This window comes from Oncorhynchus mykiss, chromosome 23, assembly GCF_013265735.2.
Source record: "Oncorhynchus mykiss isolate Arlee chromosome 23, USDA_OmykA_1.1, whole genome shotgun sequence".
In the NCBI taxonomy this organism is placed as follows: domain Eukaryota; kingdom Metazoa; phylum Chordata; class Actinopteri; order Salmoniformes; family Salmonidae; genus Oncorhynchus; species Oncorhynchus mykiss.
This window is the reverse complement of record NC_048587.1, coordinates 17,292,572-17,436,750: the sequence shown is the minus strand read 5'-3', so window position 1 is coordinate 17,436,750 and position 144,179 is coordinate 17,292,572. Positions and strand designations below refer to the sequence as shown.

Genomic DNA, 144,179 nt, shown 5'->3' with positions numbered 1-144,179 from the left:
GGCTTGACATAAATAGTAGCAGAAGGTGAATGTTGAACTTTTGTTGCACACATATCCAGATGATGCTGCATACTATTTTGCGCAAGGATGCTGTCGGTGTGATCAAGGCCTTAGGCTTTCAAAAAGAACTTCAGATAAACAGATTGTAATTTAGAATGGAATCATGAGTGCATGTTTCGGCAGCAAATTTTTCTTCATAATACGACAAACATAGCCTCGTTCTTTTAAGGACATCCCAGGGTATAGTACATGTCATCCTGGTAACTGTGGATCAAACATAGCAATCATAAACATTGATACTGCTAGAAACATAAGAATTTCACTTGGGACTCATCCGATGGCATTGAGGAGTTTACCACATCAGTCACCGGCTTCATTAATAAGTGCATTGATGAAGTCGTCCCCACAGTGACCGTACGTACATATCCCAACCAGAAGCCATGGATTACAGGCAACATCCACACTGAGTTAAAGGCAAGAGCTGCCGCATTCAGGAAGCGGGACACTAACCCAGCTGCTTCTAAGAAATCCCCCTATGCCACATTGAAGGTCCCCAAGAACACAGTGGCCTCCATCATTCTTAAATGGAAGTAGTTTGGAACCACCAAGACTAGAGCTGGCCGCCCAGACAAACTTAGCAATTGGGGGAAAAGCGCTTTGGTCAGGGAGGTGACCAAAAACCCGATGGTCACTCTGACAGAGCTCTAGAGTTCCTCTGTGGAGATGGGAGAATCTTCCGGAAGGACAACCATCTCTGCAGCACTCCACCAATCAGGCCTTTATGGTAGAGTGGCCAGACGGAAGCCACTCCTCAGTAAAAGGCACATGACAGCCCGCTTGGAGTTTGCCAAAAGGCACCTAAAGGACTCTCACACCATGAGAAACAAGATTCTCTGGTCTGATGAAACCAAGATTGAACTCTTTGGCCTGAATGCCAAGCGTCACGTCTGGAGGAAACCTGGCACCATCCCTACGGTGAAGCATGGTGGTGGCAGAATCATACTGTGGGGGATGTTTTTCAGCTGCAGGGACTGGGAGACTAGTCAGGATCGAGGGAAATATGAACGGAGGAAAGTACAGAGAGATCCTTGATGAAAACCTGCTCCAAAGCACTCAGGGCCTCAGACTGGGCGAAGGTTCACCTTTCAACAGGACAATGACCCTAAGCACACAGCCAAGACAACGCAGGAGTTTCTGAATGTCCTTGTGTGGCCCAGTCAGAGCCCGGACTTGAAATTGATCGAACAACTCTGGAGAGACCTGAAAATAGCTGTGCAGCAACGCTCCCCATCCAACCTGACAGAGCTTGAGAGGATCTGCAGAGAAGAATGGGAGAAACTCCCCAAATACAGGTGTGCCAAGCTTGTAGCGTCATACCCAAGAACACTCGAGGTTGTAATTGCTGCCAAAGGTGCTTCAACAAAGTACTGAGTAAAGGGTCTGAATACTTATGTAAATGTGATTTTTTTTAATTAGACATTCGTAAATATTTATAAAACCCTGTTTTGCTTTTTCATCATGGGGTATTGTGTGTAGATTGATGAGGGAAAAAACAATAAAATCCATTTTAGATTAAGGCTGTAATGTAACAAAATGTGGAAAAAGTCAAGGGGTCTGAATACTTTCCGGATGCACCGTATGTGAGAATGCTGTTCATTGACTATAACTTAGCATTCAACACCATAGTGCCCTCCAAGCTTATCACTAAGCTAAGGAACCTGGGACTGAACACTTCCATCTGCAACTCGATCTTGGACTTCCTGATGGGATGCCCCAGATGTTGAGGGTAGGCAACAACACATCCACCACACTGACCCTCAACACGGGGGCCCCTCAGGGGTGCGTGCCTAGTCCCCTCCTGTACTCTCTGTTCACCCATGACTGTGTGGCCACGCATGACTCAAACGTGGTGTCACATTTTAAATACATAGGAATTTTAAATACTTAGTGCTAATTATTTACTCTAACCTTTCCTTAAAAAATATATAAAAAGTATATGGAACAGCAAAACGCAACCTGGTAAATGTTTTATTTATCAGAAACCAAATGTCAACAGATGTAACAAACTGTATATGCATTCAATGATTTTGTCCCATCTCTCGTACTGTGTCACAACCTGGTCACAAGCTAGTATCACAGCAAACCACTTCAAAAGCTCTAGAAACAAACTCTGAATGTGCTGTTCAAAAAACCAAACACCTTTCACCACTGCAATATCAATAAGAAATACAACCTACTGAGCTTTGACAGGTTCTTATGCCTTGCCGACACTTCTCTGCTGATTAAGATCACTCATGACCTTTCCCAACCACCTCAATTTGTTACATATTGTATGGACAAACCCAGGACAACAAGAGTTTCAATTAGAGGAGCCTTCTCATTTCAGTTTTAGGGTCCACCAAATTTGGCCAGACAGCTTTTTCAGTCGGTGCGTCAAGACTATGGAAAAACCCAACCAGTGTCAGAGAGTGCAGTACCTTTGCTAGCTTCAAGGCGAACTGGGAAAAAGTAGCTTAAGGCAAACCAGTCATGTGAACATTAAGACATTCTGACTCTTAAGAAGTCAGATAATGTAAGACCAAGGGACATTTAAACTCTGATGCCTTACATTCTCCATTTTTCATATTTTGATAGATAGATACTGTAGATAGATAGATTTTAATAGTGTGTTATATTGTAGTATTGCATTGATGTATTAATGTTCATTGTTTTCTGCCCAAAGACTGCAGATGGAAATTTGCTATGTAGAGAAATCTGGTGCAATGGCATGTTATACATGGTCCCTGACAAATAAACAAATAATAACACAAATAGTAAGTTTACCGACGACACGGCGGTGGTAGGCTTGATCATTGACGATGATGAGACAGCCTATAGGGAGGAGGACAGAGACCTGGCAGAGTGGTGCCAGGACAACAACCTCTCCCTCAACGTCAACAAGACAAAGGAGCTGATCGTGGACTACAGGAAATGGAGGGCCGAGCACACCCCCATTCACATCGACAGGGCTGAAGTGGAGCAGGTCGAGAGCTTCAAGTTTCTATACCACTAAGGAGCTATCACGGTGAAAAGACACCAACACAAACAACGAAGAGGGCACAACAATGCTACTTCCCCCTCAGGAGGCTGAAAAGATTTGGCATGGGCCCTCAGATCCTCAAAAAGTTCTACAGCTGCACCATTGAGAGCATCTTGACTGGCTGCATCACCGCTTGGTATGGCAATTGCTTGGCATTTGATTGCAAGGCGCTACAGTGGGTAATCCAGAACATCACTGGGGCCGAGCTCCCTGCCATCCAGGACTTCTATACCAGGCGGTGTCAGAGGAAGGTCCTAAAATTTTTCAGAGACTCCAGCCACCAAAGTCGTAGACTGTTCTCTCTGCTACCGCTCGGCAAGCAGTACCGATGCGTCGAGTATGGAACCAACAGAACCCTAAACAGCTTCTACCTCATACCCCTGCATATCAACAAGGAACTGTTACACTACATTACCAAAAGTATGTGGACAACTGCTTGTCAAACATCTCATTCCAAAATCATGGGCATTAATGTGGAGTTTGCTGCTATAACAACCTCCACTGTTCTGGGAAGGCTTGCCACTAGATGTTGTAACATTGCTGCAAGACTTGCTTCCATTCAGCCATATGAGCATTAGTGAGGTTGGGCACTGATGTTGGCCTAATCGGCCTGACTCGCAGTCTGCGTTCCAATTCATCCCAAAGGTGTTTGATGGGTTTGAGGTCAGGGCTCTATGCAAGCCATTCAAGTTCTTCCACAGCGATCTCGACAAACCATTTCTGTATTGACCTCGCTTTGTGCACGGGGGCATTGTCATGCTGAAACAGGAAAGGGAGTGAGTAGTGAGTGTTGCAACGGATGACAGAACATTTTTACACGCTACATGGTCCTAGACGTTTCTGCTTCACAATAACAGCACTTACAGTTGACCAGGGTAGCTCTAGCAGGGCAGAAATTTTATGAACTTACTTGTTGGAAAGGTGGCATCCTATGACGGTGCCATGTTCAATGTCACTGAGCTCTTCAGTAAGACCAGTCTACTGCCAATGTTTGTCTTTGGAGATTGCATGGCTGTGTGCACGATTTTATACACCTGTCAGCAACTAATTTGAAGGGGTGTCCATATTATTTTGTATATATAGTATATATAGCCAAGTTATTGTTACTCCTTGTGTACCTGTTATTACTTTTATTATTGAGGGTTTTAATTTTCTTTTCTTTCTCCATTTTCTTTCCCTGCATTGTTGGGAAGGGCCTGTAAGTAAGCATTTCACTGTTAGTCCACACCTGTTATTTACGAAGCATGCGATGAATAAAATGTGATTGAACATTTGATTTGACATGAGTTCACATTTGGACTCACGGGTGTGTGGTTTGACTGTATGACATCAAAGCAGTATTCATTATAATCCTCAATGTCTCATCTTTCACAACACAACGACTCCTCTTGATGTACAGGATTTCCCTCACTCAGACGACAACAAATGTGCAAAAGTAGCCCCATTAGCGGGAGGGATGAAGGCATCTTTTTGTCGCGCGTGGTGCTCAAGTTTATAACGGACATCAGTCAAAACCCATACAGCCTTAAGTGGAAAACCTGAACTCTGACGTCATGTATAGAATGTTAATGTACAGCCACTGCGTTCCAATTTAGGTGCTAATCAATGACTAAATCTGCCATTTTCAACCTGTATACGGGATGACTGGGTGAGTGGAAAAGGCTACCTAGGCTCCATCTCTGTTTCCTTGTGTAGGTGAGGAGACATGAGGTGAGGAAAAGTTATCCTGTTTTGCTTTCAACATCATATGATCTCAGATCCTCTACTGACCTGTGGACTTGTACAGCATGCCTGTCATGGTCCCGGCAACAGCCGTGTTGATGTCATCCTCTGCTCCTCAGGTCTTCGCGATGGCCACCCCAAACACACTCTACAACAGAGCTGAGGACAAGCATACAGGTGAATTAAAGTCACATTGTTTTTTGTTTCTATTGAGACAATAACAGTATACCAATGTGTGGCACTGCTGAAAGGACATCTGTGTCAATCCACTGGTGGGGAATGACAGGCACTCACCCACTGACCCAAGTGTGTTCGCCCATGTCACTCCTTGGCGGGTCACCAGATTCAGGATCCTAAAACAGAGGGCAAGTGAGGAAGGATATTATATCCATTAAAACACAGACACAAAGACTCAGCCAACTTCAATGGGACACAAGGGTTGATTTACAGTTAGGGGTTCTAGTAAAAGTGCTGCATATTTGGAAAAACTGATACACGCCTGCTGCATCGCCAAACAAGACTTGCTTCAGTTTATATGGAAATCCAAAACTACTATCCTTGAGTGGATGAGATCATCAGGCCAAGTGTAAACAGCCTGCCAGATCATAATGTATCATGATTTATCTGATTCAGCTTTAGACATTCACTAACAGTAAGATAGACGGACAGTGGCACGTTGTGCAGTGCTATCTTATAACAGTGATCAGCTGAAAAATAATTATCCTGGTCAAACTAATATTCCAACTGTAGCCAGCATTACACAGTGAACACAATGTACACATGGCCAAGGCAGACTTTGCCCTTCTCCCTTGGCAGGGACAGCTAGGTTTTTGGGCCTTGACATCCTCAGCTGTGTCACAGCACTGAGAAGTCAGGTGTGTCAATACAGGTGTGTTTGAGCACAGGGTCATTCAATGGCAATGGGTGAGCATGACAAAACAAACTCTCAGTGAAAGCAACAGCATAGTAGGGGTTTACAACATAGAGACAATATGATGGGGTTATCTTTGTTTCCTTGTGTGGGTGAGGAAAAGTGTTCCTGCTTTCAAATCAAATCAAAGTTTATTTGTCATGTGCGCTGAATACAACAACCTTACAGTGAAATGCTTACTATGCTTACTATGCTTACTAACCAATAGTACAAAAAAAGGTATTAGGTGAACAATAGGTAAGTAAAGAAATAAAAACAACAGTAAAAAGACAGTGAAAAACAGTAGTGAGGCTATAAAAGTAGCGAGACTATAAAAGTAGCGAGGCTACATACAGACACCGGTTAGTCAGGCTGATTGAGGTAGTATGTACAGTGTGGCAAAAAAGTATTTAGTCAGCCACCAATTGTGCAAGTTCTCCCACTTAAAAATATGAGAGAGGCCTGTAATTTTCATCATAGGTACACTTCAACTATGACAGACAAAATGAGAAAAAAAATCCTGAAAATCACATTGTAGGATTTTTTATGAATTTATTTGCAAATTATGGTGGAAAATAAGTATTTGGTCACCTACAAACAAGAAAGATTTCTGGCTCTCACAGACCTGTAACTTCTTCTTTAAGAGGCTCCTCTGTCCTCCACTCGTTACCTGTACTAATGGCACCTGTTTGAACTTGTTGTCAGTATAAAAGACACCTGTCCACAACCTCAAACAGTCACACTCCAAACTCCACCATGGCCAAGACAAAAGAGCTGTCAAAGGACACCAGAAACAAAATTGTAGACCTGCACCAGGCTGGGAAGACTGAATCTGCAATAGGTAAGCAGCTTGGTTTGGAGAAATCAACTGTGGGAGCAATTATTAGGAAATGGAAGACATACAAGACCACTGATAATCTCCCTCGATCTGGGGCTCCACGCAAGATCTCACCCCGTGGGGTCAAAAATGATCACAAGAACGGTGAGCAAAAATCCCAGAACCACACGGGGGGACCTAGTGAATGACCTGCAGAGAGCTGGGACCAATGTAACAAAGCCTACCATCAGTAACACACTACGCCGCCAGGGACTCAAATCCTGTAGTGCCAGACGTGTCCCCCTGCTTAAGTCAGTACATGTCCAGGCCCATCTGAAGTTTGCTAGAGAGCATTTGGATGATCCAGAAGAAGATTGGGAGAATGTCATATGGTCAGATGAAACCAAAATATAACTTTTTGGTAAAAACTAAACTCGTCGTGTTTGGAGGACAAAGAATGCTGAGTTGCATCCAAGGAACACCATACCTACTGTGAAGCATGGGGGTGGAAACATCATGCTTTGGGGCTGTTTTTCTGCAAAGGGACCAGGACGACTGATCCGTGTAAAGGAAAGAATGAATGGGGCCATGTATCGTGAGATTTTGAGTGAAAACCTCCTTCCATCAGCAAGGGCATTGAAGATGAAACGTGGCCTTGGTCTTTCAGCATGACAATGATCCCAAACACACCGCCCGGGCAACATAGGAGTGGCTTCGTAAGAAGCATTTCAAGGTCCTGGAGTGGCCTAGCCAGTCTCCAGACCTCAACCCCATAGAAAATCTTTGGAGGGAGTTGAAAGTCCGTGTTGCCCAGCAACAGCCCCAAAACATCACTGCTCTAGAGGAGATCTGCGTGGAGGAATGGGCCAAAGGCACAGTGTGTGAAAACCTTGTGAAGACTTACAGAAAACGTTTGACCTCTGTCATTGCCAACAAAGGGTATATAACAAAGTATTGAGATAAACTTTTGTTATTGACCAAATACTTATTTTCCACCATTATTTGCAAATAAATTCATAAAAAATCCTACAATGTGATTTTCTAGATTTTTTTTCTCATTTTGTCTGTCATAGTTGAAGTGTACCTATGATGAAAATTACAGGCCTCTCTCATCTTTTTAAGTGGGAGAACTTGCACAATTGGTGGCTGACTAAATACTTTTTTGCCCCACTGTACATGTAGATATGGTTAAAGTGACTATTCATATATGATGAACAGAGAGTAGCAGTAGTGTAAAGAGGTGTTGGCAGGTGGTGGGTGGCAGGACACAATGCAGATAGTCCGGTTAGCCAATGTGCGGGAACACTGGTTGGTCAGGCCAATTGAGGTAGAATGTACATATGTACATGAATGTATAGTTAAAGTGACTGTGCATATATGATAAACAGAGAGTGGCAGCAGTGTAAAAGAGGGGTTGGGGGGGTACACAATGCAGATAGTCCGGGTAGCCATTTCATAACCTTTTCAGGAGTCTTTTGGCTTGGGGGTAAAAACTGTTGAGAAGCCTTTTTGTCCTAGACTTGGCACTCCGGTACCGCTTGCCGTGCAGTAGTAGAGGGGTGGCTGGGGTCTTTGACAATTTTCTGACACCGCCTGGTGTAGAAGTCCTGGATGGCAGGCAGCTTAGCCCCAGTGATGTACTGGGCAGTACGCGCTACCCTCTGTAGTGCCTTGCGGTCGGAGGCCGAGCAATTGCCGTAGCAGGCAGTGATGTAACCACCATGCTCTCGATGTTGCAGCTGTAGAACCTTTTGAGGATCTCAGGACACATGCCAAATCTTTTTAGTTTCCTGACTGAGCACACACCCCTGGGGAGCTCCAGTGTTGAGGATCAGCGTGGCAGATGTGTTGCTACCAACCCTCACCACCTGGGGGCGGCTCGTCAGGAAGTCCAGGATCCAGTTGCAGAGGGAGGTGTTTAGTCCCAGGATCCTTAGCTTAGTGATGAGCTTTGAGGGTACTATGGTATTGAACGCTGAGCTGTAGTCAGTGAATAGCATTCTCACATAAGTGTTCCTTTTGTCCAGGTGGGAAAGGGCGGTGTAGAGTGCAATAGAGACTGCATCATCTGTGGATCTGTTTGGGGCGGTATGCAAATTGGAGTGGGTCTAGGGTTTCTGGGATAATGGTGTTGATGTGAGTCATTACCAGCCTTTCAAAGCACTTCATGGCTATGGACGTGAGTGCTACGGGTCTGTAGTCATTTATGCAGCTTGCCTTTGTGTTCTTGGGCACAGGGACTATGGTGGTCTGCTTGAAACCAATATTACAACTGTAGCCAGCATTACACAGGGAACACAATGTACCCGTGGCCAAGGCAGACTTTGCCCTTCTCCCTTGGCAGGGACAGCTAGGTTTTTGGGCCTTGACATCCTCAGCTGTGTCACAGCACTGAGAAGTCAGGTGTGTCAACACAGGTGTGTTTGAGCACAGGGTCATTCAATGGCAATGTGTGAGCATGACAAAACAAACTCTCAGTGAAAGCAACAGCGTAGTAGGGGTTTACAACATAACCCCATCATATTGGCCTACTATTTCCAGTTTTCCATGGAACAATGTTGTGTTGTTACTGATACCGGTTGGGGAAAACGATGGTGCTGCATATCAGCATTATAAATTCAGCCAACAGGTTTTGTGAGAATCAATTTCAGCGAATTCAAAGTGTTTAATTCAGTGCTTCTCCCACCCCTCTAACACTGGTCTAATATTATCAGTAGTTTACCTTTGGATCAGTGAGTTCCTCACTATGACTTAATCATTGATTCATGTCATACCATGTCAAGTCCGATTCACAGGAGGTTGGTGGAACCTTAATTGGGGAGGAGAGGCTCGTGGTAATGGCCGGAGCGGAATTAGTGGTTTCCACCTTTTTGATGCCATTCCATTTGCGCCGTTCCAGACATTATTATGAGCCGTCCTCCTGTGGTCAGATTATGTACGCAGATGACTTTGCGCCACACAAAAAATAAAAGCTAAGTATACTTTTATGCCCCAAATCATGGCCTCATATCTGTAAGGGCAAGAGAAGACTAACCTTTCAGGTGGTTGTCCTTTTGGAGTTATTACTAAATCAATAAAGATTGCAGATGGCTCAAGCAACCCATAAGAAGATTGAGTTGGGCCAAAATCCTACTACTTAAACATCATTACCCATATAGATACATTTAAATATATTTAGAAAGTTCAAATAGAACCCTTGAAATCATTGCACCACCCCAAACACAATGGCGGGCATGACAAATTGGAGACTTAACCAGCCATCTGAAATCCTTTGAAGCATACTGAACTAATTGGTAGAGACTGCCCTCTGCTGGTTGATACCTGAATGAGTAATTCAATTATACTGAAAAAGGGATTGAGATGAATATAACTATTAAACTATTAATCTGCTTTGTGTCTCAAAACCAGAAATAATATATGAAGGAGATCCAATTTAATCACAGCCTGATTCAATAAATCGGTGTACATTGAGCCATGTTTTTGGTCTCTGATAGTCCCATGCGGAGCCCGTTGAGCTCCAAACGCTGCACTTGAGAAGCAAAACAAACAAGAACTTGTTTTACACAATTTTATTTGACATTTCATACAGGCTCAAGAGCGAGAGTAAGAGACAAAACAAGATTTCCACTGTAATACAACAGCCTCCAAGGGTGAAAAAAACGAGATGAATTCATCCTAACTGGAACTCACATGTGTAAAATATATTGGATCCACGTACCAGTTACTGCCTGAGGAAAAAAGACAGTCAGCTGGTATTCATGGCCACAACAAACAGCTCAGACTGAGTTGTATAATTTGTCCATATCAGATTGACAAACACTTTACATGGGACACCGGCGAGTTCAGTGTTTGAATATTCTGGCGAGGCTCCACTAAATATGCTAAAACCACCTATACTGGATACCCTTGACCAGGAACATCAACAAGTGGATCCAGTAAGGGTGGTTTTAGCTAAAACATCCTATAGTCTTCCTTGATCCACCTGATTCCCTAAAATTTCCAAACACTGAACTCGCAGGACCCCGGCGTCCCATGTAAATCGTTTGTTAACCTGCTATGTACAAATTATGCAATTCAAACTGAGCTACGTCTTGTGGCCATGAGCATCAGCTGACTTTAGTCCATGTTTTCTAAACGTCTAACTGTACTTTTAAGGAATTATTAGCGCAACTACTGTAGCTAGGAAAATGTAGCTAGGTGGCTTTCAATGGATGACTAGCCTATAAACCAGCGATTCTGGTGAGCATTTAAAACCCAGGATTTGTTAACTAGCTATATTGACTAGCTAGCACTACCTCGTCTTGTTTCTGGCTATCGGAACGTTAGTTAGCTAGCTTCTATCTGAGTAGCACTGAATAGTTAGCTGCTTTGACATTATTGGGTGTACTACTGGTTTCTCAACTCCGACCCTGTCAGATAAGTTACATGTCGTTACAGTGACAGCTAGCTAGTAGTACTTGTTGACAACCACATGACACATCATCACTCAAAAAGTCGTAAAGACAAGAACGACGTCCTGTGTTTGGATCGACAATACATCTGAAATTAGATGGTTAGAATGGAAAGGGTGATTAAAGGCCATTACTCTTATTTAACAATCGAACTTTAAAATTGTATCTTTGCACGTAATGGACAGTAGACGAATAATTCGACAGTTTAAATAAACTGTTCACTACAGTTTTCACGACACCCTGTCCTTGGTAGCTATGTCCTGTCCAATGATTGTTCCTCTCTGGTGCATTGCCCAATGAAATTTGAGATGTGAATGCTGCGCAGGAGCGGTAGAGCGCATGGTTTTAAAATGCATGTGGCTAGCTAGCCACACACTGTCCTTCAAACGCTTTAAGACAATCCACAGTATTTAAAATCAGTGATGATACGCAGCCATTGCCAAGGCTTGACATTCATGAGGACGCTGGTTGTGAATTGACAGAGGTGCGGCAGAATCGACTCATTTCGTCGAGGGTCAAGACAACGAATCTAAAAGGATAAAAGCCCGGTAAATACTAATCTCGAGACCATTAAACTTGCGCCATCGCTTAATTCGGTATAGCTAATTGTTCATACGTCAAATTTGGCTACATAGCCTGCCTTATAATCACAACAACGACAATACAATAACGTCTTGGTTATTTATGCCAAATATAGCCAGCTTGCCATTATCTATTGAGCATATTATGCCGGGTGATGTGCTCAGCCACCGTTTGGTGGTAATTCCTGTTAAAAAAATGTCCATCTCGTAACGAGGGGACTTGTGATAAAATAATTTGCTGTGGACAATGGTACGAAGCCAGCCCTGGAGCGTTGGCTCTCGTTTTATGCCCTCCTCAAGCTGCATGTGTCATCGATGCTCGATCTGACCCTGTCAACCCGCCAAGATGTACATGATCAGTGACTAGACATGTACATTGTTTAATGTATTATGCTTTCTATGAACAGTACTATGCAGCTTGGTCGATAGAGAAATATTTGTCTGAGAAAATCTATTGAATAATGCACGATTACGGAAGAAAAAAAACATGGTTTATGCTCAGCGCTATTTTTATGGCGGGCAGAATGAATTCGTTTTAGCCAGAGAGCCTTCTGAGATAATCCTAGAGAATGAATAAAACATACATTGTACTAGTAAATATCTTTGGTCGATGTAGTTTTGAGATGTCATTTCGGGATTTGTGAGTGTTTTCGACATAATACATACATCCGTCTCCTGTCTGTTGTAGGCGGCCTTATAGCTACAGCCCATTTAATCCCCTCCCATGATGCATTGTGCTCATCCCAGTCCCTACTGTATTTCCTGTTTATTGTTGCTGCTTTGTCTGGTCATTTTCTTTCGTCCTCAAATGTAGTATATTTACTAACATTTTCTAATTGCTAATCATTTCTGGTGTTTTGCTCAAGCTCGTGCAACCGTTTAACGTAGCACCACTCCTACTGAAGCAAACGTCGTTTTTTGTTTAGTTTTCTCCAGTCAACGTAATGCAAAGCACTTCCTCGGTTCATTTCCACATAATTCAACTCCACGTTTCGATAGTGAAAGTACAAGTATGTCCATGTTTTTATCTGTGATTTTCAAAGGTATTTTGTTTATGTGTAATATTATTGGATGTGGTGTTCATTTGTTATGTCAAAAAAACAGTTTACTTTTTTTCTCTCTCTCTTTTAGGAGTGTTGGAGTCTTATTGTACCATTGACCCTGTAATTCCAAGGAGACCAAAAGTTACACACTTTGACATTTGGGGTTTGCTCTAATGGAGGACTCTGAGACTGACTTGACTTCGTCTGAACCGGATGCACTTGGGGCAGACTTCATCACAGTGGAACTGGATACCCAACCCATAGAATATGTTGTCAAGTGGGCAGAGGTCGGGTCCAAGTTCACAATATCCTGTGTGAAAAAGGAGGCGGACGAGGGGTCTGGCCTAAATCTGGAGCATGTGAAGGCAGAGCCAGACGAGCCCTTCTTTGCCCAGTATGAAGAGGAGTTCCCTGGCTGTGAGATAGCAGAACAGAGTGTTGTAGTAAAGACGGACGACTCGGATGAGGATGACCACACTGAGCCAGGGAGTAGCCAGCTGGTTCCTGTTGGAGATGGCTCTGATTCGGGCTCAGAGAAATGGGAATATATTTCACCAGGGGGATACTACAGCTGCAACTACTGTGGGAAATGCTACAGTCATTCCTCAAGCCTATCAAGACACCAACAATTGCACACAGGAAAGGCACCCCCACCCCCAAACAAGCAAACAGATACAGGGTCCGGTGAGGGGAACAAATACAAATGCACGCAGTGTGCAATGCGATTCAAAAGCAGAAGAGCTCTCGGAACTCACCTGAGAACACACCGGGGTATGAGAGTTTACCCATGCAACATCTGTGGGAAGGATTTTAACCACAGCTCCAGCTTGTCGCGTCATAGGCTCATCCACAAAAAAGGGAAGGGTATTCCCTCTGGTGTCATACCTGCTGAAATCAGTTATGTCCGCCGCCCACCTGGCAGCAGGAAAAAGAAGAAGCAGGCTGATGAGAAGAAGATCCCTGGCGAAAAAAAGTTTCCTATCAGGAAGAACCTCTCTGGAGAGAAATTCTACGCGTGTACACAATGTGATATGACCTTCAAGAACTCCATTGGCCTCTCAAAACACCAGGTCTCTCATGTCAAGGACCTGCTTAATAACTATGCCCACGGTAAAGACGGTCTTACCAAGTCCTCTGACTTGAAAATACGCCTCAAGTTGTGCTCGAGGGACAAACCCAACTTCTACACCCTCTGTAAGAAGAACAAGCGATCAAGAGCTGCCAAGCGCCAGCGCCAAGCATCGGTCTCTGAGGAAGAGGAAGGACCATATGCATGCGAGCAGTGTGACAAGCGCTTCAGCCAAGTGCAGAGCCTCGCCAGGCACCAGCAAATGCACAAGGGAGACAACAAGTTCAGCTGCTCTTACTGTAAAAAGACCTTCACCAGATTGTCCAACCTCCACCACCATGAGAGATCTCACTCCACAGGGGGGAAGTATGAATGCACAACCTGCAGCAAGACATTTGTGCACTCGTCCAGCTACTCCAGGCACAAGCGGCAGCACGCAGAGGAGGAGGCCCGCCAGCGGAAGGGCATAGATGAGATGGAGCCACTTGATTCAGACTCTGAGTGAGCGCAGTCGCGGTCTGCTCTTGACTGCCCACACTCAGCTGTCAAAACTCTGGGTTTCAGGGGTTGGGAGGTTTGGGGGGGATTTTGTTTGGGACTGGAATTGGCTTTACTCTTGAGTATATAAAGTGTGTAATGACTTATGTTTGTATGGTATCAGCAAATTGGATCTTGGGATGGGGTTAGGAATTTGGGTTCCCCACCCCCTTCCCCCTCATACACATTTTACCTAAATTGCACTGACAATGTTGTCCTCTGCTGCTCATGCAAAACATATTTTGATTTATTTTGTTGAAATTCCCTTTTGGCCATGTTTCGTTACAGGTTTAGGGTAAAAGTGTTCCTAGAGTCTCGCCAGCTGTGTAGTATATCGGCCATGTCAAGATATCACCCTTACCACACACACACACACACACACACACACACACACATCAGAAAACTGCTATAAAATGCTTCTGATATCGAGTATACACCCTTTTCTGTATGTAATCTTTTTTTCCTTTTTTTTTTATTTTTTTATCTCTGATGTGACAAAGGGTCAAAATGAAAACCTTGCCATCAAACTAAATCCGGATTTGACCTCAGTGGATTAATCTGATGTCTGCACTACGCCACATACAGTCTCTGGTTCAATCAAGCTTCTATGGTTTAGCCTCTGATTTGTATCTGTTCATGCAAGTAATCTCTGATGCTGAAAAAACAACAATCCAAAGCAATGAAGAACTTTGAGGAAAAAACAAAGGGAGGTTGATTGAATTCCAGGCATCGCCAGTAAATGTGCTAATTATTAATCCTTCAATCAGAAAACTGCGTTCTTTTCCTGTCCCCTACTCCACATCACTTGATTAATGATCTTAATGACACACAGTGGTGAAATGAAAAGACAATATTTATTTCTACATGTTTGGGATAATTGATTTGTATCTTTTTTTTGAAAACTGCTAGTGTTGAGTGATCAACCAAGTTCTCAATTAGTTTTATTCTACTACACAGTGTTCAGATGAATGTTCAGATTGTTGATTTAAAGGATTTGTCCAAATATTAAGTCCAGTCAGATCCTTAGAACTTGAATATGCTATATTTGATATTTGTCAACATATACTGCAATTACCACAATGTATACAACTGTGACTCCATATATATGTATGCATGATGAATATAACATGAGAATAGTTTACAATATATGTCGTTTTTACATCTGCTGTTCCTGTGTGTGTAAAGCATTGCTTTTGTGAAAGTGAGAATTATTGAGATATTTAATAATATGTGCAGTGCATTTTGACAAAAACACTCAAATATTCCTGGGATTAGGGATTTAATATTTTGTTCAAGTATTTGTTTATTGAGGTTATAGGGGAAACTGCACAACTTATTTATGAATTAGGAACAAAGGTGCAATTGAAATGGTAGTGAATGTGATTCACATCCATGGCCATTGTTGAAAACACCTTTTTAGGTGGCAACACCTTCCCCATTTGCCACCAACGTTCCACATTTTCAGGTGTACCTTTCAAAATCTATTACCATTCACAGAAATATTATCAAGTGCTGTCAACTACTTACTGTGTATCTCCATAATGCTTGTATACATGCATAGCCAGATGGATTTCCTTTTCCAGCTAAACTGTTCATTTATCTGTTCAAAGTGCTTAACTAGTCTCCTGTTCAATGTTTTGTATTTGCTTTAAGCACAACCAGGGTACTCTGAACAATGATCAACACTTGACTTTGTGAATACCATTTACTGTTTGAATTGGTATTTTATTTGTGACTTCTATCCTCTATTTCTTTGAGTGTTTGAAAATGACACCTAGGGAAAGTGTAGTGGCATGTATCAAGCACAGACCCAGTCTATTGCACCCACAATGATAATTGAAGATGGAACAATTATGGCTTGGTACTTTCCCTGTATTTATGTTACTAAATGTTTTTTTTGTTTGTTTTTTGAAGAGCTAGATTCCCCTGCTTCCCTTAAACCTTAGTTGAGTCGGGTAAATATAGTTTTGCATTTTTTTGTTTGTGGTTCTGGCCTTTTTCTCCAATGGCAAACGTTCTTCTCTCTTATTTTTCAGCAATCTCAGCTTTTTGAATTCTGAAACTCATTGTTTTCTTTTTCGCTGTCATTATTTAATTTTTTGATGCAGCGGACCTACATCCTATAGAGAGGTGTATGTTTTTTGTATTGTGTTTGCCATTAGAATACAGTTGACATGTTTTGTCTTGCGTTTTGGTAATAAACCTTTCATGAAAAAAAATGGTCCATGATGTCCTGGATCTGTTTGAGAACGTGTAGGCCTATGGTGGATTTCAGAATATTGGAACTGCTAAATCAGTAAAGGGATCACAACTCAATTGTGCTTTACCACTATTCAGTTGTAGTTTGACTTCAGCGAGACTATTAATAAAGTACAACTGTCCAGTTGCTGTTGGTAATTCACCATGTGGTTTTAAAGTCCCTCACTAGATGGCAGCAAAACACTTCAAATCACCACTCACAGCATGACCTGTTACAGAAACAGAAGACTTGTCAATGTTTTGAAGTTATTTTCCTTTTTTTAAAGAAATTTAATTCAATTGTTATAATAGTTTTTTGCACAGATTTTATTTATCGGGTCATCTATTCACATTTAAGACAATCCATAAAAATTGTTATTGGTCTGCTGACTAAGAGCACTATTCAATCCGCATTGTGTAAATTCAGTTTTACAGCGGGATTTCAATTTAAAGGGAATGTTTCCACTTTAGGAGAGACTGCATTCATGGCAAACTGCATATGTCGGCTCAATTGGGAATTCCCTTTACATTTCTATCTTGGAATCTGTAACGCTTCAGCTTTACAGATTGGATCAAGCCCTAACTCCACTTTTCTTTATCTGCTGCCCAGAATATCTCACAGGGCCATAAAAAAAGATGCATGCAAGGTATGTCACACTGCCTGAAATCTAGAACCTGTTTTGTGTATTACACCAGGAACGCACAATCCCTCCATCAGTGCTCAGACTGTCCGCAATAGGCTGAGAGAGGCTGGACTGAGGGCTTGTAGGCCTGTTGTAAGGCAGGTCCTCACCAGACATCACCGGCAACAACGTCGCCTACGGGCACAAACCCACTGTCGCTGGACCAGACAGAACTGGCAAAAAGTGCTATTTGACGAGTCGCGGTTTTGTCTCACCAGGGGTGATGGTCAGATTCGCGTTTATCGTCGAAGGAATGAGCGTTACATAGAGGTGTGTACTCTGGAGCGGGATCGATTTGGAGGTGGAGGGTCCGTCATGGTCTGGGGTGGTGTGTCACAGCATCCTGACATGACCCTCCAGCATGCCAATGCCACCAGCCACACTGCTCGTTCTGTGCGTGATGTCCTGAAAGACAGGAATGTCAGTGTTCTGCCATGGCCAGCGAAGAGCCCGGATCTCAATCTCATTGAGCACGTCTGGGACCTGTTGGATCGGCGGGTGAGGGCTAGGGGTTTTCCCCCCAGAAATGTTGGGGAGCTTTCAGGTGCCTTGGTGGAAGAGTGGGATAATATCTCACAGCAAGAATTGGAAAATCTGGTACAGTCCATGAGGAGGAGATGCACTGCAGAACTTAATGCAGCTGGTGGCCACACCAGATACTGACTGTTACTTTTGATTTTGAACCCCCCTTTGTTCAGGGACACATTATTCCATTTCTATTAGTCACATGTCTGTGGAACTTGTTCAGTTTATGCCTCAGTTGTTGAATCTTGTTATGTTCATACAACTATTTAGTGGCCTTCTATGCAGAGTTGCAAAGAAAAATATATATCTCAGACTGGCCAATAAAAATAAAAGATTAAGATGGGCAAAAGAACAGACACTGGACAGAGGAGCTCTGCCTAGAAGACCAGCATCCCTATTGAGCTTGTAATCGAACGCACAAATGCTGATGCTCCAGATACTCATCTAGTCTAAAGAGGGACAGTTTTATTGCTTATTTAATCAGAACAACAGTTTTCAGCTGTGCTAACATAATTTTTAAATGTTTTTCTAATGATCAATTTGCCTTTTAAAATGATAAACTTGGATTAGCTAACACAATGTGCCATTGGAACACAGGAGTGATGGTTGCTGATATTGGGCCTCTGTACGCCTATGTAGATAGTCCATAAAAAATCTGCCTTTTCCAGCTACAATAGTCATTTACAACATTAACAATGTCTACACAGTATTTCTGATCAATTTGATGTTATTTTAATGGACCGAAAATGTGCTTTTTAAAAAACAAGGACATTTCTAATTGACCCCAAACTTTTGAACGTAAGTGTACATAACATAGTTGAAAGATATAATGGCGTGTAGAAATCCAAAGAGGGTGGCCAGCAGAGATGGGTGGGTACGGGGGGGTGGGGGGGGGGGGTCTTGGATGGTTGAGGGGCAGCTCTCGAGGGGAACTGTGAGGGGGGGGGAGGGGATCTTGGATGGTTGGTGGCCTGACGGTTGGGAGCTTGGGCCGGTGGCCGAGAAGTCACTGGTTTGGGTCCCTGATTCGACTGGGTGTGGAATCTGTCCTTGTGCCCTTGGGTGGGGCGCTTGACCCTGGATGCTCCTGTGGGTCGCACTGGATGGGAGAGTCTGCTAGATGACTGAATGTAATGGGCGCTGGAGACGTGGATGTCGATTAAGGCAGCCCCCCATACCTTTGATTCAGAGGGGTTGGGTTAAATGCGGAAGACATTTCAGTTGAAGGCATTCAGCAGGCCTTTCTAATCGACCTGGCCGGGGTATCCTGGAAGGATATTGATCTCATACCGTCAGTAGAGGATGCCTGGGTATTGTTTTTAAATGCCTTCCTAACCATCTTAAATAAGCATGCCCCATTCAAGAAATTTAGAACCAGGAACAGATATAACCCTTGGTTCTCCCCAGACCTGACTGCCCTTAACCAACACAAAAACATCCTATGGCGTTCTGCATTAGCATCGAACAGCCCCCGTGATATGCAGCTGTTCAGGGAAGCTAGAAAACATTAGACACAGGCAGTTACAGTGCCTTGTATTCAGCCCCCTTGAACTTTGCAACCTTTTGCCACATTTCAGGCTTCAAACATAAAGATATAAAACTGTATTTTTTGTGAAGAATCAACAACAAGTGGGACACAATCATGAAGTGGAACGACATTTATTGGATATTTCAAAAATGTTTAACAAATCAAAAACTGAAAAATTGGGCGTGCAAAATTATTCAGCCCCTTTACTTTCAGTGCAGCAAACTCTCTCCAGAAGTTCAGTGAGGATCTCTGAATGATCCAATGTTGACCTAAATGACTAATGATGATAAATACAATCCACCTGTGTGTAATCAAGTCTCCGTATAAATGCACCTGCACTGTGATAGTCTCAGAGGTCCGTTAAAAGCGCAGAGAGCATCATGAAGAACAAGGAACACACCAGGCAGGTCCGAGATACTGTTGTGAAGAAGTTTAAAGCCGGATTTGGATACAAAAAGATTTCCCAAGCTTTAAACATCCCAAGGAGCACTGTGCAAGCGATAATATTGAAATGGAAGGAGTATCAGACCACTGCAAATCTACCAAGACCTGGCCGTTCCTCTAAACTTTCAGCTCATACAAGGAGAAGACTGATCAGAGATGCAGCCAAGAGGCCCATGATCACTCTGGATGAACTGCAGAGATCTACAGCTGAGGTGGGAGACTCTGTCCATAGGACAACAATCAGTCGTATATTGCACAAATCTGGCCTTTATGGAAGAGTGGCAAGAAGAAAGACATTTCTTAAAGATATCCATAAAAAGTGTCGTTTAAAGTTTGCCACAAGCCACCTGGGAGACACACCAAACATGTGGAGGAAGGTGCTCTGGTCAGATGAAACCAAAATTGAACTTTTTGGCAACAATGCAAAACGTTATGTTTGGCGTAAAAGCAACACAGCTGAACACACCATCCCCACTGTCAAACATGGTGGTGGCAGCATCATGGTTTGGGCCTGCTTTTCTTCAGCAGGGACAGGGAAGATGGTTAAAATTGATGGGAAGATGGATGGAGCCAAATACAGGACCAGTCTGCAAAAGACCTGAGACTGGGACGGAGATTTGTCTTCCAACAAGACAATGATCCAAAACATAAAGCAAAATCTACAATGGAATGGTTCAAAAATGAACATATCCAGGTGTTAGAATGGCCAAGTCAAAGTCCAGACCTGAATCCAATCGAGAATCTGTGGAAAGAACTGAAAACTGCTGTTCACAAATGCTCTCCATCCAACCTCACTGAGCTCGAGCTGTTTTGCAAGGAGGAATGGGAAAAAATTTCAGTCTCTCGATGTGCAAAACTGATAGAGACATACCCCAAGCGACTTACAGCTGTATTCGCAGCAAAAGGTGGTGTTACAAAGTATTAACTTAAGGGGGCTGAATAATTTTGCACTCCCAATTTTTCAGTTTTTGATTTGTTAAAAAAGTTTGAAATATCCAATAAATGTCATTCCACTTCATGATTGTGTCCCACTTGTTGTTGATTCTTCACAAAAAAATACAGTTTTATATCTTTATGTTTGAAGCCTGAAATGTGGCAAAAAGTCGCAAAGTTCAAGGGGGCCGAATACTTTCGCAAGGCACTGTAGAAAAGCCAAGGATAGCTTTTTCAAGCAGAAATTTGCTTCCTGCAACACTAACGCAAAAAGGTTCTGGGACACTGTAAAGTCCATGGGGAATAAGAACACCTCCTCCCAGCTGCCCACTGCACTGAAGATAGGGAACACTGTCACCACTGATAAATCCACCAGAATTGAGAATTTCAATAAGCATTTTTCTATGGCTGGCCATGCTTTCCACCTGGCTACTCCTACCCTGGTCAACAGCACTGCACCCCCCACAGCAACTCGCCCAAGGCTTCCCAATTTCTCCTTCTTCCAAATCCAGTCAGCTGATGTTCTGAAAGAGCTGCAAAATCTGGACCCCTACAAATCACCTGGACTAGACAATCTGGACCCTTTCTTTCTAAAAATCATCTGCCGAAATTGTTGCCACCCCTATTACTAGCCTGTTCAACCTCTCTTTTGTGTCGTCTGAGATTCCCAAAGAATGGAAAGCAGCTGCGGTCATCCCCCTCTTCAAAGGGGGGGACACTCTTGACCCAAACTGCTACAGACCTATATCTATCCTACCCTGCCTTTCTATGGTCTTCAAAAGCCAAGTCAACAAACAGATTACCGACCATTTCGAATCTCACCATACCTTCTCTGCTATGCAATCTGGTTTCAGAGCTGGTCATGGGTGCACCTCAGCCACGCTCAAGGTCCTAAACTTAACCGCCATCGACAAGAAATAAGCCACCATGGCCTTTTTTTGCCTTTACCTCCCTTATCTCACCTCATTTGCTCACATCGTATATAGACGTGTTTATACTGTATTATTGACTGTTTGTTTTACTCCATGTGCAACTCTGTGTCGTTGTATGTGTCGAACTGCTTTGCTTTATCTTGGCCAGGTCGCAATTGTAAATGAGAACTTGTTCTCAACTTGCCTACCTGGTTAAATAAAGGTGAAATAAAAAAATAAAACAATTCAGTTGTACAACTGACTAGGTATCCCCCTTTCCCAATGTAAATGTTGAGTGGCTTCACTGCAGGAAGATTGTATGTTTTGAAATGTAATAAAATAAATACAAATAAAAGTTAAACTGTAATGTGTTGTATTGGATTTGCCCCAAACATAACAGTTTCTATTCAGGACAAAAAGTTCATTGCTTTGCCATGTTTCTTTTCAGTATTACTTTAGTGCCTTGTTGCTAACAGGATGCATGTTTTGGAATATTTTTACACTGTCAATTATTAGTGTTGCGGAGTAACTAAATGTTGATCCATTTTTATTATTCTCCTATCACAGCCATTAAACTCTGTAACTGTTTTAAAGTCTTAATTGGAAATTCCTAAACGGTTTCCTTCCTCTCCAGCAACTGAGTTAGGAAGGACACCTGTATCTTTGTAGTGACTGGGTATATTTATACACCATCCAAAGTGTAATTAATAACATTACCACGCTCAACAGGATATTCAATGTCTGCTTTTTTAACCTTTATTTAACTAGGCAAGTCAGTTAAGAAAAAATTCTTATTTATATGTTCTTATATTTACCCATATACCAATAGGTGCCCTTCTTTGCGAGGCTTCGTGGTTGAATCTGTGTTTGAAATTCACTGCTCGACTGAGGAACCTTACCGATAATTGTATGTGTGGGGTACAGAGATGAGGTAGTCATTCCAAAATCATGTTAAACACTATTGCACACAGAGTGAGTCCATGCAACCTATGTGACTTGTTAAGCAAATGTTTACTCCTGAACTTATTTAGGCTTGCCATAACAAAGAGGTTGAATACTTATTTCTCAAAACATTTAAACTTTTCACCTTTAATTAATTTGTACAAAATTTGAAAAACATAATTCCACTTTGACATTACGGGGTATTGTGTGTGGGCCAGTGACAAAACATCTACATTTTAAATTCAGGCTGTAACACAACAAAAAAGTCAAGGTATGCGAATACCCTCTGAAGGCACTGTAGATTCATGTCTGTTACATAAATATTGAATAAAAGTGTATTTATTTATATATGGACACAGCTTATCAGACAACAAACTCTGTCACATTTAGCAGGCAGACAGCAATTTAAATCAAACAACTATTGCGCACTTAAACCTCTAGGGGACCCACACAGCCCAGAAAAGTGCTCCTCTTTTTCTGTCGGGCTACTCTACAATCACTCGAGATGGAGGGGTGAAGGAATTTGTAAGGACAGAGAAAGAGAGAGAGAGTGGGAGGGGGGAAAAAAGAGTTTCTATTAGAATTCAGGATTTGCAGCTGTGGAGTTTCTGGGCCCTCAAAGTGAGCCAATAACATTTGCCATTGTTGCCAGGCTAGAGGACTCAGACTTCCTGGCAACCCCAAACTAAATTACCCAGGCTTTTCTGTGGGCCTAGAAACAAGCTCTCTGTTCCGCAAACAAAAAGGGCATTGAGACGAGGGGAGAGATGGCCTCCCGGGCTCCTGAAAAGCCAAGTCCGAGCCAATAAATGAAGGCAGAGGGATCCCTCTATGAGAACGGCTGTGGGAAATGGTAGTGATGTCATTATGAATGCATTTCTGAATGTTTTTGTTGCTTGCTTCTTCTCTCTGCCCCATCTCGGGTTCCTAGAACCCCCCCCCCCCCCCCCCCCCCCACTGTTCCCTTCCTGTGTCATTATTGGGAGCCCACCAATGGAAAAAAAAAAGTTAAAGCCCAGTCCCTGGGACCCCAGTGAGGAACTGGTCTCTATGGAAACGGGAACACAGTGCTGTAGGTCGTCAGTTCCTCTTTGAGACCAGTGTGGAGGACATGAGGAGGAGATGGTGTGTGTGAGAGAGAGGGGGGGGGTCGGATCAGCAAGAATTTGGACACCTTGAAGACAAATTTGTAAGCCCTCATTTATGGGCCTTTTCTTTAAACAAAAGAGTTTTAAGTCAGATCCAGCATGTGCTCACTCAGGGCTCAGTGTGGAGTGGTATACAGACCTATTCATTCACTTCCCTCATTTAAGACTGAATCAGAATCCCCTTTACATCACCAAGTACATTTAATACACATATATTTACTTGGTGATATGGTGCCGCTAGTGATCGACAACATTTACAGACAGAATACAGACAGCGGAGTTTCAACAAAGTTTACAAACATTATATACAACTAGGTAGAGTGAGCACAGAGCTATTAGAGAATGAGCGGATATACACTCTATAGTGGGTATACGGTTGATATACAGAGTGCAATGCACTATATTGCAGTTATTTTGTGTACAGTTCAGAGATGGCTTGATGTGGTGTCCAGCATAGAGTGCATAGTCCTTTAGTCTCTATGGGCCAGACGGCTAGTTGGCGTGAAGTTTTGGTCAGAAGTAAATTTTTGGAGGAGGGGGTGACTGGAATGGAAGTGGTCAGCGATGATCTTTCCTGCACGCTTCCTTGCCCTGGAGTAGTGCAGGACCCCGATGGAGGGCAGGTTTGCAGCCAATGACCCTCTCTGCAGACTGGACAATCTGTTGCAGTTTGTCCTTGCAGCGGGCAGATGCAGACCCAAACCAGACGGTGATGGAGGAGATGAGGATGGACTAAATGATTGATGCATTAAACCGGATCAGGATCTGCTGATGTGCCTTCTTGGTGACCGTTGTGATGTTGTCCTCCCATTTGAGGTTGTGGGGGATGATTGTCCCGGGAATTTGAATGATTCAGCCATGCCCTCAATCTCGAGGGGGAGAGATGGTGGGGGGAGGGGGAGTTTTCTGTAGTCAACCACCATTTCCACGAGTTCCAAATGAATGAGACTGCACCTGGCCATAAGCCGGTCGACCTCTCCACGGCACATGGACTCATCGCCATTGGTGATGAGAATGACCACAGTGGGGTCACTTAAAAACTTGACAGGTTTGACAGATGCGTTGTTGGAGGTGCAGTCATTGGTGTAGTGTGAGTAGAGTAGAGGGGAGAGCACGCATCCTTGCGGCGCTCCGGTACTGAGGGATAAAGAGTCCGAAAGGTATTTTCCCAGCTTCAGGTGTTGTGTCCTTTTGGTCAGGAAGTCAGTGATCCACTGACAGATGGAGCTGGACACGTTCAGCTGAAAGAGTTTGTCTTGTAGCAGTTCTTTAATCATTCATTTTGATGTGTGCAATGACTGACATGCAGTATTTTCCTTATCTTTTCCATTGACCTGTATTTATCTATACTTCTGATCGTCATCCATTCTTTGTTCCCTCGTGTCATCAACAAGTCTGCATGGTGTGATTGCAGTAATAATGCAAAACCTGTCTCCCCATGAACCTGGCTCATTCCCCACTCTCAACTCAATACCCTTACAGACAGGAAGAACAAACAAACAACATACAGTTGAAGTCGTAAGTTTACATACACTTAGGTTGTAGTCATTAAAACTCGTTTTTCAACCACTCCACAAATTTATTGTTAACAAACTATAGTTTTGGCATGTCGGTTAGGACATCTACTAAGTCATTTTTCCAACAATTGTTTACAGACAGATTATTTCACTTATAATTCACTGTATCACAATTCCAGTGGGTCAGAAGTTTACATACACTAAGTTAACTGTGTCTTTAAACAGCTTGGAAAATTCCAGAAAATGATGACGTGTCAGTGTCATGTGTATAGGTGGCAGGGAAGTCAAGCGCAGGAGAGTCAAACTTAGCAGAATGGAGTTGTTTAAAAAACTTGAAAACAAACCATGAAATACGTGAAATAACCATGAAATACAATAAAACAAAACAAAGTGGGTAAGAGGACCCGTCACGCACCAATACAAACAACACAAATACTGAACAACAAACAATCTCTGACAAGGACATGAGGGGAAACAGAGGGTTAAATACACAACAGGTAATGAATGGGATTGAAACCAGGTGTGTAGGAAGACAAGACAAAACCAATGGAACGTGAAAAATGGATCAATGATGGCTAGAAGACCGGTGACGTCGACCGCCGATCACCGCCCGAACAAGGAGAGGCATCGACTTCGGTAGAAGTTGTGACAACATGGCTTTAGAAGCTTCTGATAGGCTAATTGACATAATTTGAGTCAATTGGAGGTGTACCTGTGGATGTATTTCAAGGCCTACCTTCAAACTCAAACTCATCGTTATGTTTGGAGGAAAAAGGGGGAGGCTTGCAAGCCGATGAACACCATCCCAACAGTGAGGCACGGGGGTGGCAGCATCATGTTGTGGGGGTGCTTTGCTGCAGGAGGGACTGGTGCACTTCACAAAATAGATGAGATCATGAGGAAATTATGTGCATATATTGAAGCAACATCTCAAGACATCAGTTAAAGCTTGGTCGCAAATGGGTTTTCCAAATGGACAATGACCCCAAGCATACTTCCAAAGTTGTGGCAAAATGGCTTAAGGAAAATAAATAATAAATCATTCTCTCTACTATAATTCTGACATTTCACATTCTTAAAATAAAGTGGTGATCCTAACTGACCTAAGACAGGGAATTTTTATTATGATTAGATGTCAGGAATTGTGAAAAACTGAGCTTCAATGTATTTGGCTAAGGTATATGTAAACTTCTGACTTCAACTGCATTACCCCCCGTTTTATATGCTTACTTATATAGGTGGCGGTGCATTGTGCCAATCCCTGATATTTATGGCTCTATTCTGTCTATATCGTTGAAACGTTACATATTGCACGATGGAAATCGGGGCACCACCAGTACAGGAATGGCCGCAGGCAGGTGTGAGTGCATCTGCACGCACAGTGAGGCAAATACTTTTGGAGGATGGCCTGGTGTCAAGAAGGGCAGCAAAGAAGCCACTTCTCTCCAGGAAAAACAACAGGGACAGACTGATATTCTGCAAAAGGTACAGGGATTGGACTGCTGAGGACTGGGGTAAAGTCATTTTCTCTGATGAATCCCCTTTCCGATTGTTTGGGGCATCCGGAAAAAAGCTTGTCCGGAGAAGACAAGGTGAGCGCTACCATCAGTCCTGTGTCATGCCAACAGTAAAGCATCCCGAGACCATGCATGTGTGAGGTTGCTTCTCAGCCAAGGGAGTGGGCTCACTCGCAATTTTACCTAAGAACACAGCCATGAATAAAGAATGGTACCAACACACCCTCCGAGAGCAACTTCTCCCAATCATCCAGGAACAGTTTGGTGATGAACAATGCCTTTTCAGCATGATGGAGCACCTTGTCATCAGGCAAAAGTGATAACTAAGTGGCCCGGGGAACAAAACATCGATATTTTGGGTCCATGGCCAGGAAACTCCCCAGACCTTAATCCCAATGAGAACTTGTGGTCAATCCTCAAGAGGCGGGTGGACAAACAAAAGCCCACAAATTATGCAAGAATGGGCTGCCATCAGTCAGGATCAGTCAGGTTTTGGCCCAGAAGTTAATTGACAGCATGTCAGGGTGGATTGCAGAAGTCTTGAAAAAGAAGGGTCAACACTGCAAATATTGACTCTTTTCATCAACTTCATGTCATTGTCAATAAAAGCCTTTGACACTTATGACATTTTTGTAATTTTGTATTCCATAGTAACATCTGACGAAAATATCCAAAGACACTGAAGCAGCATACTTTGTGGAAATGAATATTTGTGTCATTCTCAAAACTTTTGGCCACGACTCTAGGTAACAGTGTTTCATGGCATTATTTTCCTCTTCACTCAGATGTGTTTCATTTGTTTTGGTTGGAGAACACAAAGGCAGTGAGAAGGGCAACAACAGACGGAGATGAAATCATTATAAAATACTGAAGCAAACTGAATACAGAGAATATTGAAAAGACTGCTGCGTTAAAATAACAGTATCCCTGTCATAACGTTCAACTTTATTTAAAAGAGCACCCAGGGGACACATTTCAAAGACACTGTATATCCATAACATAAGATAACAGAGGTAAGGATTGGTAATGGTACTATGGTATTGCCGCAATGCATCACTTTTCAGTTTTCCCAGCCGCCACCAGAAAGCTGACCAAGATCCCAGCCAGCGTCGACATGAAGGTCACAAGTGCTCTGCGCCTTCCTAAGGTGATCCCTGTGTGGCGGCTGAACGCCCTCCCAGGACTCTCTACCCAGACCCTGAAAGCTCTGCTTTCATCCTCACTGCCTGTACTGGACTCCCCACCCCTCCCTACCCTCCCTTAAGGACATTTACATACTCATTAGCCCCCCCCCCCCCCCCCCCCCCCCCACTGCATTATGTTACATTAGGAGTAGGATTGGGAGGGTGGGGGTGGGGGGCATACTCCAAGTTGGGGATGGGAGTCGAAGGGTGGGGGGGGTGGTCTGCAGATTACGATTCAGGGGGAACATTATTCAACCACTCTCTCTCTCTCTCATGCAGATTCGGAGCAGGAGAGGGATGAGTACTTCTCTCTGATTGATCCCCACTCTGGGGCAGAATATTGGATGTATCACAGCCAGAGTCTGGTACTGTTCTGCTGAATGGAATAGATGGCAGAGAAGAACAAAGTACACAATGAAAAAGTACCATTGACCCTGATAACAACAGAACACAGCTTTGCTATGATCACAGCATGGTTTCTCCATAACATGTGGGTTTCTGCAGGGCATGGCAGTCTGGCAGAAGCAATTTACAGATCAATCCGCACAGCGGAGACTCCAGCATTCTGCTCCAACCCTCTCCTCCTCCTCGTCCTCCTCCTCTGCCCCATGGCATGGCAGTGTTGCTGTTATGGCTGCTGTTGATCTATGGCAGGGTGAACTTGAACATTTCACTTCTCATTTCTCCTCCCCAGGAGTTAAAATGTGACGCCCAGAGAGAATCACATCTACTTTAACACTCTTCATAATTGACTCCCCCTCTGTCCCCAGAGAGAGAGAGAGCGAGAGACTCAGAATCCCACAACCCAATCAGAGATCTGGGAGCAGAGCTTTTTTTTTTCTTCTACAAAAACAAACACTTACGTGGCTCAACACCTGGTGGCGACACAAGATGTGATTTCTACCCCCAAACAGCCGCCGGGGCCCCCAGCACATCTTATCAGCGCATAGCAGCGGGCCGCTGCAGCCCAGGCAATTTAAGCCCTGTGATAAACATAGCAATTCCCCTAGAAAGCTCCGGAATGGAGGACGAGGAGAGGGGAAAAAGTGAATGAGGAGTGAAACAAGGAATGATAGCCCAGAAAGGGTGAGGGGTGGGACGTGCAAGTATGGATTTGGCCAAAGTATTTGTGTGCTTGTGATGGAGGGAGTCTTGTAGCCTAGTTGCCATGTTGAGAATTGGTTGTAAATTGGAAAATGTTAACAGCTCTCGTGTGTCTCATAACAGCAGGTTGCTAGACCAGAGGTGGTGTTGTTGTTGTTGTGTGTATGAGAGTAGAGATGGCCCGGTGGCCATTTGGGCATCTGAGGAATGCTCCACTGACTTTAGCTTCATGCTGTGGAGATAACCGCAGATAGTAATCCCTCAATTCCCAATTACATGTCCACTCATGCCTCCCAATGTCAGAAAGTGTGAAAGGGGGTATTGATTGGCCATCCACCCCACCTCTGTGCCACACTGTGTTCCTTCTCTGCTTCTGTATCAGTGATCAGGGGGTCATTTTACAACCCATTCGCAAGCCTAGTTTGTGGTGTCCTTCACTGTATAAACTACACTGCATAAGTAAACAACTCAAACACAACGTTGTCAAATCACCAGGCTCCTTTCTCACTGTTCTTCACGTTTTAGCCTGTGTTGTGGAATATAGTGTTTCTCAGTACGCTACGACGTAGCTCTTCAAGTTTCAGCCTGTGTTGTGGAATATAATGTTTCTCAGTACGCTACGACGTAGCTCTTCAAGTTTCAGCCTGTGTTGTGGAATCTAATGTTTCTCAGTACGCTACGACGTAGCTCTTCAAGTTTCAGCCTGTGTTGTGGAATATAATGTTTCTCAGTACGCTACGACGTAGCTCTTCAAGTTTCAGCCTGTGTTGTGGAATATAATGTTTCTCAGTACGCTACGACGTAGCTCTTCAAGTTTCAGCCTGTGTTGTGGAATATAATGTTTCTCAGTACGCTACGACGTAGCTCTTCAGGTTTCAGCCTGTGTTGTGGAATATAATGTTTCTCAGTACGCTACGACGTAGCTCTTCAGGTTTCAGCCTGTGTTGTGGAATATAATGTTTCTTATTGCGCCACGACGTAGTAAGATATTGTCAAGTTTAATTTGTTTAAGAACCTTAGGGTTTGTACCTACCGAAATTGTGCCACCCACTGCTTGTATTTCCCGCCCATACTTTTCCATAAACTCTTCAGAATAGTGCAGATTTCTAGGCCAATGAAAACGTTCTTCCTCTGGGATGTCCAAATTGTCTAGGATTCTATATGAAACCATCAAGCTACAGCATTTCCATAACAAAAGATGGTCAATCTATTTATCTTTTACCCTAGATGCAGAGGAGAGTAGCCATGGTTACTGTACTCGAGTCAATACAGCCACGCTGAAAAACACGGACCGTAGACGCATCTCAAATTTACTTCAAACTTGGGTATTTTATGGGGGTTTGAAATAAAACAGAGATGAATACTTTGGCAAATTAAGATAATGAGAAGTTTTTAAACATGATCGTTCAAATCTATTTCAAGTACTCTGAAATGTAAGGTCATTTTTATCAGTAACTATTGAGAGAACAACATGCTCATAAAATAAGCATCTACTATGTTTGATTGAGTCAAATGGCCCAATGATGTAAGAGGGTTAGGACTTCATAGCTAGATGTATGTGTCATCTAGTGTTTCATAGCTTACCACCGCATTATACGGTAATAACTTCTATAGCCTTTTGAGGCAGACTCTCTAAAGTTAAGTAGTGCCCTCGGGATGGTAATAAAACAAGTGTTCTTTGTTAATATGTCTGTTTGGAAACATTTATTAAAATAATACTGGCTAAATGAAACATGCCACAACCAAACATCCCTAAATGTGAGGAAAGGAAAAACTTAAATGATCGGAATCAGTAATAGAGATAAGGCTTTGTCAAGGAGTTAATTTAATGCAGTGTTTCTTAATCATGGTCCTGGGTGCCCAAAGGGTGCACATTTGAGTTTTTTCCCTAGCACCAGACAACTGATTCCACCAATCAAAGGTTTGACGATGAGTTGATTAGTGGAATCAGGTGTGTAGTGCTAGGGCAAAAACTCTAATTAGCAGGACCAGGATTATGAAACACTGATTTAATAAACTACAAAGAATCTCAAATGAAACAAATAATGTAGCTGATTTTCTCGTTTATGTAATTCAAATCTGTAAAGAAATCATTTAATATTTTGTCTTACACACATAGAAAATAAGATATAAAAATACATTATAAACTTAGAACAATGGCTGCAAATAGACATACTGTTTTCCCGTAGGCAATAATTTGGGTATGGTTACACACAATTCATGGAGTAAATGCTAACAGAATCAGTTGAGTTTGACAGCATGGAGTCCTGTAACACGCTTGATTTGCACACTCAGAAAACAAACACCAGATCAAGAATAATGCATCAAAATAGCATATAAAAACCTCTGATAATAGCATAACATGCAGGTTATTAAGGGATGGGATTGCCATGCTTTATTGGCTATGATATGTTTTCACTCACAACCAATAAAACCATTCGTTTGCCACCATTCTTTTATCACCAATATCAATTTATTGTAAAATATTAGTCTTAATTCAAAGTCAATCCATTATCGTAAATAATAATAAGATTACTAATAACAATGGTAATAATAAGTATGACAATAATCATAATAATTATTGAGAATACATACTAATTCATCATTTATAACTGATAATAATAATATGCAATTGCACTACAGAACAATGTCTGAAACATAATACTGAGACTGAAACTAAACGGCACACACATTAAGACACAATCTGAGACACAGAGACTCTCCATAAACCACTAGAGGCCATTCTGTTGCATAGTAAATAAAGAAGGGGATGTGGAGCAATGTTTTGGTGTAGACTGGGAAGTACACACAGGCTTTACAGTCAACCACCTAGTTACCACAATCACATAAACCCTTCACCTAGAACTACCACAGATGCCGAGTCAGCAGATGTCTGGTCACTGAGACTACCGACCCAATACTCCTCTATAGAAAGTAAATCAGGAGGGAAAAAAAAGACAAGTCCTCATCTCATGTGATGGGTGATAGAGAACTACATCATGGTTGAGAGCTCAGCTCTATGGGTAGTGGGATGTCTATGCCAATGACAACTCCTACATAAGGCCAGTCCAGAACAGCACGTAAAACAGTGAAACACAGTCTATTTATAAAGAACCACAGACCCTCCACTCAAGGAAAGGTAAAGACATGCTCGACTATCTGGAGAATGTCAAAAAAAAACCTTGGGACTGTCCTGGTATGAGCAGCTACTACTACTGGATATAATAATTGGGCGACTCTGAGCTGAGGCCCTCATCAACAGACAAAGACATAATACTATTTGTCCATTTAGGACATTGATAGGACTGTGTAGACACTGACTCGGACAGTATTGGTATACTCAGTGCCGGCTCTATCATTTTGAGGGCCCTAACAGAGATTTGGTTGGGGGAGGCCCCCCCCACACCAAGCGGGCACATTTTTTTTGTGGCCCCCCTCTTGATGACGGAGAGACAAATGTACGTTCTTAAGTAAATGTCCTGCAATTCTACACATGTTGCCATTGGGTGTAGAGAAAATGCTGCAGTTTTAAAGCAAGTTTTCTGCAGTTCTACAGATTTTGCTATGGGGCGGAGAGAATTTTTTTTCAATTTCATAACACATTGCAGGCAACTCTACTCATTATGCCATTGGGGCAGAGAGATTTATTTTTATTTTTACAGTTTTAAAGCTAATTTCCTGCAATTCTACCAATTTTACCATGGTGTAGAGAGAAATTGTTGCAGTTTTAAAGCTCATCATAATCCAATGAGTCCCACGGCGACGCTGGCACGAGTTGGACTTCTTATGTTGCTTATGACTGGAGCCGGCCCTGGGTATACTATTGATATTACTACTCGATGGAGCACAGGAGGCTGCTGAGGGGAGGACGGCTCATAATAATGTCTGGAATGGAGTAAATGGAATGGCATCAAACACATGGAAACCACAGGAGGTTGGCGGCACCTTAATTGGGGAGAGCGGGCTTGTGGTAATGACTGGAGCGGAATCAGTGGAATGGGATCAAATACACCAAACACACGGTTTCCAGGTGTTTGATGCCATTCCATTTACTCCATTCCAGACATTATTATGAGCCGTTCTCCCCTCAGCAGCCTCCTGTGATTGAAACCATGTGTTTGATGTGTTCGATACCATTCAATTTATTCCATTCCAGGCATAACTATGAAACCGTCCTCCCCAATTAAGTTGCCACCGGCCTTCTGTGCTATGGAGCCACCAAAAAGTACTCTTGTGTACCTACAGAAAGGGACCTACTGTGTCTGTCTAGTGTAACAACAAGGCTGAGGTGACTGACTCCGTCTCAGGGCATCTCTCAGTGGCTGACAGACTGTGTGTACTGACTTGTGCTGCAGCTTAAAGGCTGATGACACATTCAGATATCAGAAACCATATGAGTAAAATAAGGCACTTTGTCGTTTTTTTTACACTTCAGTTAAATCCTCAACCCCGAATTAAAATGAAAGGTTGTTTTGGTCTTCACTCTCCATCCACAGAAAGAAAACAGGATAGTTTTCATGACATAAAGGGTTTCATTACAAATTTCTCTTTACAATAGTCGAAGGTATAAAAGACTATGTTTTTGAAAAATATATATTTTTTTCTTTCCCATGAGCACCCGTGTGTAATAAAAGTGTCTATTTTCTTCACATTGGTGCTCTCCCCCATTTTTACACATGTATCTACAGTTTCAATACATTTGTACAGCAGATAGGCAAGCATGGCTTTTACATCCTCAAAGAAACAGTTGACTGAAAGAAATGTCTTTATGGCAGAAAAACAACAACGACAATGCCAGGTAACGGGGCATGTACTCTCCCTTCTATAGTTTTGAAACTCTCTGTTGGACCCCAGGGCCTAGATGAAATCAGATGACGTGTTAACACCCGACACCCGGTGTCGGAGGTGTAACTGCATTGCAGCTGTCAAGTTGGTGAGCAGCTGCTCTTGATCACTGTCACAAAGCCACACCCATCCCAGTCGCGTTAGGAAGTGCCGAAGAAGAAAGTGTAGGCTATATAGAAATAATGACGCCAAATCATTAAATTAAATAATGAGAATTTCTAGGTGTAGATTACATCTCATATTCCAGTGATTGAACTTGTGATCAAGGCTGCATGGAATTTCTCTTAATGTGACTCCGTGCAGCCAATGGCAATGTCAGGAACCACTTGTGGATTTGACAGCTCTAACGCAGTTTCACCTCTGACACACAGCCAAAACAACCACTATGCAGATTGTCTGACTGAATAGAGCCCCTATTCTCTCTTCAAGTCCTGCTTAAATGAAACCTCCTCGGACTTCATAGTCAGTGAAGAGAGATGGGTCATCAGTTGGCAGGGGTAGATAGAGAGAGAGAGAGAGAGGGAGAGAGAGATAGATATATATATATATATATCTGAGAGAGAGAGAGAGAGAGAGAGAGAGAGAGAGAGATAGATATATATATATATATCTGAGAGAGAGAGAGAGAGAGAGAGAGAGAGGTGGCAGGACTCACCACGCTGCTATACATTCATAGTCAGCTCAGTTACCATGACAGTGGGAAGGTCACCTGGGCGATGTGGCAGGTCCAGGGGGTACGGTGATTTTGGGCGGTCAGGGAGTGGAGGTTTGCATCCTTCTTGATCTTCAGGAGGCGACCAACGGGGCGTTACCAGGGTGTTTTAGAGTGTGGTGTGTTTGGGGGTTGATTGGCAGGGACTCGGTCAGGGAGGATAAGAGGGGGCATATCAGACCTTATTGCTTAACAATGATTCAGTGCAGGTCTAGAGCCAGTATCTGTCCCCCTAATAAGCAGACTGGGCAGGCAGGAGGGGGCTGCCAAGCCATTGTAGTGTGTCCATTAGTCAGGTGATGAGAAGCTGTGCCTTGACTGACTGTAACAAGCCAAGGCTGCTTTTTCCCCCTTCTACCAAAGAACTGATGTGCGGGCAATGGCCAGGTCGTCATTGGTTGAAGATTTCAGAAGGTCAGAAGGTCAGGGGTTAGTTGCCAGTGGCGGCTGGGGGGGGGGGGGGGTGTTAAGAAACAAACAAACAGAAAAGAGAGAAATTATAAAGGAGAGAAACAAAAATGAAAGGAAAGAAAAAAGATAGAGGAGATTAGTCTCAGCTAGCGACAGCAGGATGACAACATGGCTTAACTAATCAGAGCTATACCATGCATCCATTCAATCCACCATGCAATTTCGCCACAACTGCGACCGACCAATCTACACGTGACACCATATGTTTCCATTTGCTTCGCTTCGCTTTGACCGAAGCCAGAGCGCTGGACGCAAAACGCTGTGTCAGAAATGAAAACAATTAATGCATCCTTCTGTTTGTTTAGATAAAAGGACAATTCATATGATGGGTTGATTGAATACAAGAGTTCAGCAAGAGCTACTCATCTATATCCTTACAATGTCGTAAAGTCATGAAAGCATGATTTTACATAACGTGAAAGACAGTCCCGTCCCTTAAGCTCACGTGTTAAAAAGGAGGGAATTAAAAAAGACAATTACAGTAGTTCTAAATGGTTAGTAGCAGTCAAGTAAATGGACAGTAAATCTAGGCAGAGGGAAAGATCCAAACGAGACGGAGGAAGGTATAGTCGTGGACAACAGTCAGTAAAGTTATTGTTACCTGACTGCTAATAAGTATTAGAGCACTTCAGAGGTTCAAGAGTCAAGCAGCTAGTAGTGGTGGAAGTGAATATTAACAAGTCTCATTGTTTGGGAATGAATTCATTTAGAGAGGTTACAGTGAGAAATTCAAGAAGTCCACACCGCTGTGGAAAAAATCATTTTAGGCCAAAACGGTGTTTGTCATTAAAAAAAAAAAAAAAACTCAATATCATTTTTTTATTGCCTTTTCAAAGTATGTTTTCTATTTACAACAAGCATGAAAATCTTTGCTTTAATGATACAAAGCAACACTACATGGTATTTTCTAAAATAGCACACTATCCATGAAACGTTAAGCTGTGAGCCAAAGCCGTCACTTCAGCCAGTGCCCTCAGCTTAGGAAACAATATACAATTTACAGGACACATAATATAAAATGCACTTGCATATAAACACTGAAAAGGTCCTGTCTTTTGTTTAAAGCCCTAAAATATATTCAAAAATAAGAGGACATTTTCTAAAGTGGTGCTATAAAGCTGCTATGATGGATATTTGTCTTTCCTACAAATAGCCCTATAGAATAATCCTTGCTATTTCTGACATTTCATATACATTCCTGCTTTATATTTTATATATATATTTATATATATATTTCAAGAAGCCACAAGTAAATACTATTTTCTTTGCAACAACAAAACATTTAAAGAAGCTTTACGGTAAAACATTATTATTATTTTTTTTCTTTTTAATTCTCAAGTGGAACATTTCTGGTAAATGCATTCACACTCTGGCAATTTCTCATCCAAAATGGACCCTAGAATTCTCTGTCCACTCCACAGTGGTCCGTTTAAGACGTATGCAGCTTAGGTCATATGTTTCATTTCATCGTCTGAGGTTCTGCCATTCTGACTGCAGCAGAGGAGATGAAGAATGCTTTTGACTTTAAAAAAAAAAAAAATCATTCAGTGCAAAATAAGATTTGTGCTGTAGTCTCTCTTTTCAAATGAAGCAACAACCAAACAGATGTAAAGAAAAGAAGACTTCTTTACCAGAGTGACTAAATACTGTAAATCTTACTGTATTAAGAGCTTAAGAACTGTATCGTTGAGAGCTGTTGTAAAATGCTTTCTAATGCACTGTAAAGTGTCCAGAGGAAAATCTAAAGAGGATATACTGTATACAGTGCCTTCAGAACGTATTCAAACCCTTTTACATTTCCCAGATTTTGTTGTGTTATAAAGTGGGATTAAATGGATTTAATTGAAAAAAAGATTGTCAATGATCTACACAAAATACTCTGTAATGTCAAAGTGGAAGATTTTTTATTTATTAATGGGAAATAAAAGAGTAATATATCTTGATTAGATAAGTATTCAACCAGCAGCATACCACCCTGCATCCCACCGCTGGCTTTAACCAGCAGCATACCACCCTGCATCCCACCGCTGGCTTGCCTCAAAAGCTAAGAAAGGTTGGTCCGTGTCAGTCCCTAGATAGGACACCAGATGCTGCTGGAAGTGGTGTAGGACTCTGTCCTCTTGTCCCCCCCCCCCCCCCCAAATAATATCCCAATAACACAAGGCAGTGATTGGGGACATTGCCCTGTGTAGTGTGCTGTCATTCATCCCCCTTCTCTCCCCTAAACCTATTCCCCAGGTCGTTGCTGTAAATGAGAACGTTTTCTCAGTCAACTTACCGGGTTTAAATAAATAAATAAAAAGATGGTCGTTGATCATTGTTAGACAGCCATTTTCAAGTCTTGCCATAGATGTTCAAGCCGATTTAAGTCATCTTGGTAAGCAACAGTGTATATTTGGCCTTGTGTTTTAGGTTATTGTCCTGCTGAAAGGTGAATTTGTCTCCCAGTGTCTGGTGGAAAGCAGGCTGAACCAGGTTTTCCTCTAGGATTTTGTCTATGCTTAGCTGTATTCCATTTATTTTTATCCTACAAAACTCCCTCGTTCTTGCCGATGACAAGCATACCCATAACATGATGCAGCCAACATCATTCTTCAAAATATGAAGAGTGGTACACAGTGATGTGTTAGGTTAGATTTGCCTCAAACATAATGCTTTGTATTCAGGGAAAAACGTGTATTTCTTTGCCACATTTTTTGCACTATTACTTTAGCGCCTGCCTTATTGCAAACAGGATGTATGTTTTGGAATATTTTTTTCCTACAGGCTTCCTTCTTTCCACTCTGTCATTTATGTTAGTAATACAATGTTGTTGATCCATCGTCAGTTATTTCCTATCACAGCCATTAAACTCTGTAACTGTTTCACCATTAGCCTCATGGTGAAATCACTGAGCGGTTTCCTTCTTCTCCGGAACTGATTTAAGAAGGGGGCCTGTATCTTTGTAGTGACTGGGTGTATTGATACACCATCAAATGTGTACAATTAATTACTGCACCATGCTCAAAGTGATATTCAATGTCTGTTTTTTTTACCCATCTACCAATAGGTGCCCTTTGCGAAACATAGGAAAACCTCCATGGTCTTTGTGGTGGAATCTGTGCTTGAAATTCACTGCTCGACTGAGGGACCTTAAAGATAATTGTATGTGTGGGGTAGAGAGATGGGGTAGTCATTTAAAAATCATGTTAAACACTACTATTGCACACAGAGTCCATGCAACTTGTTATGTGACTTGTTAAGCATATTATTACTAGGCTTACTAGGCAAAAGGGTTGAATACTTACTGACTCAAGACTTAAGCTTTTCATTTTTAATTTGTAAACATTTCTAAAAACAATCCCACATTATGGGGCGTTGTCTACATCACTGACACAACCTCTCAACTTAATCCATTTTAAATTCAGTTTGTGAATACTTTCTGAAGGCACTGTAAATCTCTAGACCCCAATTGACGTACTTATTTGATAGTGTATTTACTATTTTGAGACCGTTCAACAGCTTTGCCAATATGAGCTGATAAAAAGGCCCACATCTCTTAGCTTCCTCCCTGCTTCCACCCGTCAGCCTGCCTCTTACACACAGGCTTGGCCGGTTGGCCTGCACTCAATCCCCCCTGCTTCATGGTTCAACCCCCCAAACCGTACTGATACGTCAATCACATTACGTTGTATTACCGTAATGTTTGAATAAACCAACGTTTTAATGGTGTAAAACTGTTCATCAGAGTGTGGGAGCCAAACCTATGAAGAGGTAGATTGAATACAGGCTTTTGTGCAATTTCATTGGATGTTGGTTTGTCATTAAATTGGTCAGTAACCTATCCGTTACCATTATTATCATGCATTATCATTATGGATTAAGGTTTGACCTTTTAGTAATAATACCCTTTGCATAATATGCACTTCTTAAGTAACTCCATATTACAGTTATTTTTATATTAATTTATTTGTTTTAGGGCAGATTTGAGCTATCAAGTTTTCAGAAGCAATTCACAGACAGCGCTACAGTGCCGAAACCTGAATATCCTTAGACCCAGTTTGCATATACTGTTAATTATATATGTTAATTGTTCCACATCATCTAGCAGCAAAAAAAAAAAGGTGATTCGTGAATTGGACTTATTTAAACAGTATTACAATTGAATCAATTTCACTGGGTTTTCAACTTCAACGTATGTACTAAAATGTAGGTTGATTTATCCAAAAATGTCTGCATGTAGGCAGTTTTTCAATTGGCATTTGCATCCTATTTTCTGGCACATTGCAAACACTCACTTGATTGGGTACAAGGAATGATCTGTAGTGAAATGTGATGATACACAGTGTGGGTGTATGTACAAGGCACACTTGGTGTATTAAGCACCAGGGGTATAAGGATAAAACAGAGAAAAGGCACCGATAGAGAACAGATCCCGCAAATTCCTTGTTGCTCGCGTAATTTGACAAATGGTTTCTTCTCTGGTTTACTACCTCGGTTATTCTCAGTATTCAGTGGGAGAATTATAAGGTCTGTATGGACTTCGAGAAGAAGGTGTGACCCGTGTGGACTTTAGAGAGCGAAAGCTCTGACTGTTGTGTTTGTTTACCTTATCTGCAGAATAAAACCATTTCCAGTCTATAGCCTACCACGTGTCCATCCCTCTTTTCTTATAACGCCGTTGTTGAGAGACTTTAAAAAAATACTGTAGTAAAAATGGGGAGATGGAAAAAAAATATATGACATGACAGGTTTACACTTCTGTGTTGTCCTTGACAATACAACGGGTCAGATTCCCAAAACATGAATTTCCTCAAACAAATAAATACAAATGGACATAATTTATCGATTAAAACGCTACATTATCCACGTAAGAAGCTGAAGACTTAAGTGCATTTGAAATAAAATTACGAGCCTCCTCGTTGAACGGAGGGGGGGAAACTAAAATACAGGTCGTTTGATCTTCTTTTTTTAATAAAGGGGTATCGTCCATTATTTGTCATCGACATCATGTCAGAGTCATAAAGTCATCGGAATAATAGAGTGGAGTGTTTTTTTTGTGTGTTTTAAATGCAGGTGTGTATGTTTGTGTCTCTACCTAGATAGCAAAAGCATCATTCGGCTACTGTGTTGTGGTCACTAGTTCTCAGAATCACCTTGTACAGCCCTCCACGTACGCACTCTGAGAACAAATGTATTCCAAATAAATGTTTCTCAGAGGCCACGACGAGGAAGGGTGCTTAGTATGTTGCATCACATCCCAAACCGGAACGACTAGCTGAACAATTTGTACATGTTGCAAAACAGATCGGGACCAACAGTGAGCAGGCATTGGCAATGAAACACAAATGCATAAGGGCTAAACTAACCTCGGTCTGCGGTCACTATCCTTTGGTAAGGATGGACCCGCAGTTCGTGCCTTCGAACCTTAGTAGTCACTGCACCTGCTCGGATTGCAACAACATGACCAAAACAAGGATTAGGTCATTTCCTCCTTCGCCGTTTCCATCAAGTCAATTCGTCATATCATCAAGGTTTATACGACCAAACACGTAACACAATTAGGAAAAAATCTTTAGAAATACATGTTAAGGCACAAATTATACTCATATACTTCATCGTAACAAGGAGAAATCTTGGACATAGTAGCATTTGTGATAATGGAGTAACCTTGACTGTAAGGATCCATTGTTTTCTTGAGTCCTTGTTACAAATTTGCAGAAATTAGGCATTTATGCACACACACACACACACACACACACACACACACACACACACACACACACACACAGAGGGGAGCTTTACTAGTCACATAATCTCAGGTTGAGCATCAGGAAGTGCATCTCTTCCGTTATTTGTTTTAAATATAATACTGATCACTCACTCTCTGGTTAAAGCCCAGAGATGAAAGCTTTTAGGCACATTTGCAGTAGTAAAAAAAATGAACATCTCTTATAAAATAAAAAATAAAAAGAATAGGTAGAAAAAAAGGCAATGAATTAAGTGATCAGTAAAGCGTGACAGTATTGTATAGATGTTCAATCCCAGACATAGCAGTCAGTGGAACAGTCGCATACCGTAGGTCTGCGAAAATATACTTCTATGAATGTGTGTACAGGATGCACATACACACTCACACATAATGCATGGCGTTAAGGCCTGTGCCTCTTCGGGGAGGTTTGGCCGGTGTAAACATCAGTAGTGAGGGAGCCTGTCTGTCTGTCTGTCTGTCTGTCTGTCTGTCTGTCTGCCTGTCTGCCTGTCTGTCTGTCTGCCTCTGTCTGTCTGCCTCTGTCTGTCTGCCTCTGTCTGTCTGCCTCTGTCTGTCTGTCTGCCTGTCTGCCTGCCTGCCTGCCTGTCTGCCTGTCTGCCCGTCTGTGTCTATCTGCCTGTCTGTGTCTGTCTGCTTGTCTGTGTCTGTCTGCCGGTCTGTCTGCCTGTCTGACTGCTATATGCCCGGCTCTTGGTTCATTACACTCAAGGCAGCTGTGAAACAAAAGCACATGTGTGTCAACACTCAGATCGAATGAGGGGCTCAGTAAGGATCCGTGAAACTCTTTTAGCCTTTCGTGGGGAAAGCCACACCTATTGAATAAAGGAAGGGAACGGTGAATTAGTGGCAGGAGTTCCTGTCAACACACACCAGGCCCCTATTCCCGAAGCCATTTTAGGACACTCCGTTTGAGTTCATGCAAAAATGCGTTATACAAAAGGGCTATGTTGTTCACTCACTGACTGTCGTTTGGGCTGAAAGTCTCATTCTGTGAATATTTCTCATGAGAGTGAAGTTAAGACTGTCAGTGTCGGGACAGAATGTGAATAAAGCCTGTGAAGCCTAGACACTTTAACTGCAGGTGCCCCATCGCCAATACACACCATCTCCCCCATTGGCTCCGCAAGCCCTCTCTGTCGACCCCCTCTGACCCCTCACCGTCCCCATGTTACCCCTCAGGACGCCCCCAAGCCACACCCAGAGAGAGGGGGGCGCCCCCAGGGGGGTCTGCAGCAAGGTGGAGCTCAGTTCTCCCTCATCATCATACACAAATATATCATCATCATCATCAGGACAGGAAATCAAAAAGGGTTGATCAGTAACAACACACGTCACTTTGAACAGACATTAAAAGAGGAAGGGCCGAGGCTTCCCCTTGTGGCTTGTGGTTGTTCAGAGAGGGCCAATCCTCAACCAGTCCAGCGTGTGGTGGCGGGGAGGGAGGAGGGAGATGAGGAGGTGGGTGTGTGTTGTTTGAGGGGGTGGAGGGAAAGAGGGAGGGAAGGGACGTTTCTTTAAAAGGGAGGCCGGTTGCAGGGCTCTCCTCGCTGCACAGTGATGGGAAAGTGACAGGTCTGAAACCCCAGGTAGAGGGGCAGCTCTTCGGCCTTTGAGGACGCTGTATAGGTCACACAAGAGAGAGAGACAGGGTGAAATCTTCACTGGGCTCCGCCGCTCCTCGACCCCCCCCCTTCACAGTAACACCCCCACCCACCCAGCCTCACCCCCCCAACCCAGAATCCCCACTCCCCTCTCCCTTCACCCAGACACAGTTGGGGGCTTGGTGCACTGCATTAGGCGGAACTCTGGCTACTAATGGCTGACACCCTGGCTGTCTGGAATGTGCTCAACCCAATTGGACACGCTGCTGTTGACCTTTTGGTGCATTGGTAACAGTTCAGATTTACAATGTGCCTTTGGGTACAGTCTGTCTTAATGGAGTCAAGTCGTGTTTGTAATATGATATTTTCTAAAGTGGCTTTTTTCAAAGCCATGGGGCTGCGTGTGTATGCAGGGACTGGGAGAGAGGAGGGTAAGGACCCTTTTCCGAATGAAACCGCTCCCTCTTACAAATCACAGAGCCAGTAGAGCTCTTAACTTCCAGTTCATTTATGCACACATTTCTTAAAGGGCTTTTTAGAGGAGAGAATTGTCTCATGATAGTGAAAAGAAAGATGCAGTAAAGAGCTGGAATGTTTTTTTTTTCTTTCTGTTGCTGACCCCTCTCTTTCAGTGGTATCTCCTGGGAGGCTGGGGCGGGCGAGGGCGAGAGACAGGGGAGTGTGGTATTATTCTGAGGGGGGGGGGGGGTCGTCACAAAAGTGTGAATGGGGGGGCGGGGCCGTATTTAGGAGGAGTGGCGCAGGATCAACGTGGGGGCGGGATTCCACTGGCCATGGGGGTGGTGGTGTTGGTGGGGGGCTGCGGGGCAATCGCAGGGGCACGCATGCTTACCTAACACCCCGCTGGAGTCGATGGGGTACTCCAGGATGGAGGTGGCAGGGGCCAGCGTGTAGGGGTAATCGTACGGCGACGCGTATATGAGGCCCGACTCGGGACCCTGGGTCATGACGCCCGGGTGGGGCGAGCCGTTGGGCATGCAGGTCTGGATCTGTCGGATCAGGGGCATTAGGGTGGGGCCGGCCGGGGTGGAAGTGCGCAGGGTGTTCTGGGGCATGGGGGCGGGGCCGGCGATGATGCGGGGCGCCTGGGCGTTCGCTGCAAGAGAGAAGGCAAGGGCAGCTGGAGTGTGCGGAAAACACGGGAGGAGAAGGTGGAGGAGGAGGAAGAGGGAGGGGTGTGTGGAGAGACCAGAGGGGGAGGAGAGGTGGAGGAGGAGGAAGAGGGAGGGGTGATGGAGAGACCAGAGGGGGAGTAGAGGTGGAGGAGGAGGAAGAGGGAGGGGTGTGTGGAGAGACCAGGGGGGGAGGAGAGGTGGAGGAGGAGGAAGAGGGAGGGGTGATGGAGAGACCAGAGGGTAGGAGAGGTGGAGGAGGAGGAAGAGGGAGGGGTGTGTGGAGAGACCAGAGGGGGAGGAGAGGTGGAGGAGGAGGAAGAGGGAGGGGTGTGTGGAGAGACCAGAGGGGGAGGAGAGGTGGAGGAGGAGGAAGAGGGAGGGGTGTGTGGAGAGACCAGAGGGGGAGGAGAGGTGGAGGAGGAGGAAGAGGGAGGGGTGATGAGAGACCAGAGGGGGAGGAGAGGTGGAGGAGGAGGAAGAGGGAGGGGTGTGTGGAGAGACCAGAGGGGGAGGAGAGGTGGAGGAGGAGGAAGAGGGAGGGGTGTTTGGAGAGACCAGAGGGGGAGGAGAGGTGGAGGAGGAGGAAGAGGGAGAGACCAGAGGGGGAGGAGAGGTGGAGGAGGAGGAAGAGGGAGGGGTGATGGAGAGACCAGAGGGGGAGGAGAGGTGGAGGAGGAGGAAGAGGGAGGGGTGTGTGGAGAGACCAGAGGGGGAAGAGAGGTGGAGAGAAGTGGAAGAAAAAGGAGGATACAAAACACAAGTTAGCATCTATCACACATATCATAGGACACACTCAAAGAATATCAGATAAGTCAGGAACCGGAGAAAAAGCTACATAAACAAACTGTTCGACAGACTGGCCTTACTTAGCTTCCACTACACAGCATTTAGCACAATATAAGAGAGGTCTTCAAGGATTGCCTCCATTCATCTCTAGCACGGAGTTTGATTCGGGCACAACAGTGCTGGCTGGGATCTGTTCAGCACAAACACCATGCGATTGGAATGAGGCACGCATCTCCCTCAGCGACACAAAATGGACGCCCAGTCAGAGCCAGACCTCTCTTCCTCCTTCAAAAGAACTTGACCGAGTGCCACCCAATAGGACAGAAGGGAAACCAAAGTAACTAAAGAAACAACGAAAAATGCACTGAGGGGAACGCTGAACGTGGCAAGCCAAAAGCACACTCTGTTCAATTCATGGCACCGCACAACGCTCCTGGGCTAGTCGTGAGCGAAAAGGAGCAGTTTGAATTACACTGCTCCCGGACACACAAAGGGCTGTTCTACCGTGTTAGTCAGTGCCCCCCTCCCCCTCCCTATGGAGAGGGGCGCGGTGATGTCATCCTTACGTGACTTGATGTTGGCGTCTCGGTAGGTGCCGTTGAGGATGGCCAGCTCCATCAGCTGCATCTTCTTCAGGCTGTCCTCTCCCTCCGCCTGGAGCACAGAGACACAGGAACAGTCACACAGAGACACAGGAACAGTCGCACAGAGACACAGGAACAGTCACACAGAGACACAGGAACAGTCACACAGAGACACAGGAACAGTCGCACAGAGAAACAGGAACAGTCGCACAGAGACACAGGAACAGTCGCACAGAGACACAGGAACAGTCGCACAGAGACACAGGAACAGTCGCACAGAGACACAGGAACAGTCGCACAGAGACACAGGAACAGTCGCACAGAGACACAGGAACAGTCACACAGAGAGCAGAATATGTTGAACGGCGACTCATGTCTGCACGGTATGTAAGACTTGGAGCACAGACACACACTGTATGACTGTCTCACATCAGTACACAGACACTCAGCTCTCTCACACATGCCGCACGCACGCACACACACACACACACAGACAGAATCCAAATCGACAAAGCAACCAAATGGCATCCGATCCTGCCAGACACCGAAAGACACAAACGTTCCTACCAATTATCAGCAATTATTTACTGAAGCGATTTGCTTGGCAGTTTGAAAAGATCCAGCAGGAGCCCAGATCTAGATTCAGTAGCAGCAGGGTATCCAATCTGCCACCGCATCTTTGATATTTACTTCAGCCCTTAATCGGCTCATCTGCCAGAGTAACGAATGGGAGGAGAAACACTTTGTTCATCAGTCAAACTTTTCCACATCACTGGGATGATTCATCTCCACGCCTAGAGCAACAATGCGTTTTCAAAACGTAACGCAACAAGACAGAACTTGATCACAACTTTGATTTGGGGAAAAGCGGTGAAGATGAGAAGACGAGGGGGCGGGGAAAGCGGTAAAGATGAGAAGACGAGGGGGCGGGGAAAAGCGGTAAAGATGAGAAGATGAGGGGGCGGGGAAAAGCGGTGAAGATGAGAAGACGAGGGGGCGGGGAAAAGCGGTGAAGATGAGAAGACGAGGGGGCGGGGAAAAGCGGTAAAGATGAGAAGACGAGGGGGCGGGGAAAGCGGTAAAGATGAGAAGACGAGGGGGCGGGGAAAAGCGGTGAAGATGAGAAGACGAGGGGGCGGGGAAAAGCGGTGAAGATGAGAAGACGAGGGGGCGGGGAAAAGCGGTAAAGATGAGAAGACGAGGGGGCGGGGAAAAGCGGTCAAGATGAGAAGACGGGGGGGCGGGGAAAAGCGGTAACGATGAGAAGACGAGGGGGTGGAGAAAAGCGGTAAAGATGAGAAGACGAGGGGGCGGGGAAAAGCGGTAAAGATGAGAAGACGAGGGGGCGGGGAAAAGCGGTAAAGATGAGAAGAAGAGGGGGTGGGGAAAAGGCATTGACCTGACGTGTGCGTGAGCGTCGTCTACAGAATCACAGTGAACGTACTTTTAGAAAACACTCTGAGCCAAGCCTTCGGGAGCCAAAAACAAAACGCACAATGGGCTCCTGTATCTACTGTAAACATCAATACTTTTTAATAATTGAAGACTGCAGTGATTAATAGCCTATGAAGAGAAGGCACTGCGGGAATAAATCCCCCGGACTCTGAGTCTACTGTCGTTCCAGAGGAGGCTGGTATATAAGATCTGGGATGGAATGGATGGAACGGTATCAAACACATCAAACATATGGAAAACCCCGTTTGACTCCTTGCCATTCATCCCATTCCAGCCGTTACAATGAGCCCGTCCTCCTATAGCTCCGCCCCACCAGCCTCCTTTGTCTAGTTCTGTCCTTGAGTGGTACTGTTATGTTCAATTCTCTTTGAGCAGCAGCGTAGCATCGATATAATGTGTGTGTGTGTGTGTGTGTGTTTTTGGGAGTGTTTAAGGACAATACAGTGTCGTCCTCTGCACATTCCTCTCCGATTATACGGTAGGGAGGTGTGGAGGCTTTTCGATCTTGGACAATGGACACCAATGGATGACTCTTGGTCTGTTTGCTTTCTAGTCTGCCTTCAGCTTGTAGTTGTTGGCCTGGGCCAGTGAGTGGTGCTGTGTTGTCACTCATATCAGTGAGTCCAGTAAGGCTATCTTAACACCTCCACTGTTACAGTCTGTATACTGCTGTGATGTGGTTCTGGTCAGGGATGCACGTGTGAGAGTCTGTTGCCCGTGATTGCTTGGCCCTCTACTTTAGCTGTCAGTGTCAATGGCAGTAGTCCACGAGTCATGTTCTCACATCAACCTCTGTGTGTCTCTTCTTAAAACCTCCCAGCTAGGAATATCACAGGAGGTTGCTGGCACCTTAATTGGGGAGAATGGGCTCGTGGTAATGACTGGAGCGGAATCTGTGGAATGGTTTCAAACACAACAAACACATGGTAGTTTTTGCTCTTCTCTACCTCCAACTCTGCTGTGACAGTGTTGCCGTGGGCCCTTCCCGCTCCCACAGCTAAACGCTGCCAAGCACAGACACAGAAAGGGCCACTCTCTGTCTCTCTCTGCACAACTCACACAGTAGCACAATTCAGCAGCCGGCCACAGACGCTGGAGCGTGTGTTTTTCAGTGTGCGTGTGTGTGTGTGTTTGTGTCTTACATTTTTTTTATTGTGTGCGCTAGCGTGAGTACCCATTTGTGTTTAGATGGGTTCTATTTCCAGGTGGCGCAAGTGTCAAACGCACGTTCTGCAATTGACCTGTCTAGCATCAGCAGGCGCTGAGTTGGGAGAGGTGGCAATATTTTAGGTGGGTCTTTTTTTTAAAAATAAGCACAAAAGTGACAATTTCATGCAGCGCTAATGGGAGGTTTTATAAGACCCATCCAAAGCAGGTCTTATCAGTAACACAGTTGGTAATGGAGTGGATTCTGGGTGCAGAAGCGGAGCTTATCCAGCCATGACGCATAGTGCCCATGGAAGGAGAGATGTGCCTTTTGTACCAGTAAATCTCGTATTTAGAAACCCCCCCCCATTCCGTTTAATTTGATTAAAACCGAAGCATAGTCTACCCTCCCCTTAGTCTTTTTTATCCTGGCCATTGTCCAAGTAGCCTATGAATAAAGGGGTTTTAAATAGTCTACTGAGAGTGACTTGAAATATTGGAGTTTTTTTTTGCCCTCATGCTTTTTCATTGTTCACAATTCACATACCTGCCTACTTCATTTCTCTTGTTCAAGTAGTCTAATCCATCCCCATTTTCAAAGAGCGCCCCTCGTCTGACTACCAAAGACGCGCTCCTCTAAACTATTCAGTCCTCTAACAATTCCATATCAACTGCACATGTTCTGGAGAATGTGCCTCGCACAAAGGCAACGGTATAATTGACAGGAGCCTAGTATTTTGTATAGATGTGCGAATGTTATGCATAAAGACATCTAGAGGCCTGAATGTGCACGTAGTGCCAAACGAAGGAGAGAAGTGATTTTTTGATATCATGCTTCTGACCCCGCCCTATTTCGACAAGACAGTTTGTTTTTCATTTCATTTGATTAAAAACCAAACCTCCCCGCCACTCAATGTTTGTTTTTATGTTGCCCTGCTCAATGCATTTCTCAAACAGTGTTTGGCTCGTGAGACTGCTTTGAAACAAATATGAATCACCAAAGCTTTATTAAAAGAACAAGTTCGGGAGCAGCAAAACAGTGAGCGGACATCGCCTTTGTATGATTCTTTTTGCCGTCTCCAGTGATTATTTTGCACGTGTGTAAAAGCCTCCATAATCTACCTTCATATTATATACCCACGGGGAGCAATTATGGTGCCTGTAACTGTATCAAGACCGAGCCCATTTAAAACAAGTTCTTTCATTTTGATTCAAATGATTCACTCTCTTTTTTTAAGTCTGATCAATAGTGAATTGAATCTTGTTTATGGACAATGTTTGGCATGTCCATGGCTCAGACATAGCAGACATAATGCAATTTACAGTAGGCCTATCAGTGTGAGTGCTATGTTTAACGATACAGTGCCATTCAGAAAGTATTCAGACCCCTTGACCTCTTCCACATGTTGTTACGTCACAGCCTTATTCTAAAATGGATGAAATAAATACAATTCCTCAACAATCTACACACAATACCCCATAATTACAGAGCAAAAAAAGTTTTAGAAATGTTTGCAAATGTATTAAATATAAAAAACATAAATACCTAATTTACATTATTATTCAGACCTATTAAATTGATCTCAGGGGAATCCTGTTTCCATTGATCATTCTTGAGATGTTTCTATAGCTTGATTGGAGTCCACCTGTGGTAAATTCAATTGATTAGACATGATTTGGAAAGGCACACACATGTATATATTAGGTCCCATAGTTGACAGTGCACATCAGGGAAAAAACCAAGCCATGAGGTCGAAGGAATTGTCCGTAGAGCTCTGAGATAGGATTTAGTTGAGGCACAGATCTGGGGAAGGGTACCAAACAATGTCTGCAGCATTGAAGGTCCCCAAGAACACAGTAACCTCCATTATTCTTAAATGGAACCACCAAGACTCTTCCTAGAGCCTGCTGCCTGGCCAAACTGAGCAATCGGGGGGGAAAGGCCTTGGTCAGGGACGTGACAAAGAACTCGATGATCACTCTGACAGAGCTCTAGAGTTCCTCTGTGGAGATGGGAGAACCTTCCAGAAGGACAACCATCTCTGCAGCACTCCACCAAACAGGCCTTTATTGTAGAGTGGCCAGACGGAAGCCACTCTTCAGTAAAGGCACATGATAGCTAGCTTGGAGTTTGCCAAAAGGCACCTAAAGAAACAAGATTCTCTGGTCTGCTGAAACCAAGACTGAACTATTTGGTCTGAATGACAATCGTCACATCTGGAGGAAACATGGCACCATCCCTACAGTGAAGCATGGTGGTGGCAGCATTGTTTGGGGATGTCTTTCAGCAGCAGGGACTGGAAGACTAGTCAGGGTAGAGGCAAAGATGAACGGAGCAAAGTACAGCGAGATGAAAACCTGCTGCAGAGCACTCAGGACTTCAGACTGGGTGAAGGTCCACCTTCCAACATGACAACAACCCTAAGCACACAGCCAAGACAATGCTGTAGTGGCTTCGGGACAAGTCTCTGAATGTCCTTGAGTGTCCCAGCCAGAGCCCGTACTTGAACCCGATCAAACATCTCTGGAGAGACCTGAAAATAGCTGTGCAGCAATGCTTCGCATCCAACCTGACAGAGCTTGAGAGGATCTGTAGAGAAGAATGGGAGAAACTCCCCAAATACAGGTGTGACAAGCTTGTGCTTCAACAAATACTGAGTAAAGGGTCTGAATACTTATGTAAATGTGATATTTCAGCTTTTTATTTATAATACATTTGTACAAATTAAAATAAACTGTTTTTGCTTTGTCATTATGGGATGTTGTATTTACATTGATGAGGGGAAAAAAAAAAACAATTTAGACATTTTAGAATGAGGCTGTAATGCAACAAAATGAGGAAAAAGTCAAGTGGTCTGAACACTTTGAGTGCACTGTATTTCCATAATGAAGCCATTCAATTAGGCTTCTTACAATGTTGACTACAAACATGTTGAACATATTTAGCAAAGATGGGCTAGGCCTACATACATTTTGTTATTTTGTTTCTGTAGGCTATTTAACAAACTAGGCTATTACGGAGTAACATTCAAATAGGAGTTGATGACAGCGCAATACATACAATGGCGTAAATAAACATCTTGAAGCAACCCAACATTTTGCTATGGAGCATATGCTGATTGGCCAGTGAGGGGTCAAGCATTGACACACCTACAACTTGTTTATTCATCAAAACCCAGCCCTTTCACGCCCCTGCCAGCCACTGTGCCCATAATTCCGGTTGTGAAATTATACAAAAATATTTCTGACACACCATTGCGTTAGGTTTGTTGAAATAGAGCCCAATCTATGTGTGTGTATGTCTATTTTTGTGTGTGTTTAGATGTGTGCTTTTACAGTTCACACTTGCTTAGTTTCTGGTAAATTGCAGCAAACATCAATAAGGTCGATTTCCGTCAAAATCCAATTGCTCCAGACGATAAACCCTTTTAATCTGCTTCTTGGTTTTTCATTATTCCTTCCTATCTGTCCCTATCGGCACCTGCAGCGAGCCTACAGTCTGGAGTGCCATGTATTCTTCAATTTGACGGGAGTTTAGAACCCATGAATTCAGCGGCAGTTGATCCATGACCATGCTAACATGCCTAGCCGTGCAACAGTGTGCTCCTAGCAGTGAACTCTTAACCCCTTTCAACAGATCCCTCGTGTCTTTCATTTTCCCTCTTTAGTTAAGACTGATTTATGCTAGATGCAGATGCCATTTCCATTAGATTTGGTCCTCGTCAGCTGTTTGGAGTGGTGAATGCATGTTGGAATGTGATTCAGTCTACATTGGGAAAAGCATGTCAGAAAAATTAAATAGATGATGCAGAGAAGATTCAATCATCATGCCAAGGTTCTGATGTTCAAGAGAGATACAACTCTCGCTTGTCATGCATAACTGAACCTTCATTCCTGGTTTAGTGGAGGGAATATTGCAAATGGTGTACTGTATGTGCTTTACGGTCAAAAACTCCCCAAACAACTAACTCTATCCCCATATCTACTGAACAGAACACAATGACAAGATGAAAAATGACCCAGCAGAAAAGATGTCATTTCACATCCATTGAGATATTAGTAGAGCAAATGTCAACGCAGACAGACTGCTCTCTATCTCTGTGTGTGTGTGTGCCACGGTAAATACAATCTTGTCATCCTGTACCCAATCAGAATGACTCATTAGATGTAATCGGGGAAGTGAGTGAAGAGAATGAACGCTCTCAGATCTGCAGGTTTGATTTTCCTTTGTCTACGTGTCGGCCATTGATTTCCCTCCCACTGCTGTGGAGGGAGGCTGTGACTGTTGAGCTGTTGATGTGATGAGCAGAAGACCTGTGTGTGTGTGTGTGTGTCTGTCTGTCTGTCTGTCCGTCCATGTGTGCGTGTCCAGTGGCACATCCCGCTTTGGGAGCCTTCTCAGGTCACGCTGTGTGGAAATGTTTTTTATGTCAGCTTGCATAAAGAGGAATCATTTCGCTGCTATTCAGGCTGGGGTCACTATGACCTTTGGAGCACAATGACTGCCAGCCTACCCACTTTCCATCACAGCCTGTCAGATTGAAGCTCTCTCTCTCTCTCTCTCTCTCTCTCTCTCTCTCTCTCTCTCTCTCTCTCTCTCTCTCTCTCTCTCTCTCTCTCTCTCTCTCTCTCCCCTCTCTCTCTCTCTCTCTCTCTCTCTCTCTCTCTCCTCTTTCTTTCTCTTACACTCTTTCTTTTTGTTTTGTCTAGCTCTGTCTCTGATCTCTGTCTCTAACTTTGGGCTTAAATATGATCAGTAAACACCTATCGCTTTCTCATATTTTACAGAACAAATTCCAATAAATATTTATGGTCGGAATTCTCATTAAATTGCGGCTCTTGTCGTCTGTATATTTCTGGTAAATGACATGAAACAAATGCAAAGTAGAGTGATGACGGTGATAAAACCGATTAACACAGTGGTAAAAGTGAGTCTGGAGTGAACATTACAACATTACAGCAGGTTTTACAATGTAACTCTCCCTCTCAAGGGCAAGGGCCTGCGTCTGTCAACTCAGACAGCCCCTCCAATTGGCTGTTTAGGAGGAGGACGGGCAGGGTCGCGCTCTAATTGGCTGGAGTGGGACACGGAGAAGGACAGGGGTGGATGTGGAAAACAGACGCCTCTCTTTCTCTCCCCCTCTCCCCTCCTCTCTTTCTCTCCAGGAACTCATCCCACTCCCACCGAGTACAGCTGCCATCTCTGAACATCGCCCCTCTACTCCCCCTCTCTTCCCTCCTCGGTCCTGGCAGCCAGCCACGGCGTCGCCTCATCCACTCATGCGTTCCCTGTCTCTCCCCAACCACGCGGACACTGACCAGTTTCCCAACAATCCGTTTCTCCCCCAAACTTTCAATCCAGCTATGTCCCATCTCTACTTGCACCAGAGCCACTTGCACCGGAGCCAAGAGAAGGGAAAGAACTACAGCTAATGAGATCAGTCATTTGAGAGGCTCTGACGAGGGAAAGTTTGGCCCGGGGAGTTTAGTTAACTGCAAGCCAGAGCTTTTCCTTCCAAAGACACAGTCCCCATTAATTACAGTGCAGCTGTAGACAGGCAGGAGTGCAGGGCTGAACATCACACTGCATTACGCCCGCTCTTCCTTTAAGCTGAGACAGAGGCAGGACACAGAGATGCTGCTGATCAGTACAGAGAAAACATTCTATGGAAAAGCCTTGTTTCCTGTTAGTTTTAACACACGCATGCAGGCACACGCACACACACACACACACGCACACGCACACACACCAACCGTCCACATGCAGAATGTACACACACACACACACACACACACACACACACACACACACACACAGACACACACACACACACACCAACCGTCCACATGCAGAATGTACACACACACACACCAACCGTCCACATGCAGAATGTACACACACACACACACACACACCAACCGTCCACATGCAGAATGTACACACACACACACACACACACCAACCGTCCACATGTAGAATGTACACACACCAACCGTCCACATGTAGAATGTACACACACACACCAACCGTCCACATGCAGAATGTACACACACACACACCAACCGTCCACATGCAGAATGTACACACACACACACCAACCGTCCACATGCAGAATGTACACACACACACACCAACCGTCCACATGCAGAATGTACACACACACACACACACACACACACACACACACACCAACTGTCCACATGCAGAATGTACACACACACACCAACCGTCCACATGCAGAATGTACACACACACACACACACACACACACACACACACACACACACACACACACACACACACACACACACACACACACACACACACACACACACACACACACACACACACACACACACACACACACACACACACGAGAGAGATAAAGACTCATGTAAGCCTCAGCATTACAGCTTCATCAGTGTAATTGGCTCTTAATCCAATATATATGTTAATTAGAGTTGTAGCACCCCTTTTAATTGGCCTAGCTGGCTAATTAGATGAACACTCGTTAAAATGCACAGCGCAAACACCGTCCATGTTTACCCACCAACGAGGCCAGAGGCCATGGTAGCAAAGGCTATATTTACCCTATTCAACATGTGTAGGATCTGTGACTTCAGATCCTACACAATGCTGACGCGTCAGAGAGAATAGGGGGCCTTCAAGAGTCAACAAGTTGTTACACGACTTAGTGCAACTCAATGTCCAAACACCAATAAGAGGTTTGATTATGTAAGGCTCAAACAGCATAACCTGGCCGTCTCTCCTTTGTCTCCGGGCTCGCACAATGAGGAGAGATGAGGAGGGTACAATGAGACCACGGGGTTATTCTGAGGACAGTCTAGGGCTGGGTGGGGAACAAGTGTTTCCTGGTTGGGAAATAGGTGTGTGTCTGTGTACGTGCGTGCCTTTAAATGACACATTTTGTTTCATCTACCACAACAACCCTGGAGTATTGGCAATGGCATGTGTTTGCATATGTACATGCACCTGCGTAGTGTGTACTTACTGATGAGTACTAGCTAAGTATATTTGTCCAACTGTGTGTGTCTATGTGTACTGTGTATGGTAACTAGCCACCGTGTGCTTTCTCACACACACACTCTCAAAACTGGGTGAGAATTCAAAGTCATGGTAGGTCACGGGAAGTAAACGGGAGAGGGGGGGAGGGGGGGGGGAGCGACTTAAGGAAGCCTTCAGCATCTCGCCTGATAATCTTTGAGAGTTCCCTGTGCTGCTCCAGGCGCATGGAGCTTTCATGTTAATTGGCTTTGGCAAAAGAGAGAGGGAGGGAGGGAGGGAGTGGTGGTGTCCCCAGTGCATGAGGTTACTGTGTGTGATCTCTGCAATGTTAATAGGCTGCTCTGATAGAATGCCTAGACATGACTGCATCACGGCCAGACACTTGTCCCAGAGAAAGAATGTGGGATGGGCTAGTGTTGTGACTCCAACGCGATTTGATAAAGGTTAATACCGTATTAGCAGAATCAGTCAATATCAGTACATCAGTTGGATGGCTTATAATGCACATCGTTAGCAGGTTACACGTGTGACTACATGTGAAGATTGAATTGAACTAAGGGTAACATAGCAAAGACTGTATGATTTCAGGATATTGCAGACCTTTTGGGGCCTTGTTGTATGAGTTGCTGTTAGTGGTGTTTCTCTTGTCGAGATGTGCGTTTTGTTCTTAACCGACTTGCCTAGTTAAATAAAGGTTACACACATACCACACTGACCAAAAAGTTATTTTGTTGGCATTTACGTATGTCCCCATTACCAGTAAAACATAATCAAAACCTATTTCTTTCACTTAGTTGCTGTGCTGTTTCGTTGTTCATTTTTTTCAGTCGTTTCATTCTCAACCAGGATCAAGCAGTGAAGTTTCAGCTCTGTCTGTCCGTGGCCTCTCTTCCTCAGTGCGTCACTGTCACTGTGTCCGTTTCCATCTCGTCCAGCGGTGTATGTAACATTTCACGTAAACCCTGTTTCTTGTCTGCATCCTTGTACCTAGCACCGCGCATGGCGGCGCCAGAGTAAAGAAGCTCAGAGAGAATCGCTTGTTCACAGCCTCTAGTAGACTACTTTTGCATGTTTTAACCCCGCAGTCTGTCGCCAGTTTTATTGAGCAGGCGTTTCAATGCCCTGGCAAAGGGTATCCCGTCTGCTGCAGACGCAGTTGATGACCTTATTTCTTGGCAGATGCCCGATGTTGCCATTTTTAGCTAATATCGGCCGATTCCGATATGCTCACCGATATATCGCGCATCCTTAGTTGCTGTGTAAACACCAGCCCAAAAATATGATAGAGCTACTATCCATCGAACTGTATCTAACATGTGTGTAGTGATTTGTATAACTATTGGTGCAATTACAGTGATAAGGTTGGTTATTATGGTAAGGTTGTTATTAGGCTTGGTTATCCTCTAAAATAGGACAGTATTAATGTGGCCCCGTTCCCTCCCACAAGTCTGAAAGAATAACCCTGGTGCTAGGTCACTGAAATGGGACCGCTATCCTTCCTACTTCTCCTTGTCCCTAAGGTTAGAAGGATTTATGCACAAATCCAGTAATGGAAGGGGTTGTATGACTTGAACGACATGATTTGGGTGACGAGCAAAGAGCAGTGACACAAAGGGAGAGAGTGATCTCCATTCCCATGAGCTGGGTACATTAGGAATGGATGGCGCAGGAAACCTTTCCGTGTTTCATTTAGTTGTGCCTGCAATGCTACAGAGCTAGAATCTGCACGCACACACACACACACACACACACACACACACACACACACACACACACACACACACACACACACACAATCAAAGGCACACAGTGGGTTACTCCACCATGCAGGGCACCTCTTCCTACCAGAATACAGATCAAACCAGGAGGGGAGCATAAACTCATTAAATATACAGCTTTGAAAAGGATGGACATTTCACAAACGCAAGTAGTCTCCCTTTAAACTCAGTTGAGTGTTTGGAGTGGCACAGACGGGCGGGCCCTCTCTCTCTACAGTGGCTTGTTTACCCATCCTTGGCACAAACTGGGGTTCACATGCCAGTTAAACAGCGGGCAGGGCAGGCATCATCCTGCCGCGGTGCCCCAGCGCCCTTATCTCCCTTTAGAAGACACTACTCAGCCTTCACGACACACTCAGACCGCCACAGCGATGTCACTTCCTCTCCTCTCCGATCTGTCTGTCTGTTTCTCTGTGCCCGTACCTCAGAGATACATACAGCGGGGAAAAGAGAGTCTATCTCCACATCTCTTCACGTTCTCTAATCTTCCGAAAGAGGCCAACTTACAGGCCCGCTGCCCGTCTACCTTTATGAAAAATAGATTTGAGGATTTTGTATGTCCTTGTCCATTATTCATCTTACAGGCATTCTGCATTCTAATTGGTGGTCTGGCGGTGGATTGGAATTGCTATCCGCTCTCAAAAAAAGAGGGTCTTATCTCCATCTTTGTCAGAGCCAAACAATCTGGATTGTAATAGGGAAGAAGAGTATTGATGTAGGGATTTTTGTGAGAATACTCTGGTGGAAATACCTCTTGTGGAGGTGATATTTCACTGCATGTAGCTACAGCATGTTATGCATTCAGAGGAATACATGGGTCATGATAAACGTTCATTGAGTGTGTCTCAGAGGCCTTTGGGTTCGGCATGAGAGCTTTTAGGCAACAGTGAAAGGCTTCTGTGCATAGGGTCAATTTTGAAGTGTTGAGCTCATAATGATCAAGCCCTTGGAAAAATAGTCTTCCAAATGGCTTTAAAATGCCAATTGGATAGATCTCTAACAAAATGCAAGGAAGTCAAATAATTCATTCTTACTTGATTTGCAAAACATTTTCTGAAGCCACTGCAGGGTGCTGTACAACCTAGTCCTTTCCGGCTTCGATAAACACCGCTGCCATCCTTTCTCACACAAAGACATCGTTGCCTTTTTTTAACAAAGGTCTGTAATAGCATTGAGGTCAAGTGTGCCATTACACAGTAACAGCCTTGCAATGTGGGAAATGAGATGTTTTCGTGACAGAAGCAGGCCTTTATTTCAGAGGTGACATTTCATTTCACGCACGCCACAAGGGTGGCAGGCAGGCAGGCAGGCGGCTATCTGGTGAAATGCTACATCTAAGCAAAACTGCACTGCAGAGCTAGATTCATTTTTCGGTCTGTCCATCTACTCTCAAAACACCAGGCAGGTTTCCATTGAGAGTAATAAAAGATATTCTGACATGTGTAATGGGAGCGGCAGATAGAGGAGACATTTCCTAAAGATCGACAAAAATTGTATCGGTTCGACAGGGGTTGGATTCTTCTTCATTGCAAAGACATGATGATGAAAACTGTGTTTTTCAAATAAATGATGTGTGTGCAGCATGTGATGTAACTATAAAAGCTCCACTCCACATTTCATTCTAAACGTCTACTGCTTGCAAAATCCAAATGTTCAACTATAAAAGGATGTTTCTTTGCAGGACAAGGATTGTCCTGACTTTCAAGAATGCCAGAATTGCTTCTAATTTGCTTTTCTGCTTTCACCATTCAATAGGGGCGGCAGGTAGCCTAGTGGTTAGAGCCTTGGTCCAGTAACCAAAAGGTTGCTAGATCGAATCCCCGAGCTGACAAGGTAAACATTTGTCGTTCTGCCCCTGAGCAAGGCAGTTAACCCACTGTTCCTAGGCCGTCATTATCAATATGAATTTGTTCTTAACTGACTTGCCTAGTTAAATAAAGGTTACAAAATATATATCTATAGGAGTGTAAGTTTTACCGTGGCGATACATTGGGACATGAGAATTCATAGAATATGTCAAATATTAGTCAATTACTGCATTCTATCCATGCGGGCTTTTCGCGGGCGACCTCAGACATGAAATAGATTGGTGGGACGGCATCGCCAATTTATAATGAATGAATGCGCAATTTATAATGAATGAATGCGCAATTTATAATGAATGAATGCGCAATTTGCCTAAATGGTCAGTGGACACGGGCGGTTTTTGCGGAACAAATACATATATTTTTTAGGTGTGAGGCCATCACGTCCAGCTGTTTCTATCGACACAACATAGCTAAATGGAAACGCACACTGTAGTAGGCAACTGTCGCATCTATTTTCCAAGGGAACTCTCTAAATGTCAACAACAAAAAAGAATCCCTCACTGCCAGAGGGGAGGAGATGGAGGAGGAAAAAGAGGGGGAGAAATACGCAATAGGGTGAAGATGGAGACGGACATCTTGTTTCCCAGAGCTTGGGGGGGGGGGGGTCCTTGATCGCCCCTTGCTGTCTGAAAACGGGCAGTCTGTGAGGAATTCAAGCCTCTCTATTTACAGGCACATGGCTCGGGCTCTTTTGAAGGCCCGGGACGAGGGCCACTCAACAGGTTGCCACGGAGATGCATTTTCTAGGGAGAGAGAGAGAGAGAGAGAGAGAGAGAGAGAGAGCTGCTGGGTGCATTCCCAAACATGGCTGTTTACCCAGGACAGGGTGGATTTTCCACTGTATTGATTCAGCGAGACATACTCAACTCTCCAAAATGATTTAACAGAGAGGGAAAGAGAGGGGGACAGAATGTGTGCCTTTGTTTTCCAGAGAGAATGAGAATGAACGTGAATGAAAGGAGAAGTGAGTGAGTGAGTGACAGCGAGAGAGAGAAAACGAGAGAATGTCAGTCTGTGAGAGAAAAAGGGAAATGAAAGTGAGTGAGTGAGTGAATATGTGTGTGTGTGTGACAGATGAGAGAGAGAAAGACACAGAGAGACAGAGAGAGAGATGAGAGAGATGAACTCAGGGAAGGGAAGGGGAGAGGAGAGCCCCACAGAGAGCATTATCCAGCCCCACAGGAGAAGAAAGCCCGAGCTCAGGACTTCTACACTCCAGTTGTAAACAAAGGCTCTTTTGATGGTCTTTCAGCCTCAAAGACCTAGATGACTACTCAATCATGTGACCAGAGAAGAGGTTCTGGGTCCTGGGCTGGCCCGCCCTCCTGGGTCCTGGGCTGGCCCGCCCTCCTGCGTCTTGGCCTGGCCCGCCCTCCTGGGTCCTGGGCTGGCCCGCCCTCCTGCGTCTTGGCCTGGCCCGCCCTCCTGGCCTGGCCCGCCCTCCTGCGTCTTGGCCTGGCCCGCCCTCCTGCGTCTTGGCCTGGCCCGCCCTCCTGCGTCTTGGCCTGGCCCGCTCTCCTGGGTCCTGGCCTGGCCCGCCCTCCTGGGTCCTGGCCTGGCCCGCCCTCCTGGGTCCTGGCCTGGCCCGCCTTCCTGGGTCCTGGGTTGGGGCTCTGCACTCTCAGTAACCGTGAGCAGCAGAAAAACATGTCATGCAAGAGAGGGTCTATTGTGCTGCAGAGGGAACAGATGGGAACTCCCACAAACCAGTGGGCTTTTGTTCAGTCATTCTGCAGCGCTCTCTCTTCACACAAACTATAACAAGAGCACAAATACCTCTGCTTCCTTTGCCTCTTTCACCTCACACATGGCTGATTCTCCCTTGGCCTGGCTTGTACATTGAATTGATTTTAATCAAGTTCCCAACCCCCTAAGGATGTGCGGGAATTGCAGATGCATATCCAGCCACCTTTGAAGTATCTGTTAGTGAGAGTGTATTTAATGCTGTCGACAATGTGTCAGCTGTCTGTGACTAACCCCCACGGAATGGAACATGCTGGGAAATCCCTCCGCTGGAAACTTGCAGATGCAGACTCAAATTCACAAGTGGCCTGGGCCTTGGACCGATGCACCCAGCCTCCTAGAATCTCAGCAGCACTCAAGGCCTTCTCAGAGAAGAGAACACGTGTGTATAGATGTGAGTGTGTGTGTGTGCGGGTGCACGATTACAGTTTATGAACAGAGTGGAGTATGTGAGTTTCAAAACGAGTGTGACAGAGTGAGAGTGAGAAACGGAGAGGGGGGGGGGGGGGGGGGCGACAAAACCAAGAAATGGTGTGAAGCGCTCAGTGTTTCCCTCGGGACAAAAAAAGTGTTTAATAAAAACTGTCAAGTGTAGATCCAGTATTCCTCCTCGGCTAGGAGCTAAGGAGGTGACATGACTGACAGGCTGGGCTTGGCAGCAGGAGGTCTGAGTCCCAGACATAGTGTGTGTGCTTGCTCAAACACTATACTTGCACAGCTGGTCAAGCCTATGGGGAGGGACACACACACACACACACACACACACCATTTGAATTCCACTTTATCTTTGGGCCCTGACAATTAGAGCCTGCCTCTATCTGTCAGTGGTAGGGGCCAGGAGCCATTGCGGGGCCCTGCTGATAGACAGGACTTTAATTAAAGCTGGTCCCCTCAGCACCCGACGGTTTAGGCTCTGAGTATACTGTGCTCCTGCTGCTACTACTGGGGATGCACAGGGAGAGACAGGCAGCAGAGAGAGCCTCCAGTCCTATCTGTGACAGCACTATCCAGTCCCTCCAGGATTTAGCAATTCCGCAAAAAACTTTTTTTTTGCGTGCAAAATCAACAATTGCCTGCATATTACATGAGGGCTTGCAAATTTGACCAATCCCCACACTATTACCGCATATAACAATCAAATCACTGCAATATTACTGGATAAAAAACTGTCTGACCACCGCACTACAAAAAGAGGGCTCGCAATTTGAACCAATCAAAGTACTTCAAAAAAAAATGCAATCCTGCAGAGACTGATTACAGCAGGTGGCAGAAGATGGCAGAGTTTGCTGTTGGCATGAGTGCTTATAATACCTATGACGTCAACTTTTTTCTTATCTGGCGCATACACACATACAGCCTAGTGCTGAAGTTGCACTTCCTCCCATTTACTGTCTGAGGAACTGAGCACGTGAGTCTTTGTGATTCGCTGGTTTAAGGGAGGCGGTTTAAGGGTTAAATGCATGAAAGTGACGGGGATGATTCACATGGTTAAGGTCAGTGTAGAGGTTAATGCAACCAGTGGACAGATAGAGGGGTCTGACAGGCTGGAGGACAGTCCAAAGACACAATGTCCCTACAAATCATATGTACCACTGAAGGCACTTTCTGAGTACGGTGCATCCAGAGAATTGGAGTCAAAGACTTTGGAGGAATATTCTGACTTATGTTCTGAGTAAGTCAGAATGTTGCGCATACGCACACACACACACACACACACACACACACACACACACACACACACACACACACACACATACACATACACATACACATACACACACACACACACACACACACACACACACACACACACACACACACGATTATGTCTCCCTAATTTTGTATGGCTCAGTGGCAAACTGCAGAGGGAGTAGTACTGGCATAAACACACAGGGGACTGGTCTTACTCATGCTACAATGCCAGTGCTGATAATTACCCTTACCACCGGTGCTAGTCACTGAATGCTGCAAGCACACATGGACTGCTACTGATAATGATGATGATGATGATGATGATGATGATGTTCTCAGCATAGAGATGTTCTATTATGGCCCTCACCAGGTGATGTGATTTCAAGCTATTTGGAGGGAAAAAGGAAATGGTAGAGGAAGGGGAGAGAGGGGCTGAGGGAAGAGGAGACAGGGAAGGGAGAGAGGGGCTGAGGGAAGAGACGGGGAAGGGGAGAGAGGGGCTGAGGAAAGAGACGGGGAAGGGGAGAGAGGGGCTGAGGGAAGTGGAGATGGGGAAGGGGAGAGAGGGGCTGAGGGAAGTGGAGATGGGGAAGGGGAGAGAGGGGCTGAGGGAAGTGGAGATGGGGAAGGGGAGAGAGGGGCTGAGGGAAGTGGAGATGGGGAAGGGGAGAGAGGGGCTGGGGGAAGTGGAGATGGGGAAGGGGAGAGAGGGGCTGAGGGAAGTGGAGATGGGGAAGGGGGGTTAGGGTCTTGAGGAGAGCGGAGAGGAGAGGGAGAGGGTAGAGGAAAAAGTGGAGGGTAGAGATACCATCAGGCGGGTGGGGTGGGCTTCGGAGCCGTGGGGGCAACAGAGACCGAGGTTTTACCGTGGTTTTACCTTTAGGATGCTGGTATCTCTACTCTGATAGCCAGAACACTATTGTCTGTTGTGGTGGAAGCCTGGGGCCAGATGGAGATGACATCTCTATTGGAGGTGGCCAGAGGGCTTCCAGGATCTATGCTTTAGTGAGGTCCGGATGTTGAAGTTAAAGCTCGTTTACTGCATTTCTATACAATTTAAAAACACTAAAAAGCTATATTTGGAGAAAAAAACATCCCACACTGGCTTTGAAGTGTTATAATATCTGATATTTGCCCCTTTAACACACTAACACAAGCAAGCAGGCATAAGCACACACATATCCACGCAAACACACACTTACGCACACACGCAAACAAGCCTAAGCGAGATTTTGTCACTGGCAAGTCATTTTTGGACGGCCGGGCAAACCACTTGCCGGCGGAGAGCAAAACGCTACGTTTTAAAGTAAATTTCCCGCAATTCTACACATTATGCCATGTTACTATGATATCTGAGTGAGGGTGACTAACAACAACAAAAAATCAGTGGAGGTCAGGGCCCCTGTGTTCCCAGTCGGTAATTTAGCCAGGATTACTACACGTTTAGATAGTAGGCTAGACTAACTAGACTAATTTACCAATCTAAAAAATGTTAGCTGACAAGGCCTAATTGAGCGACTGCCAGTGAGGGACATGTAACAAGAGGGAAACTGCTGATGCAGTGCCAAGTCTCGTAATTACAACTTGTGGATTCTACTATTCTAACTCTCAACAGTAGGTTGAGATCCCGAATAATCTGTATACACACAGTACCAGTTAAAAGTTTGGACACGCCTACTCATTCCAGGGTTTTTCCTTATGTGTACACTTTTCTACATTGTAGAATAATAGTGAAGACATCAAAACTATGAAATAACACATATGGAATCATGCAGTAAGAAAAAAGTATAAAAAAAGAAAATAAATCAACATATATTTTATATTTGAGATTCTCTAAATAGCCACCCTTTGCCTTGATGACAGCTTTTCACACTCTTGGCATTCTCTCAACCAGCTTCATGAGGTAGTCACCTGGAATGAATTTCAATTAACAGGTGTACCTTCTCAAAAGTTAATTTGTAAGCAGAGAGAAATGACAGTTCAACATTACTTTAAGATATGGAGGACCGTCAATAAGGAACATTTTAAGAACTTTGAAAGTTTCGTCAAGAGCAGTTGCAAAAACCATCAAGCGCTATGATGAAACTGTCTCTCATGAGGACCGCCACTGGAATGGAAGACCCAGAGTTACCTCTGCTGCAGAGGATAAGTTCATTTGAGTTCCCAGCTTCAGAAATTGCAGCCCAAATAAATGCTTCACAGAGTTCAAGTAACAGACACATCTCAACATCAAGTGTTCAGATGAGACTGCGTGAATCATGCCTGCATGGTCGAATTGCTGCAAAGAAACCACTACTAAAGGACACCAATAATAAGAAGAGACTTGCTTGGGCCAAGAAACACGAGCAATAGACATTAGACTGGTGGAAATCTGTCCTTTGGTCTGATGAATCCAAATTGGAGATGTTTGGTTCCAACCGGGTGTGGGGGTGCTTTGCTGGTGACACAGTCTGTGATTTATTTAGAATTCAAGGCACACTTAACCAGCATGGCTACCACATCATTCTGCAGCGATACTCCATCCCATCTGGTTTGGGCTTAGTGGGATTATCATTTGTTTTTCAACAGGACAATGACCCAACACACCTCCAGGCTGTGTAAGGGCTATTTGACCAAGACAGAAAGTGATGGTGCTGCATCAGATGACCTGGCCTCCACAATCACCTGACCTCAACCAAATTGAGATGGTTTGGGATGAGTTAGAATGCAGAATGAAGGAAAAGCAGCCAACAAGTGCTCAGCATATGTGGGAACTCCTTCAAGACTGTTGGAAAAGCATTCCAGGTGAAGCTTGTGACAGAATGCCAAGAGTGTGCAAAGCTGTCATCAAGGCAAAGGGTGGCTATTTGAAGAATCTCAAATATAAATTATATTTTGATTTGTTTCACACTTTTTTGGTTACTACATGATATCACATGTGTTATTTCATAGTTTTGATGTCTGCACTACTATTCTACTGTCACGCCCTGACCTTAGTATTATTTGGTTTCTTTATTATTTTGGTTAGGTCAGGGTGTGACATGGGTGATGTGTGTGTTTTTGTCTAGTTGCCTGTGTCTGCACTTTTGTATGATAGCTTCACGTTTGTTTTGTTATTTTGTATAGTTTGTTTAGTGTTCGTCTTCATGAATAAATAATAGAAGATGTATTCATATCACGCTGCGCCTTGGTCTCCTCCGTTCAACGAACGTGACATCTACAATGTAGAAAATAGTATAAATAAAGAAAAACAGTGAATGAGTAGGTGTTCTAAAACTTTTAACCGGTAGTGTATATTTTCTTAATTACAGATGGCAGTTGTCATGACAGCCCAGTAAGATGTAGTCGTAGCTTTATTTCTGCAGTACCAAGGCAGAGCAGTAGATATGCCACATCCCTTCAGTCTTTAAAAACAGCCATTTTCAACAAACTAGACTAGACAATAAAAATCTAAGTAATGAAAAAGTTAAAATAATACTTTTCATTGTCGTCGTCCCCCTCCCTTTTTGTACACTGCTGCTACTCGCTGTTTATTATCTATGCATAGTCACTTCAACCCCACCTACATGTACAAATGACCTTGACTAACCTGTACCCCCAGCACACTGTCTCGGTACCGGTACCCCCTGTATATAGCCTCGTTATTGTTATTTGGTAAATATTTTCTTAACTCTTCTTGAACTGCACTTTTGGTTAAGGGCTTATAAGTAAGCATTTCACGGTAAAGTCTACACTTGTTGCATTCGCGGCACGTGACAAATAAAGTTCGATTTGATTTGATTTTGAAATACATTGGCCACCAAGCAAACTTCTTATCCTTTTCAGTGCAATGCCTGGAACAGTGCTTGAAAGGTTTCTGTACTTGAGGGAAAAAATCCTAAATGTTGTGGTTTGAAAACTTTCAAATACAAACTTTCAAAAACTCTACAACAAACCTACACTCTCACTCTCTCACGTCACGTCATCTCCTAATCTGTACCTCATTTGCAGTGAGTGATTCATTTCCTCCAAATCAGCCCTGCTTCCAACTACAGTTGAAGTCGGAGGTTTACATACACCTTAGCCAAATACATTTCAACTCAGTTTTTCACAATTCCTGACATTTAATCCTAGTAAAAATTCCCTGTCTTAGGTCAGTTAGGATCACCACTTCATTTTAAGAATGTGAAATGTCAGAATAATAGTAGAGAGAATGATTTATTTCAGCTTTTATTTATTTCATCACATTCCCAGTGGGTCAGAAGTTTACATACACTCAATTAGTATTTGGTAGCATTGCCTTTAAATTGTTTAACTTGAGTCAAACGTTTCGGGTAGCCTTCCACAAGCTTCCCACAATAAGATGGGTGAATTTTGGCCATTTCCTCCTGACAGAGCTGGTGTAACTGAGTCAGGTTTGTAGGCCTCCTTGCTCGCACATGCTTTTTCAGTTCTGTCCAAAAATGTTCTATAGGATTGGGGTCAGGGCTTTGTGATGGCCACTCCTATTCCTTGACTTTGTTGTCCTTAAGCCATTTTGCCACAACTTTGGAAGCATGCTTGGGGTTATTGTTCATTTTGAAAACCCATTTGCAACCAAGCTTTAACTTCCTGACTGATGTTGCTTCAATACATCCACATAATTTTCTTTCCTCATGATGCCATCTATTTTGTGAAGTGCATCAGTCCCTCCTGCAGCAAAGCACCGCCACAACATGATGCTGCCACCCCCGTGCTTCATGGTTGGGATGGTGCTCTTCAGCTTGCAAGCCTCCCCATTTTTCCTCCAAACATAACGATGGTCATACAGTTCTATTTTTGTTTCATCAGACCAGAGGACATTTCTACAAAAAGTACAATCTTTGTCCCTATACGGTTTGCAACTGCACAGTCTGGCTTTTTTATGGCGGTTTTGGAGCAGTGGCTTCTTCCTTGTTGAGCGGCCTTTCAGATTATGTCAATATAGGATTCGTTTTACTGTGGATATAGATAATTTTGTACCCGTTTCCTCCAGCATCTTCACAAGGTCCTTTGCGGTTGCTCTGGGATTGATTTGCACTTTTCGCACCAAAGTACGTTCATCTCTAGGAGATAGAACACGTCTTCTTCCTGAGCGGTATGACGGCTCCATGGTGTTTATACTTAGATACTATTGTTTGTACAGATGAACGTAGTACCTTCTGGCGTTTGGAAATTGCTCAGAAGGATGAACCAGACTTGTGGAGGTCTACAATTTTTTTCTGAGGTCTTGGCTGATTTCTTTTGATTTTCCCATGATGTCAAGCAAAGAGGCACTGAGTTTGAAGGTAGGCCTTGAAATACATCCACAGGTACACCTCCAATTGACTGTCAACTAACCTATCAGAAGCTTCTAAAGCCATGACATTTTCTGGAATTTTCCAAGCTGTTTAAATGCACAGTCAACTTAGTGTATGTAAACTTCTGACCCACAGGAATTGTGATAAGGTGAATTATAAGTGAAATAATCGGTCTGTAAACAATTGTTGAAAAAATTACTTGTGTTATGCACAAAGTAGATGTCCTAACCCACTTGCCAAAACTATAGTTTGTTAACAAGAAATGTGGAGTGGTTGAAAAACGAGTTTTAATGACTCCAACCTAAGTGTATGTAAACTTCCGACTTCAACTGTAACTAAAGTTTGTAACCTCTCCCTGCTCATTACAGCTCCGACCAACAGTAAATACAACATTGCTTGTTCCCTCGCGCATACGCACACACAGGTCCCCCAAATGCCTGGCCTCGCTCGTCTTGTGTTCTTCATTAATGTTTGAGTGGTTATTTGATAAACGAGGACAGCTACACCGGCCATGCTCTCTGTGTTAGCAGCCTGTCAGGATCTGTGTACGACAGCTTTCATAACCCAGAGAGCACCCATGACCCGACAGGGGCCAGCCAGCCGGCCAATCACATGATCTTACGGAGGTCCTCCAATGTCATGCTCTCCTAAATGGACTTCTGAGAGACACAGACAGGAAACCACTTTTCACTTACAAGAAACACCAACAGGTAGGTTAGAGGACTTTGTGTATGAACTGGCCTGGCTAGTTGCTATGTATTGATACATTCAACTAAGTAAAGTGTCGGCTGCCACACATTCAACATCGGTCATTCATCTACCGTGTGGAGGGTCTCAGAGAAGGACACATGTAATATGATACAAAGATTCCTCCAGGAGTGAATGTACAGACTGACTAATTCACCCATGATCCTCTTTCAGCACTATTTACTCATCATTCTCCAATGACACAGATTTATTTCGACCACGAGGCATTTGGGCAGTCTGACAAAAAGCAAGTGTGGATCCTTTAAGTAGCCATGCTTTCACAAACTAAAATAGTCCCCCTCTGCTCTACTGAGATGGCAGACTGAGATGGCAGACTCAGGGGATTACCCCATCCTACAGGCTCCTTCCTAAACTTCCCCTTTTCGCCAATGAAGAGTCTCACTTCCTATTTCAGGGGACAAAAGAGGAAATGAAAGGGAGAATTTGTGGATCAGCAAAACATACCATTCCCCATGATCTCTCTCTCTCATTCTCCCTCTCTTTCCTCTTTCCTTCTTGCATGCACATGCACGCACATGCACACACAAACAAATGAACATGATTGAAAAAGCTTTGGTATTGATTTCTCTGTAAAAGAAACCGCTGTATGTTTACACGTGGTTTATTGATTTGAGGCTATACTATAGTCATGTACAGTATCTGTCGTCATGTACAGTATCTGTCGCCATGTACAGTATCTGTCGCCATGTACAGTATCTGTCGTCATGTACAGTATCTGTCGTCATGTACAGTATCTGTCGTCATGTACAGTATCTGTCGTCACTGACATACAGCTGACTGCTTGCATGACCAATCAGCCGAGCTGATTCTACAATTTCAGCACATTTGAAGGAAATAGGAAGTGTGATGACCATCTTTTCACGCACATTACGGCACATGACTCTGTTAGCACAGGAATGTGGTCTAGAGCGAACTAACACCAATCCCTTTTTACCACTTGATGTTTGAACACTTCTGACATCAATCTCAGGTCTTTAAATAAACACATCTGACTGGTGACATTTCTGAGAGCTTCCTCTCAGCCCTGCATCACGGGCCCTCAGCAACAGGAAGTGACACGTGGCTACTGACTCACCGCAGGCACCAGTAGTTTGTTGACCTCCTCCACAGCCCGCTTCAGCTTGATCTCAGCGCGGTTCTGTGCGTCCTCCACTGTGATCAGGACATGCAGGTCCTCGTTGAGGTGCTCCCAGTTGGGTTTGCCGCGGTTCTGCTCTTCCTGATGGGGGAGGAAAAGAGTTCAAAACAAGTCCAGACAGAGGCTGTACTTCATGGGCCGGTTTCCCAGACACAGATTAAACCTAATTCAGGACTAACAGATTCTCATTGGAGAAGAGCTTTTTAGTCCAGGACTAACAGATTCTCAATGGAGAAGAGCTTTTTAGTCCAGGACTAACATATTCTCAATGGAGAAGAGCTTTTTAGTCCAGGACTAACAGATTCTCAATGGAGAAGAGCTTTTAAGTCCAGGACTAACAGATTCTCAATGGAGAAGAGCTTTTTAGTCCAGGACTAACAGATTCTCAATGGAGAAGAGCTTTTTAGTCCAGGACTAACATATTCTCAATGGAGAAGAGCTTTTTAGTCCAGGACTAACATATTCTCAATGGAGAAGAGCTTTTTAGTCCAGGACTAACAGATTCTCAATGGAGAAGAGCTTTTTAGTCCAGGACTAACAGATTCTCAATGGAGAAGAGCTTTTTAGTCCAAGGACTAACAGATTCTCAATGGAGAAGAGCTTTTTAGTCCAAGGACTAACAGATTCTCAATGGAGAAGAGCTTTTTAGTCCAAGGACTAACAGATTCTCATTGGATAAGAGATTTTTAGTCCAGGACTAACAGATTCTCATTGGAGAAGAGATTTTTAGTCCAGGACTAACAGATTCTCAATGGAGAAGAGCTTTTTAGTCCAAGGACTAACAGATTCTCAATGGAGAAGAGCTTTTTAGTCCAGGACTAACAGATTCTCAATGGAGAAGAGCTTTTTAGTCCAAGGACTAACAGATTCTCAATGGAGAAGAGCTTTTTAGTCCAAGGACTAACAGATTCTCAATGGAGAAGAGCTTTTTAGTCCAGGACTAGGCTTAATCTGTGTCTGGGAATCAAATCAAATTGTATTTGTCACATGCGCCAAATACAACAGGTGTAGTAGATGTTACAGTGAAATGCTTACTTTACGAGCCCTTAACCGACAATGCAGTTTTAAGAACAATATGTGCCAAGTAAAAAAAATAGATAAGTAAAACATTTGAAAATGTAAAAAACAAATGATTAAAGAGCAGCAGTAAAATAACAGTAGCGAGGCTATATACAGGGTGTACCGGTAGAGAGTCAATGTGCAGGGGCACAAGTTAGTTGAGGTAACTGAGGTAATATGCACACGTCGGCAGAAACAGGCCCCATATATGATTTGATGGGGGTCAGCGGGATCCGCATGCATGGGCAAATTTACTCACTCCAAAATATCATATGATAACAAACACCTCTCCATAGGCATGGTTTTCATGCCATGTACCACTGCCAGAAGAGTTCTAGAAATCCCAAAGTAAATCCTCCATGTCAGGGAGGCATGTAAGATCCACGGACTCGTTGAACTCGCCACATTCTTCACGAGACCTCACTGAGAGTGGAACGGTTTCCCTCTTGTTTTCCTTTATTCAATAAAGCTAATCTGTTCAGAACGAGGCAAAAAAAATAGCCCCTAGAGTCTCAGGGCTCAGCGCAATAGAACCCGAATTATTGTATCAAACGCAGCGGCTCCTTTCCTCTGGTGAAGGAAAGTCACATCATCATTTTAGCTATAGTTAAAAAAACGACTTCCATAAATATGCTTCCAGCTTTTAAAACAAGAAGTGCGTGTGAGTGGGGTTCCACTGAATTACAGCCTCAATATTAGCATCAAATGTCACAATACAACTCCGACATTTCCTTCTGTGCTTCCTCGCCAGCCCAACACTCCAGAACGAACAGCAACCGCCGGTACCGAGCGGAGGAGAAGAAACATGGTGAACAAACAAAAACACGGCGTATCCGAAACAGACTTTGATCTGCCTAAATCCATGACAACGCAGGAAGACAGGACACACAGTACATGACATCAAAGGTGGCGCTCCTATACAAAGAAGGCTTGCATACCTAACCCAGAGAGAGAGAGAGAGAGAGAGAGAGAGAGAGAGAGAGAGAGAGAGAGAGAGAGAGAGAGAGAGAGAGAGGTAAAATTCTAAAACCACCTGAAAGGAAGCGATTCCCAAACCTTCCATAACAAAACCATCACCGGCAGAGAAATTAACCTGGAGAAGAGCCCCCTAAGCAAGCTGGTCCTGGGGCTCTGTTCACAAACACAAACAGACCACTCAGAGCCCCAGGACAGCAACACAATTAAACCCAACCAAATCATGAGAAAACACATTGGAAAGAATTTACAACAAAAAAACAGAGCAAACTAGAATGCTATTTGGCCCTAAACAGAGAGTACACAGTCGCAGAATACTTGACCACTGTGAATGACCCAAAATGTAGGACATCTTTGACTATGCACAGACTCGGTGAGCATAGCCTTGCTATTGAGAAAGGCCGCCCGCCGTAGGCAGACCTGGCTCTCAAGAGAAGGCAGGCTATGTGCTCACTGCCCACGAAATGAGTTGGAAACTGAGCTGCACTTCCTAACCTCCTGCCAAATGTATGACCATATTAGAAACACACATTTACCTCAGATTACACAGACCTACAAAGAATTCGAAAAACAAATCCAATTTTGATAAACTCCCAGATCTATTGGGAGTAGATATCTATTGTAGATATCTATTGGGCAACCAGTGAAGAACAAATACAACCTATATTAATGTTTATGTATTTACCCTTTTGCACTTTAACTATTTGCACATCATTACAACAGTGTATATAGACATAATATGACATTTGAACTGTCTTTATTCTTCTGGAACTTTTGTGAGTGTAATGTTTACAGTACATTTTTTATTTCACAAATGTTTATTATCTATTTCACTTGCTTTGGCAATGTAAACAATAAATCCCCTGAAATTTTGAGAGAGAGAGAGAGAGAGAGAGAGAGAGAGAGAGAGAGAGAGAGAGAGAGAGAGCAATATCAGATCAAGGTTGTTTCTCTGTTGAACTGGGATGAAGCGTGCAGCCTGACACAAACACACACGGTTCTCTGAACACAGACATGTCTGACGTGTGTCTGACGTGTGAGAGACTCCCGGGGCGCCGTGGGTGAGCCGACAGGAACAAAGAAAGGACCTCGATTTGGTTTGTTAATCAGATTTGTCTTTTCGATCTCATCAAGTTAGTTCAGGGAAGAGGAATTTGACTCTTACGTGGACCGCAGTATTTTGAAGTATGGTATTCGGGTGGAAGTATATGAACAAGTATACAGTAAAATGTTTCAATCGAAATCTAACCTGACGCCCCCTTGTTTCTCAGCTCAGTAGCAACAGTGCCTGTACATACTATAAATCTCCCCCGGAAATGATAGGTGTCAAGATGCTTTGATTTACACGTGAATTAAAGATGCCACTGTTTAAAGAAAGACAGGGGTGGGGCTGTATGCCGATAAAGGCCATGGGGGAAGTAGGGAAACCGAGGGGAAAGTAGGGAAACCGAGAAGGAAAGATGAAAGACCCTCTAAGTGTCTTTGTCAGAAGAAAGAGGCGTCTAGTAAAACCTTTGCTCATCCCCTCCTCCTCCCTTCTCTGCTCATCCCCTCCTCCTCCCTTCTCTGCTCATACTTGGTGCCCCCCCCCCCCCCCCCTCGTGATTTTCCCAAAATGAAAAATCAAGATCTGATTGATACAACAAATCATTTTTCTCACTGTAGCTACAAATGGGAAATTGATGACTTGCGGTCGGTGATTGGGTCCCACAGCCCCTGTATTTTGCGCCGTGATTCAGGAATCCAATGGCTCTTACCAAAAATCACTTATTTGAAATGACATGTGTGGATAATGTGTTGTCAGAAAGACCTTGTGCCAGGGGTTTTATTTTAGAAAGTGTGATAGGCTTCTTGTAACCCGCTGGCCGGCAAATTATGGCATGCGTAGTCATTCTCAACACACTCCGAAGGTTTTGAACGCTTGGATGACCATAGTTCAAACCACAATCATGAACACCCAACTAAACATCAACCACATATTATGTGATTATCTAGGAATCCATCTCAACCGGGAGGAAATACACCGTACAACGGCGATATTGATAAGAGTTCCTCCTCATATTCCCTGGGTATCTACTCTCTCCCGACTTGATTTATCTCCTATTACATGCACCAAAAAAAATGGATCCCCAGCGTCTAGCTGTCACAGACCAGACCACCCACTAACACACCATCAATAACATCCAGGAAAAGCCCGAGCAACACTACCAAAAGAGGTTCAGAGAGGTGGACGGATGTGTGTGTATATGTGGAGGGGGGCGGGGTTGGATCTGACACGGGGTACATCAGAAGTCCGGTGGATGTCGGCTCAACACACACACACACGCACACGCACCCTCCAGTATGAAACAACATGACATGGCAGCAGTCAAGGTGATGTTCTCTTAGCCCTTTTAAATGCCTGCATGTCCAGCTGTGTCCAGCTGTGTGACCCTTCATGTTGAACTCCCTCTGCCCTCTCTCTGTCTATCTGCCCTCTCTCTGTCTATCTGTCCTGTCTCTCTGCCCTCTCTCAGTCTCTCTGCCCTCTCTCAGTCTCTCTGCCCTCTCTCAGTCTCTCTGCCCTCTCTCAGTCTCTCTGCCCTCTCTCAGTCTCTCTGCCCTCTCTCAGTCTCTCTGCCCTCTCTCAGTCTCTCTGCCCTCTCTCAGTCTCTCTGCCCTCTCTCAGTCTCTCTGCCCTCTCTCAGTCTCTCTGCCCTCTCTCTCGGTCTCTCTCTGCCCCTCTCTGCCCCTCTCTGTTTCTCTCTCTCTCTGCCCTCTCTCTCTGTCTCTGCCTCTCTGTCTCTGCCTCTCTGTCTCTGCCTCTCTGTCTCTGCCTCTCTGTCTCTGCCTCTCTGTCTCTGCCTCTCTGTCTCTGCCTCTCTGTCTCTGCCTCTCTGTCTCTGCCCCTCTGTCTCTGCCCCTCTGTCTCTGCCCCTCTGTCTCTGCCCCGCTGTCTCTGCCCCTCTGTCTCTGCCCCTCTGTCTCTGCCCCTCTGTCTCTGCCCCTCTGTCTCTGCCCCTCTGTCTCTGCCCCTCTGTCTCTGCCCCTCTGTCTCTGCCCCTCTGTCTCTGCCTCTCTCTCTTTCCCCCCTTTCTCTCGCTCACCACTGCCACGGACCAGGAACATAATTAATTACCATAAATCCATGGGCCAGCTCTTTTGTAATCCTAACCCAGGCAATAATGCCTCCCCTGAAGGAATCAGTCAGCCCCACAAAAGAACAGTGCGGGAGAACACAGTAGCGCGGGCCAATATGACAGAACAAAGGAAGACTAATTGGGCAGAGTGGAGACAGGGGAACTGAGGAGGGAGGTTGGCGGGGGTCTATGGGAACTTAGAGGGTGGTACAGGCTACTTAGGAAGGTGGGTATATCCTAGCTTTAAAACGTGTGCGTGTGCAAGTGCGAGTGTGTGTGTATGCGCCTGTGTGTGTGAGCGTGCATATGACTATGTGACTAGGTGTGTGTGTGTGTGTGTGTGGGTGTGTGTGTGTGTGTGTGTGTGTGTGTGTGTGTGTGTGTGTGCGCACACTGGCATGTGAACAGCTAAAAGCCATTCCATTATCTCTTCTTGGCACCGTTCCTAATAATTTATTTCCGTCAGTGAGTCACTGTGAAGAAACCGAACACAGCAGGCGCAAAAGGAAGCTAGGTTGAAGACCCGGTTTCTGATGACCCGCTGAGGTTGCTGTAGAATAATGAGATGTAAAGACGGGTCTCTAGTTTCACAATGAGGGAGTGTACCATACAGAAAGGCTTGTCAAGATGAAACACCTCCACTCTGAATCAAAGTTGGGAGCTATTGCAGTGAGTGGCGGCATCTGTAATAGTCGGGGAAAGTGAGGGCGGAGAAACGAGAAGAGAGATTAACAGTGACTGGGCTCCTCATGTCAGTGTAACAGTGTCAACGGTTTAAAGGCAGTGGGTTTTCTTCAAAAGGAAAAGGAATGTACAACTCCGGATACATGGCTCAGTCAGGCTGGTTCAACCTGCTACTGCTGAAAGCTTTTAAGACTGAACATTCTTCTACACCATCTCTCTCTCTCTCGATATGAGGGTCTGCTAAATGACCATTTTCTTTTTTCATTTAACTAGGCAAGTCAGTTAGGAACAAATTCTTATTTACAATGACAACCTACCCCGGCCAACCCTAACCCGGATGACACTGGGCCAATTGTACACCGCCCTATGGGACTCCCAATCACGGCTGGTTGTAACACAACACCTGGAATCGAACCAGGTCTGTAGTGACGCTTTTAGCATTGAGACGCCGTGCCTTTGACCACCGCGCCACTCGGGGAGCCCAACTACAATGTCAATGTAGAGTCCAATCAGAGAAACGCGTGCACACACTGGGCAGGGATATGAGGTTGAGGGTATAAAGTTAGGAGCATAAGAATGTGATGTTTCCTGAAATCCAGACGACTTCTTGATTGTGTAAAAGGGCTCCTTGTCAAAGGATTTATGAGGAACGACACATCCAGGGTCAGGCTGTGTGGCTATTGTTCCAGCACTCTCGTTTGCAACATTCCAGCACAGAACTGGAACTCTGTCGGCAATAAGGATTATACCCCCCTACCCCTCCCCATACGATACCCACACACACACTCCCATACGATACCCACACACACACACTCCCATACGATACCCCCACACACACACACGCTCCCATACGATACCCACACACACACACTCCCATACGATACCCACACACACACACTCCCATACGATACCCACACACACACTCCCATACGATACCCACACACACACTCCCATACGATACACACACACACACCGTCCACATGCAGAATGTACACACACACACACACACACCAACCGTCCACATGCAGAATGTACACACACACACACACACACACACACACACACACCAACCGTCCACATGCAGAATGTACACACACACACACCAACCGTCCACATGCAGAATGTACACACACGCACGCACACAGAATGTACACAAACACACAGATGCAAACACACATTACCAGTTGGCTCATAAAAGTGTGTTGACAGATGAAAGTCCGTGCGCATAGGATGTGTGCATAGCAGTTTACTTCTCTATGGAAAGGCAAACAAAACAACGCATGTATTTTCATACTCTCGAAGCTTAAACAAACTCGACTTTTGTCCCTACCCAGCAAACTGGAAACATCCCAAGAACATTAGATTCCCATGAAGTTATAGTTAGGGTTTGATCTAACATCAGAAATGCTAATATCAATAATAACAATATCAATAATAATAATAACAACATTTGTTTTTTTCCCAGAAAATGTTTTAAATGAAATATCCTTGGAATGTCCTCCTAACGTTCACTAAAAATGTTGAGCGCAACATCTTCAACAGCCAACCGCAAAACATTCTCCAAATGTTCTCATTCGGTTTCCAGGTATCGTAATAACGCAACGGACCAGTAATGTTTGTAGAACACTCTGCCGCAACAAAATGTGAGAGCAAATAGAAATGGTTCTGAGAAAAACATTATCGGAACGTTCTGCTAATGTTGATGGAAATGTTATTCAAAACGACCCATGACAACAAGCAGGGAAAACTCCCACAACGCTCTCGCAAAGTTATAGTGTGACGTTATGACATGATTGCTCCAATAACATTCCTTAAACATTCTTCAGCAAATCATGTCCGGGTTGAATCCAAATTGGCTCTGAGAAAACATTGCTGCTAACATTAGTGGACATTTCATCCGAGACACCCTACCCAGGTATAGGCTCTCCATTTTATAAATAATCATAAGTGTGAATTACTATGTGGATTATTAATTAATGGACATTTTTGACCCATTTTCCATTAAAGCAAATCAAGTCTGACATTTTAAAGTGGAAATGACAACTTCAGAAGCATTTTAAAACCTTGAATACACCAGGCAGGACAATGTATCCTGCAACTGAGTGGTCAAATTAAGATCCTGTACAGGCCTAACAACCAATACATTTTTTTTTAATATGTATTTTTTTTGTTGCCTTTACTTAACCGGGGGAAACTAATTTTCAAGGGTGCCCTGGGAACAACAAACCAACATAATCAGTATCAAAACAACACTATCAATTCACAATTTCAACACACCTAATATCACATCAAAAACATCAATCAAAACAAATGCAGTTCTCCTTCACCACATTCCTTCGAGACCAGAGAGTCAAGCCTCAAAGTGGCCTGCAGGTTATACCATGCACTAGGGACACAATAACTAAAGCCAATTTTCCCGGACTCCGTGGAGACTTCTAGAGAGCGAGTCGGGTGGTGGCTGGATTTCCAATTAAGAAGTGAGTTGAGGTAGTTAGGGAGTTTCTGGACAACTGCTTTATAAACAAATAGCAGCCCATGTTGGGCCCTTCTGGTAGTCAGACTCCCAGACAACTGAAGTATACAAAAGACAATGATGTGTACAAACATGTTCTCCAATGATAAAACGCAGGGCTGTGTGATAGATTGAATCTAAAGGTTTCAAAACAGAGGCTGCTGCGTGCATGTAGATGATATCACCATAGTCAAGTACTGGGATGAGCAAAGCTTGAACAATCTTCCTCCTGTTTCAAAAGTAAGGCAAGATTTATATCTATAGAGGAAACCGATCTAAATTCTCAGCTGCTTTGTTCGTTTTTCAATGTGTGTTTTAAAAGACAGCTCATCATCAGTCCAAATACCTAAATAATTAAGAGGGACTTGCTCAATTTGGGCCCCCTTCAAGGTGCAGCGACACAGATCTTTAGGGTCAATTTCACAAGACCTGGAGAACAACATAAACTTGGTTTAAACAACATTTGGCACTCAATTAAGATCAGTGGGCGATTCCTGCTGCACTGAGGGCGCACGGGAATAAATAACTGTTTCATCCACATAGAGATGTAGGTACCAGTTATTATTATTATTCAGGGACAAATCATTTATGTAAATAGTGAACAGTAAAGGGACTAGTATTGAGCCTTGTGGCACTCCTTTAGACTGAACTCCATCAGCAGATGTACATTGACTTTTGTTGTGCAGGTCATTTTTAACCAGCCGCAGGCCGCTTGGTCTAGACCACGGGTCAAACCTCATTCCACGGAGGGCCGAGTGTCTGTGGGCTTTCGCTCCTCCGTTGTACTAGATTGATGAATTAAGGTCACCAATTTTGGATAGCCTCCGCAGCAGGAGTGCGTGATTAACCGTATCGAATGCTTTCGACAGATCAATACGAAGGGCAGCGCAGTGCCGTTTTCTGTCTAGCGCATTAACTGTGTAATTTATGACTAGAGAGGCAGCCGAGATGGTGCTGTGGCCTGGTCTAAAGCCTGACTGGTGAGCATTCAGAATGCATTATCCCTCTAAAAAAAAAAGGCTGCAGCTGAGAATTCTAATGTTTTCGCTAAACGTGAACGTTTTGAGATGATAATCATTAAGATCGCAGGGATCGCCACCTTTGTGGAGCGGGAGAACACAAGGGCCGCCTTCCACAGCGTAGGAATAATACCCAAGAGAATGCATAGAGAACATTCCAAGGGTGTATATTGATAACAACAAACAGCCCAGCAAACCTGGGAACATTCCCAGAACATTAGCCAACATTCCCACGATGTTCTAGTTAGGTTTGAAGCTAACATTAGGACGATAACGCCCCCACAAACATTTCAATCGCGTTTTTACGAGGTTGCCTGGGCATGTAATAACACGCTCCGGTGATGTTCTTAGACAAGATGTTGGAGCAAGAGAAGTGGTTACGACGAAACATTGCAGGAACGTTCTGCTAACGCTGATGGATATGTTACTCAAAAACACCCATAACAACAAGCAGGGAACATTCCTCCAATGGTCTCATAAAGTTACAGTGTGAAGACAGCTTGGCTGTCGAAACGTTGGCTATTAAATGTATTGCATATGAGCTCCTAGATTACAGCAGCTCTTCTTAGCTTTTTATAGTTGTGACATTATGACATGGCGGTTCTGATTACATTACCTGGAGTTATTAATAAAAATAAAAAAACTCTCTGGAATATTCCGTTAATGTTGGAGATATTACTACTAACACCTATTGTATGACCACAAACATTCCTGCAAGAATGCCGGGGCAGTGGTTAGAGCATTGGACTAGTAACCGGAAGGTTGCAAGTTCAAATCCCTGAGCTGACAAGGTACAAATCTGTCGTTCTGCCCCTGAACAGGCAGTTAACCCACTGTTCCTAGGCCGTCATTGAAAATAAGAATTTGTTCTTAACTGACTTGCCTAGTTAAATAAAGGTTAAAACAAATATACCCTGCGAGACGATTGTCAAGTTTTGTAAGGTTATGACATGAAGATACAGAATTGCTCTAAAAACACACTTCCAACGACAAACGGAAGTAGTTCTGAAAGCATTGCTGCAATGTTCTGCCAATGTTGACGTGTAATGTGACATTATTATATGAAGTTGCCAAACTTCTAAAGAAATGGCATCTCCATGTTCTTACATCATTATATTTTATGAGGGTATTGTCCAAACATTGCTACAGCTTTTTTAAAGAATGGTAGTCAAGCAGGTTTGAACCTGTGATCTGCAAGCCTTGTAGGCTACTTAGTCTTAACAGGATCCTAATGTTTCTAGTGGATTTCCCTTCGTACTGAAATTCTCCAATTATGATCCAAACTATGGCTATACACTGAGTGTACAAAGCATTAGGAACACATTCCTAATATTGAGTTGTATCCCCTTATGCCCTCAGAACAGCCTCAATTCGTCGGACTACAAGGTCTCGAAAGCGTTCCACAGGGATGCTGGCCCCTGTTGACTCAAATGATTCCCACAGTTGTGCCACATTGGCTGGATGTCCTTCGGGTGGTGGACCATTCTTGATACACACGGGAAACTGCTGTGCGTAAAACCCCAGCAGCATTGCAGTTCTTGACACATTCAACCGGTGCGCCTGGCACCTACTACCATACCCCGTTCAAAGGCACTGAAATCCGTTGTCTTTCTCACTCACCCACTAAATGGCACACATACACAATCCACGTCGCAAATGCCTCAAGGCTTAAAAATCCTTCTTTCACCTGTCTCCTCCCCACAATCTACACTAATGGATGGGATCATAGCTTGCACCTGGATTCACCTGGTCAGTCTATGTCTTGGAAAGGGCAGGTGTTCCTAATGATTTGTACGCTCAGTGTATGTCTTAGTATATATATATGCACATCTACAGTGCCTTTCAGAATGTATTCACACTCCTTGTTACAACCTGAATTTAAAATGGATGACATTTATATTTGTTTTGTCACTGGCCTACACTCAATACCCCATGACGTCCAAGTGGATTAGTGTTTTTAGACATTTTCACAAATTAATTGAGTAAATAAGTATTTGACCGCTTTGTTATGGCAAGCCTAAATAAATTCAGGAGTAATAATTTGCTTAACAAGTAACATAATAAGTTGCATGGACTCCCTCTGTGTGTAATAATAGTGTTTAACATGATTTTTGAATGACTACCTCATCTTTGTACCCCACACATAAAATGATCTGTAAGGTCCCTCAGTCGAGCAGTGAATTTCAAGCACAGATTCAACCACAAAGACCAGGGAGGTTTTCAATGCCTTGCAAAGAACGGCACCAATAATTGGTAAATTGGTAAAAAAAATAAAAAGAGCAGACATTGAATATCCCTTTGAGCATGGTGAATCTATTATTATACTTTGGAAGGTGTATCAATACACCTAGTCACTACAAGGATACAGGCGTCCTTCCTAACTCAGTTGCCGGAGAGGAAAGAAACCACGCAGGGATTTCACAATGAGGCCAATGGTGACTTTAAAACAGTTACAGAGTTTAAAGGCTCTGATAGGAGAAAACTGAGAATGGATCAACAACATTGTTGAATTTACAGAGTGAAAAGAAGGAAGCCTGTACAGAATAATAATATTACCAAAACATGCATCCTGTTTGCAACAAGGCACTAAAGTAATATTGCAAAGAAAAACGTGGCAAAGCAATTCACTTTCTGTCCTGAATACAAAGTGTTATTTTGGGGCAAATCCAATACAACACATTACTGAGTACCAGTAGTGGTGGCTGCATCATTTTATGGGTGGGCTTGTAATCGTTAAGGGCTGGGAAATTTTTCAGGATAAAAAAGAAACGGGATGGAGCTAAGCACAGGCAAAATCCTACAGGAAAGCCTGGGTCAGCCTGCTTTCAACCAGACACTGGGAGATGAATTCACCTTTCAGCAGGACAATAACCTAAAACACAAGGTCAAATCTACACTGGAGTTGCTTATTAAGAAGACAGTGAATATTCCTGAGTGGACGGGTTACAGTTTTGACTTAAATCTACTTGAAGATCTATGGCAAGACCTGAAAATGGTTGTCGAGCAACGATCAACAACCAATTTGACAGAGCTTGAATAATTCAGAAAAGAAAAATGCGCAAATGTTGCACAATCCAGTTATAGAAAGTTATTAGAGACTTGCCCAGAAAGGCTCACAGCTGTAATTGCTGACAAAGGTGATTCTAACATGTAATCAAGATATATTCATGTAAAAAAAATAATGTATACTAGAATTTTTCTTTGACGTTACACACCATTGTGTGTAGATCGTTGACATAAAATGACAAATCCATTTTAATCCCACTTTGTAACACAACAAAATGTGGAAAAAGTCAAGGGGTGTGAATACTTTCTAAAGGCACTGCATGTGGACCTAACCGCAATCGACAAGGCAATGACTTAACATGATTTTTGAAAACATCCCAACATTACAGTATATAAAGAGGACTAATAGAGTAAGAAATAATGAAGCATACCTATTTTTCTAGATTCACTTACCCTCTCCATTGCAAAGACAAAGACCACGACCTGGAAGGCAGAGTAAAGCTGTCAACAACTTTATCTTTTTGTTAGTCCCATCCCAGTGATGCAATGGATTCATTCCAGGGATAATGCTTATAAACTCCCAGATTCAATCCCTGTTTGTGACTATCAACAAAATATGCAAAAAATATGTTTGTACAGTAAATGTTTATGTGATTCCAGATAATTGCCATATCTGTTTCTACATGGACTGTTGCGCAATTAACTTCCTTAACAGTAAGATAACACATTATCGTTATGGGAAGTATGTCATCAAAATCTGTCCTGTTGTGTACACTCCGTGGCCAGTTTATTAGGTACACCACCCCACATGGCCTTGGCGTGTTATATAAAGCAAGCAGACAGACATCAAGGCATTCAATTACTGTTCAATTGAATGTTAAAATGGGCAAAACGAGTGAGCTAAGCGATTTTGAGCGTGGCACGACCGTTGGTACCAGGCATGTTGGATCCAGCATTTCAGAAACGACTGCAGTCTTGGGCTTTTCACGCACGACAGTGTCTCGGGTGTATCGAGAATGATGCGACAAATAAAAAACATTCAGTCGGAAGAGAGACATTCAGTCGGACATTCAGTCGGAAGAGAGAGGTCGAAGGACAATAGCTAAAATCATGCAAGCTAACAGGCGGGTCACAGACAGACAAATAATGGCTCAGTACAACAGTGGTGTGCAGACCGGCATCTCGGAACGCACAACTCATCAAACCTAGTCATGGATTGGCTATTGCAGCTGAACATTGTTGCTGACCAAATCCAATGGAGCATCTTTGGGATGAGATGCAATGGGCTGTTCGCAGCGTGAATATAACACCGTCCAAACTGCAACAACTACTTGATGTCATGGACCAACATTACTGTGGAATGTTTCCAACACCTTGTACACCCATGCCCGAAGAATTTAGGCTGTTCTGGAGGCAAAGGGGGCCCGACCCGGTACTAGATGGGTGTACCTAATAGACTGGCAACTGAGTGTATACTGTATATCCCCACTATTTTCCTACAACCTAAAGAAATGTTTTAGGAACAATCGTGCATAATCAGCACAACTGGATAGTTTCTGTTTTATGAGAACATTTGTGTCAACCTAACAAATGTTCTAGGAACTTTCACAGAACCAATTTTGGTTTGCTCAGTGTATTGTCCCTGCTGAGCCAGACATGCTGTCTGGCAGAATATATGCCACGAGGAGGCAGTAATTAAGGGGAACCTTAAGATTCAGCACACTAATTCAAACCACTAAGCAATGAGCTCAAGGTTAGCTGCACGGTTAACTACTGTAGTGTCGCTTGGAGACCTGCGGCAATACTGATGCAACAAACAACAAGACTGATATGTATGTAAACTATGCACAGTGTTGCTTTAACAGAGCAACTTGGAAAGTCATTCCCAGACTCTCAGAGAGACGTAGAGAGAGAGAGAGAGAGAGAGAGAGAGAGAGAGAGAGAGAGAGAGACAGAGAGCGATGTGTAGAGAGAGAGAGAGAGACGTAGAGAGAGAGAGAGAGAGAGACGTAGAGAGAGAGACAGAGAGAGAGACGTAGAGAGAGAGATACGTAGAGAGAGAGATACGTAGAGAGAGAGAGAGACATAGAGAGAGAGAGAGACGTAGAGAGAGAGAGAGAGACGTAGAGAGAGAGAGAGAGACGTAGAGAGAGAGAGAGAGAGACGTAGAGAGAGAGAGAGAGACGTAGAGAGAGAGAGAGAGACATAGAGAGAGAGAGACATAGAGAGACGTAGAGAGAGAGAGAGACGTAGAGAGAGAGAGACATAGAGAGAGAGACATAGAGAGACGTAGAGAGAGAGAGATACGTAGAGAGAGAGATACGTAGAGAGAGAGATACGTAGAGAGAGAGAGAGAGACATAGAGACATAGAGAGAGAGAGAAAGAGAGAGAGAGACGTAGAGAGAGAGAGACGTAGAGAGAGAGAGAGAGACGTAGAGAGAGAGAGAGACGTAGAGAGAGAGAGAGAGAGACGTAGAGAGAGAGAGAGACGTAGAGAGAGAGAGAGAGACGTAGAGAGAGAGAGAGACGTAGAGAGAGAGAGAGAGACATAGAGAGAGACGTAGAGAGACGTAGAGTGAGAGAGAGACGTAGAGAGAGATACGTAGAGAGAGAGAGAGAGACATAGAGAGAGAGAGACGTAGAGAGAGAGACGTAGAGAGAGACGGAGAGAGAGAGAAGTAGAGAGAGAGAGACGTAGAGAGAGAGAGAGACATAGAGAGAGAGACGTAGAGAGACGTAGAGTGAGAGAGACATAGAGAGAGAGACGTAGAGAGACGTAGAGTGAGAGAGAGAGAGAGAGAGAGAGAGAGAGAGAGAGATAGAGTGAGTGAGTGAGAGATACGCACACACAGCCACACACAGTGTCTCAGAGAAGGGGAGCAACTGTGGAAGCGATGTGCGAGTTGAGTAGGCAGTGTGGATATGGGACTAGAGTAGAGTAGATCTGTGTGAAGCCACTCTGATAGTCATAATAACTGTAATAGCCAGAGGGCCTCGGGCAGTTGAAGACAGAGTCTGTCTGAACGCTATTGTAAGGACAATGGCTTGTGTGGTTGGTTATGTTTGTGTGCTCATGTACGTGTGTAAAGCAGAGAGGCAGAGAGGCAGAGAGAGAGAGAGAGAGAGAGAGAGAAAGAGAGACGTAAACAGAACGTTGAGAGTAGGTGTATGTATCTGTGATATTTTTCACCAGCTTATGGTGCCAGCAGCAGCAGAAGGACGAGGAGGCGGCAGTGCCACTACTGCTGCCAGGGACAGACAGTGCAGCCCTCATCTGGCCCCCGTCCTAGTCTGCTGCCTTTATTACCACTGGTCATGGACGCACAATTCATTAAGCTAACCTGGCGAGCCTCCTTCCCACAGCATCAGAGCACACAACAGAACACTAATGTCTGTCACACTGAGAGACACTGAGGCAATCACTGCCCAGCGCTGCTGAGACCCCGCCCACTCTAAGGCTGTAGACACCACCTGCTGTGCCAGGGCTGACCTTACACCAAGCTTTCCACTTCCAGGGCTGACCTTACACCAAGCTCTCCAACGATCGCTATATTCCTATTCTCAGAATTCAACTTTGGTACTTTCAATTTGAACATAGCAGGATTGTCTGTCGTAACTGAGAAAGCCCCACCCGGCGTATGAATGTTTTGTGTGGTTTCGCGTAGCCCTGCTAGAACTGGAGCTCCTAACACTCATCCTATGGCTACGTGAGTTAGTGTGGGAGCGCTCCTGCCTAATGGTTATCTATTGGCTGGCTGCTGTGGTGGTGCTGTGTTTCCACACCGCCTTCTGCATTCCACAAGACCCAATCTGTGTCGGCAGGCATTTGTTTCACTTAAGGAGTGTGTACGCGGCACGAGACAGTACGCAGAGGACAAGGACACCGGCCTCTGCGCTGCTCGGTCATCTAATAAAATACGCGCGGGTAGTGAGGAACCCGATAACCACTGCAACAACAACGCCCTTCAGTCACAGAGAGGCGGAGAGAGAGAGAGAGAGAGAGAGAGAGAGAGAGAGAGAGAGAGAGAGAGAGAGAGAGAGAGAGAGAGAGAGAGAGAGAGAGAGAGAAAAGACAGAAGACTAAACAAGTGAGAGGGAAGGAGGGGAAGACAGAGAAAGAGACTGGGAACAGGAGAGATGGACGAACAGAGGAAGGGCAAGAGGGGGTCATTGACGGTGCTTTATGATGCGAGAAAGACCAGTAGTTTTGATTTACCCTGTCGTACAGTTCATCACTAACACCATAGTGGTTAGGCTAAAAAGAGAGCCTCGCCCCGCTCTGTGGTGGGAGATATGATACAGATAGAGCAGCTGGGTTTCTGCAGGATGGCGAGCTGAAGCAGATGTGGAGGGGGGGGCAGGAGACCACAACATGGATATCAGAGACACTTGTTTTATTTTTTCTGCCAGCGCCCCCACTGGGACTCTGTGGAAGAGCTCAGATAACCATCTCCACTAACACCACTTGTCCAAATAGAAGGCCCTGCTTATACAGTGGAAACAAAAAAACGGACCTTTCTCCGAAAAGAGAAAGATGGGAAATAAATAAATGTCTGTGTGTGTGTGTGTGTGTGTGTGTGTCCGTGTGTGTGTATTTGTCTATGTGTCCGTGCGTATGTATGTCTAAGAGGAGCCCCTGGTCCCAGACCACCTCCCAGTGCTCCTCTCCCATCCTACAGGGGCCAGGGTTAGAGGATCACACCGCCCCAACATGGTCACGTTTCAGGGACAGGGCCAGGCTGGACTGGGGGCCCATCTAGCCCCACAGATCTGAGGCCAAGGACAATGTTTGAACACCTGCCCCTCCCAGAGCGACAGTGCAGCTTGGGGGAATGATTGTTGTTTCCCAATAGGAGGAAATATCTGAGATCTTCAGACGGCCCTGCAGACTAGTGGACACACCCTTGGAGGGTAGTAGTACTGCTCATGGACACAGTAGGGAAACACACAGTTTTACACAATGACTGGAGCCTGTATCAATGGAAGGCATCTGAGAAAAGACAAATAACGAGAGAAAATGAAGTAAGGTTTTACTTTGTAAATAGCAATCTGTGTGTGAGGGTGAGTTTATAGTGCCAGAGTGTGTGTGTGTGTGTGTGTGTGTGTGGTCTTGTTCTTCCATCCTCGTGGTGGCCTGAAATCCCCAAAAGTCCACACAAGGATAGTAAAACCAGAAAAGTCTCCCTTGTGGGGACATTTTAAGGTTAAGGGTTAGAATTAGGGTTAGGGGTTAGGTTTAGGGTTCAAATTATAGGTTAAAGTTAGGCTTAGGTTTAAGGTTAGGGGTTAGGGGAAATAGGATTTTAAATGGATATACATTTTAGGTCCCCAAGACCAAACAAGTGTGTGGTTGTGTTTGAGTGTGTGTGGTTGTGTGTGTGTGTGTGCTCGCCTTACCTTCTTCTTGTCCCTCATGGAGCCTTTTCCGCGCACCATGATTTTACATCCTGTCTCTGCCTCCAGCTGCTTGGCTGTCAGCCCCCGTGGTCCCAGGATACGGCCCACAAAGTTAAACTGCCAGAGAGAAACAAACACACACACACACACACACACACACACACACACACACACACACACACACACACACACACACACACACACACACACACACACACACACACACACACACACACACACACACACACACACACACACACAAATTAGAACCTGGGCTTAGAACCAGAGCAGTTCTTCAACATAGTCAACAGGGCACTTTATCATTGATAAGTATGAGGACATAGTAGACAGTTGAAACATATCTGTAATGGAAACATTAACTGATTATCTCAACCCTGACATGTTGAGAAGAGAGCGGGATCAGATTCAAAGATATGGAAACACAGAGAAAGAACGAGAGAACAAGGCGATGATGCAGACGAGGTAGCCCCTCGCTTGACCCTCCCACCTCGCTGTAATCTCACGCCCTCATCACCCGCCTGGCGCTCTTACACAATGACGCTCGACGGCGGCTGAAAAGCAGCCGATATCGGGAGTGTCTTGCGACCAGACGCCGCTGACAAGATAAGGCTCAGCAATCGTTTCGCCCATCGATCAGCAGCTCCTCCCTGCTCTTCTCCTCACTGGACTTTACACTGCCTGTCAGTCAAGACTCATGAGGGCTGCTGCATATCGATGAGCTGGGACTGAGACTGACACACAGACAGGTCCTGGGCCTTAAAGGACAAGAGAGACGGACTGACTGACTGGCCAAGTTTATAGCAACAAGACCTACTGGATTCAAACGAAACAGAGCAAGAACAATTAACGTTTTTAAAGATTGGCATTCACAATTATCTCCGCTGATCACTTCATGTCAATACAGATGTGAGATCTTAATTTGAGCTGTTTTGCTACAGCAGGAAAATAATCCTGCAGCAACAGGAAATGTGAATTATTATGTGGACTCGGTAGCGGTACTCCTTGTATATAGCCTCGTTATTGTTATTTATAGTGTTACTCTTTTCTATTTTTATTAGCACATTTGATACTTTTTAACTCTGAATGGTTGGGAAAGGGCTCATAAGTAAGCAATTAACGGTAAAGAAAACAGTTTAAGTCTACACCTGTTGTATTCGGCACATGTGACAAATAAAATTGTATTTGTTTTTAAATAATTATAATGAATGGACATTTTTGAATGGGTTGATACATTTTTCGTGTGGGGAAAATCAAGTCAGAATTGTAAAAAGTGGAAAACGCTGAGAAGTTGAGAAGTCTTTTTTTAAACCTGATATGCACCACAAGTTTTACATTTCCAGCAACAGGGTGATCAAATTAAGATCCTACATCTGTACATTCACTTTGACAGTGTTTTGAATCAGAGTCGACTTGACACTACAGGATGTGAGTGACGAAGAGCTGTGGGAAACATATGGACTACTATGGTTACTCCCTCCTCTGTGGCTATCAAAGTGCTGTGCTTGAAGTATTGACAATCCATTCAAATGAGGTCCGGAAGATTTTACTGAGTTACAGTTCATATAAGGAAATCAGTCCATTTAAATAAATTCATTCGGCCCTAACCATTAGGCCCTAATCTATGGATTTCACATGACTGGGAACACAGATTTGAATATGTTGGTCACAACGCCATACACCTGGTCTGTGGATTGAGGCCGGTTGAACGTACTGGAAAATTCTCTAAAACTACGTTGGAGGCGGCTTATGGTAGAGAAATAAACATTCAATTATCTGGCAACAGCTCTGGTTGACATTCCTGCAGTCAGCATGCCAATTGCACGCTCCCTCAAAGTTTGAGACATTTGTGGCATTGTGTTGTGAGACAAAACTGCACAAGGTGAACCTCTATAACTTTTATGCTGTTTAATCAGCTTCTTGATATGCCACACCTGTCAGGTGGATGGATTATCTTGGCAAGGGAGAAATGCTCATTAACAGGGATATAAACAAATTTGAGCGCAAAATTTGAGAGAAATACACTTCTTGTGCGTATGGACAATTTCTGGGATCTGTCATTTCAGCTCATGAAACATGGGACCAACACTTTACATGTTGCGTTCATATTTTTGTTCAGTGTATATTGTCTTTCTGCTGGCTCTGCGTCTCTCGTGCCCAAAGTTGTGTACTGTGCGATGAGCAAGAGCAATGCCCTTCTTTTAATTTTGCTCTCTGCCTCCCCCCTTTTCCTCTCGTCTCTCCCTCGCTATGGAAATTCTGTCCATCGGCAACATGACGATCTATTTGCTTACCTTTGACTACCAACCCGAAAGAAAGTACAGAATATACAAGAAATGCCTACAAACATTGTGGAATCTCCAGTTTCACCCACCAAACCTCTAAAGGACTGAGGTGTACAGAATAAACAGACCCCATGCTGTCCTTTCTGTGTGTTTCAGCACCTCGCTGAAAGCCCAGTTGTTTTAGCCGTTTGTCAGCTGCCAAAGTAAGGAGTTTGCACCTGGCATGGTTGAAAAGGGCACATTCTGCTGCTCTGCCATGCACTATGTCCCTATACACAATACACACACACACCACTCTCCAACGAGAATAAATAACAAAGACAATATCTCTGCATAGAGACACAGGTCACTCCATAGAGACACAGGTCCCTCCATAGAAACACAGGTCACTCCATAGAGACACAGGTCACTCCATAGAGACACAGGTCACTCCATAGAGACACAGGTCACTCCATAGAGACACAGGTCACTCCATAGAGACACAGGTCACTCCATAGAGACAGCTTTCTGCATAATCCTCCATGCCTGCAATTTAAGACAATCTCACTTTGATTGGGCATCCCAGAGCTATACAGGTTTTTGCATGACGGTGCTCGAGAGCTCAGTCAGCGGTGTCCTTCTAGTCAATCACGCTTTCTTGTCTCCCGGATAAAAAAAAATGTGTTCCTTTTGAGCCTGAACAATCATAGAAACCACGGGACTTCCTCATCTTCACAAGTACAGCTCAGCTCAAATTCACCGGGAAGGTAAATCAAAAAGCCAGGCTACAGGAGTTATCTCCACTCTCTTGACGCAGGTCTCCCTGTACCATGATGCCGTCGTGTTCGGTGCAATACAGAGACACCAGTCACGGAACAACCATCCCTTTCAGTCTACAATTCAGAAGAAAACCTTTGGCGCAGCTGCCAGGAGATTCCGCATCGAGGCTCTCTCTCTCTCTCTCTCTCTTACACCTTGACTGTCATGATGATGATGAAGATCACCATCAACCTCAACATCACGATGACCATCTACTGGACCCCCCCCCCCCCCCCCCCCCCCCTGTATTTTCCCTACCTACGACGTTTCAACAAAATATCTGAGCCGTCGGAACCCTTCTGGTGTTCCAAAGCATGAAAAGCCAAACGCATTAGCATAGTCAAACATCCCCTCCTCCGTTAAAAAAAACTAAAAAAAACAGGTCATGAAAGAGCATCTGACTTATTCATAGTGACACACCCCGGGCGCAACAAAAAGTGCAAGTGACAGCATGAAGGTGAAAGGGGGACTCGAAGCAACACTTCTCAACCCCCTCTGGTCTCCCTCCGGTCTGCCTCTGTCACCTGCATGTTGATATCCTTCCTTTAGGAGCATCCCTCTCTCCTCTCCTCCTCTGCCCAGATTTTGTGTTCCAAGTCTCCTAACCCATCATGCCAAGTAGAGTACCTTGATGCATTTGGCAGTGATGAATGCCTCCGAGTAGTTTTGAGGTGGGGAATTGGGGATCGTGAGGCTGTGTGTGTTTTGAGAGGACAGTGGTGTGTGTGTCTGTGTGTGTGTGCTTTCCCTGCGCGTGCATGTGTTTTGAGAGGACAGTGGTGTGTGTGTCTGTGTGTGTGTGCTTTCCCTGCGCGTGCATGTATTTTGAGAGGACAGTGGTGTGTGTGTGCTTTCCCTGCGCGTGCATGTGTTTTGAGAGGACAGTCGTGTGTGTGTCTGTGTGTGTGTGTGTGCTTTCCCTGCGCGTGCATGTGTTTTGAGAGGACAGTCGTGTGTGTCTGTGTGTGTGTGCTTTCCCTGCGCGTGCATGTGTGTTGAGAGGACAGTCGTGTGTGTGTCTGTGTGTGCCTGTGTGTGTGTGCTTTCCCTGCGCGTGCATGTGTTTTGAGACGAGGAGAATAAAAAAGGGCAGAATTAGAATCCCATCTCCCATCTTGTCAAGTGAAATCTGGGTGAGGGACTGGCAAGGTGAGAGGGGATTTGCGTGAAGGTTATTGGTAGGGTAAGTGTGCTTCAGACAGGAATCGTCTTTGTGGAGGGTGCCACCCTACCCCTCACGTCCCTCTTCCAGTAGGGCTGGGACGATACCAGTTTCGCAAATCCTGGTTAGTACCGTGGCAAGGAAACAAAACACACAATTTCACTTCTTTAGGAAGACATGTCGTCACCCACAGTCACAGGACACCGCATTTGACACACAGCGGGTTTTTTTACGGCCTGCTTTGTGTTCTCATTTATGCCATGGGGGGGGGGGGGATGCTTGTGATACTGGTATCATCCCAGCCTTAACTTCCTGTATTTAACCTTTTCTATCAGACGTCGAGTGATCCGCATGGCAGCTGCAGCTCACTCAGGATCACACTGGGCATTCTCTTCCTGTTAAAGAACCAACACAGGGCCGCGCAGCAGGTGCACTGGGGTCAAACACATACTGTATTTATGTCCACTGTCCGCGTGTTTATAAAGCAAGTGAGTCTCTTGGCCCAACTGCACAATTTCCGACATTTCTAGGGTGGACGGGTGGGACACTGGACCGGGTGGATGGAGTAAGTTCAAATCATGGCAGTAAAATAGTGGATCCAAACCCCCATCCATAGTATCGATCAGAGCAGCCAGCTGGAGAGGCCAACAGGACAGAGACAGATTGAGTCAGTGGCCCCAGCAATGACACAACCCACCTCCACTCCTCCCCCTAAACTAAGAGAGAGAGGGAAGTGGAGAGTGAGAAAATCCATCGAAGCTAATGGAATGTCTAATATCTGCTTTTAAAGGACTCGCCCTATTTATCCAATCTGGGCAGTGGAGATTAAGTATGTTTTCCATCAACTACAATAAAAACCTAAAGTAATTAAGGCCATTTTAAACCGAGAGCATGCTGGACCAATCGGCACACACTCACACCGATCTCATTGTTTTATGAAGATAAACGAGCTACTTTAATAGGCAAATTAATTACTGCGTGACTTCTAATAGCACTCTGCTCTAATTCCCTTCTGCAGGATTGTCTTTTGTTTTCATTATTACGGAGGACCAGAGGGCGAGCGTGCAGGAAGAAAGGCCAGATAGCTCTTTCAAGAGGTGAGCGTGTGTGGGAATGTGCGTGTGATTATTGACCTTCTCATAATTGACCTTTCAAATATCTTTTATGCATGTTTGAACATGAAACAGGGGTTTCCGTAATCAACTTTTTTTTCTCCAATTCATGAATTAAACTAGGCTTCTTTTCACTTAAACGTTTCAATTCACGGGTCAGAAGAGTCCTTATAGCCTTCTCCCGCTAGAATGAACAACATGCATCTTCTAGTGATCTTTGGGCAGGACAGGCGCTTGTCAATCACAAAGCGAGCAAGGACAGGGAAACACTGCCGGTTTGTCAGAATGCTGTCTGTCCCGCCTCTCGGTACGCGCGTTATCGTTGTGCGCTGTGGTTGGTTGATGAGAGGGGGGGGGTCTGTCTGCAGTCTAATTTCTTCCACAGAGTGAGAGCATGATGCTTCATCGTCTCCTGTGAGTGAATTTACACGCCCCATGAAATCCACTTCATTGTGAATTATTCTTTTATTTTGCCTGTTTCGTAGGCCTATAGTCAGTCACAGTCTCAGGGCGCATAGGCTATTTGCTGTTCTTTGATTGACAGCTTGCGTTGGCTAGTGTATAACAGGTGTCGAACTGACCGAAATAAAGTCAATCTCCTATATGCCTTTGCGATCCATAAATCATGCAACGTAGTTATATGCCCACGGTAGCGCTCCAGGACAAGTTAACCCCAACAAGAACTGCTCCCCGGGCGCCGATGACCTGGACGTCGATTATGGCAGCCCCCCCCAGCTCTCGGATTCAGAGGGGTTGGGTTAAACGCTGAAAACATATCTTCACATGAATGCATTCAGTTGTAATTCCCCTTTCCCTTGAAAGTGTCTCGTCAGTGTAGCCTAGTGATGGGCAAGCGGCTCTTTTTGAACAGATATTTTAGGTGAACGGAAACCGAATCGCATCGATGAGCGGAGTCGTTCTTTTGGCTCCTCCATTTGCATACCGGAAGGCAGCTTCTTGGCGATTATCTGCAGATAAATTATGAAAACATTCAATGAGAAAGTTACAGGGGCATAAATATCATCCCCTCCCAAAAATGCTCACCTCCCCTGTTATTGTAATGGTGAGAGGTTAGCATGTCTTGGGGGTTTGATCTTTGTGTCTCTAACTTACTCACTCATCGTTATTCACGATTCATCCATGATTACCTGTAATCATGGTAGCATCCAGATTAATGTAGAGGTGTTCAGAAACATATTCTATTCTTATTTACAATAAAAGTGATTCCAAAATGACACTACATGATTTACCATTCATTTCTATTGGGCAGAAAATAATCTGAAACACATCCAAAACAAACTGCAAATGCATCCAACAAGTGTGTAGAGTTACACACTTGATATAGTCATTGTGTGCTTGGAATATGGGACAAAACACTAAACTTTTGACTACTTTAATACACATAAGTGAATTTGTCCAAATACTTTCGGTCACCTAAAAATCGGGGGGACTATGTACAAAAAATGCTGTAATTTGTAAACGGTTCACCTGATATGGATGAAAATACCCTGAAATGAAAGCTGACAGTCTGCACTTTAACCTCATAGTCATTGTACCATTTCAGATCCAAAGAACTGGAGTACAGAACCCAAAACAACTAAACATTTGTCACTGTCCAAATACTTTTGGCCCTCACTGTCCATGGAACTATCCAAATAAAGTGCTACCGAATCTTCTAACTGACTCTTCATAAGCAAAGGATTTTCCTCCCCATAACCATAGATTTAGTAGAATGCCATATTGGCATTTCGTCATCCGTTTGAGCAGTGTGTGTTGGATGACAGAATGAGGTGAGCCTCATCCCCTCCCGGGTGATGATGCTGTGTGTCAGCTTAGCAGTCCTAATGTTCTAATGAACCCTAATTAACCTTCATTAGCCATGCTTGTGACCCACAACGCCTGTGTTGCTGTGTTGCTGGCACCTTCCTATCTCCCCTGCGTCTAGCTCGGTTTCTTATCATCACAATAATGAGGGGGCTAATTTATACGGCATAGTTCACCTAATCACAGACAGCCCCCCCCCCCCTCACCCTTTTACTCACTTCTCTGCACCTCAAGTGGACCTCACGCAGCATAGATGGGAGGGAGGACTGACCTCTTAAAGTCAAGGTCACTCCTCCCAGCCCTCTCTCCCTCTGTCTCTCTCTCTCACACACAAACAAATGTGCGGACAAACACACACACACACATAAACCACCTACGCAGGGACAACACACGCCCACCCCCCACCCCCCACACAAAAAACACTGGAAAAAGCAGCTGCTCAATCTAGTCCCAGTCCAGTTTGGGTCTCTCTGCGTCACTCAATTAAAAGTAAGACACCTGGAGTGATGGATAAATTACATCCACTAATGCTGTCTCTCTGCTAGAGTGCTTATTCTTCAAATAGGGAGAGAGAGTACATACATAGCACATGTGCATATGCACACACACACACACACCCTTCCAAATTGCCTATCTCCACTCTTTATTCTTCCCTCTCTGTCTGTCTGTCTCTCTCCCTCCCTCCCTGTCCCTTTCCCTCCCTCTCTCCCTCCCTCCCTGTCTGTCTCTCCCTCCCTCCCTCCCGGTCTCTTCCCCCACCGTCTCTCTCTCCCTCCCCGTCTCCCTCCCTCCTTGAGGTGTGTGAAGGATGGCCAAGGCCAAATGAGAGGACTGTGGGAGAATGAATCCAGCCACACATGCTTCTAATGATTAATAAATCAGTGATGGTCTCTCTCTCTCATCTCTGCTGTGGACGAGCATGACCCAGAAAAGGACACGCAGCAGCCAAATGATTGATGACAACAGCTCATTTCCATTGCCTGTCCCTCTCCCTCAACCTCACACTGTTGTATTGAGCACAATTAAAAGCTTTGTCCCCACAAACTCCTGAAATGTATTTATAGTCCACTAGAAAACAATACATTAACCACACTATTCCCCCTTTCTTTTTCAACACACACACCCTCTCTTTCTCACTCACACATACACACACACACACACACGAGAGAAATACCCAAACAAAAACAAAAACTCAGTGTGAGGCAATGCTCTCCTGGATTCCTGTCTTTCATTGCCTAATAACATTGTTCAGCAAATTGGAATGGGTGTGGGCTGCCAAAACAGTGGCAGCAGTGCTGCGAGGAGTTTGAAGGGGGAAATTCATTTCCGTGCCGCTGCTCTCCTGTCCCAGTGACGAGGGTGAGACCCGAGAGAATGTCTTCTCTCTTTATCAGACAGACCAGGCCACGACTCCCCTGCCCCAATTCCCACAACTCATCTCACACACACATTCATCATCAACTCGCCCACCCACACAGTGGTAGGTTCCCTCATATCAAGGGCACACACTTACTACGTTGTGAAATCTGTTATGAATGTATTGTAATTGTAATTGGTTTTTAAAATGTATAATTGGCTTAATTTTGCTGGACCACAGGAAGAGTAGATGGGATTCCATAATAAATAAAAACATCAACATCTCTCCCACCCTATCCTTGATTGTGACACTTCCACTCCCTCCTTAAACCCCACCATTACTCCCTCTAACCCTCCTCCCTCACCAGGGTAGTACCCCATGCCTGCCCTTAACCATCACCCCCCCAGGTGGAGGTAATGGGTATCCCTCAGTAACCCCCCTCCCCTACATTCCCTCTCTACCCCCACCCTCGCATGCCACCTGGTGCTAGAATTGGAGTGCTTCAGAAGCAGTTCCATGAAGAACCATAGAGCTGAGAGTTTTAAGTTAATGGTTTCCTACATGGGGGTCCTCTGCAATTAGCAAAGGGGTGCTGCACCCTCAACCAAAACACTACTCTCCAAATGATAGAATGTCATATTCCCGTACTCCTTATTCCACGAGTTAAAATGAAGAAGCTTTGCTCACACCTCTCAACTAGGTCAAAATCAAATCAAAATCAGAGCAAACTTTATTTGTCACGTGCGATGAATACAACAAGTGTAGACTTTACCGTGAAATGCTTACTTACAAGCCCTTAACCAACAGTGCAGTTCAAGAAGAGTTAAGAAAATATTTACCAAATAAACTCAAAGTAAAAAAGAATCAAATGTAACACAATAAAATAACAATAGCGAGGCTATATACAGTGAGGGAAAAAAAGTATTTGATCCCCTGCTGATTTTGTACTTTTGCCCACTGACAAAGAAATGATCAGTCTATCATGTTAATGGTAGGTTTATTTGAACAGTGAGAGACAGAATAACAACAAAACAATCCAGAAAAACGCATGTCAAAAATGTTATAAATTGATTTGCATTTTAATGAGGGAAATAAATATTTGACCCCTCTGCAAAACATGACTTAGTACTTGGTGGCAAAACCTTTGTTGGTAATCACAGAGGTCATATGTTTCTCGTAGTTGGCCAACAGGTTTGCACATATCTCAGGAGGGATTTTGTCCCACTCCTCTTTGCAGATCTTCTCCAAGTCATTAAGGTTTCGAGGCTGACGTTTGGCAACTCGAACCTTCAGCTCCATCCACAGATTTTCTATGGGATTAAGGTCTGGAGACTGGCTAGGCCACTCCAGGACCTTAATGTGCTTCTTCTTGAGCCACTCCTTTGTTGCCTTGGCCGTGTGTTTGGGGTCATTGTCATGCTGGAATACCCATCCACGACCCATTTTCAAAGCCCTGGCTGAGGGAAGGAGGTTCTCACCCAAGATTTGACGGTACATGGCCTGTCCATCGTCCCTTTGATGCGGTGAAGTTGTCCTGGCAGCAGAAAAACACCCCCAAAGCATAATGTTTCCACCTCCATGTTTGATGGTGGGGATGGTGTTCTTGGGGTCATAGGCAGCATTCCTCCTCCTCTAAACACGAGCTCCATTTTGGTCTCATCTGACCACAACACTTTCACCCAGTAGTCCACTAAATCATTCAGATGTTTATTGGCAAACTTCAGACGGGCATGTATATGTGCTTTCTTGAGCAGGGGGACCTTGCAGGCGCTGCAGGATTTCAGTCCTTCACGGTGCAGTGTGTTACCTATTGGTTTCTTGGTGACTATGGTCCCAGCTACCTTGAGATCATTGACAAGATCCTCCAGTGTAGTTCTGGGCTGATTTCTCACCGTTCTCATGATTATTGTAACTCCACGAGGTGAGATATTGCATGGAGCCCCAGGCCGAGGGAGATTGACAGTTTTTTTGTGTTTCTTCCATCTGCGAATAATCGCACCAACTGTTGTCACCTTCTCACCAAGCTGCTTGGCGATGGTCTTGTAGCCCATTCCAGCCTTGTGTAGGTCTACAGTCTTGTCCCTGACATCCTTGGAGAGCACTTTGGTCTTGGCCATGGTGGAGAGTTTGGAATCTGATTGATTGCTTCTGTGGACAGGTGTCTTTTATACAGGTAACAAACTGAGATTAGGAGCACTCCCTTTAAGAGTGTGCTCCTAATCTCAGCTCGATACCTGTATAAAAGACACCTGGGGGCCAGAAATCTTTCTGATTGAGAGGGGGTCAAATACTTATTTCCGTCATTAAAATGCAAATCAATTTATAACATTTTTGACATGCATTTTTTCTGGATTTTTTTGTTGTTATTCTGTCTTTCACTGTTCAAATAAACCTACCATTAAAATGATAGACTGATATTTTTTTTGTCAGTGGGCAAACGTACAAAATCAGCAGGGGATCAAATACTTTTTTCCCTCACTGTACAGGGGGTACCGGTACCGAGTCAGTGTGCGTGGGTACAGGTTAGTCAAGGTAACTTGTACATGTAGGTGGGGGTGAAGTGACTATGCATAGATAATAAACAGCGAGTAGCAGCAGTGTACAAAAAGGGAGGGGGACGACGACAATGAAAAGTATTATTTGAACTTTTTCATTACTTAGATTTTTATTGTCTAGTCTAGTTTGTTGAAAATGGCTGTTTATAAAGACTGAAGGGATGTGGCATATCTACTGCTCTGCCTTGGTACTGCAGAAATAAAGCTACGACTCCATCTTACTGGGCTGTCATGACAACTGCCATCTGTAATTAAGAAAATATACACTACCGGTTAAAAGTTTTAGAACACCTACTCATTCACTGTTTTTCTTTATTTATACTATTTTCTACATTATAGAATAATAGTGAAGACATCAAAACTATGAAATAACACATATGAAATCATGTAGTAACCAAAAAAGTGTGAAAATCATCAAAATATATTTTATATTTAAGATTCTTCAAATAGCCACCCTTTGCCTTGATGACAGCTTTGCACACTCTTTGGCATTCTCTCAACCAGCTTCACCTGGAATGCTTTTCCAATAGTCTTGAAGGAGTTCCCACATATGCAGTGTGCAGGGGTGCAGGTTAGTCAAGGTAATTTGTACATGAAGGTAGGGGTTAAGTGACAATGCATAGACAATAAACAGTGAGTAGCAGCAGTGTATAAAACAAATGGAGGAGGGGTGTCAATGTAAATAGTCTGGTGGCCATTTGATTAATTGTTTAGCAGTCTTATGGCTTGGGGATAGAAGCTGTTGAGGAGCCTTTTGGTCCTAGACTTGGCGCTCCGGTACCGCTTGTCGTGCGGTAGCAGAGAAAACAGTCTATGACTTGGGTGACTGGAGTCTGACAATTTTATGGGCTGTCCTCTGACAGCGCCTATTACAGTGGGGCAAAAAAGTATTTAGTCAGCCACCAATTGTGCAAGTTCTCCCACTTAAAAAGATGAGAGAGGCCTGTAATTTTCATCATAGGTACACTTCAACTATGACAGACAAAATTAGAAAAAAAATCCAGAAAATCACATTGTAGGATTTTTTATGAATTTATTTGCAAATTATGGTGGAAAATAAGTATTTGGTCAATAACAAAAGTTTATCTCAATACTTTGTTATATACCCTTTGTTGGCAATGACAGAGGTCAAACGTTTTCTGTAAGTCTTCACAAGGTTTTCACACACTGTTGCTGGTATTTTGGCCCATTCCTACATGCAAATCTCCTCTAGAGCAGTGATGTTTTGGGGCTGTTGCTGGGCCACACGGACTTTCAACTCCCTCCAAAGATTTTCTATGGGGTTGAGATCTGGAGACTGGCTAGGCCACTCCAGGACCTTGAAATGCTTCTTACGAAGCCACTCCTTTGTTGCCCGGGGGGTGTGTTTGGGATCATTGTCATGCTGAAAGACCCAGCCATGTTTCATCTTCAATGCCCTTGCTGATGGAAGGAGGTTTTCACTCAAAATCTCATGATACATGGCCCCATTCATTCTTTCCTTTACACAGATCAGTCGTCCTGGTCCCTTTGCAGAAAAACAGCCCCAAAGCATGATGTTTCCACCCCCATGCCTCACAGTAGGTATGGTGTTCTTTGGATGCAACTCAGCATTCTATGTCCTCCAAACACGACGAGTTGAGTTTTTACCAAAAAGTTATATTTTGGTTTCATCTGACCATATGACATTCTCCCAATCTTCTTCTGGATCCTCCAAATGCTCTCTAGCAAACTTCAGACGGGCCTGGACTGGCTTAAGCAGGGGGACACGTCTGGCACTGCAGGATTTGAGTCCCTGGCGGCGTAGTGTGTTACTGATGGTAGGCTTTGTTACTTTGGTCCCAGCTCTCTGCAGGTCATTCACTAGGTCCCCCCGTGTGATTCTGGGATTTTTGCTCACCGTTCTTGTGATAATTTTGACCCCACGGGGTGAGATCTTGTGTGGAGCCCCAGATCGAGAGAGATTATCAGTGGTCTTGTATGTCTTCCATTTCCTAATAATTGCTCCCACAGTTGATTTCTTCAAACCAAGCTGCTTACCTATTGCAGATTCAGTCATCCCAGCCTGGTGCAGGTCTACAATTTTGTTTCTGGTGTCCTTTGACAGCTCTTTGGTCTTGACCATAGTGGAGTTTGGAGTGTGACTGTTTGAGGTTGTGGACAGGTGTCTTTTATACTGATAACAAGTTCAAACAGGTGCCATTAATACAGGTGGAGGACAGAGGACTCTCTTAAAGAAGTTACAGGTCGGTGAGAGCCAGAAATCTTGCTAGTTTGTAGGTGACCAAATACTTATTTTCCACCATAATTTGTAAATAAATTCATAAAAAATCCTACAATGTGATTTTCTGGAATTCTTTCTCTCTCATTTTGTCTGTTATAGTTGAAGTGTACCTATGATGAAAATTACAGGCCTCTCTCATATTTTTAAGTGGGAGAACTTGCACAATTGGTGGCTGACTAAATACTTTTTTGCCCCACTGTATATAGATCCTGGATGGCAGGAAGCTTAGCCCCAGTGATGACCCTCTGTTGTGCCTTATGGTCAGATGCCGAGCAGTTGCCATACCAGGCGGTGATGCAACCGGTATGTGCAGCTGGAGAACATTTTGAGGATCTGGGGACCCATGCCAAATCTTTTCAGTCTCCCGATGGGGAAAAGGTTTTGTTGTGCCCTCTTCACGACTGTCTTGGTGTTTTTGGACCATGATAGTGTGTTGGTGATGTGGACCTCAAGGAACTTGAAACTCTTGACCCGCTCCACTACAGCCCTGTCGATGTTAATGGGGGCCTGTTTGGCCCTCCTTTTCCTGTAGTCCACGATCAGCACCTTTGTCTTGTTCACATCGAGGGAGAGGTTGTTGTCCTGGCACCACACTGCCAGGTCTCTGACCTCCGCCCTATAGGCTGTCTCATCGTTGTTGGTGATCAGGCCTACCACTGTTGTGTCGTCCGCAAACTTAATGATGGTGTTGGAGTCGTGTTTGGCCACGCAGACGTGGGTGAACAGGGAGTTCCCGGTCGGACTAAGTACAGTCCCCAGTGTTGAGGATCGGTATGGCAGACGTGTTGTTGCCTACCCTTACCACCTGGAGGAGGCCCGCCAGGAAGTCCAGGATCCAGTTGCAGAGGGAGGTGTTTAGTCCCAAGGCCCTGAACTTAGTGATGAGCTTTGTGGGCATTATGGTGTTGAACGCTGAGCTGTAGTCAATGAACAGCATTCTCACATAGGTGTTCCTTTTGTCCAGGTGGGAAAGGGCAGTGTCGAGAGCGATTGAGATTGCGTCATCTGTGGATCTGTTGGGTTGGTATGCAAATTGGAGTGGGTCTAGGGTTTCTGGGATAATGGTGTTCATGAGCCATGACCAGCCTTTCAAAGCACTTCATGGCTACTGACGTGAGTGCTACAGGGTGATAATAATTTAGGCAGGTTACCTTCACTTCCTTGGGCACAGGGACTATGGTGGTCTGCTTGAAACATCTAGGTATTACAGACTCGGTCAGGGAGAGGTTGAAAATGTCAGTGAAGACACTTGCCAGTTGGCCTGCGCATGCTTTGAGTACACGTCCTGGTAATCTGTCTGGGCCCGCGACTTTGTGAATGCTGACCTGTTTAAAGGTCCTGCTCACATCGGCTACCAAGAGTGTTATCACACATGCTTCAGTGTTGCTTGCCTTGAAGCGAGCATAAAAGGCATTTAGCTCGTCTGGCAGGCTCGCGTCACTGGGCAGCTCACGTATTGGTTTCCCTTTGGAGTCTGTAATAGTTTTCAAGCCCTGCCACATCCGAAGAGCGTCAGAGCCGCTGTATTAGGATTCAATCTTAATCCTGTATTGACAGTTTGCTTGTTTGATGGTTCGTCTCAGGGCATAACGGAAATTCTTGTAAGGTTCCGGATTAGTATCCCGCTCCCTGAAAGCGGCAGCTCTAGCCTTTAGCTTGATGCAGATGTTGCCTGTAATTCATGGCTTCTGGTTGGGATATGTACGTACGGTCGCTGTGGGAACGACGTCGTCAATGCACTTATTGATGAAGCCGATGACTGAGGTGGTATACCCCTCAATGCCATTGGATGAATCCCAGAACATATTCCATTCTGTGCTAGCAAAACAGTCCTGTAGAGTAGAATCCACGTCATCTGACCACTTCTGTATTGAGCAAGTCACTGGTACTTCCTGCTTTAGTTTTTGCTTGTGAGCAGGAATCAGCAGGATAGAATTATGGTCATATTTGCTAAATGGAGGGCGGTGGAGAGCTTTGTATGCATCTCTGTGTGTGGAGTAAAGGTGGTATAGTTTTTTTCCCTCTGGTTGCTCATGTGACATGCTGGTAAATCTGGTAAAACTGATTTAAGTTTGCCTGCATTAAAGTCCCTGGCCACTAGGAGTGCCACTTCTGGATGAGCATTTTCTTGTTTGCTTATGGCCTTACAGAGTTGGTTGAGTGCGGTCTTAGTGCCAGCATTGGTTTGTGGTGGAAAATAGACGGCTATGAATAATATAGCTGGGAACTCTCTTTGGTAGATAGTGTGGTCTACAGCTTATATTCTAGGTATTCTACCTCAGGTGAGCAATACCTTGAGACTTCTCTAATATTAGACATTGCGCAACAGCTGTTATTGACAAATAGACACACACCGCCAACCCTAGTCTTACCAGACTCTCTTTTCTGCCGGTGCATGGAAAATCCCGCCAGCTCTATATTATCCGTGTCGTCGTTCAGCCACGACTCGGTGAAACATAAGATATTACAGTTTTTAATGTCCCGTTGGTACTATAATTGTAATTTTATTTTCCAATGATTGCACGTTAGCCAGTAGAACGGATGGCAGTGGGAGTTTGCCTACGGATTCTCAAAAGGCAGCCCGATCTGCGCCTTGTTTTCCTCCATCTTTTCTTCACGCAAATGACGGGGATTTGGGCCTGTACCCGGGAAAGCAGTATATCCTTCTTGTCGGACTTGTCAAAGGAAAAAGCTTCTTCCAGTTCGAGGTGAGTAATCGCTGTTCTGATGTCCAGAAGTTATTTTCGGTCATAAGAGATGGTAGCAGCAATATTATGTACAAAATAAGTTAAAAAATAAGTTACAAACAACACAAAAAAAACTAACAAAATAGCACAGTTGGTTGTGAGCATGTAAAACATCAGCCATCCTCTTCGGCGCCATTTTAACTGATCCTTCCGGTCACAAACACTATCAACTCTTATTGTCAGTAATGATAAGCATGTATGCAAAACCACACACACACACACACACACACACACACACACACACACACACACACACACACACACACACACACACACACACACACACACACACACACACACACACACACACACACACACACACACACACACACACACACACACGGCTCCAGAACTCTCAGCTGGGGGCTATATGAAGCCCTCTCATATAATCTCTCAGTGTTCCTAATGAACCCATCCTCAGTAATAATGATCCTCCCTGTCCTTCAGAGCAGCAAGGACAACCTGCATCGACACTCACTCTGCTGCTGCTGTCCTTTACCGGAGACTAGAAGAGCAGGCCAAGACACACTGACTGGGAAAGAGAGAGAGAGACTCAAGAGATCGACAACATTTTCTCACACCCCCTACATCCAATACAGGCAGACAGACACATTATTATCTCATACCATCTATAGCCATCCATATTCCCAATCTATTATGAATTCATAACATGCAACAACAACAAAAAAAGCAGTTCTGTACAAAATCCACTGAGCACAGACGTCAAGTTTGTGTTTGGTTGAGTTGTCAACTAACGGTAATTCAACTAATGGGAATTCAACTAACGGGAATTCAACTAACGGGAATTCAACGTGAAATCAACCAACAAATTCACCATGTCGTTGGATTTAGGTTAAACGTTGTTGAAAAACAGAGAAAATTCCCTTACATGTATAACTTTTGCAAATACAATCCGTTTTCCACATTGATTCAACGTCATCACATTGAATTTGTTGGGGGGTTGAAATGAAGTGGAAACAACGTTGATTCAACCAGTATTTGTCCTGTAGGTGGTCAGCAGGAGGCAGTCTGTATCGTGGGTGGTCTGTGTACTCTGACTTAACTACTACTGTTTTCCCCCAGGTGAAAAACGGTGGCATAAACAACCTTTGAAAAGCCTTAAAACCTCAGCAGAAATACAGTAGATGAATCCGGACTGGAGCTGTGATTTTAAACCTCCAATGACTCAACTCCATTAATGCTGCCCACGCAAGAATCAGCCTCTCAGAAGAACAAGTTAATTGGGATCAATCAGCTCGGAGCTCGGCTCGCTCCCCCTGGACCAGGCTTAGGTGAGCAGGATCTGAGGGTGATTGCTTAAAAGATTTGTTAACTACGAGGCGGATAGTTTCAGGTGCGAGTTAGAACAAACGCACACGGTTGAGGTAAGTTCAACGTGGGGACTTACGTAGATGATGCAATCCTCCGCCTAGTGCCCACTGCCTGATGCATTTCTGTTGTTTATTTTATTTTATTTTTTATTTTTTTTTAACAGTATTTTTATTGGAATTTTACAATTTTCACCCATATTAAGAGATACAACAACAGAGACAAAGCACACAGAAAGCTTCTCTCACCCCATCACCATCATTGCGTCTCTCAATACATACATTTTAAACAAACTTACAAACAGAAATTAAACAAAAAAGCTCAGTTTAAACCAAGAGGTTAGGTTCCACACATGGAACGTACAGTGTAGTTCTGAAATACATACATCCCCGTCATTCTACGATAATCCTTGCAGCATAATAGCTGATACCTCTGGTTCTAGGTAATTTAGATAAGGTTCCCATACTTTGTAGAACTGGTCTGTTTTAGAATGCAATGTACATGTCAGATATTCCAGAGGCACCCATTCAAATAGTATCTTATGCCAATCTTTAATAGAAGGAAGCTTATCACTAATCCACTGTAAAAGGATGTTTTTCCTCGCTGCGAAGGTAAGGATGTTGTAAAGCCTCCTCTTACCCACAGAAGTAGCATGCCTACTAGGGAGACCCAACAGTAAAGAAACTGGGTCCAATTCTAGATCAACCCCTAGGATCTTTTCAATTTCTTGCAGAACACCAGACCAGTATCTTTGTATTTTGGTACATGACCATAAACAATGTGTTAGGGTGCCTGTATCAGTTTTGCATTTAAGACACTGAGGGGAAGAGGAGGTGGGGCTAAAAGCATGTCTGCGATTTGGGGATATATGCAATCTGTGTATTATTCTTAATTGGATTGCTCTAGTACGATTACATTTAGATATTGTTTTTGCATATCTCCAAATGTCCTCCCACATCTCTTCGTCAATAGTAACAGACAATTCTTTCTCCCACACTTGTTTCACCCTCTGTGTGTTGACAGCAGAAAGGGACCTTAAAGTATCATAAAATAGACTTACAGACATTTTCCTTTGTGGGAAAAAAAGCATTCTTTCAATGACAGACACATCAGGGTTACCAATTAAGGTGGTGCCCTTCAGGATATAATGTCTTACTTGTAGGAAGCGGAAAAAGTCCTGCTTTGGGAGTCGATATTTCTCGACCATCTGCTCAAATGACAACAAAATCTTATCAACAAATAAGTCATTTAGCCTGCGTATGCCCTTATTAAGCCAAGAGTTAAAGCCGGCATCCAGCAATCCTGGACTGAAATCTGGATTGTTAAGAATTGGGTGAAGAGCAGAGGTTAGTTTGGACCTTCCCAGGAAGCGTTGAACTGACCTCCATACTTTGAGTGTGTTAAGTGTAACGGGATTATTACAGTGATCTTCTACAGACTTAAAACTTCTGAAAAATAAAAGATCCTGTAAGGGGTATTTTGAAAGAGAAGTCTCAATGTCTAACCAAATAGAGGAGTCATCATTTGTGATCCAGTCAGAAATATAACAAAGGTGGGCACACCATTGATAGAACCTGATATTGGGCAGGTCCAAGCCGCCCATAGAACTTGGCAGCTGCAATATTGCCATCTTAAGTCTTGGTTTGCGTTTACTCCATATAAAGGAACTTAGCCATCAATTTACATCCTTTATTACCTTATTGGAGAGTAATACTGGGATCATTTGGATTGGGTAAAGTAGTCTAGGTAAAATGTTCATTTTCAAGAGGGATATCCTACCCAACCAAGAAATCGGGAGAGAGTTCCAGCGCTCCAGATCCTGTCTTATTGTATCAAACAAGGGAACAAAATTGGCTTTGTACATTTGCTGGAATTTAGGAGTAACAAATATACCCAGATACATGAAACCTGAGGGAGACCATTTAAAAGGGAAGGGGGAGAAGTATTAGGTACAGAGTGCAGGCTACCAAGTGGCATAGCCTCTGACTTAGTTAGGTTAATCTTGTTTCTGTTGTTTCTTAATTTCTCCTTACACGACACGTTTACATGACTAATAATACTGAGGTAAAGAAACAGCACAGCAGTTCAGAAATAATATTTTAAATACCGAAACAACACAACTTTCGCAAGTTTATGGGTTGATATAAACTGTATCTTTCAACAATGTAGTGCTGAGAGTACTGGGTGAGTGCCATTATGCAAGCCCAAGTCAATAAATAACTAGTGGTGACTATTCTTCACATGTGGATGGATCCGTCCAATAACAGTAGCCCCCCCCCCCCCCCCTCGGGGTTTACATGGTGCCCAGTCAGAATCCCACTGCACCCAGAACTCTTAACCCAATCAATAACTATGACATTGGGCCCACCCTCTAACACAGAAGAAAGTAGATTACCAGGACCTGTAAGAACTTGGTAATCCAATAAGGCTGACACTGAATGAGGCCACACCCAGTTTACCCACAGTTATATTATTAATATTCATCTAGGGAAAGTGCCTTGACGCAAACATACATTTTTCATCGTAGACTTGTGGTCGTCCTTCAGGCGTGCCTGTGCGTGTGTGTGTGTGTGTGTGTGTGTATTTCCCTGCTAGCAGCAGTGCGGAGATAACCCGTGTGTGAGTATCTTCGTATGTGTGTGTGTGTGTGTGTGTGAGTATCTTCGTATGTGTGTGTGTGTGTGTGTGTGTGTGTGTGTGTGTGTGTGTGTGTGTGTGTGTGCAATCAGAAAAAAGATTGTACTCACATCGGGGTACTCTTTCACAGGCACAAATAGTTTCTCCTGGAGCTGCACCATGGGGCCCACTGCGTCTGGGAGCTCACTGCTCCGCTTCTCTGTGCTGCCGTTTAGCGTGTCGTTGTACATGTCCTTCCGTACACGGCTGATCTCTGGCGGACAGGAGGAGAAGCAAACACGCCAGTCAGATGATATTCAGAACAAAGTGGGTACTGTACAACACCGTTGTAGTCACGCAGATTGGTAAGGATACCAGTCACACCATAACAAAGAAGGACCAAAACGGGGCCATAGACTCGCTCATACAACTACATCATCTGTGGCATAGACCCGCTCATACAACTACATCATCTGTGGCATAGACCCGCTCATACAACTACATTCTGTGGCATAGACCCGCTCATACAACTACATCATCTGTGGCATAGACCCGCTCATACAACTACATCATCTGTGGCATAGACCCGCTCATACAACTACATCATCTGTGGCATAGACCCGCTCATACAACTACATCATCTGTGGCATAGACCCGCTCATACAACTACATCATCTGTGGCATAGACCCGCTCATACAACTACATCATCTGTGGCAGCAAGGAAATATATTCCCTACACAGCAGTTGAAGAATCAAGTGTTTTAGGACATCCGTATGAGAGGTATAGGGACAAGCACCTATTATAGCTATCTCCTATAGCCAACCTCCCATAGCCAACCTCCCATAGCCAACCTCCCATAGCCAACCTCCCATAGCCAACCTCCCATAGCCAACGCCACCTCCCATAGCCAACGCCACCTCCCATAGCCAACGCCACCTCCCATAGCCAACGCCACCTCCCATAGCCAACGCCACCTCCCATAGCCACCTTCCATAGCCATCTCCCATAGCCATCTCCCATAGCCATCTCCCATAGCCATCTCCAACTGGTCTACAGACATAAGATCTTACCACATCTGCCCTCACCTACACACCTCTGGTCACAGATTAAAGGACATTATGATGAGAAGACTATGGGCAAACATGCATAAACAACACATCTGCGATAGTCTGCCTGAAAGAATACACTGTTGCAGGAAGACAGCTGGCCACAGACAGGTTTAAAATGCATGTATGATTGCAACATCACTGGCTGGCTTTCGTCTCTAAATAGTATGAAATGACTTTGATTTCCAAAGTGATTATTGAGTATCTCTTCTCACCATCATCCATCTACAATGAGTGTGGAATCATTCAAGAAAAGCATGAAAACAACAAAACAATTCATAGCTGACAACTATCAAGCCTGCCAATTGGACCCCTATTACTGAAAATAAATAAATGTATGCAATCTCACACAGACATATTTTAGATAGATAACTTAAATTCACCACATCAGTTAATCCAACAATACACACATGTTTAAGGAAATGGGTGTCTAATGCACATAGACACCCATTTCCTTAAATGTGTGTATGGCACACACACACACGTTTAAGGAATTAGGTGTCTATGGCACACACACACACACACACACACGTTTAAGGAATAAAAAAACGACATATACAGCAATTTGAGAAGCTTACTTGAAAGCTACAGAGCAATACCGAAACTCACAATAGACAGCAGACTGGGGAGTCATGTAACCTCTGGCATGACCTCAATAAACAAGTCTAACTGCTGGGCCTGTGGGCCTCGTTTCAGAACTCTCTGTGGCAGAAAAAAATATGCCAGAAAGTCAATACTGTAGTACTGCTGACTGAGAGAGGGGAGAAGGGAGAGAGAGCGAGTGAGAGAGAGAGAGAGAGAGAGAGAGAGAGAGAGACGTAGAGAGAGAGAAATAGAGACAGACACAGACAGACAGTCAAACAGACAGACAGAGCAAGGGAGAAACTGAGCAATTAAAAAGAGGCAGAAAGAGAGAGACTGAAAAATAAAAGGAGAAAAATAGGCACATCTGAACAAACAGTATATGTCATTCACCTGGTCTGTGTGCGCCGCAAAGGAGAAGCAGGGAGGTGGAGGACAGATAATCACAGTCGATGACTTTAGATCCATTCTGTCATTTCATGAAGGGGGTAATAACTCTCCATTTCTTAAATGAACAGATATTATCCCCGAGGAGAAAAAGGAGAGAGGGAGAGTGGAGGAATGAGAGAGTGAAGGTAAAAAGATAGGTCGAGACAAAGAGAGAAAGAGAGGATAAATAGGGAGAGAGAAGAGAGATATGGAGAAAGTGCGAGAAAGAGCGAGAGAGAGTGCGAGAAAGAGAGAGAGAAAATGAGAAAAAGAGAGAGAGAGAGAGAGAGAGCTTTATAATAAGATGGAAAGGATAATTAAAATCACCAACTCTGTTTGTTTCATAAAAGACATGAACTATACCCATCCCCAGCTGCTGCTGAGGCACACACACGGGCTAATTCTATTACAGATGAATCCTCTGATGCAATTCTCAGGGGCAAACCAAGGAGGAGGGAGAGATGGAATTACAATGGAGATGGCTGCCTGCCATATTGCCATGCTTTCTTCACATAGATACACCGATACGCTCACAACATCCACGGCTTATTGGTTTCTTCACAAAAATACACCCCCCCCCCCCGGGCCTATTGTAATGGAAGGTGATTTTTGGGACGGGCAAATCTTAGCACCGTGGGAGAAAACAACCCTCAGAGAAAACTTCCTTCAATAGGAGCCAGAGGAGTAAATTATACAACACCGACTGTTAGTCCCTCTGAATTAAGGGACAAGAGTGTCTGTTAATGGCTAAAATGTACACAAATGCACAACACTGAAACCCTTCTCTACTCTACACCACGTCAGACAAAGCCCGGGCTCAAGCAAGTGGTATCGACTCGGAATCATCTGTATTCCAGGTCTCATGAATGCTCTCGTGGAATGGCTGCTGTTGGTATTGTTGCAATTATTGCTGTGGCTTCATTTTTGGGAGATGTCACACACAACAAGTCACCGCAACGTGTGGGAGTAAACAGTACCATATAGATACCTAAAAGAAAGAAAGCTCATTTAGATGTGTTGTGGTGTTTAGGGGTTATTGTCCAGACATTTTGTTAAAGAGGGAAAGGAAACCAACTTTAGAGCATTGCAAAGAATTTCAAATCCAAGGGGCCTTGGGACGAAGCCTGGGGGTATTCCAAACCAAATGGTCTTAGTGAATCATCCGGTGTACTTATACACATAGCTTAGTCCTACATGTGAAATGTCACACCGGATAGTGCTTGTCTGTTATGTACATAGATAACAATCATGTTTTTCTCCCACCCAGCCTCTGGCATGCTACTACTGCCTTTAAAACACATGAGATGGAGGGGGGGGGGCGATGCATTGGCTCCCTTTCAGCTTTTATTTTGTCCCTACCATGGACGCCACGCAGCACTGCTGTTTCAAGCTCTCAGATGAAATAGAGCTCAGGGCTGTATAAGAAGTCAACCCCAGCTAATGCAAGTGGATGGGGAAATGTAGGGACAAAAATATTTCTAAGTTAATTTAATGGATGATTTGAGGGGAACGATGTGATCTTATAAAAAGCATGCTGGGTAATTTAATTAAATTGTCAGATTAATATTTGACCGTGAGCAGATGTTTGTTGATGCTAGGAATGTCTTGATTTATGAGACATACATCGGTGTGAATGAATTGTGTGTGTATGTTTGGTTGTACTTTCTTTTGGCCAGTTCCTGAGTGTTGTCCAGTGGTCAGACTAGGCCACAGTCCTGAGGATGATTAAACTGTCACTGGTGATTTATGGACAGCGTTATTACAGCGTTTTAAACCAGTTTTTTTTTTTTTGTGATTTGTCAGCTTTCTAAACCCCTCTGAATTCAATCAATTTCCTGCTATTGCCTGAAGGGCAACTCCTACTGCACTCCTGAGCACACAACGCTGCCACCTGCCTATGTGGACACACACACACTTTAGCTCGCACCCACAGACACACTTTAGCTCGCACCCACACCAACACCCACACACACACACACACACAGTGACTCATACAAATATACATTTAGTTCAAGAAGGTAACATTACATTTTCTCCATTAAGGAACGGTGCCAATCTGACAAGGATATGATGACTTTTGCGATGCACATCCAAGTGATCCTGAGAGAGAGCGAGATGTAAGCTGAGTAACCCTACTCTGAATCAATACACCCAGATGAATTTACCCTCCAATTGAACACCATCTGCCACATATATCGGCAGCAATCAGCCTCAGCTTTCCTGAACATCACAAACTATTAGCCTATAGCCTCAGAACAAATGACTCTCACAGGCACAAGCTTTCATCCACAAACCCTTAACCATCTCACCGCATCAAACACCCTAAACAGTTGCTCGTTCAATAAACAGAATAAAGCAAAATAATAAATAAATAAATAAAAGGGACCTGGTGAACGTCAAACTGAAACATCAACAGCTGCGAATGCCTCTGTTCAATTAGCAGCCTGGAGGACACACGCCAACTTGTACCAGGAGATTGATCCGATTACTGAAAAAGCAGCTGGTGAGTTTACCGTGCTTTAACTGACACTACGTGAGGCTTCTCAGCTGATCCCCAGTATGTGAGATCAGTTTATCAGATGCAGTATGTGTGTGTTTTGCGCGCGTGTATGCTTGTGTGTGTGTGTCTGTAATCAGCTGGCGCCCTACACAGGTCGCATTCTTCACAAGGTTGATACGATGTGATATCTCTGTCCTTTATGAGAAGGGCAGCAGACACACACACACACACACACACACACACACACACACACACACACACACACACACACACACACAGATAGGAGATAAAACAAAGACACAGAGAAAGGAAAATAAAGACAAAAAAGCCACACAAAAAAAGTGAGAGGAAGATGTGCATACAGAAAAGAGAAAAAAAGGGAGAGAGCAAAAGAAAGAGCGAGACACTGAGACAGAGAGAAAACGAGATACAGACAGAGAGAAAACGAGATACAGGCAGAGAGAGACAAAGAGAAAACGAGATACAGACAGAGAGAGACAGAGAGAAAACGAGATACAGACAGAGAGAAAACGAGATACAGACAGAGAGAAAACGAGATACAGACAGAGAGAAAATGAGATACAGACAGAGAGAAAACGAGATACAGACAGAGAGAAAACGAGATACAGACAGAGAAAACGAGATGCAGGCAGAGAGAAAACGAGATACAGGCAGAAAGAAAACAAGATACAGGCAGAGAGAAAACGAGATACAGACAGAGAGAGACAGAGAAAATGAGATACAGACAGAGAGAAAATGAGATACAGACAGAGAGAAAACGAGATACAGGCAGAGAGAGACAGAGAGAAAACGAGATACAGACAGAGAGAGACAGAGAGAAAACGAGATACAGACAGAGAGAAAACGAGATACAGACAGAAAGAAAACGAGATACAGACAGAGAGAAAACGAGATACAGGCAGAGAGAAAACGAGATACAGGCAGAAAGAAAACGAGATACAGGCAGAGAGAAAACGAGATACAGACAGATACAGACAGAGAGAAAACGAGATACAGACAGAGAGAAAACGAGATACAGACAGAGTGAAAACGAGATACAGACAGAGAGAAAACGAGATACAGGCAGAGAGAAAACGAGATACAGAGAGAAAACGAAATACAGGCAGAGAGAAAACGAGATACAGACAGAGAGAAAACGAGATACAGGCAGAGAGAAAACAAGATACAGGCAGAGAGAAAACGAGATACAGACAGAGAGAAAACGAGATACAGGCAGAGAGAAAACAAAATACAGGCAGAGAGAGAGACAGAGAGAAAACGAGATACAGACAGAGAGAAAACGAGATACAGGCAGAGAGAAAACGAGATACAGGCAGAGAGAGAGACAGAGAGAAAACGAGATACAGACAGAGAGAGACAGAGAGAAAACGAGATACAGACAGAGAGAAAATGAGATACAGGCAGAGAGAAAACGAGATACAGGCAGAGAGAAAACGAGATACAGGCAGAGAGAAAACGAGATACAGGCAGAGAGAAAACGAGATACAGACAGAGAGAAAACGAGATACAGGCAGAGAGAAAACAAAATACAGGCAGAGAGAGAGACAGAGAGAAAACGAGATACAGGCAGAGAGAAAACGAGATACAGGCAGAGAGAGACAGAGAGAAAACGAGATACAGACAGAGAGAAAATGACATACAGACAGAGAGAGACAGAGAGAAAACGAGATACAGGCAGAGAGAGAGACAGAGAGAAAACGAGATACAGGCAGAGAGAAAACGAGATACAGGCAGAGAGAGACAGAGAGAAAACGAGATACAGACAGAGAGAAAATGACATACAGACAGAGAGAGACAGAGAGAAAACGAGATACAGTCAGAGAGAGAGACAGAGAGAAAACGAGATTCAGACAGAGAGAAAACGAGATACAGGCAGAGAGAGAGACAGAGAGAAAACGAGATACAGGCAGAGAGAGAGACAGAGAGAAAACGAGATACAGGCAGAGAGAGAGACAGAGAGAAAACGAGATACAGGCAGAGAGAAAACGAGATACAGGCAGAGAGAAAACGAGATACAGGCAGAGAGAAAACGAGATACAGACAGAGAAAAAACGAGATACAGGCAGAGAGAAAACAAAATACAGGCAGAGAGAGAGACAGAGAGAAAACGAGATACAGACAGAGAGAAAACGAGATACAGGCAGAGAGAAAACGAGATACAGGCAGAGAGAGAGACAGAGAGAAAACGAGATACAGACAGAGAGAGACAGAGAGAAAACGAGATACAGACAGAGAGAAAATGAGATACAGGCAGAGAGAAAACGAGATACAGGCAGAGAGAAAATGAGATACAGGCAGAGAGAAAACGAGATACAGGCAGATAGAAAACGAGATACAAGCAGAGAGAGACAGAGAGAAAACGAGATACAGACAGAGAGAAAATAAGATACAGGCAGAGAGAAAATGAGATACAGACAGAGAGAAAACGAGATACAGGCAGAGAGAAAACGAGATACAGGCAGAGAGAGATAGAGAGAAAACGAGATACAGACAGAGAGAAAATGACATACAGACAGAGAGAGACAGAGAGAAAACGAGATACAGACAGAGAGAAAATGACATACAGACGGAGAGAAAACGAGATTCAGACAGAGAGAAAACGAGATACAGGCAGAGAGAGAGACAGAGAGAAAACGAGATACAGGCAGAGAGAGAGACAGAGAGAAAACGAGATACAGGCAGAGAGAGAGACAGAGAGAAAACGAGATACAGGCAGAGAGAAAACGAGATACAGGCAGAGAGAAAACGAGATACAGGCAGAGAGAAAACGAGATACAGACAGAGAGAAAACGAGATACAGGCAGAGAGAAAACAAAATACAGGCAGAGAGAGAGACAGAGAGAAAACGAGATACAGACAGAGAGAAAACGAGATACAGGCAGAGAGAAAACGAGATACAGGCAGAGAGAGAGACAGAGAGAAAACGAGATACAGACAGAGAGAGACAGAGAGAAAACGAGATACAGGCAGAGAGAAAACGAGATACAGGCAGAGAGAAAACGAGATACAGGCAGAGAGAAAACGAGATACAGACAGAGAGAAAATAAGATACAGGCAGAGAGAAAATGAGATACAGACAGAGAGAGACAGAGAGAAAACGAGATACAGGCAGAGAGAGAGACAGAGAGAAAACGAGATACAGGCAGAGAGAAAACGAGATACAGGCAGAGAGAGACAGAGAGAAAACGAGATACAGACAGAGAGAAAATGACATACAGACAGAGAGAGACAGAGAGAAAACGAGATACAGTCAGAGAGAGAGACAGAGAGAAAACGAGATTCAGACAGAGAGAAAACGAGATACAGGCAGAGAGAGAGACAGAGAGAAAACGAGATACAGACAGAGAGAAAATGAGATACAGACAGAGAGAGAGACAGAGAGAAAATGAGATACAGACAGAGAGAAAACGAGATACAGACAGAGAGAGAGACAGAGAGAAAACGAGATACAGACAGAGTGAAAACGAGATACAGAGAGAGAGACAGAGGGAAAACGAGACAGAGAGAGAGAGAACGAGATACAGACAGAGAGAGACAGAGAAAAAACGAGATACAGAGAGAGAGAGAGACAGAGAGAAAACGAGATACAGACAGAGAGAAAACGAGAGCACGAAATACAGACAGAGACAGAGAGAGTATCGCCCCGACACCCTTCTGTGTTGTAATTACGGGGCTCTGTGAGTGGCGACCACATCCAGAGTGAAGGTTCAGTTGGGGGGGGGGGGGGGGGGGGGGGGGCACTCAAACAGAGATGCCATCTGGAGCTGTGCTTTCTGCAGAATAATAATTATCCTCCTTCCCACCCTTCGCTCCCTCCCTCTCTCTACCTGCTTTGTGTCCACCTACAGAGGTCTGATTGCAGCTAAATCAATCCAACACAAGTTGGACTTCAGCTCCAGCGGTATGTGATGTTGCCATCTCTGGGGGGGGGGGGGGGGGGGGGGGGGGGGACAAATAGGGAGATAAATCTCGGGGGTCTGTTTCATTGGGGGACGAGGTGCCATACTTAGATGCCCTAACAGCGGGCAGCAGCTCATATCCCACTGCCGCTGTGGAATCTGGGGCCCGCTGGGCGCAAACCAGCTGTGCCCTAATGAGAAGCCTCCTGAAATCCCTCGCTCCGATTCTGACGTCACACGCTCCGAAAATGAGCAGGGACACTCAAGCAGCGGAAATCCCTGTCACGAAGAAGAGAAGAGGAGGAGGAGGAGAAAGGAGGAAGAGAACGGAGGGGGGGGGGGGATGCTTACTCTGCACTGCCTGCTCTGGCACATACCCACTTCAATTAGCTCAGTGTGGCGGAGTGGTGGAGCTAGCAGAGTGTAGTAGCAGACCCAGTGGAGTATTCCTGAAAGTGCCTGTACGCTGGTGCAGACGGCTACCGTGCACGGTCTGATCAGGGAGACAGGGCTGACAGATCTCATCATCCACCCTGCTGCCTAATCACAGACAGCAGCGACTGCACACACACACACAGAGATGGATATACAAGCACGCACACACACACACAGATGGACACACAAGCACGCACATACACACACACAGATGGATACACAAGCACGCACACACACGCACACACACGCACGCACACACACACAATATCTACAGTAAAATAGCAAGGCTGGTGCCTGTGTGATACACTGTACTGTGATTAGGGCAGGAGCTCAGACAAGTATTCCAGGTCAGCTTGTGTACCGGTATATGCGATATGCTCAGTGCATTCGGAAAGTATTCAGACCCCTTGACTTTTTCCACATTTGGATTCAATTGTTTTTTTTTCTTTCATCAATCTACACACAATGCCCCATAATGACAAAGCAAAAATAGGTTTTTAGAAAATGTTGGAAGTGGAAGAAGAAAAAAAAAGAACTGAAATATCACATTTACATAAGAATGTATCAGACCAGAAGATCTTGTTTCTCATGGTCTGAGAGTCTAGGTGCCCTTTGTCAAACTCCAAGAAGGCTCAATGCCAAATCTTTTCAGTCTCCTGATGGCGAATAGGTTCTCTTAAAACCCCTATTACTTATTCCTGCGCCTGTCTCCCGAATCATTCATACCAACGTGACAGGTATACTGTACCAATCTGCTTTTGAGCAGTTGCTGCCTCAGGAGGTGCTAACACAAAGGAAATTATGATTCTCAGTGGTGATGGCTAATGTGGGCCAGCAGAGAGGACTGTGCTGGGCTGAGCATGGAGGGAAGCATATGGACACAGCGGCACAGTGACGTGGATGCCCTATTACAGGGGCTGAGTCACTGGCTTACTGGTGCTCTTCCATGCCGTCCCTAGGTGGGGTGCATCACTTGAGTGGGTTGAGTCATTGACGTGATCTTCCTGTCTGGGTTGGCGCCCCCCCTGGGTTGTGCCGTGGCGGAGATCTTTGTGAGCTATACCCGGCCTTGTCTCAGGATGGTAAGTTGGTGGTTGAAGATATTCCTCTAGTGGTGTGGGGGCTGTGCTTTGGCAAAGTGGGTGGGGTTATATCCTGCCTGTTTGGCCCTGTCCGGGGGTATCATCGGATGGGGCCACAGTGTCTCCTGACCCCTCCTGTCTCAGCCTCCAGTATTTATGCTGCAGTAGTTTATGTGTCGGGGGGCTAGGGTCAGTCTGTTATATCTGGAGTACTTCTCCTGTCTTATCCAGTGTCCTGTGTGAATTTAAGTATGCTCTCTAATTCTCTCTTTCTCTCTTTCTTTCTTTCTCTCTCTCGGAGGACATGAGCCCTAGGATCATGACTCAGGACTACCTGGCATGATGACTCCTTGCTGTCCCCAGTCCACCTGGCCGTGCTGCTGCTCCAGATTCAACTGTTCTGCCTGCGGCTTTGGAACCCTGACCTGTTCACCGGATGTGCTACCTGTCCCAGACCTGCTGTTTTCAACTCTCTAGAGACAGCAGGAGCGGTAGAGATACTCTTAATGATCGGCTATGAAAAGCCAACTGACATTTACTCCTGAGGTGCTGACTTGTTGCACCCTCGACAACTACTGTGATTATTATTTGACCATGCTGGTCATTTATGAACATTTGAACATCTTGGCCATGTTCTGTTATAATCTCCACCCGGCACAGCCAGAAGAAGACTGGCCACCCCTCATAGCCTGGTTCCTCTCTAGGTTTCTTCCTAGGTTTGGGCCTTTCTAGGGAGTTTTCCCTAGCCACCGTGCTTCTACACCTGCATTGCTTGCTGTTTGGGGTTTTAGGCTGGGTTTCTGTACAGCACTTTGAGATATCAGCTGATGTAAGAAGGGCTGTATAAATACATTTGATTTGATTTGATGCCACATGCCCCGGAGCTGGCCTGACGGGCTCACTACCATCTCTCTACAGGCCTGGGCAAAAACAAACTGGAGGAAAGACACGCAGATAGACACTGAATTAGAGTGACACCTGAGCCATGGCCTGTTCATCCCGCTACCATCTAGAAGGCAGAGACAGTACAGATGCATCAAAGCTGGGAATGAGAGACTGATAAACATCTTCTATCTCCAGGCCATCAGACTGTTAAACAGTCACCACTAGCTGGCTTCTGTCCAGTACCCTGCCCTGAACCTTAGACACTGTGGCTAGCCGGCAACCACCCAGTACCCAGCCCTGAACCTTAGACACTGTGACTAGCCGGCTACCACCCAGTACCCTGCCCTGAACCTTAGACACTGTGACTAGCCGGCTACCACCCAGTACCCTGCCCTGAACCTTAGACACTGTGACTAGCCGGCTACCACCCAGTACCCTGCCCCGTATCTTAGAGACTGATCTCCATTGAATACTGGTCATTTTACTAATGTTTACATACTGTTTTACACACTTTATATGTATATACTGTATTCTAGTCATGGTTCATTCTATAGAACTACTGCTGTACACACCTGTTCTATTCACATACCGTCCGTACTGTCTATACACACACAATTATTTATATTCATATTCCGGACTCTGACATTGCTAATTCATTTCTTTCTTTTGTATTTTTATTTTATTATGTGTGTATTGTTTTATATTTCTAGGTATTACCGCACTGTTGGAGCTAGAAACATAAGCATTTCACTGCACCTGCGATAAGATCTGCAAATCTGTGTACACGACCAATAAACTAGAATTTGATAAGAGCTACTGAGAGACACTGACATAGAGTAAGACACTGATGCTATGAGATACTGAGCTAATGTTAGACACTCAGAGACATTGAGCTAATGCGAGACGCTCAGAGACATTGAGCTAATGCGAGACGCTCAGAGACATTGAGCTAATGCGAGACGCTCAGAGACAATGATATAATGTGAGACGCTCAGCAACAATGGGATAATGTGAACACTCAGAGAAACATTGAGCTAATGCAAGATGCTCAGAGAGACACTGGGATAATGTAAGACACTCAGAGAGACACTGAGATAATGTGAGACACTCAGAGAGACACTGAGATAATGTAAGACACTCAGCTACATTGAGATAATGTAAGACACCCAGAGAGACACTGAGATAATGTGAGACACCCAGAGAGACACTGAGATAATGTAAGACACTCAGAGAGACACTGAGATAATGTAAGACAGTCAGAGACATTGAGATAATGTAAGACACTCAGAGAGACAATGAGATAATGTAAGACACTCAGCTACATTGAGATAATGTAAGACACCCAGAGAGACACTGAGATAATGTGAGACACTCAGAGAGACACTGAGATAATGTAAGACACTCAGAGAGACCCTGAGATAATGTGAGACACTCAGAGAGACACTGAGATAATGTAAGACACCCAGATAGACACTGAGATAATGTAAGACACTCAGAGAGACAATGAGATAATGTAAGACACTCAGATACATTGAGATAATGTAAGACACCCAGAGAGACACTGAGACAATGTAAGACACTCAGAGACATTGAGATAATGTAAGACACTCAGAGAGACAATGAGAAAATGTAAGACACTCAGATACATTGAGATAATGTAAGACACTCAGCTATATTGAGATAATGTAAGACACCCAGAGAGACACTGAGATAATGTGAGACACTCAGAGAGACACTGAGATAATGTAAGACTGTGAGATACTGAACAGGCCACATTTGGTACATTTACAACTATGCTACAACTACAACTATTCACAGCCATGCTGAAACGTGGTCAGATTTAGCCACACAGCTAAGGCAAATATACGAGATACAAACTGCGCTCAGTGATTTCCTTTCTGGATGAACACAGCAACATACTGATGAAACATTCCTGCGCTGTTCTGCATGCTCTGGCTTAGACTGACATAATTGGGTTGGGCTGTCACGAGACATGCGGTTAAGGAGTTAATGGTTTAATGCTTGTTAATGAGTGGCAGCAGATATCACATGTTTTGAGGATGGGAGGTCGGACGGAGGATCCGTCCAAATGATCGACAAACATTATCAGCTAGCTCTAAGAAAGAAAACTGCTTCAGAGTCCAAATAAAACGATTTAGTGTTGCATATCTCGACCAAAATAAAAATTCAGGACCGAAATCACATGTTGTGAGCAGTATCAGAACTCAGCTTTACAAATCCAAAAGAGATCATTTACACTTCTCAACCTCAATGTTCCAACTAAAGATAGGCCTACAGTATTTCAACGAATCTAACATCTTGCAGCCGAAATTTAAGACACTTATAATCAACCTTCAAAAGAGTAAAGAATAATCTCTCTCTCCTTTGAGCCCTTAGTAAGCCGAGATAATTGAGGTCAAGGATTGCTCATTTTTCACAGGCGGGTCTTGATGCTCTTTATCAGCATTAAACTAGGCGGTCTAATAGATGGTTCATTAGGTGGATACCTTTGAATGTCCTTTAGAGTGGACTTGGGCACCAGCCCAGAACATTTGAAAATCACCTCAGAAAAGTGGTGAGATTCAAATGAGAAAATAAGGAACCTCCAACCTCCTACCACACCTTGAACTTTGAGCTGGTGACAGAGGGAAAACACATCAATCTTTTAGATTCCCCAAGCAAACAACAATTGCAGAATGTGTTGAAGCGTTAACTTTGTGTCAAGAAGTGGAAGAAAAATAGCCCGTGCTCAAAAGAGGCTGACACAGAAGGCCTACAGTCTTGAAAGGTTGAAGCACTCACAGTCTTTTACAGCGCTGTTCTTTATTGGCTTTTGAAATGAATTACAGCAGGGTAATTAACATCGCAGTCTCCGTACAGGTGGTCCAGTCTAACTTTTGCGCTTTGATTTGAAAAGCAAGGGTAGACGGCGAGCCATCATTTGACATAAGCTAAAGCAGACCCATAGCGCACGCAGGAGCACTTACTCAATCCCACACGCGACTCTCAGATGAAGATATCAACCCTAAACCTTTAGGATGTCATTTCCTCGAGAATTATTTGTTTACTTCAAACCATCTGAGGGGGAGCAGCGGAAGCAGCAAGAGCAAGAGAAACCATGTGGGAGCAAAGTCTAGCGATAAAAATGAGGTCACACGTTGCCTGCGCATTTAAACTTTTTCACGTTTCAATAAATAGGTTTCATCCATTTTTTTCACATGCTCTTTTTCATGCCCACCCCTCAGTCCTCCACCCCATCCCCCCACATCTCCCCCCCCCCCCCCCCCCCCCCCCCCCAACACACAGCCGTAATACTGTAACCCTGCGGATGACTTACTTACTCAACGTTCCGTGGTAGAAAGGGGTTTCAATAGCAGATGGTGCTTTTAAAATGAGAAATGTGAATGCATTATAGAAGAACACACGGATGTATTCTCGCATAATGCTGGTATCGCAGGGAGAACGGAATAATGATGCGCATTAATACAGAGCGCGGCTAGAGCCGCAGCGGTCTACGCTACAGAATAGAGAGATTGATTGTCTCGTGAGATTGAGTGTTTAGTCTTGTGAAGGGATGACTAAACTAATAGCACGTTGACCCAGTGACCTTTGGCTTTTGTGGGTAGATCTCAGTCCAAGGTCTTAAGATCGGAGTGATCATTTATAGATCTTTCTTTAGTTTAATTATTATTATTTTGGTTATACCTTTTGTATGTCAACACTTTTAAGTTTGATTCGTTTGTTAAAGGCAGTCGCTTTGAAGTGTCCTAAATCTAGGAGATACAGTGCCTTGCGAAAGTATTCGGCCCCCTTGAACTTTGCGACCTTTTGCCACATTTCAGGCTTCAAACATAAAGATATAAAACTGTATTTTTTTGTGAAGAATCAACAACAAGTGGGACACAATCATGAAGTGGAACGACATTTATTGGATATTTCAAACTTTTTTAACAAATCAAAAACTGAAAAATTGGGCGTGCAAAATGATTCAGCCCCTTTACTTTCAGTGCAGCAAACTCTCTCCAGAAGTTCAGTGAGGTTCTCTGAATGATCCAATGTTGACCTAAATGACTAATGATGATAAATACAATCCACCTGTGTGTAATCAAGTCTCCGTATAAATGCACCTGCACTGTGATAGTCTCAGAGGTCCGTTAAAAGCGCAGAGAGCATCATGAAGAACAAGGAACACACCAGGCAGGTCCGAGATACTGTTGTGAAGAAGTTTAAAGCCGGATTTGGATACAAAAAGATTTCCCAAGCTTTAAACATCCCAAGGAGCACTGTGCAAGCGATAATATTGAAATGGAAGGAGTATCAGACCACTGCAAATCTACCAAGACCTGGCCGTCCCTCTAAACTTTCAGCTCATACAAGGAGAAGACTGATCAGAGATGCAGCCAAGAGGCCCATGATCACTCTGGATGAACTGCAGAGATCTACAGCTGAGGTGGGAGACTCTGTCCATATCTTCTTAAAGACTTCTTATGGACTCTGTCCATATCTTCTTAAAGATATCCATAAAAAGTGTCGTTTAAAGTTTGCCACAAGACACCTGGGAGACACACCAAACATGTGGAAGAAGGTGCTCTGGTCAGATGAAACCAAAATTGAACTTTTTGGCAACAATGCAAATGTTATGTTTGGCGTAAAAGCAACACAGCTGAACACACCATCCCCACTGTCAAACATGGTGGTGGCAGCATCATGGTTTGGGCCTGCTTTTCTTCAGCAGGGACAGGGAAGATGGTTAAAATTGATGGGAAGATGGATGGAGCCAAATACAGGACCATTCTGGCAAGAAAACCTGATGGAGTCTGCAAAAGACCTGAGACTGGGACGGAGATTTGTCTTCCAACAAGACAATGATCCAAAACATAAAGCAAAATCTACAATGGAATGGTTCAAAAATAAACATATCCAGGTGTTAGAATGGCCAAGTCAAAGTCCAGACCTGAATCCAATCGAGAATTTGTGGAAAGAACTGAAAACTGCTGTTCACAAATGCTCTCCATCCAACCTCACTGAGCTCGAGCTGTTTTGCAAGGAGGAATGGGAAAAAAATTCAGTCTCTCGATGTGCAAAACTGATAGAGACATACCCCAAGCGACTTACAGCTGTAATCGCAGCAAAAGGTGGCGCTACAAAGTATTAACTTAAGGGGGCTGAATAATTTTGCACGCCCAATTTTTCAGTTTTTGATTTGTTATAAAAGTTTGAAATATCCAATAAATGTCGTTCCACTTCATGATTGTGTCCCACTGGTTGTTGATTCTTCACAAAAAAATACAGTTTTATATCTTTATGTTTGAAGCCTGAAATGTGGCTAAAGGTCGCAAAGTTCAAGGGGGCCGAATACTTTCGCAAGGCACTGTATAAGAAAACACAGAAAAAAATATATGTACACACAGTAGCAGTAAAAGATTGACACATATAGTCATGGGGTGGCAGGTAGCTTAGAGGTTAGATCGAATCCCCAAGCTGACAAGGTAAAAAATCTGTTGTTCTGCCCCTGAGCAAGGCAGTTAACCCAATGCTCTCCGGGTGCCTGAAGACGTGGATGCAGATTAAGGCAGAGCCCCGCACCTCTCTGATTCAGAGATGTTGGGTTAAATGCAGAAGACACATTTCAGTTGAATACAGGGTTTTTCTTTATTTTACTATTTTCAACATTGTACAATAATAGTGAAGACATCAAAACTATGAAATAACATGTAGTAACCAAAAAAAGTGTTAAACATATTTTAGATTCTTCAAAGTAGCCACACTTTGCTTTGATGACACCTTTGCACACTCTTGGCCTTCTCTCAGCCAGCTTCATGAGGTAGTCACCCGGAATGCATTTCAATTTACACAAGGAAGGGGTGGTATACAGAAGATAGCCATATTTGGTAAAAGACCAAATCCATATTATGGCAAGAAGAGCTCAAATAAGCAAAGAGAAATGACAGTCCATCATTACTTTAAGACATGAAGGTCAGTCAATCCGGAAAATGTCAAGAACTTTAACGCCACAGAAAATGAAGACCCAGAGTTACCTCTGCAGCAGAGGATAAGTTCATTAGAGTTACCAGTCTCAGAAATTGCAGCCCAAATAAATGCTTCACCGAGTTCAAGTAACAGATACATCTCAACATCAACTGTTCAGAGGAGACTGTGTGAATCAGGCCTTCATGGTCAAATTGCTGCAAAGAAACTACTACTAAAGAACACCAATAATAAGAAGAGACCTGCTTGGGCCATGAAACACAAGCAATGGACATTAGACCGGTGGAAATCTGTCCTTTGGTCTGATGAGTCCAAATTTGAGATTTTTGGTTTCAACCACCGTGTCTTTGTGAGACGCAGAGGAGGTGTGATGGTGTGGGGGTGTTTTGCTGGTGATACGGTCTGTGATTTATTTAGAATTCAAGGCACACTTAACCAGCATGGCTACCACATCATTCTGCACGATACACCATCCCATCTGGTTTGCACTTAGTGGGACAATCATTTGTTTTTCAACAAGACAATGACCCAAAACACACCTCCAGGCTGTGTAAGGGCTATTTGACCAAGAAGGAGAGTGATGGAGTGCTGCATCAGATGACCTGGCCTCCACAATCACCCGACCTCAAACCATTTGAGATGTTTTGGGATGAGTTGGACCCCAGAGTGAAGGAAAAGCAGCCAACGTGCTCAGCATGTGTGGAAACTCCTTCAACACTGAAGGAAAAGTATTCCAGCTAAAGTTGGTTGAGAGAATGCCAATGTGCAAAGCTGTCACCGTGGCTACTTTGAAGAATATAAAATCTAAATTATATTTTGATTTGTTAAACACTTTTTGGTTACTACATGATTCCATGTGTCATTTAATAGTTTTGATGTCTTCACTATTATTCTACAATGTAGAACATAATAAAAATAAAGAAAACCCCCTGAATGAGTAGGTGTGTCCAGCCTTTTGACTGGTACTGTATATATATGATTTTTTACACTTACAGTGCCTTTGGAAAGTACTCAGACCCCTTTACTTTTTCCACAATGTTATGTTACAGCCTTATTCTAAAAAGAATAGACCTCAGAAATCTAACACAACACCCCATAATGACAAAGTGAAAACAGGTTTGTAGAAATGTTGGCAAATATATTAAAAAACAGAAATACCTCATTTACATACTATTCAAACGCTTTGCTATGAGACTCGAAATTGAGCTCAGGTGCATCCTGTTTCCATTGATCATCTTTGAGATGTTTCTACAACTTGATTGGAGTCCACCTGTGATAAATTCAATTGATTGGACATGATTTGGAAAGACACCGACCTGTCTATATAAGGTCCTACAGTTGACAGTGCATGTCAGAGCAGAAACCAAGCCATGAGGTCGAAGGAATTGTCCGTAGAGCTCCAAGACAGGATTGTGTTGAGACACAGATCTGGGGAAGGGTACCAAAAAATGTCTGCAGCATTGAAGGTCCCCAAGAACACAGTGGTCTCCATTCTTAAATGGAAGAAGTTTGGATCCACCAAGACTCTTCCTAGAGCTGGCCACATGGCCAAACTGAGGCGCCTTGGTCAGAGAGGTGACCAAGAACTCAATGGCCACTCTGACAGAGCTCTTGAGTTCCTCTGTGGAGATGGGAGAACCTTCCAGAAGGACAACCATCTCTGCAGCACTCTACCAAATCTGGCCTTTATGGTTGAGTGGTCAGATGGAAGACACTCCTCAGTAAAATGCACATGACTGCCCACTTGGTGATTGCCTAAATGCACTTAAAGACTCTCAGACCATGAAAAACAAGATTCTATGGTCTGATGAAACCAAGATTGAACTCTTTGGCCTGAATGCCAAGCATCACATCTAGATTAAACCTGGCACCATCCCTACGGTGAAGCATGGTGGTGGCAGCATCATGCTGTGGGGATGTTTTTCAGCAGCAGGGATAGAGGGCAATATGAACGAAGCAAAGTACAGAGAGAGATCCTTGGTGAAAACCTGCTCCAGAGCACTCAGTACCTCAGACTGGGGTGAAGGTTCACCTTCCAACAGGACAACAACCCTAAGAAGACAGCCAAGACGACGCAGGAGTGGCTTCGGGACAAGTCTCCGAATGTCCTTGAGTGGCCCAGCCAGAGCCCAGCCTTGAACCTGATTGAACATCTTTGGAGAGACCTGAAAATAGCTGTACACTGACGCTCCCCATCCAACCTGACAGAGCTTGAGATTATCTGCAGAGAAGAATGGTAGAAACTCTCCAAATACAGGTGTGCCAAGCTTGTAGCGTCATACCCAAGAAGACTCGATGCTGTAATCACTGCCAAAGGTGCTTCAACAAAGTACTGAGGAAAGGGTCTGAATACATATGTAAATGTTATATTTAAAAATAAATTTAAAAATGAGCAAAGACCTCCACAAATCTGTTTTTGCTTTATCATCATGGGGTATTGTGTGTAGATTGGTGAGGGGAAAAAAACGATTTCATAAATTTTAGAATAAAGCTGTAACGTAACATTGTGAAAAAAGTCAAGGGTCTGAATACTTTCCGAAGGCACTGCATTTAACCTCTTTTTTTTGGGAAGGCACAAAACTACCTTCATACTTCCGTTTGTATTTTTAAACCGGTACCGGTTTACCTTCAGACGAGTCATGTTACACTTGTGGGGGTCATAGAGGAGAACACCATTGTTTTCGTGAGAGTCTCCCCTTCTCATAATAGCAGTAGAGGGGTAAAATAACTGGGGAAGCCACCCCCCCCCCCAGCAACCTCTGTCTAGTGAAGTCCACAAAGCATATTGCATGTACAGTAACAGACAGTTCCATGACCTACAGTGGGGTCAAGCAAGTTAATGTTTCCGACATTTTCAGACCACTAAACAACTATCGATTTAGAACCCCAGAGAGTTACCACAAGACGCAAAGAAAACATCACAATTTCAACATCGTCAAATCACCTCTGCTTAGTCTAATACAGCGACAACTAAAACATACCCAAAAACTACACTGCTCAAAAAAATAAAGGGAACACTTAAACAACACAATGTAACTCCAAGTCAATCACACTTCTGTGAAATCAAACTGTCCACTTAGGAAGCAACACTGATTGACAATAAATGTCACATGCTGTTGTGCAAATGGAATAGACAACAGGTGGAAATTATAGGCAATTAGCAAGACACCCCCAATAAAGGAGTGGTTCTGCAGGTGAACACTTCTCAGTTCCTATGCTTCCTGGCTGATGTTTTGGCCACTTTTGAATGCTGGCGGTGCTTTCACTCTAGTGGTAGCATGAGACGGAGTCTACAACCCACACAAGTGGCTCAGGTAGTGCAGCTCATCCAGGATGGCACATCAATGCGAGCTGTGGCAAGAAGGTTTGCTGTGTCTGTCAGCGTAGTGTCCAGAACATGGAGGCGCTACCAGGAGACAGGCCAGTACATCAGGAGACGTGGAGGAGGCCGTAGGAGGGCAACAACCCAGCAGCAGGACCGCTACCTCCGCCTTTGTGCAAGGAGGAGCAGGAGGAGCACTGCCAGAGCCCTGCAAAATGACCTCCAGCAGGCCACAAATGTGCATGTGTCTGCTCAAACGGTCAGAAACAGACTCCATGAGGGTGGTATGAGGGCCCGACGTCCACAGGTGGGGGTTGTGTTTACAGCCCAAAACCGTGCAGGACGTTTGGCATTTGCCAGAGAACACCAAGATTGGCAAATTCACCACTGGCGCCCTGTGCTCTTCACAGATTAAAGCAGGTTCACACTGAGCACGTGACAGACGTGACAGTCTGGAGACGCCGTGGAGAACGTTCTGCTGCCTGCAACATCCTCCAGCATGACCGGTTTGGCGGTGGGTCAGTCATGGTGTGGGGTGGCATTTCTTTGGGGGCCCGCACAGCCCTCCATGTGCTCGCCAGAGGTAGCCTGACTGCCATTAGGTACCGAGATGAGATCCTCAGACCTCTTGTGAGACCATATGCTGGTGTGGTTGGCCCTGGGTTCCTCCTAATGCAAGACAATGCTAGACCTCATGTGGCTGGAGTGTGTCAGCAGTTCCTGCAAGAGGAAGGCATTGATGCTATGGACTGGCATGCCCGTTCCCCAGACCTGAATCCAATTGAGCACATCTGGGACATCATGTCTCGCTCCATCCACCAATGCCACATTGCACCACAGACTGTCCAGCAGTTAGCGGATGCTTTAGTCCAGGACTGGGAGGAGATCCCTCAGGAGACCATCCGCCACCTCATCAGGAGCATGCCCAGGCATTGTAGGGAGGTCATACAGGCACGTGGAGGCCACACACACTACTGAGCCTCATTTTGACTTGTTTTAAGGACATTACATCAAAGTTGGATCAGCCTGTAGTGTGGTTTTCCACTTTAATTTTGAGTGTGACTCCAAATCCAGACCTCCATGGGTTGATAAATTTGATTTCCATTGATAATTTTTGTCTGATTTTGTTGTCAGCACATTCAACTATGTAAAGAAAAAAGTATTTAATAAGAATATTTCATTTAGATCTAGGATGTTATTTTAGTGTTCCCTTTATTTTTTTGAGCAGTGTATTTAGTCCCATCAACTTGAGCTAAATATGATATGGCTCTCCATGGTTATGATTTCTGTGTGTGTGTGTGCGCGCGCGTTCCTGCAAGTAGAAAACATGTTGACGCACCCTACTTGTAGGGAAATACCAAACCCATCCTCCTCTCTTTCATGTTGAAGAAACGGTCTATCACTCATATGTCATATAGTACATGCTTTCATGTTTTGTTGTCCTAGGCTATCTGGCTAAAATGCTTGTTCGCTAGCCTAACTTCCATTCATGGGCAATGTTAGCCAGTTAACATTAGCCTTCTACATCAAGCTAAATATTGAACTTTCATCCTCTCAGGCCAGGGGCACAACAATGTATTAATTAATGGTTGGATCAGAATCGCTGTTATAATCATTGGCCGGATAATCATACGGAGAATGAAGTAAAACCACAAGTCCAAATCCCTATCTCAATCCATGGCTAATTTAGTTAGGAAAGGTACAATTTTAACTAGCCGGCTAGCTAGCCACCGCAGGACAACAACCAAATGAAATGCAACAATTCAGGTTTTTCTGTCAATGACAGATGCTGTCAATGGGATTTGCTAGGAGTGACGCCAAATCCAAGATGGCTTCCCATGACACTTTTTTTGGGTGCTCCAGGACCCTTCACAGTTGAGCTCGCTCAGTTTAGCCCAACGCCCATTTTCTATACTTTTTTTTGTTACGGGAGGCCAAATGCTCGCTGGCTTCCCTTGCCTACAATGCTATGGGCGGCAACAATGTCATACTCGTTTGGACCAGACGGCATCAGATAGATGGCCTACACATAGAGAGACGGAGGGGCGCTGTTACGCTCGCTCGGATGCTTTCTCATGTGAGATACATTCAGCCTTTTGCGAATTAGGAAAGGAAAACAATGAAACAGAGAGACGAAAGATGAATAATTGTGTGTTTTAAAAAAAACATCTTGGTCAATTTCATGGGGAAGCCTGGCTTCCCTTGGTAGCCATGAATACACACCACTGCATAATAGTTTTGTGAGCCAAACCGTTCGGACGCTACAGATGTTTTCGCAAGCGCAGGTGCGACTTCTCCGGAGGCGTTGGATTGAGGCGCATCCAATGACAACAACAAAAAAAGAGATCTCTTAACTTTAAAAAAATCCCCATCAAAATCCGTCAGTTTATGTGACTTAGATTGACGCACCGGTGCTCTAGGGGGTTTAAAGGGATGAGTGAAAGCCTCTATCACTTCACGTGACTGACCTGGTAGGGACCTGCCCTCGATCTATGATAGACTATGTATTATATTGGCTCTATCTGCCACAGCAGTCAGGTTGAGGTACTCTGGCTGTAATTCTAACCTCTTGATACAGACTGAATACAGAGGGTACGATAGACAACAACACACCGGATCGACCAAATGAGAAAATCACAAGCTTCGCCGTCTTTATCCCTAAGGTACCCTTTTCCCCATCCCTCCTAGTGCTGCAGTGCACACCCTAAGTAAGAGACGGGAACAGTTACTCCACAACACAGGGACAGGATCTGAACACATTGAATTTGAGCCCCCCCAACCAGACCCTACTTCTGAAATGAATTAATTACTCCAATTATGTGATGAATAGAACCACTTGGTCTAATTGTGAGATGAGTTGGAAGGTTTCTCAGGTCTCTCTGGGACTCCTTGATGCTTGAGAGAGAGAGAGAGAGAGAGAGAGAGAGAGAGAGAGAGAGAGAGAGAGAGAGAGAGAGAGAATATGACGAGACATAAGGAGACTACGCCTGAGCTCAACCTGCATCCTTCCACAACTTTTAATGGCAAAGAGGAGACCTTGGAATGATCCTCTGTGTTGTGTTGATTACCACTTCCTGACGGAGTCAGCTCCTGTCTCTCTGCGACGCCGAGTGCGTTTAACTGTTAGAGTCTTCTTCCTGTGTCACGCCAGTGAACCACTAACTATCCTGGGGAAGTGAACTTGTTTCTTGTGAACCGTCACTCTAGTGAAACATATGAACTCTTCAATGTGATTTCCCAGGATTGTTTCATGTGCTAGTGGTCAATATCAATAGAAAAGACAATAACAGCTAGCTAATAACTACATGAAGATAAATGAGTTGTCAAACACTTTGGATACAGTTAATGTGGGCAATTCATTTTGGTTAAACAAAACATACAGTAGTGGCACCCAGTGGGGCGCGAAACACACACACACACACACACACCTTAAAAGTTATTCATCATAAGCTCATTGGCCTTGCTCTCTCACAGATCCTTCTTCTACTAACCTCTCCTCCCATCCTTTTGAGTGTGTATTGGGGCTTGGGCATACAGAGTAGAGTACCAGAGTACCTATAGCAGTGACTCAATTCATCACCTTTATTACAGAGCGGAGCAGCCCTGCATGGCTGGCTGCACTGACGGTCCATTGAGAGCATTCATCTGCACTAACAGCGGCATCAGTCTGCGCATCAGTACGCAGCTGTGTCGTCTGCTCTGGGCCACCGCGCAGACACATCACTCACAGATGACAGCTCAGGGCCGGGCTCAGTACTCAGATGAGGGGGCTCATCTCACATACCCAGTTATGACTTGGGACAACTTTTACCTGAGTCATATGGTCACTGATACTTTCTGACCATGACCATCTAGACATGGTTCGGTAGTAATGTCACTGCAACTGACATACTGACTACAATCGCCTGCCCAGGACACACCTAGCTAGTATTATAAATAATCCAGGTGGTTCTGTGATGAGTTATCTTGCCGCACTTGAACGTCACTGGAAAAAGCACAAACTAATAGCAAGTACACTAAGTACACACACACACACACAATAGCCTTTTTCCTTGTGGGAACTGGCGAAATGCCCACACTTGTCCGAATTTTCCTTGTTTTACTATCCTTTTGAGCACTTCTGGTCCCCACAAGGATGGTAAGACCAAAAAAAACACACACACACACTCTCCCCATGCACACACAATCTATTATCAGTTCTCAGTCACAGCCGTTGCACACAGGTGCACCAGGGTTATCAGACTACAAACGCATCCTCTGTGGGATGAGATATAGCCCTCCATCACCATCAGTGATGCGGCTGCGTTTCCATACTCATTTATCTCTTCTCATTCTTCACCGCAGACCACAGCAGGTCACAACAGAGGGGAGAAGAAAACGCCGACTTGGTGCGTCACGTATGATCAACGTTGCGGCCAAGCACAAGCTGTAGATGATATTTTATACTCCCCCCCCCCCCCCCCCCCCCCTCTCTGGAAAGCGGAATAACGCTGAGGTCTGCAAAATCCAGTGATTTAGCGTCGCTCGGCTGATACCAGCAATGGAAAAGCACAGCTACAGACTGGCGCTATGAGGATATTGTATACTAGGTGAATTCACCCTGCCTATAACAAATCCGATTGTACACATTACCGCAGATGCATACGTGTAGCCAGATCACGCAAGCAATAATCCATCCCACTCTATTACAGTAACACTGCCCACTGGGCACACACTGGTCGAATCAACGTTGGCTCCGTGCCTTTTCAATGGCATTACGTTGAACCAACGTGTAATAGACGTTGAATTGACGTCTGTGCCCAGTGGTTGGCGTCACTCACTAATCCAGTCCGCATACAGTGAACGCACGTGGAACATAGGCTAAATTTTTTTTTTTATTTTTTTATTTTTATTTCACCTTTATTTAACCAGGTAGGCTAGTTGAGAACAAGTTCTCATTTGCAACTGCGACCTGGCCAAGATAAAGCATAGCAGTATGAGCAGACAACACAGAGTTACACATGGAGTAAACAATTAACAAGTCAATAACACAGTAGAAAACAAAGGGGGAGTCTATATACAATGTGTGCAAAAGGCATGAGGAGGTAGGCGAATAATTACAATTTTGCAGATTAACACTGGAGTGATAAATGATCAGATGGTCATGTACAGGTAGAGATATTGGTGTGCAAAAGAGCAGAAAAATAAATAAATAAAAACAGTATGGGATGAGGTAGGTGAAAATGGGTGGGCTATTTACCAATAGACTATGTACAGCTGCAGCGATCGGTTAGCTGCTCAGATAGCTGATGTTTGAAGTTGGTGAGGGAGATAAAAGTCTCCAACTTCAGCGATTTTTGCAATTCGTTCCAGTCACAGGCAGCAGAGTACTGGAACGAAAGGCGGCCAAATGAGGTGTTGGCTTTAGGGATGATCAGTGAGATACACCTGCTGGAGCGCGTGCTACGGGTGGGTGTTGCCATCGTGACCAGTGAGCTGAGATAAGGCGGAGCTTTACCTAGCATGGACTTGTAGATAACCTGGAGCCAGTGGGTCTGGCGACGAATATGTAGCGAGGGCCAGCCGACTAGAGCATACAAGTCGCAGTGGTGGGTGGTATAAGGTGCTTTAGTGACAAAACGGATGGCACTGTGATAGACTGCATCCAGTTTGCTGAGTAGAGTGTTGGAAGCCATTTTGTAGATGACATCGCCGAAGTCGAGGATCGGTAGGATAGTCAGTTTTACTAGGGTAAGCTTGGCGGCGTTCCAATTGATGATTGGAATTATTATTGCTTACAAAAGGTCCTGCTGATCAAATAAAACGCACACATGCACCGGCACGCACGCGGGCACACACAGCTAAGGGGAATGGTGTGTGTGTGTGTGTGTGTGTGTGGGGGGGGGGGGGGGGGGGGGTGCTGAGTCAACTACACCTCAGCTACATGTCATTTGTGGTATTATTGGAGGTCAGAACTGTGTGCTAGTGGAAGTGAAACTAGGGTCTCAATCCACCCCACCGTCTATCTGGCCAAAGGGTGCGTGCACTGACTCATAGATCTCTCTGTCTGTCTGCACATCACATCCCAGCATTTAGACAGACCTGGTTTATCAGCCACATACAGAACAGACTAACGGGAAGACACAAACTGACAGCAACGCTCACAAATGTATACTTGCGAATCCACTTGGACACACACACTCAAGTGCAGGCACGCACACTGAAAATGATCTGATTTGCGTGATGTGTACTACTCGACTGAGTGATGAAGAGTTTCTGTAAATTGGTCATTCAATTAGTGCTGAGACCATAGGCACGCTTTTCTCAGTTCTAATAGTAGTGCCTAGTATTGAGCACAGCCATGCAGTGAAAGGGGAAGTGAAGGAGAGAGTTCTTCAGAATAGTGTACAGTGAATCGGAACTCTAATGTACTACGGGGGCTTTACATGTGCCATATTGTACTTCTTAAGCAGCTGTACTATCACACAATAACAATATTGTATGAGTCACTGTGTGTGTGTGTGTGTGTGTGTGTGTGTGTGTGTGTGTGTGTGTGTGTGTGTGTGTCTTTATGTATCCTATGGTCCCTGGGAATGTATTCCCGTTAGGCCTACGTTTCTCTTTCTTGTGCGTCCTGTGGAATAAATACAGAAATCTTTCCAGATGAGCGGGAGTGCTGTGCGAAGCGGAGGGATCGGCTTGCCTCACACACAGCTGCATTCCAGCACCACCCAAACCCTCCGCTCCTCACCCGCCCCTCACTCACACCAGCATGGCCTGCAGCTCCATCAGGCACCGATGCTTCAGACCGAAACCAACGCGAAAAGCAGGAACTCGTGAGCGAGAGCGTCCGTGATTAACCCGGCCCACTAGACAAGTTAGACCCCTTCGAGAACACGTGGGCGAAGACCGTGGGGCCTCTCGTCTGAGCTGAGAGAATCAAATGGTTAACCATTTGATGATGATTTGTGAACATATGGACATGACAGATTGACAATAATATGCGGGGACATCCACTTTGGCTAAGTTGGGTGTGTTTCTCCTTCGCGGCCTAGCCCTGAATCAGCTGCAGTCTAACATAGCCTTCCACTGACCACATGACAAACAGCAAAACTCTATAGAAAGCACTTGTTTTGCACACACATGGAAAATTAGATTTGACGTGGGCGGTTAGACGTTGTTAAAGGTGTGTTAGAAACCTTACCTCTCACTAAAAATATCAATATTTTCTTCACCTGACAAGATGAGAGAAACACCTGGGTAATGTTCAGAACGAAAACAATTGGGAACGTTGCAGATAGGAATACCTCAAATAGAGCAGATTCCTTATTCCACATGTCAGAGATTCATGACTGTTCTAAAGAGCATATTTCTGTCTGAATGTTCTACAACGCTGTGTCCTACTGAACGCGCCCCTGAAATAGGAGGCGGGGGTATAGGTCTACGGCAGGGGTCCCGTGACAGTTTTGTTTTGGTCAAAAAATACTGGCCAAAAATGATATATTTGAGCTAAAAATGTGTAAAATTTATGAAAATCTGTTCCCAAATATTCCCGCAAATAAAAAAAGAGACATGTGATCGTTTCTCAATGTAATCAAGGTGTCACAATATTTTGGGGGGCTTAGTTGTGGTCAATTAATAATAATAATAATAATTTTCTGGCTCCCCGACCATTCGCTCTGATGAAAATTGGCCCGTGGCTGAATATAGTTGTCTAGGGTCTAGGCATTGCGCAATTCTACCTGTGGACATTACGCAGTCAATTGTCACGTTCCCCACAACCAATACTGTAGGATACAACCTAAATAAACGAATTCACTGGCATCTCATGCACGCTAAGAAAATCTCTTGAACTCACCAAAATATTTCTGAAATTGCTAGCATATAGCCCTATGTAGGCAACGCAAGGCAGGCTGCCATAGTGAGTGCGTATGCAATGCCTTGGGATGAATAGAAAATCATAAAATTCTAATCTCAAAAAGAGGCTCATCACTTCAAATAAAACCTCACAGGGTTTAATGAGGCATTCAAAAGTGTGATATATATCAAATAGTTTAGTAGGCCTAAATAACTTAAAAAGTGAAAGGTAGCAGAATGTTGAGGGGAAAATGGTACCCAAAGAGGTGGGCGATAAAATAAGATGAAGACTAAACCCGGTGGGAGCCCCCTGGCGCCTCATCCACCAAATTCCCAACAGTCTCTCTAGCACTCCAACTCACACACATTATTGCCTATCTATGTCAACTAGAATGTACATTATTGAAGGACACAAAATAAATAAACACGAAATGTAGACTAATAGCATGCGTTATTGTTTCACTAATATTCTCTAATATTCTCAGGGGGAAATAGTTTTTTTTTAAAGACGGATTGGAGTGAGAAATGTCACTCTTCATTGCGCTGTAAGGATAACGGTGCAATTGGTTACAATATTGTCTGTGTAGGTAGGGACAAAGTATTCAACATTCCTTTAAAAAACATTCCTCCACCTCGTGCATTGTTTATTACCTTGAAATAGAGTCCAATAGCGATGTCTAGTTTAGGTTAACTCTAAAAGAACTCTCTGAAGAATACGTGAATCACCAAACAGATTGTAATCTTTCTTTCTATTTAGGTATGCTATGGTTTCACCTTTTAAATCAAATGTTTTATGTCAACACGAGTGGGATTAAAGCACGCAAGAATACAAGTACTGGTGTGCTCTTCGAGTGAAACGCCTGAAGGTTGGGAGGCTTGCATAAAACGAATGCAAACCAGGGTTTTGGGAACTATTCAGAACTGTAGACTAGCCTACTGTTGTGTCTGCATTGATATAATGCTTCTTCCAATGATGACAACACATTCACGTCTCTGTAAAAATACATTGCTTATGATTTCAGTCCACAGAGGCAAAAAAATGCTCCCAACGTCGACCTATGTAAAAAAGGAAGGGAGACAGCACGTTCACTATGAGAGAATACGTACGTGGGATCCATGCACACATACTGTGACATAAGCTACCACACATGTAATGTTACCTTCATTTAGGGTGCTTGTCTATTCACACACATTGATCCCAAATTTACCTTCATCAAGCAGCCGTTCGAGGTGGTTAAAAATTCCGCAGAAGTTGGGTAGGCTGCTCATCAGTTTCTTATCATTCATGAGCTGCATGAGATAGTCTGGGGTAGGCTTCGGTTTCTCCTTCGTTTCCATTTCCCCAACCATATTCCAAAAAATTAACAAAAATCAGCCCCAAACAGAACCAAGGATGGTACAATATATATATATACACACTGTATTTTGTTGGTAGGCTAAATGCGGTGAGCTGTTCTGTCTCCTGGTGTTGCGTTCAATTTCTTTACGCACTGCACTGCAATTCAACTCCGTCTGGTTGTATGCTTTTCTGAGGACAGGTGATAAAATAAAGAAAAAAGTAAACGAAAGGAAAAATAAAACAAAAATATGAAACGGCGGAGAGGTAGTTAATTATTTTTTTAGTTGCCCTTATAGAAGTTATCGGAATGAATAATCTACTCCCACTGTGTCCACTGCGCTTGGTTTATCTTTTAAAACGATGTGTCTTCTGCTTTCTCCTACCGAGGTTCTTGAGGCTGTGAAAATGTCCCTTTCCCCGAGTTCCCCAGAGCTTTCTGCGTGTTGTTATTTGTGTCTGCACACTGAAAACGTCTGTCCCTCCTGTCTCTACTCTCGATAACAGAGCTTTTTCAATGAAGCTGGCATTAGGTCTCATGTAACCGTGTGGCCGTGCTTCGCCTGGGCTCGCTAGCCCGTCACATGACCACACTTCACAGCCGAGTTTCGCAGCGGAGAGCTGAGGCGCGCGCTCCGCCGGGACCGAGTGTGGAAGGACAAATGCGTGTGCACATATTTACACAAAGCTAAACTAATTTCCTGCAACTCTACACATTTTACCATGAGGCTGAGAGAAAAATTACACATCCAGCCAATTAAAGCTTAAATATAGGTGCCTTGACTGTGATAAAGGCACTGGATTATGAACGGTCTTGTTTTCTAGATGAACAAATGAAATAGACAGTGGCATGGTGCATATAGCCATGGAAGCACAGTGACATACAGTATGCCTTAATGCAGTCATATTCGTGGCTTATTGGGGGTGTGGTTTTTAGTTCGTTTTTTTTGGCAACCCATCCTGCGAGAGTGAATGTCATTCCTGTTCATCTGTTCTGTTATATTTAATCAAGTCTGACTAACTCACTGCTCGCTATGAATTCTATCTGATGGTGTTTAGGTAAAAAGACAAATAATATCTCAATCTGATTGGGTGGGCTTGGTTCCCCAGTGGGTGGGCCTGGGCCCAGACCATCCGTGCCCAGGGGTGTCATGCAAACCAAAAATCTGAAGGGGGGCACAAAGTATGTGAGGATGGCCGGGAGGTGGCAATTGAAGAATTGAAACAGCCTTTTCCTGCAATCTAGAGCCATAATCATTATGCTTAGTTCTATGTAAAAAATATATGTTTATTTTTCTGCATATTTAAGCATACCTCTGGAGCTGTCTGTATCTGGTATCTGTAAACTGGTGGTTTTAATAAACAACATATGCTTCTCTGCATCTCTGCTAAAATTGAAAAAGGCTTCTAAAGTTTGTAGTTTCCACTTTAACATTTCAGACTTGATTTGCCCGAGCGAAAAAACTATCAAACCCTACACAAATTCTCATTAATTATAATGCTGCAGTTAAAAAACAACAACATTTGCTGCAGTTATTCTTCTGCTGTAGCAAACTGGCTCAAATTAATATGCTACATCTGTAGTAATTTCTTGATTAAAAATTCCTACCTGGACTATCTCCATTGACCTTTTTGCACAATTTGTTTGGACTCATCACATACACTGCTGCTACTGTTTATTATCTGTCACTTTATTACTAGTTCTATGTACATACTGTACACTATCTACTTCAATTACCCCGTACCCCTCTCTGCACATCGACTCGGTAATGGTACCCCATGTACAGTGCCATTGACTTTTTTCACATTTTGTTACATTACAGCCTTATTCTAAAATGGATTAAATAAATAGAAATCCTCAACAATCTACACAAAGTACCCCGTAATGACAAAAGGAAAATAGGTTTTTGGAAATGTTTGCACATGTATTAAAAATGAAAAACAGAAATACCTTATTTACATAAGTATTCAGACCCTTTGCTATGCGACTCGAAATTGAGCTCAAGTGCATCCTGTTTCCAATGATCATTCTTGAGATGTTTCTACAACTTGAACATTGTACAATAATAGTGAAAACATCAAAACTATGAAATAACACATATGGAATCATGTAGTAACCAAAAAAAGTGTTAAACATATTTAAGATTCTTCAAAGTAGCCACACTTTGCACACTCTTGGCCTTCTCTCAACCAGCTTCATGAGGTAGTCACCCGGAATGCATTTCAATTTACACAAGGAAGGGGTGGTATACAGAAGATAGCCATATTTGGTAAAAGACCAAATCCATATTATGGCAAGAAAAACTCAAATAAGCAAAGAGAAATGACAGTCCATCATTACTTTAAGACATGAAGGTCGGTCAATCCGGAAAATGTCAAGAACTTTAACGTTTCTTCAAGTGCAGTCGCAAATACCATCAAGCACTATGATGCAACTGGCTGCCACAGAAAATGAAGACCCAGAGTTACCACTGCAGCAGAGGATAAGTTCATTAGAGTTACCAGTCTCAGAAATTGCAGCCCAAATAAATGCTTCACAGAGTTCAAGTAACAGATACATCTCAACATCAACTGTTCAGAGGAGACTGTGTGAATCAGGCCTTCATGGTTTAATTGCTACAAAGAAACCACTACTAAAGGACACCAATGAAAAGAAGAGACTTGCTTGGGCCAAGAAACACAAGCAATGGACATTAGACCGGTGGAAATCTGTCCTTTGGTCTGATGAGACCAAATTTGAGAATTTTGGTTTCAACCACCGTGTCTTTGTGAGGCGCAGAGTAGGTGTTATGGTGTGGGGGTGTTTTGCTGGTGATACGGTCTGTGCTTTATTTAGAATTCAAGGCACACTTAACCAGCATGGCTACCACATCATTCTGCACGATACACCATCCCATCTGGTTTGCACTTAGTGGGACTATCATTTGTTTTTCAACAAGACAATGACCCAAAACACACCTCCAGGCTGTGTAAGGGCTATTTGACCAAGAAGGAGAGTGATGGAGTGCTGCATCAGATGACCTGGCCTCCACAATCACCCGACCTCAAACCATTTGAGATGGTTTGGGATGAGTTGGACCCCAGAGTGAAGGAAAAGCAGCCAACAAGTGCTCAGCATGTGTGGAAACTCCTTCAACACTGAAGGAAAAGCTGGTTGAGAGAATGCCAAGAGTGTGCAAAGCTGTCTCTGCGCTTTTAACGGACCTCTGAGACTATCACAGTGCAGGTGCATTTATACGGAGACTTGATTACACACAGGTGGATTGTATTTATCATCATTAGTCATTTAGGTCAACATTGGATCATTCAGAGATCCTCACTGAACTTCTGGAGAGAGTTTGCTGCACTGAAAGTAAAGGGGCTGAATAATTTTGCACGCCCAAATGTTCAGTTTTTAATTTGTTAAAAAAGTTTGAAATATCCAATAAATGTCGTTCCACTTCATGATTGTGTCCCACTTGTTGTTGATTCTTCACAAAAAAATACAGTTTTATATCTTTATGTTTGAAGCCTGAAATGTGGCAAAAGGTCGCAAAGTTCAAGGGGGCCGAATACTTTCGCAAGGCACTGTACTATTCAGACCCTTTGCTATGAGACTCAAATTTGAGCTCAGGTGCATTCTGTTTCCATTGATCATCCTTGAGATGTTTCTACAACTTGATTGGAGTCCACCTGTGGTAAATTCAATTGATTGGACATGATTTGGAAAGGCACAGGCATGTCTATATAAGGTCCCACAGTTGACAGTGCATGCCAGAGCAAAAACCAAGCCATGAGATTGAAGGAATTGTAAGTAAAGCGCCAAGGATTGTGTCGAGGCACAGATCTGGAGAAGGGCACCAAAAAATGTCTGCAGCATTGAATGTCCCCAAGAACACAGTGACCTCCATCATTCTTAAATGGAAGAAGTTTGGCCAAATTGAGCAATTGTGTAAGAAGGTCCTTGGTCAGGGAGGTGACCAAGGACCCAATGGTCACTCTGACAGAGCTCCAGAGTTCCTATGTGGAGATGGGAGAACTTTCCAGAAGGACAACCATCTCTGCAGCACTCTACCAATCAGGCCTTTAAGGTAGAGTGGCCAGATGGAAGACACTCCTCGGTAAAAGGCACATGACAGCCCGTTTGGAGTTTGCCAAAAGGCACCTAAAGACTCCATGAGAAACAAGATTCTCTGGTCTGATGAAACCGAGATTGAACTCTTGGCCTGAATGCCAATCGTCATGTCTGGAGGAAACCTGGAACCATCCCTACGGTGAAGCATGGTGGAGTCAGCATCATGCTGTGGGGACTGGGAGACTAGTCAGGATAGAGGAAAAGACGAACCGAGCAAAGTACAAGGAGATCCTTAAAAAAACCTGCTCCAGAGTGCTCAGGACCTCAGACTGGTGCGAAGGTTCACCTTCCAACAGGACATCGACCCTAAGCACACAGCCAAGACAATGCAGGAGTGGTCTGAATGTCCATGAGTGGCCCAGCCAGAGCCCGGACTTGAACCCAATCGAACATCTCTGGAGAGACCTGAAAATAGCTGTGCAGCAACACTCCCCATCCAACCTGACATAGATTTAGAGGATCTGCAGAGAAGAATGGGAGAAACCCTGGAAGACTCGATGCTGTAATCACTGCCAAAGGTGCTTCAACAAAGTACTGAGTAAAGTGTCTGAATACTTATGTAAATTTGATGTTACATCTTTTTTTATGTTTATAAATGACCAAAAATAAAAAATAAACAGCTATTGCTTAGTCATTATGAAGTATTGCATGTAGATTGATGAGGAACATGTTATTTTAATAACATTTAGAATAAGGCTGTAATGTAACAAAATGTGGAAAAAATCAATAGGTCTGCATATTTCCCGAAGGCACTGTACATATATACACACTACATGACCAAAAGTATGTCACCTGCTCAACGAACATCTCATTTCCAAAATCATGGGCATTAATATGGAGTTGGTACCCCCTTTGCTGCTATAACAGCCTACCTTCTTCTGGGAAGGCTTTCCACTAAATGTTGGAAAATTGCTGCAGGTACTTGCTTCCATTCAGTCACAAGAGCATTAGTGTTGGGCGATTAGGCCTGGCTCGCAATTGGCATTCCAATTTATCCCAAAGGTGTGCAATGGGGTTAAGGTCAGGGCTCTGTGCAGGCCAGTCAAACCATTTCTGTTTGGACATCACTTGGTGCATGGGGCATTGTCACGCTGAAACAGGAACATTGAAGCACAAAATTGTTAAGAATGTCATTGTAAGCTATAAGATTTCCCTTCACTGGAACTAAGGGGCCTAGCCCAAACCATGAAGAACAGCACCAGACCATTAATCTTCCTCCACCAAACTTTACAGCTGGAACTATGCATTGGGGCAGGTAGCATTCTCCTGGCATCCGCCAAACCCAGATTCGTCCGTTGGAATGCCAGATGGTGAAGCCTGATTCATCATTCCAGAGAACGAGTTTCCACTGCCCCAGAGTCCAATGGCGTTGAGCTTTACAACACTCCAGCTGACGCTGGGCATTGCGCATGGTGGTCTTAGCCTTGTGTGTGGCTGCTTAGCCATGGAACAGTTCTTGTGCTGACGTTACTTCCAGAGGCAGCTTGGAACTCGTTAGTGAGTGTTACAACCAAGGAAAGACGATTTTCATGGGCTACGCGCTTCAGCACCTGGGGGTCCCATTCTGTGAGATTGTGTGTCCTACCACTTTGCGGCTGAGCTGTTGTTACTCCTAGAAGTTTACACTTCACAATAACAGCACTTACAGTTGACCAGGGCACCTCTAGCAGGGCAGAAATTTGACAAACTGACTTGTTGGAAAGGTGGCATGCTACGGTGCCTCGTTGAAAGAAACTGAGCTCTTCAGTAAGGCCATTCTACTGTCAATGTTTGTCTATTGAGATTGCATGCCTGTGTGCTTGATTGTATACACCTGTCCGAAATGGGTGTGGCTGAAATTGTTGAATACACTAATTTGAAGGGGTCTCCACATACTTTTGATAATAATTATCTATGGCCCCCTCCCTTGCTACAGAAGGGATTCGGAACGTTTCAGCTGACTCTTTGCCCTGAACCTGAAGAAACTGCAACAACAGGAATGGCTCTTTTTGTGACAACGTTTATTTGCTGTGGGAGCAACCCAAAGCACTTTTTAAAAGAGACGGGATTCACCACAACCGCAGGGGTTCCAAGATTATTTCCAGCAACATCGCAAACTGTTTTAGAGAATGACGGACAGGGTCTCGTAGTGCTCCAGTTCTCCCTGTTAGAATAAGCAACAGAGGACTCCTTTAGAAATGGGACTATGGTTATTGTGAATAGCCTAATTTATGCTCCTTTAACTCCGGCTTCTACAGTGAGTTTATACAAACCGTTATATCCTACCATTCTGATAGTCTCAAATCTGTCAGAAAACATTGTTGTAACGTTAATAATTTGGCTGTTATTCCATTGGTTACCTCGAGGCAGATACCCCAGGGGCAGAGTGGCCCACACATTGAATAGGGCGCTTTTAAATGTTTGAGCAATCACAATTAAAACCATTCTCGTGAAGGATCTCTTTCCTGAGCGCAAAGTTGATTGCATGTTTCTCACTGAATCATGGCTGTCATCAGACTGTAGTGTCGCTCTTATTGAAGCCTCCCCCTGGACTACAACTTTTCATGCTCTTTCAGAAAAGGGAAAAAGGGTGGGGGGACAGCCTATTTTTACTAATGCTCTCAGCTGTAAGGACATTTCTTTTGGCGACTTTGGGTCTTTTGAGCATCATGCTGTACTGTTCAAATGTCAGCCACCAGTGCTGGCCATAACCCTGCATAGGCCGCCAAAGCACAGCCCCACTTTCTTTACTGATTCATCTGAACTATTGTCTATTGTCGTTAAGAACTATGCTAAAATCATTGTATTGGGTGATTTTAATATCCATGTTGACAAAGAAACTGACCCCAAGGACATTGAACTTATCAATATTTTGAGCAATATGGACTTTAAGCAACATGTTAGTTACAGGACCCACCCATAATTGCGGCCATACTCTGGACCTGGTCATTACCAAGGGGCTTTCTATTGACATATCCTCTATTGTTGATGTTGCTTTATCTGATAGCCACTGTGTTTTTTTATTACCTTGTTGCCCATAGCGCAGGGTAATACTGAACACATTAAGAAACCTTATCTTACCTCTGAAGTTGCTAAAGATTTTCATTTAGTGTATGAACAATATTCGGTACAACTTAAGACTTGTACCTGCATTCTTGATCCTATTCCCACCACCTTAAAAACAGTTTTCAATTGAATATCTGCAGAAGTGCAAGCTATTGTTAATCAATCTCTGTTCACAGGGCACTTTCCCAATTGTACTAAAAACTGCAATGTTGAAACCTCTTCTGAAGAAGTAATCTAGATGCTTCAGCCTTTAGTAATTTTCCAATCTTCCATTCTTAAGCAAATTGGTGTTGAGACAGTAAAAATATTTTTTAAATGGCAACTGTATCTTTGAAAAATTCTGGCTTTTGTGCCCACCACATCACAGAGTGTTAAGGTGGTAAATGATCTTAGATCCAACACAGAGGCAAACAGCTCTCTGACCTTGAACAGTACTATTAGATTTAAGTGCTGGATTTGACACTGTTGACCATGATGTCCTTCTGCACAGAATGGATTGACCTCTCCGGTCCAGTTCTAAATTGGTTTAGGACCTATTTAACCGGTCGAGAGTGTGTCACTCTTGGCTGAACATAACCCATAGAAAATACATATCACATGTGGCATTCCGCAAGGTTTGATTTTGGGTCCTGTACTGTTCAGTTTATACCGCGCATTCGGAAAGTATTCAGACCCTTTGACTTTTTCCATATGTTGTTATGTTACAGCCTTATTCTAAAATGGATTACATTTATTTTTATCCTCATCAATCTCCACACAATACACCATAATTACAAAGCAAAAACAGGTTGTTAGAAATATTTGTTGATTTATAAAATAAAAAAAGGAAATGTCATGTTTACATACAGTACCTTTGGCAGCGATTACAGCATCAACTTTTCTTCGGTATGACACAACAAGTTCAGTACATCTATATTTGGGGATTTTCTCCCGTTCTTCTCTGCAGATCCTCTCAAGCTCTGTCAGGTTGGATTGGAAGAGTTGGTGCACAGGCATTTTCAGGTCTCTCCAGAGATGTTCGATTGTGTTCAAATCCGGGCTCTGGCTGGGCCACTCAAGGACATTCAGAGACTTGTCCCGAAGTCACAACTGTGTTGT

The 144,179-nt window shown here is 44.1% G+C and overlaps 2 protein-coding genes across 7 annotated transcripts; one reads left to right on the top strand and one right to left on the bottom strand.

Moving 5' to 3' along the window:
- The first annotated feature begins 11,320 nt into the window (after window positions 1-11,320).
- LOC110502353 (zinc finger protein 883) lies at window positions 11,321-16,428 on the top strand. 2 transcript variants are annotated; one of them, XM_021580308.2, is made up of 2 exons: window positions 11,321-11,527; window positions 12,692-16,428. In XM_021580308.2, exon 2 carries the CDS (start codon window positions 12,777-12,779, stop codon window positions 14,175-14,177), a length of 1,401 nt encoding a protein of 466 aa, XP_021435983.2. In that variant the 5' UTR covers window positions 11,321-11,527; window positions 12,692-12,776; the 3' UTR covers window positions 14,178-16,428. The 2 variants fall into 2 exon arrangements, with proteins under 2 accessions (XP_021435983.2, XP_036815936.1); XM_036960041.1 differs by lacking the exon at window positions 11,321-11,527 and adding an exon at window positions 11,534-12,570.
- Window positions 16,429-32,954: 16,526 nt separating this feature from the next.
- Window positions 32,955-136,554, bottom strand: LOC110502352 (protein quaking). 5 transcript variants are annotated; one of them, XR_005039092.1, is made up of 9 exons: window positions 135,795-136,551; window positions 106,631-106,773; window positions 86,434-86,550; window positions 81,489-81,518; window positions 68,599-68,742; window positions 44,753-44,840; window positions 43,118-43,405; window positions 40,260-42,281; window positions 32,955-34,887 (listed from the first exon to the last, which is right to left on the bottom strand). XR_005039092.1 is itself a non-coding variant. In XM_036959644.1 (9 exons), exons 1-9 carry the CDS (start codon window positions 135,934-135,936, stop codon window positions 34,871-34,873), a joined length of 1,044 nt encoding a protein of 347 aa, XP_036815539.1. In that variant the 5' UTR covers window positions 135,937-136,554; the 3' UTR covers window positions 32,955-34,870. The 5 variants fall into 5 exon arrangements, 4 of the variants coding, with proteins under 4 accessions (XP_036815539.1, XP_036815541.1, XP_036815538.1 ...); XM_036959644.1 differs by having other exon boundaries at window positions 40,260-40,334; window positions 135,795-136,554; XM_036959646.1 differs by lacking the exon at window positions 81,489-81,518 and having other exon boundaries at window positions 40,260-40,334; window positions 135,795-136,549.
- Between the last annotated feature and the right edge of the window lie 7,625 nt (window positions 136,555-144,179).

What these genes read in the sequence shown, in the direction of transcription:
- LOC110502353 (XM_021580308.2), top strand. Translation starts at nt 12,777, where the DNA reads ATGGAGGACTCTGAGACTGACTTGACTTCGTCTGAACCGGATGCACTT.
- LOC110502352 (XM_036959643.1), bottom strand. Translation starts at nt 135,936, where the DNA reads ATGGTTGGGGAAATGGAAACGAAGGAGAAACCGAAGCCTACCCCAGAC. An exon ending in CTGTGAAAGAGTACCCCGAT is followed by an intron (nt 86,551 to 106,630) that starts GTGAGTACAATC and finishes TCTCTCTGGCAG; the next exon opens with TTTAACTTTGTGGGCCGTAT. An exon ending in AGACGCCAACATCAAGTCAC is followed by an intron (nt 43,406 to 44,752) that starts GTAAGGATGACA and finishes CGCACACTCCAG; the next exon opens with CTGCCCTTGCCTTCTCTCTT.